The 134,271-nt window shown below is 38.8% G+C and overlaps 1 protein-coding gene across 9 annotated transcripts; it reads right to left on the bottom strand.

The window, feature by feature from the left end:
- Positions 1-32,255: 32,255 nt before the first annotated feature.
- Positions 32,256-129,916, bottom strand: CCDC150 (coiled-coil domain containing 150). Of its 9 annotated transcripts, none has more exons than XM_025277900.3 (27): positions 129,022-129,916; positions 120,268-120,431; positions 117,593-117,813; positions 117,298-117,476; positions 114,888-114,956; positions 110,025-110,141; positions 108,568-108,697; positions 105,727-105,770; positions 103,940-104,032; positions 101,656-101,763; positions 95,038-95,162; positions 94,613-94,790; positions 93,980-94,048; positions 81,529-81,642; positions 73,966-74,049; positions 60,128-60,235; positions 48,717-48,845; positions 47,505-47,674; positions 46,345-46,438; positions 45,390-45,559; positions 44,359-44,485; positions 40,078-40,272; positions 39,571-39,639; positions 39,320-39,481; positions 38,499-38,585; positions 32,907-33,026; positions 32,256-32,618 (listed from the first exon to the last, which is right to left on the bottom strand). In XM_025277900.3, the coding sequence occupies exons 2-27, from the start codon at positions 120,423-120,425 to the stop codon at positions 32,505-32,507; spliced, it is 3,234 nt and encodes a 1,077-aa protein (XP_025133685.1). In that variant the 5' UTR covers positions 120,426-120,431; positions 129,022-129,916; the 3' UTR covers positions 32,256-32,504. The 9 variants fall into 9 exon arrangements, with proteins under 9 accessions (XP_025133685.1, XP_006078200.4, XP_025133698.1 ...); XM_006078138.4 differs by having other exon boundaries at positions 128,938-129,241; XM_025277913.3 differs by lacking the exon at positions 120,268-120,431 and having other exon boundaries at positions 129,022-129,915.
- Positions 129,917-134,271: the final 4,355 nt, after the last annotated feature.

Here is a 134,271-nt window from a genome sequence, read left to right as displayed (position 1 = left end):
GCCTTCAGTCTTTCCCAGCATCAAGGTCTTTTCCAGTGAGTCAGCTTTTTGCATCAGGTGGCCAGAGTATTGGAGCTTCACCTTGGGCATTAGTCCTTCCAGTGAGTATTCAGGGTTGATTTCCTTTAGGATTGACTGGTTTGATCTCCTTGCTGTCCAAGGGACTCTCAAGAGTCTTCTCCAGCACCATAATTCAAAGCATCAACTCTTTGGCACTCAGCCTTCTTTATGGTTCAGCTCTCAAATCCATACATGACTACTGGAAAAACCATAGCTTTGACTAGATGGACCTCTGTCGGAAAAGTAATGTCTCTGGTTTATAATATGCTGGCTAGGTTGGTCATAGCTTTCCTTCCAAAAAAGGAAGTGTCTTCTAATTTCATGACTGCAGTCACCATCCACAATGATTTTGGAGCCCAAGAAGAGAAAATCTGTCACTGCTTACACTTTTCCCCTTTCTAATTGCCATAAAATGATGGGACCAGATGCTGTGATCTTAGTGTTTTTAATATTGAGTTTCAAGCCAGCTTTTTCACTCTCCCCTTTCACCCTCATCACAAAGCTCTTTAATTCCTCTTCACTTTCTGCCATTAGAGTGTAACCATCTGCATATCTGAGGTTGTTGATATTTCTCTTGGCAATCTTGATTCCAGCTTGTAATTCATCCAACTTGGCATTTCACATGATGTACTCTGCATATAAATTAAATAAACAGGGTGACAATATATAGCCTTGTACTCCTTTCCCAGTTGTGAACCAGTCAGTTGTTCCATGTCTGGTACTGTTGTTTCTTGACCCACATACAGGTTTCTCAGGAGACGGATAAGATGGTCTGGTATTCCCATCTCTTTAAGAATTTTCCAGTTTGTTGTGATCCACACGGTCAAAGGCTTTTACATAGTCAGTGAAGCAGAAGTAGATGTTTTTCTGGAATTCCCTTGCTTTCTCTATGATTCAGCCAGTTTTGGCAATTTGATCTCTGGTTCCTTTGCCTTTTCTAAACCCAGCTTGTACATCTGGAAGTTCTCAATTCAAGTGTTGCTGAAGCCTAGCTTGAAGGATTTTGAGCATAACTTTTCTAGCATGGGAATTGAGCGCAATTGTCCGGTAGTTTGAACATCCTTTGGCATTGCCCCTCTTTGGGATTGGAATGAAAACTGACCTTTTCCAGTCCTGAGGCCACTGCTGAGTTTTCCAAAGTTGCTGGCATATTGATTGCAGCACTTTCACAGCATCATCTTTTAGGATTTGAAATAGCTCAATTGGAATTCCATCACTTCCACTAGCTTTGTTTGTAGTGATGCTTCCTAAGGCCCACTTGACTTCACACTCCAGGATATCTGGCTCTAGATGAGTGATCACAACATTGTGGTTATCTGGGTCATTAAGATCTTTTTTGTATTGTTTTGTGTATTCTTGCCACCTCTTAAAACTCTGCTTCTGTTAGGGCCATACTGTTTCTGTCCTTTATTGTGCCCATCTTTGCATGAAATGTTCCCTTGGTAGCTCTGATTTTCTTGAAGAGATCTGTAGTCTTTCCCATTCTGTTGTTTTCCTCTATTTCTTTGTATTGATCACTTACGAAGGCTTTCTTATCTCTCCTTACTATTCTTTGGAGTGCTGCATTCAAGTGGATATATTTTTCCTTTTCTCCTTTGCCTTTTGTTTCTCTTAGCTATTTGTAAGGTCTCCTCAGACAACCATTTTGCCTTTTTGCATTTTTTTTTCTTGGGGATAGTTTTGATTACCATCTCCTGTACAATGTTATGAAGCTCTGTCCGTAATTCTTCAGACATAAGAATTAGCAGGTGAGGTGGGGCTAAAAATTGGTGAAGCAGTTGTAAATCTGTTAAGCTGCTAGATTTTCCTAGTTGCCATGTTCACCTAGAGTAGGTTCCCACTTCACCCATGCCCTGCAGAACACCAGTGGTTAATTTTCTGGAGCTGTTGAATGAGGATCATGGGATTCGGGAATACCAGGCATAGCCAAAGGCAGAGTGTTACACTAAAAGCAGGGGATTAAATGAAAATCTACACACCTAACAGTGATCTCAGCATCCTCCTATTAAACTCCCAGAAATCTGGCAACAAAGTTATCCTTCAAGCAGGGGATTAGAGAAAATCCTCTCAAAAATCCTAGAAAAAAGACCTTTATATTCTCTCAGCTGCGGCCTCCACCAGTGCGTACATCCCTCCCACTTTAACTAAGCCCCAGTCAGCTCCAGGGTACCTTGCTATTCATCTGAACAGGCAGCTAATGATCATTAGACATTTGAGGAAAGCCTCTGAAATGAGAGGCATTCATATAAGCAAATGGGTAGGGGACTGAGGGAACTCAGGGAATAGAACCAGTGCAGGAAGTAGAGAAATACAGAAAATGTAATTAATATTCTCAGATGAAAGAATATTATATATATGAAAGTGCTGCACTCAATATGTCAGCACATTTGGAAAACTCAACAGTGGCCACAGGACTGGAAAAGGTCAGTTTTCATTCCAATCCCAAGAAAGGCAATGCCAAGTACCGGACAATTGCACTCATCTCACACGCTAGTAAAGTAATGCTCAAAATTCTCCAAGCCAGGCTTCAGCAATATGTGAACCGTGAACTTCCTGGTGTTCAAGCTGGTTTTAGAAAAGGCAGAGGAACCAGAGATCAAATTGCCAACATCTGCTGGATCATCAATAAAGAGAGTACCAGAAAACCATCTATTTCTGCTTTATTGACTGCCAAAGCCTTTGACTGTGTGGATCACAATCAACTGTGGAAAATTTCAAGAGATGGGAATACCAGACTACCTGACCTGCCTCTTGAGAAACCTATATGCAGGTCAGGAAGCAACAGTTAGAACTGGACATGGAACAACAGACTGGTTCCAAATAGGAAAAGGAGCATGTCAAGGCTGTATATTGTCACCCTGCTTATTTAACTTCTATGCAGAGTACATCATGAGAAATGCTGGGCTGGAAGAAGTACGAGCCGGAATCAAGATTGCCAGGAGAAATATCAGTAACCTCAGATATGCAGATGACACCACCCTTATGGCAGAAGGTGGAGCGGAACTAAAAAGCCTCTTGATGAAAGTGAAAGAGGAGAGTGAAAACGTTGGCTTAAAGCCCAACATTCAGAAAACTAAGATCATGGCATCTGGTCCCATCACTTCATGGGAAATAGATGGGGAAACAGTGGAAACAGTGTCACACTTTATTTTTGGGGGGCTCCAAAATCACTGCAGATGGTGATTGCAGCCATGAAATTAAAAGACGGTTACTCCTTGGAAGGAAAGTTATGACCAACCTAGACAGCATATTGAAAAGCAGAGACATTACTTTGCCAACAAAGGTCCATCTAGTCAAGGCTATGGTTTTTCCAGTGGTCATGTATGGATGTGAGAGTTGGACTGTGAAGAAAGCTGAGTGCCAAAGAATTGATGCTTTTGAACTGTGGTGTTGGAGAAGACTCTTGAGAGTCCCTTGGACTGCCAGGAGATCCAACCAGTCCATTCTAAAGGAGATCAGTCCTGGGTGTTCTTTGGAAGGACTGATGCTAAAGCTGAAACTCCAGTACTTTGGCCACCTCATGCGAAGAGTTGACTCATTAGAAAAGACTCTGATGCTGGGAGGGATTGGGGGCAGGAGGAGAAGGGAACAGCAGAGGATGAGATGGCTGGATGATATCACCGACTTGATGGACATGAGTCTGAGTGAACTCTGGGAGTTGGTGATGGACAGGGAGGCCTGGCGTGCTGTGATTCATGGAGTTGGACACAACCTAGCAACTGACTTGAACTGAACAGAAGAGAAAAATGCTGTAAAAAGCAATATTCAAAAAATAAAATATCAAATTAAAAACATAAGTTCCAGAATTAGTGCCATGAAAGGGTTGGGGAAAAATAGAAATTTAAAAAGGTAAAAGCGAAAATTGAAGAGATGAGATAATTTCAGATGAGAAAATTAAAAGCTATAGAACAGTCTAAATTACAGGTTCTTTGTGGCAATTACCAGATCTTACAAATTCATTTATATTTCAAAGTGTGTGATTGCTTGATTTATAATAATTTCAGTAGGAGGAACAGTGATTTTTTATATGCAGTAGATGGCAGTACATTCTATAAATTGGGAATTGTATTTCATCATTTCATTGTCTTAATACAATTATGCCAGCTTTTAACATTTTTCCTCCAAAATAAGCTTAACTTTTTATTAGAGGGAAAAAAATTTCAATATCCCTCTCCACATTTGGGCTTATATCATATCCCAAAAGCTTTGTCCCTTTGCACTGCTCTCCGTTAGCATGGAGAGGACAGCTGGAGACCTGTGTTTCTTGCTGCCCTGAGCAAAAGAATGTCTAGGAATTATCAAAGGTACACACATCATACAAGATAAATTTTTTTCTAATTTTTGGACTCAAGCAAACTAGGATCAGAGTGAGAATTAGCAGCACCACTTGGCATTTTAGTAAAGACACACAAATGTGTTTCTATTTAGAAAATGGCCTTCAAGCAAGCGAAGAAAGAGAAAGCTGATTAAAGATACCTCCACTCATGGGCCCACAGCTTTGCCAAGTCAGTCCTGGAATAGCCAGTTGTAAGGATGTGAGTTGTTGCCTCTTTCTAGAGCTATGTAGTGGTGTAGATTAATTTCAGTTTCTAGTTTCAGAGAAGTATGAATGCAGCCAAACAAGTGTTTCTTATTTAGGCCCACCTGGCAGCCCACTCCAGTATTCTTGCCTGGAGAATCCAAGGGATGGAGGAGGAGCCTGGTGAGCTGCCGTCTATGGGGTTGCATGGAGTCGGACACGACTGAAGCGACTTAGCAGCAGCAGCAGCATACCTATAGGCAGTTGAAAGAGGTATTTTTCTAACAAACGTTTTGCATAATTAGTTCTGCCTTATTCGGACAGAGATGCTTTGATAAGTTTGTGTGTGGGTGAGGTGCCTCTTCTCCATTTCAGATGTTCCTCTTCAGGGATTAAAGGAGGAGGAAATGTGGTGATTCTGACCACTAGAGGGAGCACGGTATTCACAGACCTTCGCAAAATCTCGCGAACTCTCTGGGCCAGAGCCTGGTGAATTAGCTGGGCAGACTTTGGGTAGGCCAGAGAATCCAGAGCTGCTGTGTGCCCTACAGACAGTGCCCTTTATAGTGTGCTGTGAGGCAGAAAAGGTGTGGAAACACTGCTTTCGTGTCATTCTCAAGGCACAGATTAAAACCAGCTTTGGGTGAATGAAGAATGGTTCACACTGACTTTTCATTGCCAGATTATCAAAATGTAAAAATATCATGATAATTTCAGTAGTGTTAAATGACAGGACACAACAAACTGTAGAAAATTTTTAAAGAGGGGAATACCAGACCATCTGACCTGCCTCCTGAGAAATCTGTGTGCAACAGCTAGCACTGGACATGAAACAACAGACTGGTTCCAAATTGGGAAAGGAGTACATCAAGGCTGTATATTGTCACCCTGCTTATTTAACTTATATGCAGAGTACATCATGCAAAATGCCAGGTTGTATGAAGCACAAGCTGGAATCAAGATTGCTGGGAGAAATATCAATAACTTCAGATATGCAGATGACACCACCCTTTTGGCAGAAAGCCAAGAGGAACTAAAGAGCCTCTTGATGAAAGTGAAAGAGGAGAGTGAAAAAGTTGGCTTAAAACTCAACATTCAGAAAACGAAGATCATGGCATCCAGGCCCATGACTTCATGGCAAATAGATGGGGAAACAATGGAAACAGTGACAGACTTAATTTTCTTGGTCTCCAAAATAACTGCAGATGGTGACTGCAGCCATGAAATTAAAGATGCTTGCTCCTTGGAAGAAAAGCTATGACCAAGCTAGACAACATATTAAAAAGCAGAGACATTTCTTTGCCAACAAAGGTCTGTCTAGTCAAAGCTATGGTTTTTCCAGTAGTCATATATGGATGTGAGAGTTGGACTATAAAGAAAGCTAAGTGCTGAAGAATTTATTCTTTTGAGCTATGGTGTTGGAGACAACTCTTGAGAGTCCCTTGGACTGCAAGAAGATCCAACCAATCCATCCTAAAGGAGATCAGTCCAGAATATTCATTGGAAGGATTGATGCTGAAGCTGAAGCTCCAATACTTTGGCCATCTGATGCAAAGAACTGACTCATTGGAAAAGACCCTGATGCTGGGAAAGATTGAAGACAGGAGGAGAAGGGACAACAGAGGATGAGATGGTTGGATGGCGTCACCGACTTGATGGACATGACTTTGAGTAAGTTCCGGGAGTTGGTGATTGATAGGGAAGCCTGACATGCTGCAGTCCATGGGGTCACAAAGAGTCAGACATGACTGAGTGACTGAACTGAACTGAACTCAACTGAATTCTAACCAGTGTAAGGTGATACCTCATTGTAGTTTTGGTTTGCATTTCTCTAATAATTAGTGATGTTGAGCACTTTTTCATGTCCTTCATGGCCATCTGTATGTCTTATATTTTGTTCCACTGAAATTTGTCTATTTCTGAGCCTATACCAAATTATTTTAATGTTTATAACTTTACAACACTTTTTTCCTTTTTAAAAATGGCTATTTATTGGAAGTATATTTAGGGAAAAGGGCTCAGATCATCAGTGTAGGGATCAGTGAATTCTTTCAAAGTGAATACAGCCATGAAATCACCACCCAAATCAAGAAACAGAACATGACCAGCTCCTCTGTGGGTCACCCATACTCATTGCTGGTCAGAATGTCTGTATGGTTTGAACTGTCAGTTTGATTAAGCTGGAGCTACATTTTCCAGAATCTCTTTCTCTGAGTGGTTCCATGTTAGAGATGGCCCGGGGAGTTTGCATGAGATTTGGAAGGTAAAAGCAAAGCAGCAGTCATTGCTCTGATGATCACTGTGGTTAGATATGGTGGCAAACACAGAGGTGGGTTCCATTTTACCCGTGCTCTTTTCTGCTCTGCATCCAGCTCCTCTTTCTAACTGCCAGCTGTGTTGTCCAAAAGTAGAGCAAACCTCCAGCACATGCCACAGCTTTCAGCAGATTTCACCAGCTTCCCTCCTGTGTTTTCACCCTGGCAGCTGAAAAAGCACGACTTTCGATGTTCCCATGCAAACCACTTCAGGGCTTCAGCAAGGCTGGGGAATGACTGCTGATTCTCCAGCTCCTTCTGGACCGTCACTTCCCTCCATTTTCCTGCACTGTATGAGGTCTTCTTCCTTATTTAACACAACTCAGTGACTCTAACTTTCTTAATTAAACCCTATAAAGAAGGACACTGGTTTTTGTAGGTTTCTCTTATATCCTGCTAATTTATTAATTCTTTCACTGTTTGAGTTAGCATTATCACTTATCCCCTGGAGTGTTCCAGGTGTGCTGTCATATCATCTGCAAGAAGAGATAACTTTACTTTTTCTTTACCCATTCTCACAGCTCTGATTTTTCTAATTCCACTGTTTAATACTTCTGTTAGAACAGTGTTGAGTAGTAATGGAGATAGTGCACATCTGTGCCTTGGCTCCTGGAATAAGATTATGTGTGTATATAATTTATGTGTGCAGCTGACTGTTCCTCCAACTTTCATCCCACTGCATTAGAAAATCCATGTGTTTGATGTGTGGCAGAAACCAACAAATATTGTAAAGCAACTATCCTTCAATTAAAAATAATTTAAAAAAATACAAAAAAGAATATCTATGTTCTGATATCTCTGCCTCAAAAACAAAAGACATAATAGATGACCCACTCCAGGGCAGGAAGGTAAAACCATTTGGATAGAATCAGGACTCAAACCCTAGATTTTTAAATTCCATTTACCGCAGTCTCTAATTGAACACAACTTTCCCCCACATTTAAAGATTTATAAAATGAAAATACAGGTGCTCTGATGAAAAAAAATTGCATATATATGGACCTGTACAGTACAAACTGATGTTGTTCAAGGATCAACATATATATAATTTTATATTATACATTTTATAATATATATTGTATGAATACATATTATATATTTTATTTGTAGATAAGTAAAATGAAATCTATATTTTTATATGTATTTGTTCTTCTTAAAAGCTCTCAATTCCTATTTTCTTGAGTATGTTTATCTTCAGTGGATGTTGATTTTTATCATAGGCTTCTTCAGCATCTATGGAAATCTTTATGACTTTTTCCATAGATTTTTTTAGTATTTTTTCCCCTTAGATTTTTAATGTTATATGATATAAACAGACATCCTAATGTTGAACATTACTTGCATTCCTGGAATACATCCCACTTGGTGGTGGTGGTGGTGATTGTTCTGCCGCTCAGTCGTGTCCCACTCTTTGCGGACTCCATGCCAGGCTCCCCTGTCCTTCACCAACTCCCAGAGCTTGCTCAAACTCATGTCCACTGGGTCAGTGATGCCATCCAACCATCTCATCCTCTGTCGTCCCCTTCTCCTTCTGCCTTCAGTCTTTCCCAGTATCAGGGTTGGAGTCTGTTTGCTGATATTTTAGTGTTTTGCCTGACTATTCATGAGTCATATTGTCCTGTAGGGTTTTTTTGGGGGTACCATCTTTATCGGGTTTAGATATCAGTGTTATACTTGCCTTAAAAAAGAATGTATTAAGAAGTTTCCCTTTCTTTTAATGCCCTGGAATAATGATAAAGCATTTGGGTACCAGTCTTTGAAGGTTTGGTAGAATTCTGTGTTCATGTTAGACAGTATCTTAATAGCTTTCTCTATGTCTTCTATAGAAATTAGTCTGTTTAAGCTTTCTGTAACTAGGTGGATCAATTTTGGTCATCTGTATTTCCTTGGGAAATTACCCCTTTTATCTAAGTTTTCACATTTGCAGAAATATGTGCAAAGTAGTCTCTTATGACTTTTAAAATTTCTTCTATTTCAGTGGTTATTTCCACCTAGTCATTTTTTGCCATTTATGCCTTCTCCCTTTTTAATGATCAAATTAACTAGTGGCTTGTCTATTTTGTTATTTTTTCTTAATTTATTTTAATTAAAGACTGATTACAATATTGTGTTGGTTTCTGCCATACATCAACATGGATCAGCCATAGGTATGCATATGTCGCCTCACTCCCACCCCCCACCCCATCCCACCCCTGTAGGTTGTCACAGAGCCCTGATTTGAGGTCCTTAAGTAAGTAAGTGAAGTCGCTCAGTCGTGTCCGACTCTTTGCGACCCCATGGACAGTAGCCTGCACCAGGCTCCTCCGTCCATGGGATTTTCTAAGCAAGAGTACTAGAGTGGGTTGCCATTTCCTTCTCCAGGGAATCTTCCCGACCCAGGGATCGAACCCAGTTCTCCCACATTGTAGACAGACGCTTTACCCTCTGAGCCACCAGGGAAGTCCTTGAGTTATAGCAAATTCCCACTGGCTATCTGTTTTACATATGTTAGTGTATGTATTTCTATACTACTCTCTCCATTCATCTTATCCTCTCCTTACCCCCACCTACCACCCTCCATGTCCATAAGTCTATTCTCTATCTGTATTTCCATTGCTGCTCTACAAATAGGTTCATCAGTACCATCTTTCTAGATTCCATATATACGTGTTGATATGTGATATTTGTGTTCCTTTTTATGGCTAATATTCCACCGTATGTGTACCACACTTCTTTATCCATTCATCTGTTGATGGACATCTAGGTAGCTTCCTTGTCCTAGCTATTGTAAATAGTGCTGTGATGAACATTGGTGTACATATGTCTTTTTAAATTATGATTTTTCTCAGGGTATATGTCCAGTAGTGGGATTGTTGGGTCAGATGGTGGTTTTATTCCTAGATTTTTAGGTAACCTCCATACTGTTCTTCATAGTGGTTATACTGATTTACATTCCCACCAACAGTATAAGAGGGTTCCCTTTTCTCCACACCCTCTTGAGCATTTATTGTTGTAGACTTTTTGATGTTGGCCATTCTGACTGGTGTGAGGTGATATCTCACTGTAGTTTTGATTTGCATTTCTCTAATAATGAGTGATGTTGAGCATCTTTTCACGTGTTTGTTAGCTGTCTGTATGTCTTCTTTGGAGAAATGTCTGTTTAGGTCTTTTTCTCACTTTTTGGTTGTCTTGTTTGTTTTTCTGGTATTGAGTTGTATGAGCTGCCTGTATATTTTGGAAATTAATCCTTTTCCAGTTGTTTCATTTGCTATTATTTTCTCCCATTTGGAGGGTTGTCTTTCCACCTTGCTTAGTGTCCTTTGCTGTGTAAAAGCTTTAAGTTTAATCAGGTCCCACTTGTTTACTTTTGTTTTTATTTCCATTACTCTGGGAAGTAGGTCATCGAGGATCTTGCTTTGATTTATGTCATCAGGTGTTCTGCCTATGTTTTCCTCTGAGAGTTTTATAGTTTCTGGTCTTACGTTTAGATCTTTAATCCATTTTGAGTTTATCTTTGTGTATGGTATTAGGAAGTGTTTTAATTTCATTTTTTTACACATCACTGTCCAGTTTTCCCGGTACTTTTATTGAAGAGGCTATCTTTGCCCCACTGTATATTCTTGCCTCCTTTATCAAAGATAAGGTGCCCATAGGTACCTGGATTTATCTCTGGGCTTTTTATCTTGTTGCATCTGTCTATATTTCTGTTTTTGTGCCAGTACCATACTGTCTAGATGACTGTAACTTTATAGTCTGAAGTCAGGAAGGTTGATCCCTCCAGCTCCATTCTTCCTGTTAATTTTTTAAAACAATATTTTAATTTATTTAAGTCTGTTTTTAAAATTTTCTGTCACATTTTCTGCTTTAATCTTAATTATTCCCTTTGTATTTTCTTTTGATTTACTTTATTCTTTCAGCAGTTATTTTTGGGAACTTGATTCATTGGTTTTCAGATTTTCATTTTTATTGATAAAAATGTTTAGTACTATGAATTTTTTCTGGTCACTGCTTTGTTACTATTTTGTAAAGAATTTTTGCATCTCTATTTATCAGAGATTTTGACTTGTAATTTTCTTATGGTGGGCTGCCATCTCTGGGGTCACACAGAGTCGGACACGACTGAAGCGACTTAGCAGCAGCAGTCCTTGTTTTGGTATCAGGGTAATGCTGCCCTCATAAAATGAGTTTTGGAAGTATGCCTTCCCCTTTTATTTTTTGGGAGAGCTGACAAGAATTAGTATTAATTCTTTTATTAATTTTTAAAGTTTTATTTATTTTTGGCTGTGCTGGGTCTTTGTTGCTGTGTGAGCTTTTCGCTAGGTGTGGCGAGCAAGGCTGCTTTCTAGTGGTGGTGTGCAGGCTTCTCGTTGCAGTGTCTTCTCTTGTTGCCGAGCAAGGGCTCTGAACACTCAGGCTTCAGTAGTTGTGACATATGGGCTCAGTAGTTGCAGTTCCCAGGCTCTAGAGCCCAGGCCCAATAGTTGTGGAGCATGGGTTTAGCTGCTCCGAGGCATGTGGGATCTTCCCGGATCAAGGACTAAACCCATGTCTCCTGCATTGGCAGGTGCATTCTTTACCACTGAGCTACCAGGGAAGCTCAATTCTTCTTTAAACGTTTGATAGAATTCACCAGTGAAGCCATCTGGTCCTGGACTTTATTTTGTTGTGAGGTTTTCAATTACTGATTACTTGTTCAATCAATCCCCTCATTACTATTCAGTATGTTCCGATTTTCTATTTCTTCATAATTCAGTCTCTAAGACTGTATATTTCTAAGAATTTATGCATTTCTTATAAGTTGTCAAATTTGTTGGTGTATAATTCTTCATGGTAGTCTCTTACGATCTTCTGTATTTCTGTGGTATCAGTAGTAACATTTCTTCTGTCATTTCTGATTTTATTGGTTTGGCCAAATAGTTCATTTCAAAAACTGGCACAAGCTTTTTGGCCAACTCAATATTTATCTGCATCCTCTTTTTTCTTGGTGGGTCTAACTTAAGTTTTGTCAGTTTATCTTTTTGAGAACAACCTCTTAGTTTCATTAATCTTTTATATTGTCTTTTTAGTCTATTTAATTCATTTATGTTCTGTTCTTTATTTCTTTACTTCTACTAACTTATTTCTTTTCCTGATTCCTCAAGGTATAGTTTTAGGTTGTTTGTGATTTTTCTCATGTCTTGAGGTAGGCATTTATTGCTAAAAATTCCTTCTTAAAACTGCTGCTGCTAAGTCGCTTCAGTCATTTTCGACTCTGTGCGACCCCATAGACAGCAGCCCACTAGGCTCCACCATCCCTGGGATTCTCCAGGCAAGAACACTGGAGTGGGTTGCCATTTCCTTCTCCAATGCATGAAAGTGAAAAGTGAAAGTGAAGTCACTCAGTCGTGTCCAACTCTTAGCGACCCCATGGACTGCAGCCTACCAGGCTCCTCCGTCCATGGGATTTTCCAGGCAAGAGTACTGGAGTAGGTTGCCATTGCCATCTCCGTTCTTAAAACTACTATGGCTTCATCCCATAGATTTTGGTGGGCTTCCCTGGTGGTTCTGACGTTAAAGAATCTGACTACATTGCAGGAGCTCCAGGTTTGATTCCTGGGTTGAGAAGATGCCCTGGAGAAGGGAATGGCTACCCACTCCAGTTTTTTTGCCTGGAGAATTCCATGGACAGAGGAGCCTGGTTGGTTGTAGTCCATGGGTTTGCAAAGAATCATACACAACTGAGCAACTAATACTTTCACTTTTTCATAGATTTTTGTGTGTTTTATTTCCATTTTCACTTGTCTCAGGTATTATTTCTCTTATGACTTCCTCTTTGACCCATTGGTTGTTCACTGGTGTGTTGTTAATCTCCACACATATGTGAGTTTTCCAGTTTTCTTCTCATAATTAATTTCTAGTTTTATACCACTGTTGAGAAAGATGCTTGATAGGATTTCAGTCTTCTTAAATTTATTAAGACTTGTTTTGTGGCCTAACATATCTATCCTAGAGAGTTTCAAGTGCACTTGAGAAGAATGTATTCTGCTGCTTTGGGATGGAATGTTCTATATGTATCTGTTAAGTTTATTTGATCTCGTATGTAATTTAAGGCCTGTGTTTTCTTACTGATTTTCTGTCTGTATGATCTATCCACTGATTTAAGGGGAATATGGTAGTCCCCTGATATTATTACATGGCTGTCTATTTCTCCTTTTCTGGTCTTAATATTTGCTATTATTTGCTATATATATATATTATATATACACATACATATATATATGGTTGCCTGCTATATAAACCTTGTGAACTGCAACACACCAGGCTCCTCTGTCCATGGAATTCTCCAGGCAAGGATACTGGCGTGGGTAGCCATTCCCTTCTCCAGGGGATTTTCCCGACCCAGGGATTGAATCTGAGCCTTCTGCATTGCAGGCAGATTCTTAGAAAACTGTTATGTTGGGAACATAAATATCTGCATAACTAGTATATCCTCCCTTATTATTAAGTTATGCCCTTCTTTTCTTTTATTACAGTCTTTGTTTTAAATACTATAGTATTTTGTCTGATAACACCACTTTCTTTTGGTTTTTATTGCATGGTATATCTCTTTTTTCAGGCTTTCATGTTCAGTCTGTGTTTTTAACAGGTAGAGTATCTTGTAGGCAGTCTAAATGGGTCTTGGTTTGTTTTTTTTTTAAATCAATTTAACTACTCTTTGTCTCTTGGATTTAGTTCATCTACATATAAAGTAATTATTGATAGAGATGTAGTTATTGCCATTTTGTTTATTATTTGCTAGCTGTTTGTACTTTTTTCTGTTCTTTCTTCTTCTGTTTATCTCTGTGGTTTGATGACTTCCTTTAGTGGTATGCTTAGATTCTTTTCTTACTGTCTTTTGTATATCTCCTATAGGATTCTAACCTGTGGCTACCATGAGGCTTAATATAACAACTTATCATGGTCAATAAGTTGATAATACTTTTGAACATATTTTGAAGTTCTACATTTTGAACCCCCAAAGTTTGATATTTTTGATGTCACATATTAAATCTTATACTTTATTAATTATTATAATTATTAATAGTTATTAATTATAGCCATTAATTGTTATAAGTAATGCTAATTGATATAATTATTATAGCTATTTATTATTATAGTTAAAACTATTATAGTTATTTTACTATTAATTATTAAGCATTATATTATTAATTACAATTATTAATTAAATTTATTATTAATATTAAAGTTAATATCCTATTATTTTATAATTAATAACTATTATTATAGTTATAATTATTAATTATATAGTAATATTATTAATTATTGTAGTTATTTTGTCTGTTATTTATGATAATAGTTATATTATTATTCACTGTAATGGATTCCTTTTACTTTTACTTGTTTGGAAAACTCCATCTCTCCTTCAATTCTGAATAATAACTTTTTCCATGTAGAATATTCTTGGTTAGGACTTTTTTTTTTAGCACTTTGAATATATCGTGTCACTATCATTTAGTCTGTGAGGTTTCTGTGGAAAAATATGCTCGTAATCTTATGGGAGGGTTCCCTTATATGTAATAAATTATTTTTCTCTTGCTTTTAAGGTTTTCTCATTGTCTTTAACTTTTGAAATTTTAATTATAATGTGACTCTGTATTGCTCTCTTTGGGCTCATCTCTTTTGGAACTCAGACTTCCTGCATCTGGATGTCTATTTCTTTCCCCAGCTTAGGGAAATTTTCAGGCACTATTATTAAAATAAGTTTCCTGTCTTTTTTTCTCTCTCTTCTCTTTCTGGGACTCCTTTAATGTGAATATTAATATGCTTCATGTCCATTAAGTCCCTTACATATTTTTTTTCATTCTTTTTCTCTTTGCTGCTCTAATTGAATGAGTTCCACTGCCTAACCTTTGAGTTGTCTGATCCTTTCTTCTGCTTCATCTGTTCTGCTGTTGAACCCATCTAGTATATTATTCAGTTCAGTAACTGTGTTCTTTCTGTTCAGTGGTTTCTTACATTTTTTGTTTCTTTTTCTGTTTTTTTTAAAAATAATTTTATTGGAATATAGTTGCTATACAATGTGCTAATTTCTGTTGTACAGCAAAATTAATCAGCTGTACATGTATCCCCTGTTTTTGGGGTTTCCTTCCCATTTAGGTCACCACAGAACATTGAATAGAGCTTACTGAGCTATAAAGTAGGTTCTCATTAGTTATCTGTTTTATACATAGTATCAATAGGGTATGTATGTCAATCCCAATCTCCTAATTCATCCTACCCCCTCTTTACCATCCTTTGGTATCCATAAGTTTGTTCTCTACATCTGTGTCTCTCTTTCTGCCTTACAAATAAGGTCATCTATGAAATTAAGAGACACTTACTCCTTGGAAGGAAAGTTATGACCAACCTAGACAGCATATTAAACAGCAGAGACGTTACTTTGTCAACAAAGGTCCGTATAGTCAAGGCTATGGTTTTTCCAGTGGTCATGTATGGATGTGAGAGTTGGACTATAAAGAAAGCTGAGCACTGAAGAGTTGATGCTTTTGAACTGTGGTGTTGGAGAAGACTCTTGAGAGTCCCTTGGACTGCAAGGAGATCCAACCAGTCCATCCTAAAGGCGATCAGTCCTGGGTGTTCATTGGAAGGACTGATGTTGAAGCTGAAACTCCAATACTTTGGCCACCTGATGTGAAGAGCTGACTCATTTGAAAAGACCTTGATGCTGGGAAAGATTGAGGGCGGGAGGAGAAGGGGACGACAGAGGATGAGATGGTTGGATGGCATCACCAACTCAGTGGATAAGGGTTTGGGTGGACTCCGGGAGCTGGTGATGGATAGGGAGGCCTGGTGTGCTGTGGTTCATGGGGTTGCAAAGAGTCGGACATGACTGAGCAACTGAACTGAACTGACTCAGTCTTCAAGGAGTGGCCTTGTGTAGAGATGAACCTTATTGTTCAGCCCATCCCCAACTTTTCATTGTCTCTCCATCCTTTGTGACTGTCCACACAGCCTATTTTATTTTTAATCATTCCCAGTAGTTGAGTGTGTGTCAAGACCTGTCCTTGTTCTGAAGGGGCATATGTCAGTCAGTACCTACATTCAGGCAGATTTGGAAGCCAGACCATTAAGCAGCAACTTTTGAAGCATGCAGATATATACAGTCCTCTGGAACTGTGATCTGGAGGTGTACCCTGGGCAGCAGTTGAAAATATCAAGGCTCCAGAGGAGTGTATTAGCTTCTTTTTAGGGAGTGAGGCAGAGGAAGAGAGCATAGATGGTGTCCTCTTGCCTATATTCCTTGAGAGCACCTTCACATGGTTCTAAACACATGCTATACCTGAATCCCAGCCAAAGCGCCAGGACAAGTAAATACCTGCTTCACTGAAAGACCAGGGGTGTGTTTCAGTCTTCTGTGTGTGGAGTGCCCTGCAGTAGCAGTCTGCCAAGAATCATCCTTTCAATTGTTACAGTTCCGTGGAACCCAGGAATGTGAGTCCCTGTGGCTACCAGAGCCAGGTAATTAAGGGGTGTTCCCCATGGCAGCCACAAAAAACCAAGGCACCAGAGATAAAAACTGGGGGCACTGGACATGTGTAAGTGCTCCTCTCCAAGATATACTGGCATTTTGGAGTGTGCAGAGGGAGAGCACGAAGGTAGTGCCTGCCCTCTGCAGTCTCCGGAAAGGTTTACAGTCAGCCCTTGGTGTGTTTTTAATGAGAAGCCTTTGCCACCACCCGCCCCCCACCCCTCGACTCCCCCAGTGCTTGCTGTCAATCATAGTACGCTTTTAGGCCTCTCTCACAGAAAGACTGAGCTCCTGGGTCTGTTACCTCTTGCTGTGCTCTAAGCATAGCTGTTTTTCTCCTGGTTGTTGTTCTGTAGGACCCATGAGTGTAAGCCACCATGGCCGCCTGAGCCGGGCAATGCAGAGGTGTTCCCTGGTGGCAGCTGAAAAAATTAGGGCACCAGACAAGTATATAAGCTGCTTTCTGGAAGATAATCAGCAAACTGGAGTGAGGCAGGGGGAGACACAGAACTGTACCCACTAGCTCCCTTCCTCAAGAGTACGTCCTAGAAGTGTACCAGACCAGAAGCCTCCTGCTCAGGCCAGAGCTCCTGCACGAGCAAATAGGCCCCCTTTTCAGAAAGACCATGAATATGTTTAAGTTGACTGCCTTTGCAATGCCCTTTGATGATAAAAGCTGTCTGACTGTTACAGCCCTCTGGGACCAGGGAATGCAAGCTCCTAGGCCTGCAAAGCCAAGTGATGTTCCAAAGGGTATCCTGTGGGCATCAGTGACTAAAACCAGGTACCAGATGCATATAAAATCTCCCCTCTGGGAGATACTGACACTCTGGAGCACAGCAGAGAGAGAGAAGGCACATAGATGGCTCCTAATAAGAAGAGAAAAGATCTAGGGTAGAGAAAAAAAGATGACACCACCAGGTTTAGCAAGGTTAAAGTTTTAGTGAAGATGATGTCTCCGGTTGGAGGGTAGCGATGACACTTGCTGAGGGGTGAGAAAAAAGGCACCCACTGGGTTTAGCAAGGCAAAGGAGGAATGTGAAAAGGGCGCCCACACCCTCCATCCCTGGAGAGTATTCCAGCACGTCCCATCTCTCTGGTGAATGCTCTAAGATTAGCAATGGGATTTCTTTCCCGTGAAGTCTGAGTGCTTTTCAAATGGCTGTGGTCCATGACAAATGAGTTCAGCGTCATTTCTCAGATTGCTGCAGCTCTTTGGGTCTCATGGACATGAGCCCTGTTGGATTTCAAAGTCAGGAGTCTTGGAGGCTCATCTTTCATGTGCAAGTCTTAAAAGTTGGGATGCCTTTTTGGGCTACAAACCCTTTGCTCCTCAGGAAGCAGTTCAGTTCAGGTCAGTCACTCAGTCATGTCCAACTCTTTGTGACCCCATGGACTGCACCATGACAGGCTTTCCTGTCCATCACCAACTCCCGGAGCTTACTCAAACTCATGTCATCGAGTTGGTGATGCCATCCAACCAATTCTTCCTCTGTCATTCCCTTCTCCTCTGGCCTTCAATTTTTCCCAGAATCAGGGTCTTTTCAAATGAGTCAGTTCTTCACATCAGGTGGCCAAAGTATCAGGAAGCATCAGGAAGCAGGGATGGGGTTTATGGTGAAATTGGGTCTCAGACTCTCATACTGCTTTGCTGTTGCCTTTTTCTCATTTTCTGCATATGAAGGAGATGCTCAGCTAGTTTTCAAGATCTTTTTCAGAGGAAATTATCCCATATTTAGCTATATATTCTGTGGGTCTGTGGGAGGAGGTGAGTTCAGAATCTTCCTACATCATTGTCTTAAACTGCTTCCCTTACTTATACTTTTTAAAAAGCTCTTACTCTGGTTTCTTTATTTAACCTTTGGCTATCTGGTTTATCAAGCTTTTGTTTTTCCTCTAATGCCCTCCTATGGCCTACATAGCAAAAGTATTAGTCTGTTTTTATATTTCCTTCTTCTTTTTACCATTTTTGTAATTGCATTTCTGCTTTGTCATAGTATGTAACATTTGTACATCAGTTTTTCATTCTTATTCTGTCTTTTGCTTCATATGTTGCTATATATATTTATGTTTTTAAATGCTTACCCCAGTCTTTTGCCTGAAATTTTCCCAGTTATCACTTGGTTGGATGAGGCTAATCCTTTAATACAGAGATTGTTCAGATAAAGCCCACAGGCCAAATCGACCCACAACCCATTTTTGTATGGCTTATGAGCTAAGAATTTTACTCTATATGTTTAAAAACATGTACACACACACACAGAAAAAGAATAAGGTGTGACAGAAACCATAGATGACTCTTAAAAATCACAATATTTACTATCAGGCCTTTTATAGAAAAACTCTGCTGACCTGTGTTCTTGCAAATTCCTTAAGAAGGGCTGCTGGGTACAGGTACACAATTCTCTACGTTTTTATATTTTTATAATTAATTTTCTTAGTCTTGATATTTAAAGGACAATGTAGCTGTGTATAAAATCCTTGGTTCAGATATACTCTTTAAGTTTTCTTTTTTCTTATACACATTCTCAGAGTTTTTTTTAAAAAAATGCGACTTGTATTTTTATTGCTGCTATGATAAACCATTAAAATAATAAAGACACTTATTATCTCATAGTTTCTCTGAGGCTAGAGTCTCACTCTGGGTTTCACAGGCTGGAATCAAGGTGTCAGCAGGGCTGTGTTCCTCTATGGAGGTCTGGGGAAGAATTTTCTTTGAAGCTCAACCTGGTTGTTGGCAGAATCCAGCGTTTTGGCTTGTTTGTTTTACTTTTTTGCACTTTTAGGACTGAGTTCAATGTTTCCTTCTGGCTTTCAGCCAGGGACTGCTCTCAGCTCTTAGAGGCCACAAGTATATTTTGCCATGTGCCTACTCCATCTTCAAGCCAACAACGGCACATGAAATCTTGTGCTTCAAATCTCTGACTTTCCCTTCTGTAACTGATATCATCTTGGGTGGCCTCAGCCTACAGTAGCTTGAAGCGGGATTTTGATTTCTAGCCGGAGATTGTGGTCAGGTTGTGGCAGTGAGAGCACTAAATCCTAGCCACTAGACCTTTCAGTGGTCAGTGACCAGGCCCTGGCCCTTCAACTTTGCAGAAAAAGAATTCACACAAAGATGGAAAGTAGTGAAGCAAATATTTATTAGGAGGAGAGAGACAGTCACTGAGTCACACCCTCATGGTAGTTTGAATTTCTTCTGGATTTCCTTTGGCCAGTCAGTTTTATTTACCTGGTTCAGAGTCCATATTTGGTATATCCCAGAATCCTTCCATGTGTATGCACACATCTCCTTAGCCAAGATGGATTCCACCAAAAAGGCCTATGGGTAGCTTGGCATCAGTTAGCCTCACTCCCCGGTAGACCTCCAAGGAGCTTTCTGTTTATGTATAGTCAGGGAGGTTGCCTGACTCTGAGAATGAGAAATATGTGGTCTCTTACCTTCTATCTGGGCAGGGCCCAGACTCTTCTCTCAACTGTCCTGACATTCTCGTCTTAGGGTATTGGTCCACAGGGGACAAATCTCCAATCACTTTATCTTGGGGGTGGCAGGGTGGGACATGCACCTCCTGCCTCATAACCATGTGGGGAAACCAATTTTTAAAAGATTCATGTGATTAGACAAGGATAATCTTCCTTTTTTACAGTCAGTTGTAGCATATCATCTAATCGTGAGTAAAATCACCATTTTCACAGTCCCAGCAATGGTGTGGGCGTGTGTATCAGAGGGCAGGAAATCTCAGGCCTTAGAATACTGCTTACCATGCTGCTCAACTGTGACCTTGCTTGGTGTGTAAGTTTTTAAATGTCTGTTGCCAGTTTCTATTGCTGTTTATTTGATCTTTTTGCCTATAGACTTCAATAACATTTGTCTTTGATATCTGATAGTTTTATTAGTATATCAAAATTGATCCGTTTTCCCCAGGTACCTGCAGAGTCCTTATAATGTAGATTCAGATATACATTTTTTTCTGTTTTTGGTAAGTGTGCTTGGGCTGTAGTTTAAAATATTCTATTTTACTGTTTTTTCTTCCTCAGAGCCTCCAATAACATGAATATTATTCCTTCTTTGCATATCTTCCATTCCATTTAATTTTTCTCTGACTTTTTTTACTTTATGCCACTTTCATATTCTTGGTTGTTTTCCTGCCTTTCATCAATGACTTATTTTCATCCGAATCTGTTCTCTCTTGGGTATCCTGTAACTTGTTCCTCATTTCTGAGATACTTTTGCCTTTTTATTTCATTTCTTTCCTGAGTTTAAACAACTCTCCTTTCACTTCTGACTTTTGTTCATTTCTGACTTAAGATTTTGAATTAGTTTCACAGTGGTTTGTATGCTCAAAAGTTTTTCTATTTGCTTGGAAAATTCACTTTTCATGTCTTCATGAATGTTTATTGAGGGAAATTTTCCTCAGTTGCGATGCAGCGAGTTTCACTTCCTGACCTTCTACAGTAGCTCTGTATGGACTTAATTTTCCTCTTGTTCACATGTATGGTTATTTATACTTCTCATTTTTCTTACTGGTGCCAAAATTTCCCCTTTTTTTTTTTTTCCTTCTTTTTTCTCCTTAACGATTCCTTTTGCCTTTTTTTTTCACTCCTCTAGAACCTATGCATTTTGATGAGTGCCCCCTTGAATCATGCCTGTCCCTTTTAAATCATGTATACTTTGAAGTTCCTTTCCTATAGCTCATGCTCTCATTTGCCTGGACACTTTTTAGTATTTCCAGATTTAGGATGCATTTAGTCTTTGTGGTGGCAGTTCCACATCAGCCTTAGACTCCTTTTCTAGTTTCCTTTTTCTGTCTTCACTGCAGTTATTTTGGTCTGCCTTTGTCTGCCACGGAGTGTTTTAATGAGGGAGGTGTGGAGAAGTGTGAGAGAGCATGCACGGGAATTTGGTAATTTTTTCCCCTGATCTTTACTTATTTTTAAGATTTGACATTATCTGCCTTTGACATTATTGCCTTGGAGAAGGAAATGGCAACCCACTCCAGTGTTCTTCCCTGGAGAATCCCAGGGACGGGGGAGCCTGGTGGGCTGCTGTCTATGGGGTCGCGCAGAGTTGGACACGACTGAAGTGACTTAGTAGCAGCAGCAGCAGCAGCAGCCTTTGAGTTATATAGTATAGTTTTGTGTAGAAGTGACTTTTCTTGTTTCATATTGCTTGTGAAGGAAATAGTAGGAGGCAGATAGCTAAGCAGCTGCATGTCTTTAGTTACCCAAAAGCCCTTATTATGCATAGGTAACTGATGAATCAGTTTTAAAAGCATCAGGAAGCTCTTGACAGCTTGCTTGTGGTTGTCTTATATCAATGCTCTGGAGGAAAAGGAGTGTCAGTATGAGGCTCCTATTCCCTGCTCCAATACTTCGGCCACCTCATGCAAAGAGTTGACTCACTGGAAAAGACCCTGATGCTGGGAGGGACTGGGGACAGGAGGAGAAAGGGACGACAGAGGATGAGATGGCTGGATGGCATCACCGACTCGATGGACATGAGTTTGGGTAAACTCCAGGAGTTGGTGATGGACAGGGAGGCCTGGTGTGCTGCGATTCATGGGGTCGCAGAGTCAGACATGACTGAGCGACTGAACTGACTAATTCCCTGCTCAGACTCTGGCTGCAGTATGCATGAAGTTCACCAGCGACCTTGGTGTATTACAAACTTTTGATTTGGTCCACTTCCATTTCCCCTTTCTTCTGGGAATATCACTTAGATTTCCTTTGGGGAACCACCCTCAGTTTCAGAGATGGACACATCTCACACAGAGACCTAACCAGTCAGTATGTAATTCATCTTTCAAGTCACAGTGATGGGTGGAGGGTGGGCATGGGATTAGTCCTTCCAAAGAGATTCAACTCTAGATCTCCTATTTGAACTATATAAGAAAAGAGAAGCACACTTTCTAATCAACAGCTCTTTCTGGGGTTGGTATTCCCCAGAAAATATTCCCCAGGAAGTATTCTGCAGTCTGTTTTAGTCTTCTATATATTGTACATTGTTTCTATCTAGAAAATGGATTACATTAGCAAATGGTTTATAGAATCTCTACTGCCCATAGCAATCCAAGTTGGAGAAAGTGCCAAAATAAGAGCCATCTTAGTAAATGAGGTGAGAGATCACCAGAGATAAGAGCCTGGAATAAATGCTCTTGAGATGCCAAATATTACCAAATAGTCAAGTTTCTTAAATCTGTTCTTTTTTCTTTTTTTTCATAGTCAAATACTGTCAACTTTTTAAAAAAGATTATTTAATTGGAGGCTAATTACTTTACAATATTGTAATTTTTTTTGCCATACACTGTTTACATGTGTTCCCCATCCTGAACCCCCATCCCACCTCCCTCCCCATCCCATCCCTCTGGGTTGGGAGCATGACCATCCCAGTGCACCAGCCCTGAGCATCCTGTCTGATGCATCACACCTGGACTGGCGATCTGTTTCACATATGATAATATACATGTTTCAATGCTATTCTCTCAAATCATCCTACCCTCACCTTCTCCCACAGAGTCCAAAAGACTATTCTATACATCTGTGTCTCTTTTGCTGTCTCACATATAGGGTTATCATTACCATCTTTCTAAATTCCATATATATTCATTAGTATACTGTACTGGTGTTTTTCTTTTTGACTTACTTCACTCTGTATAATAGGCTCCAGTTTCATCTACATTAGAACTGATTCAAATGTATTCTTTTTAATGGCTGAGTAATATTCCACTGTGTATATGTACCACAGCTTTCTTTTTTTTTTCCTTCAGACTCCTATCTTCAATTTTATTTTATTTTTAAACTTTACATAATTGTATTAGTTTTGCCAAATATCAAAATGAATCCGCCACAGGTATACATGTGTTCCCCATCCTGAACCCTCCTCCCTCCTCCCTCCCCATTCCATCCCTCTGGGTCGTCCCAGTGCACCAGCCCCAAGCATCCAGTATCGTGCATCGAACCTGGACTGGCAACTCGTTTCATACATGATATTTTACATGTTTCAATGCCATTCTCCCAAATCTTCCCACCCTCTCCCTCTCTCACAGAGTCCATAAGACTGTTCTATACATCAGTGTCTCTTTTGCTGTCTCGTACACAGGGTTATTGTTACCATCTTCCTAAATTCCATATATATGCGTTAGTATACTGTATTGGTGTTTTTCTTTCTGGCTTACTTCACTCTGTATAATAGGCTCCAGTTTCATCCACCTCATTAGAACTGATTCAAATGTATTCTTTTTAATGGCTGAGTAATACTCCATTGTGTATATGTACCACAGCTTTCTTATCCATTCATCTGCTGATGGACATCTAGGTTGCTTCCATGTCCTGGCTATTATAAACAGTGCTGCGATGAACACTGGGGTACATGTGTCTCTTTCCCTTCTGGTTTCCTTAGTGTGTATGCCCAGCAGTGGGATTGCTGGATCATAAGGCAGTTCTATTTCTGGCTTTTTAAGGAATCTCCACACTCTTCTCCATAGTGGCTGTACTAGTTTGCATTCCCACCAACAGTGTAAGAGGGTTCCCTTTTCTCCACACCCTCTCCAGCATTTATTGCTTGTAGACTTTTGGATTGCAGCCATTCTGACTGGTGTGAAATGGTACCTCATAGTGGTTTGGATTTGCATTTCTCTGATAATGAGTGATGTTGAGTATCTTTTCATGTGTTTGTTAGCCATCTGTATGTCTTCTTTGGAGAAATGTCTATTTAGTTCTTTGGCCCATTTTTTGATTGGGTCATTTATTTTTCTGGAGTTGAGCTGTAGGAGTTGCTTGTATATTCTCGAGATTAGTTGTTTGTCAGTTGCTTCATTTGCTATTATTTTCTCCCATTCTGAAGGCTGTCTTTTCACCTTGCTAATAGTTTCCTTTGATGTGCAGAAGCTTTTAAGGTTAATTAGGTCCCATTTGTTTATTTTTGCTTTTATTTCCAATATTCTGGGAGGTGGGTCATAGAGGATCCTGCTGTGATGTATGTCAGAGAGTGTTTTGCCTATGTTCTCCTCTAGGAGTTTTATAGTTTCTGGTCTTATGTTTAGATCTTTAATCCATTTTGAGTTTATTTTTGTGTATGGTGTTAGAAAGTGTTCTAGTTTCGTTCTTTTACAAGTGGTTGACCAGATTTCCCAGCACCACTTGTTAAAGAGATTGTCTTTAATCCATTGTATATTCTTGCCTCCTTTGTCAAAGATAAGGTGTCCATATGTGCGTGGATTTATCTCTGGGCTTTCTCTTTTGTTCCATTGATCTATATTTCTGTCTTTGTGCCAGTACCATACTGTCTTGATAACTGTGGCTTTGTAGTAGAGCCTGAAGTCAGGTAGGTTGATTCCTCCAGTTCCCTTCTTCTTTCTCAAGATCGCTTTGGCTATTCGAGGTTTTTTGTATTTCCATACAAATTTGTACCACAGCTTTCTTATCCATTCATCTGCTGATGGACATCTAGGTTGCTTCCATGTCCTGGCTATTATAAACAGTGCTGCAATGAACATTGGGGTACATATGTCTCTTTCAACTCCGGCTTCCTCAGTGTGTATGCCAGCAGTGGGACTGCTGGGTCATAAGGCAGTTCTATTTCCAGCTTTTTAAGGAATCTCCACACTGTTCTACATAGTGGCTGTACTAGTTTGCATTCCCACCAACAGTGTAAGAGGGTTCCCTTTTCTCCACACCCTCTCCAGCATTTACTGTTTGTAGACTTTTGGATAGCAGCCATTCTGACCAGCATGATATGGTACCTCATTGTGGTTTTGATTTGCATTTCTCTGATAATGAATGATGTTGAGCATCTTTTCATGTGTTTGTTAGCCATCTATATGTCTTCTTTGGAGAAATGTCTCTTTAGTTCTTTGGCCCATTTTTTGATTGGGTTATTTATTTTTTTGGAATTGAGTTGCAGGAGTTACTTGTATATTATTGAGATTAATTCTTTGTCAGTTGCTTCATTTGCTATTATTTTCTCCCATTCTGAAGGCTGTCTTTTCACCTTGCTTATAGTTTCCTTCGTTGTGCAAAAGCTTTTAAGTTTAAGTAGGTCCCATTTGCTTATTTTTGCTTTTATTTCCATAATTCTGGGAGGTGGGTCAAAGAGGATCCTGCTGTGATTTATGTCGGAGAGTGTTTTGCCCATGTTCTCCTCTAGGAGTTTTATAGTTTCTGGTCTTATGTTTAGATCTTTAATCCATTTTGAGTTTATTTTTGTGTATGGTGTTAAAAAGTATTCTAGTTTCATTCTTTTACAAGTGGTTGACCAGTTTTCCAAGTACCATTTGTTAAAGAGATTGTCTTTCTCCATTGTATATTCTTGCCTCCTTTGTCAAAGATAAAGTGTCCATAGGTGTGTGGATTTATCTCTGGGCTTTCTATTTTGTTCCATTGATCTATATTTCTTTTTTTTTTTTCATTGATCTATATTTCTGTCTTTGTGCCAGTACCATACTGTCTTGATGACTGTAGCTTTGTAGTATAGCCTGAAGACAGGCAGGTTGATTTCTCCAGTTCCATTCTTCTTTCTAAAGATTGCTTTGGCTATTCAAGGTTTTTTTTTTTTTTTTTGTATTTCCATACAAATTGTGAAATTATTTGTTCTAGTTCTGTGAAAAATACCGTTGGTAGCTTGATAGGGATTGCATTGAATTTATAGATTGCTTTGGGAAGTATACTCATTTTCACTATATTGATTCTTCCAATCCATGAACATGGTATATTTCTCCATCTATTTGTGTCCTCTTTGACTTCTTTCATCAGTGTTTTCTAGTTTTCTATATGTAGGTCTTTTGTTTCTTTAGGTAGATATATTCCTAAGTATTTTATTCTTTTCATTGCAATGGTGAATGGAATTGTTTCCTTAATTTCTCTGTTTTCTCATTGTTAGTGTATAGGAATGCAAGGGATTTCTGTTTGTTGATTTTACATCCTGCAACTTTGCTGTATTCATTGATTAGCTCTAATAATTTTCTGGTGGAGTCTTTAGGGTTTTCTATGTAGAGGATCATGTCATCTGCAAACAATGAGAGTTTTACTTCTTCTTTTCCAATCTGGATTCCTTTTATTTCTTTTTCTTCTCTGATTGCTGTGGCTAAAACTTCCAAAACTATGTTGAATAGTAGTGGTGAGAGTGGGCACTCTCATTTTGTTCCTGACTTTAGGGGAAATGCTTTCAATTTTTCACCACTGAGGATAATGTTTGCTGTGGGTTTGTCATATATAGCTTTTATTATGTTGAGGTTATGTTCCTTCTCTTACTGCTTTCTGGAGGGTTTTTTTCATAAATGGATGTTGAATTTTGTCAAAGGCTTTCTCTGCATCTATTGAGATAATCATATGGTTTTTATCTTTCAATTTGTTAATGTGATGTATTATATTGATTGATTTGCAGATATTAAAGAGTCCTTGCATCCCTGGGATAAAGCCCAGTTGGTCATGATGTATGATCTTTTTAATACGTTGTTGGATTCTGTTTGCTAGAATTTTGTTAAGGATTTTTGCATCTATGTTCATCAGTGATATTGGCCTATTTTCTAGTTTTGTGGCATCTTTGTTTGGTTTTGGTATTAAGGTGATTGTGGCCTCATAGAATGAGTTTGGAAGTTTACCTTCCTCTGCAATTTTCTGGAAGAGTTTGAGTAGGAGCTAACACCTGTAAGCTGTTCTCTAAATTTTTGGTAGAATTCAGCTGTGAAGCCATCTGGTCCTGGGCTTTTGTTTGCTGGAAGATTTCTGATTACAGTTTGATTTCCATGCTTATGATGGGTCTGTTAAGATTTTCTATTTTTTCCTGGTTCAGTTTTAGAAAGTTACACTTTTCTAAGAATTTGTCCATTTCTTCCAAGTTGTCCATTTTATTGGCATATAGTTGCTGATAGTAGTCTCTTATGATCCTTTGTATTTCTGTATTGTCTGTTGTAATTTCTCCATTTTCCTTTCTAATTTTGTGGATTTGATTCTTCTCCCTTTGTTTCTTGATGAGTCTGGCTAATGGTTTGTTAATTTTATCCTTTCAAAGAACCAGCTTTTAGCTTTGTTGATTTTTGCTATGGTCTCTTTTGTTTCTTTTGCATTTATTTCTGCCCTAATTTTTAAGATTTCTTTCCTTCTATTAATCCTGGGGTTCTTCATTTCTTCCTTTTCTAGTTGCTTTAGGTGTAGAGTTATGTTATTTATTTGACTTCTTTCTTGTTTCTTGAGGTAAGCCTGTATTGTTATGAACATTCCCCTTAGCACTGCTTTTACAGTGTCCCATAGGTTTTGGGTTGTGTTTTCATTTTCATTCATTTCTATGCATATTTTGATTTCTTGATTTATTGGTCATTCAGAAGCGTGTTATTTAGCCTCCACATATTGGAATTTTTAATAGTTTTTTTTTTCCCTGTAATTGACATCTAATCTTACTGCATTGTGGTCAGAAAAGATGCTTGGAATGATTTCAATTTTTTTAAATTTACCAAGGCTAGATTTATGGCCCAGGATGTGATCTATCCCGGAGAAGGTTCCGTGTGCAGTTGAGAATTTTCAGGAGTATTTTGGGGTAGGCCCCATGGCAGAAGTAAAGGAGGTTTTGTATTCCCTTTTTTAATAGGCTGAAATATAGGCTCAAATATAAACTAGGGAATTTGTTATAGTAAGAAAAAAATAAATGTGAAACTATTTTTAGAAAATATGTGATCAGATGTTTTTAGAGAGCATTAGAAAGTAAAGTAAACAAGGTAAAGTAAACAAGGTCTCTAGATAAAATTGACCCCTGAGTAAAAACTAGACCAAAAGTTTTGTAAGAATTGGAAGCCTATACATAAAGAAATCAGGAGACAGTGCAAGTGAAAGGGGCACTGAAATAACAATTGTCCAATACAAGCTAAGAACCTGAAAGACAATCCAAAATCTGTCTAATCATGGCTGCTCTGAGGGAGACATGAATCTCCACAACAGTTCCTCGTCTTTCCTCTAGGTTTCCAAGTGGAATAATATAACGTTCTTAGGTATTAGTGTTATCTACACTTAATGGTGACTCAGATGGTAAAGAATCTGCCTGCAGTGCAGGAGACCCAGCTTCAATCCTAGGGTCGGGAATATCTCCTGGAGAAGGGAATGGCCACCCACTCCAGTTTTCCTGTTTGGAGAATTCCAGGGACAGAGGAGCCTTGGGGGCTACAGTCCATGGGGTCACAAAGAGTCGGACACAACTAAGTGACCAACACTTTCACTTCACAATTCCATCACTTTGGAACATCAGATCTTCAGACCAAAGTGTTGAAGTTGTGTAAAAAGCAAAAAGAACAGCAAATTAACTTGCAGTGAGAGTGAGAGAGGAATTTTGTCTTAATGTAAAAATGACTGACATGATAAAAGATGATGAATTTGAAAATGTTATTACAGAAGCTTGAGAAGAAATAAACTTAATTTGGTCTACTGGAGCCACTGTTGAAAACGGGAATTTATAACAATTCTAAGTCTCCACTCACATCTGATATTTTGGGATCACTCTTGGAGAAATATTATTTTATTCTTTGTGACACCTATAGATTTAACAGGCAGGATCTACTTCCAGAGAAAATATACTGCAGTACGATCATAGTTGATGTGACATTAGAATATCTACACTAAAGAAATGACTCAAGAAATTACCAAAGATACTTACATGTGGAATTCAAAAGGTCAAACTCACAAAAACAGGGATTAGAAAAAGTGATTTCCAGGTTTTGGGAGGTAGGGGAAAATAGGGTGCAGTTGGGAAAAGGGTACAAACTTTCAGTTATAAGATGAATAATGTATACCATGATGATTGTGGTTGATAACAGGGTATTATATAACTAAAATTTACTAATGGAGTAGAAATTAAATGCTGTCACCAGATATTTTTTAAAGGTATGAGGTGATGGATGTGTTAATTAGATGAGAACAATCAGTGTTTATCAAGTTATTACAATGTATATTTTAAATTTCTTACAACTTATCAGTTATACCTCAATGAAAGTCGCTCAGTAGTGTCCAACTCTGCAACCCCATGGACTGTAGCTTGCCAGGCTCCTCGGTCCGTGAAATTCCTCAGACAAGAATACTGGTGTGGATAGCCATTCCCTGCTCCAGGGGATCTTCCCAACCCAGGGATTGAACTCAGGTCAATAAAGCTAACCAAAAAATTGCCAAGTTTCTTTTGGCTATGGTCACAGAATACCCAAGGGTAAAAGACTTCATAGACAGGCTAAAGTTCATTACAGAGTTCAGATGAACTCTTACTGGATTTTCATAGTTCTCTTTTCATAGTAACATGGAAAGGTTAGGCTGGGCTCTTGGGGGTGTTAACAACATGGCATTGCCTGTCTCTAAAATCAGCAGTAGCCATGGCTTAGTCTCCTTGCTTCAGAACAATTACAGTCCATCTCAGTCCACTGATTCCTAAAATATCGATGTTCCCTCTTGCCATCTCCTGTTTGACCACTTCCAATTGACCATTCATGGACCTAACATTCCAGGTTCCTATGCAATATTGTTCTTTACTGCATCAGACTTTCACCACTAGACACATCTGCAACACTGGGCATTGTTTCCACTTTGGCTCAGCCTCTTCATTCCTTCTGGAGCTATTTCTCCACTCTTCTCAGTAGCATATTGGCTATCTTCTGACCTTTTCATACTGCTCATGGGGTTCTCGAGGCAAGAATGCTGAACTGGTTTGTATTAGTTTGGGGTCAATTTGATTTTCACATTATGGGTCCTATTTTCCTGCTTCTTTGCATGTCTGATAATTTTGGATGCCAGAAATCATGATTTTAGCTTAATGTGTATATTTTTGTATTCTAAACTTTCTTAAGCTGTTTTGAAATGCAGCTACTTGGATGTGGGTCATTTGGGGTCATGGTGTTGTTAGGAGCACAGCACTGTTGACTCTAGGGCTCACTAGTCTCTACTACTGAGGGAAGACCCTGTTGTAGATGCTACCCAAAGCTTGTAAACCATAAGGTGTCTGATTCTGGCTGGTGTTAACCAGTACTGTGTGTATGTGTGCTGGGCATTGTCACTTATAGCCCTTTTGGGTGGCCCTGTCTCCAGCCTTACACAGATTCTCTCTCAGGCATGTGCTGACCAGTAGTCAGTTGAATACTCAAAGGGGGCCTTTAGGGCATCTCTGAGATTCCCCTCTTGCAGCTCTCTCCTATCTCCTACTCTGTCCTGGAACCCTGGCAGGCAGTGTCTTCCCTGGACTCTGAGTTCTCATTCTTTAACTCAGGGACCCACCCTGATTTTACCTTCTAGGCTGTAAGCTGAGGCAACAGAAGAGCTCACTTCACTTGTTCCTTTTCTCTCAAAGGATCACAGGGCTTTGTTGCATGATGTTCAGTGTCTTAAAAATCAGTGTCATATTTTTGTCTGGTTTTTGGTTATTTCACGTGAAAGTAGAGGGTCATAATAGAAGGTCATATGTACGATAGACACTCTTCAGGTACTACAGAGACACTTTAAAAATATCACAGAAATACTTTAACAAAATCATCACACTAAATAGGCAGTTTTAACTATAAGCCTGACTAGAAATGATCACCAATCTAATTCTTCTCTCTTGTTCTGGATGAGGATGTTAGTATTCTTGGCAAGTAATCATAACACTCAGGGACAATGTATTTACAACCCATTAAGGCTGATCATTCTTGTGCAGTAATTGGGACCTTATTCCTATGCAGAATTCAGGACCATGGTTTTCAGTGCCATCCCAGGACCAAGGTTAATTGTTCTGTGGGGCTCCTAGGCTGTTTTAAGATTCTGACTCCCCAGTACTGTCAAATTGACTAGTGTTTGACTCTTTGTGACCCCATGGACTTGTGGCCTGCCAGACTCCTTTGTCCATGGAATTCTTCAGGCAAGAATACTGGAGTGGGTAGCCATTCCCTTCTCCAGGGGATCTTCCCAACTCAGGGATCGAACCTGGGTCTCCTGCATTGCAGGCACATTCTTTACCATCTGAGCCACCAGGGAAGCCCCATACTTATAGAATCCAAAGAGATAAACACCAGGGGAGTTCAACAACTTGAGGGTCAGATACAGAAATGGACACACTCCAATAAACTTGCCTCTGAATGTCAGTTAATCAACAATGGTCTTACCCAAGTAACTACACTTCTACAGACGATATCAACCCATTTAAGCTTCTGAAAGTCTTCCAGTGCTTGAACTCCATGCCTCCTTAAAATCCTATATAAGATCAGAGGCTGGCTCTGATCAGGGAGGACTCTGTTTGACCAACATAGCTCTTCCCTACCACAGTAAAAACAAATCCAGGAGTAAATTCAGCTGCGTTTTTTTGTATCAGCTATGGAGTGGTAGGCTCATCAACCTCTGAGTTTTATCTCTGATATTCTCTCCAGTTTCATAATTGGTCACTTGATTTATTATGATTTCTTATTTTATTACCAGCAGCTATCATTACTTGAATATCAATTAAGCGAGGCATTATGCCAGCTAGTTACACATTTTAGGTCTGGATTAATTAATCCACTACTCTATCTGAAATGAAAAGGTAAAGCTGAGTTTATTGCTTACTGTATGGTAAGAGAGAGCTTGGCATAATCTCATGGAGCAGAATTCAGTAACTCTGTAAATGTTGAAGGAAGCTGCAAATACAATCTCTGAGATATCTTATATAAAAATAGACACAGTTTTATTAAAGGTGTGCTAGTAATTACCTCACACAGAAAAATATGTTTACTAGACAGTGGGAGTTTTTACCTTTTTCCAGGTTATTGTATTTCCAGGGATTATCTACTCAACGTTAGACTAGAACATTTCACTGAAAGTATATCATCCGTACCTCATTAAATGCTTTTTGATGAAATTTACTTAGGAAAAACAGCCAAGTATCATGCAACAACATCTCCTATCATAAAACACATGAATATAAATTTATTGGGTGGAAAATAGGGAAAGGGACAAAAAAGATGGGATGGTTCTGAATTGATATTGAAGAATTCATAAAAGGATAAACTTTTATGTTTTAGGTCCAAAATCCTCAGCCCACATCAAAGACTTCACGTTCTGATGACTGTGGAAACAGGCCAGCCCTAGTTGCTGGACTCAGGCAATCAGGGTGATGAAGCTGTTCTAAGTTGAAGAAGCTGCTCTGTCAAGTACATCACTTTCTCTCTTGTTCAGAGTGGCACTTCTTGGGCACAAGTCTATTCCGTTTATTCTCCCATCGATGCAGAGCAGACTGGTTTGACATGCTGTTGTGCCTTTTATCTTGGTCCTGTTGGAAAGAACACACCCCCCAAACTGTTCAAAACAATTGCAGAGCTGAGGACCTATTTTGTCTTTATGAAGATTTTTTTTTTTTTTCATAAATATAGGTGGTTCTAATCTAGACAGCATGGGAGAAGTAGAACTTTTAAGAAAGAAATTCAGTTCACTGGTTTTCTAAGCAGTAAAGAAATCTACAAATTAGTGGAGTGAGTAGCTGGATGAAGAGAGAACTTGTGTAATTAGAAATCTGAGAAGGAACAAATCCAGAACTGCTTAAGACAGTTAAATATTCTACCTCTTCCCGCCACCTGTCTTCCTGGGGAAGCCTCTGCAACCGGTTTTTGGTCAGCTCGAGTTGTAGACCGTCAAATCTGCACTTAAACAAGCGGTGAGCTTCTTCCAGGTTAGCTGTTATCTGAATGTGCAAATGTTATTAAAAATTACAATAAAGAAAGAGTTGTAAGTTTTTTTGTGTGCTAGTTTGACTCTTTTTACACTGTATAATGTAAAAGCTTTATTTCCCCCCCCAATTAGCAAGTGGGTTTCACATTAGTGTGAAAGTTTTCTTACTATAGCCAGTTTGAGAGACTTTTTACCTAGATATTAAAGACTCACATTCTGACTGCATGGTCTTTGCAACCTATTTGCATGTACACATCCTCCTATAGATGACAGAATAATTTCTGAATGTGGAGTTAAAGAATGCATGCAGCCCTGCATTAATAAAATATTGTTAATATTTTCTGGATGTGAAGTGAGGTGAGAGAGGACTCAAGTTAAGGTAGGCATGAAAGTGTCAGATGGCACTGAAAATTAACGTGGTGGTGTGAACCACATTTGGAATTTGAGTTCTGTTCTCTAAGACTAAATTCTTCTCCAGAGTCCCTAAACTATAAAGACTAGATTTTTTCTGCTGTGTTTTATGAAAGTAATAGAATAAATTAGCAAGAACACTGGAGTAGCTTAGTGTAAATTTTACTCTTTATTTCCTTTATCAAAATATTTTATACTTTAGCCCCTAAGCACAAACTTCCAAATTATCTTTGTCAGACTTCAAAACAGTCCCTCTAATAGTCTGCCTTTGAAGATGATTTGGAATCAGTTTCATTTACTTGACAAATATCTGACTACCTGTATGTGCCTGGCACTCCACTAAGTATTTGGGATATTCTAATATTTTGAACATGGAGCCAACAGGCTTTTATATAAAGGCTGCTTCAAAATGGCTCTACAACATATCCTCTAGAATAAAAAGTAAAATGACTAACTTCCCTCTCTTGATTATTTATGTTTCATGTACAGCATTTTCATGTTTTGACTCAGTTCTCAGAAAGTAGAATATTTCTCTCTTGCTTGAGAAGGCAAATTTGAGAGCAGAGGCTTCATCTAGCTTGTTCACCCTCTAATCTCCATCACCTAGCACAGCCATGTAACAGGTCCTCAAATCTGTGCTATTATGTACCTGTTTCCTATTAACCAGGGCACAGTGTGGGTACAAGTGTGAGATAAGAAAACAGAGCTCCCCTTGTCATTCATTCTTAGAAAGCCACAAAGCTAAGTGTTTTCCAGTCTGTGCATCCTGATGGCAGACACCTCTCCCACCCAAACGAAACCCTACTTTTCTCCGGCACTCTATCCGAAGTGGAGGGCATGATACTTGTAATGGCATCATACATTATGTCTCCTCTTGTATGGTGAATGAGAAGGGAGCTAACGTATATCCAAACTTACTCCAAGCCATCTATCAGAGTAAGAGTGGTAGCTAACAACTTCCTATTACAGATGTGGTTACCTGTGACTTAGACGTGTAAGCGTGCTTTACTCAGGCACAGTAAGTGTCACAGCTGGCCAACTCACAACAGGAGTCCACAAGCCGTTTAATACACCATTCTGAAAGTCATACTGTCACGTAATTTAATGGCTATAAAAGGGACAAGCTGGCAGCAATGTCACTGTGCTACCTTTAGCCAAAGAATCTCTTCCCTTATCTGGATAATGAGGGGTGGTCGTAGTAGACTAATAATTTCGAAGATCTTTTCCAGTTCTAAAAAATGTAGGATTTTACAAATAGCTCCTATAAATCAACAACAAAAAACCCAGCTGAAAGTGGGTTTTTGTTTTGTAAATAGACATTTCTATAAAGAAGACATACAGATGGCTAGTAGGCACATGAAAAGATGCACAATATTGCTAATTATTAGAGAAATACAAATCAAAATGACCAGAAGATGCTACGTCACATTGGTCAGAATGGCCATCATTAAAAAGTCCATAAATAACAAATCCTGGTGAGGGTGTAGAGAAAAGGAACCCACTTACACTGCTCGTGGGAACGCACACTGGCGCAGCCACTACGGAAACAGTATGCAGGTTCCTGAAAAGTCAGAGTTACCACACGATCCAGCAATCCTACTCCTGGGCACACACCTGGACAAAACTATGATTCCAAATGATACATGCACCCCGATGGTGATAGCAGCACTATGACAAGAGCCAAGACACGGAAACAACCCACATGTCCATCGATAGCTGAACAGATAAAGAAGATACGGTACATATACACAATGGAGTATTACTCATCCATAAGAAAGAATGAAATAATGCCATTGGCAGCAACACAGATGGACCTAGAGATTATCAGACCTCGCGAAGTAAGTCAGAAAGAAAAAAACACCATATGACAGCACTTATATATGGAATCTAAAATATGACAGAAATGAACATATCTATGACACAGACGCACAGACATAGAGAACAAATGTGTGGTTACCAAGGGGGAAGGAAGTCGGGGAGGGAAGGATTCAGAGTTTGGGATTAGCAGATACCAACTAGTATACATGGGATGGATAAACAACAGGGTCCTACTGTACAGCACAGAGAACTGAACTCAGTATCCTGTGATAAATCACAATGAAAAAGAATATATGTATAACCGAGGCACTCTGCTACACTGCAGAAATTAACACAATGTTATAAATCAGCTGTATTTTAATAAATTTTTTTAAATTATGATTTTAAATACACCTTCATCAAAAAGGCCTATTAAGAGAAATCAAATTCACAAATTAATAAGGTCTACTTTATATTTCTAGTTATTGGTGGTAAAGTGTTTCTACTTATATTCAGTTCAGTTCAGTCGCGTCCAACTCTGCGACCCCATGAATCGCAGCATGCCAGATTTAAGGGACTAGATCTGATAGATAGAGTGCCTGATGAACTATGGACGGAGGTTCGTGACATTGTACAGGAGACAGGGATCAAGAACATCTCCATGGAAAAGAAATGCAAAAAAGAAAAATGGCTGTCTGAGGAGGCCTTACAAATAGGTGTGAAAAGAAGAGAAGCAAAAAGCAAAGGAGAAAAGGAAAGATATAGGCATCTGAATGCAGAGTTCCAAAGAATAGCAAGGAGAGATAAGAAACCCTTCCTCAGCGATCAATGCAAAGAAATAGAGGAAAACAACAGAATGGGAAAGACTAGAGATCTCTTCAAGAAAATTAGAGATACCAAGGGAACATTTCATGCAAAGATGGGCCCGATAAAGGACAGAAATGGTATGGACCTAACAGAAGCAGAAGATATTAAGAAGAGATGGCAAGAATACACAGAAGAACTGTACAAAAAAGAGCTTCACGACCAAGATAATCACAATGGTGTGATCACTCACCTAGAGCCAGACATCCTGGAATGTGAAGTCAAGTGGGCCTTAGAAAGCATCACTACGAACAAAGCCAGTGGAGGTGATGGAATTCCAGTTGAGCTATTTCAAATCCTGAAAGATGATGCTGTGAAAGTGCTGCACTCAATATGCCAGCAAATGTGGAAAACTCAGCAGTGGCCACAGGACTGGAAAAGGTCAGTTTTCATTCCAATCCCAAAGGCAATGCCAAAGAATGCTCAAACTACCACACAATTGCACTCATCTAACACGCTAGTAAAGTAATGCTCAAAATTCTCCAAGCCAGGCTTCAGCAATACGTGAACCATGAATTTCCAGATGTTCAAGCTGGTTTTAGAAAAGGCAGAGGAACCAGAGATCAAATTGCCAACATCCGCTGGATCATGGAAAAAGCAAGAGAGTTCCAGAAAAACATCTATTTCTGCTTTCTTGCCTATGCCAAAGCCTTTGACTGTGTGGATCACAAGAAACTGTGGAAAATTCTGAAAGAGATGGGAATACCAGAGCACCTGACCTGCCTCTTGAGAAACCTATATGCAGGTCAGGAAGCAACAGTCAGAACTGGCCATGGAACAACAGACTGGTTCCAAATAGGAAAAGGAGTACATCAAGACTGTATATTGTCACCCTGCTTATTTAATTTATACACAGAGTACATCATGAGAAACACTGGACTGTAAGAAGCACAAGCTGGAATCAAGATTGCCAGGAGAAACATCAATAACCTCAGATATGCAGATGACACCACCCTTATGGCAGAAAGTGGAGAGGAACTAAAAAGCCTCTTGATGAAAGTGAAAGTGGAGAGTGAAAAAGTTGGCTTAAAGCTCAACATTCAGAAAACGAAGATCATGGCATCCGGTCCCATCACTTCATGGGAAATAGATGGGGAAACAGTAGAAACAGTGTCACACTTTATTTTTTTGGGCTCCAAAATCACGGCAGATGGTGACTGCAGCCATGAAATTAAAAGATGCTTACTCCTTGGAAGAAAAGTTATGACCAACCTAGATAGCATATTGAAAAGCAGAGACATTACTTTGCCAACAAAGGTCCATCTAGTCAAGGCTATGGTTTTTCCTGTGGTCATGTATGGATGTGAGAGTTGGACTGTGAAGAAGGCTGAGCACCGAAGAATTGATGCTTTTGAACTGTGGTGTTGGAGAAGACTCTTGAGAGTCCCTTGGACTGCAAGGAGATCCAACCAGTCCATTCTGAAGGAGATCAGCCCTAGGATTTCTTTGGAAGGAATGATGCTAAAGCTGAAACTCCAGTACTTTGGCCAACTCATGCGAAGAGTTGACTCATTGGAAGACTCTGATGCTGGGAGGGATTGGGGGCAGGAGGAGAAGGGGACAACAGAGGATGAGATGGCTGGATGGCATCACTGACTTGATGGACTTGAGTCTGAGTGTACTCCGGGAGTTGGTGATGGACAGGGAGGCCTGGCGTGCTGTGATTCATGGGGTCGCAAAGAGTTGGACACGACTGAGCGACTGAACTGAACTGAGGCCTCCCTGTCCATCACCAACTCCCAGAGTTCAACCAAACTCATGTGTATCCAGTCGGTGATGCCATCCAGCCATCTCATCCTCTGTTCTCCCCTTCTCCTCCTGCCCCCAATCCCTCCCAGTATCAGGGTCTTTTCCAATGAGTCAACTCTTCGCGTGAGGTGGCCAAAGTTTTGGAGTTTCAGCTTTATCATCATTCCTTCCAAAGAACACCCAGGACTGGTCTCCTTCAGGATGGACTGGTTGGATCTCCTTGCAGTCCAAGGGACTCTCAAGAGTCTTCTCCAACACCACAGTTCAAAAGCATCAATTCTTTGGCACTCAGCTTTCTTCAGAGTCCAACTTTCACATCCATACATGACCACTGGAAAAACCATAGCCTTGACTAGACAGACCTTTGTTGGCAAAGTAATATCTCTGCTTTCGTGTCAAACAATAATCACTAAAATTCCAACACATGCTGGTCTTCCCTTATATCTAGTGATAGGGACTTGGACTATTAAGCTAATATCAGTATTTCAGTATTCTATGATCTCTCATCAAGATACAGAATCTTAAACTATTTGCTCTTTATAACATGTTAAGAGGCGATAGTGAGTAAGGTATTGGTTCTTGCCTTTTGCACTCTGACAACTGTGTTAGTGGAGGATTTTATAGAGACTTTTGTGTTTCAGGGTCGTTCGTGTGTCTGGCTCACCTGCTCTGATTCCACACTGGCTTCTTTCAGCTTATTCTCTGTTGCCTCTTTACATTTCTTTAGGTGTCTGATAGTTTCCTCCAATTCCTGAACATGTGATACAAAGATTTTTACAAACTCCCAATGTGCCATATATGGGAGAAAAACCTTCAATATTGTAATAAATTACAAGACATACCAAATTATGAAAGTATGATGGGATACTTTCTAATTCCAGGTGCTACCAGACTACAAGCTAAAAACTTGTTTTCAGTTTAACTGACTGTATACACATTTGTACATGATGACAGATATTGATTTACTGATTCTCCTGAGGAAAGGTGATTAACATTTCTTTCTAGAACTGAGGGAATAATATTCGTAGCAGACAGTCTCTGTTGGAAGGCAAGAGCTTGATGCTCTCCTGAAGTCCCTTTTCAGGAATAAAACATGCTTTTCATTAGGTTGGGGACAGGCAAAAGTCCTGTAATGGCAACAGACAGACAAAGCTGAGCTATGGGAAGAACCGAGGAGTCTAAAGTTCCTGAAAGACTATGAAATTCAGAAGTCTTACCCAGTAACTAGTACTTTGCATATGTGAGCCTTAGCTTTTCTTTAAAAATGAGTTTGTTTGTTTTTTTTACATTGAAAATGACAATGAGGTGCCATATTCAAAGCTACAGGCTTCTTCCTAGATATGATTCTGAGGTCTTAGCTAAGATGAACAACTTGGAAATCTGTTTTCTTCTCTAAAGCCTAGAAAAGCAATATGCCCTAACGCTGGGTTCAGCACATGGCACTTGCTGCTCATCTCTGAGAGGAATCCTAGGAAGCCTTTTCACCTGGCACCGATTCTCCAGCTCCTGCCTCAGCTTCCGCTCGGCCTCAAGGCGCAGCTCTTGCTGTTTATTCCGTGCTGAGGTGTCATACTGGCTCCTGGCCAACAGCTGCATCTCCTTCTGCAGGTTAGTCATTTCAGATACAAATTTCTGGATACTCAGTGACTGTCGGGCACAAAGAGGGAGACGGTTGGCGAACCTACCCAAGTTTGGGATTTTACATGAATGGTAAACAGTGTGTGGACATCATCTACCTGTTCGTAGTTTTTTTTCTGATACTGATCCTTAATTAGCTCCATTTGCCTCAATTCTGTTTCTATTTGCTGAAAGTAAATGTGGAAATAACATAGAAAGATAATCAGTGGAAAAACGGGCTTGCTTTTTTTGCCTGTAGGAGGATGACAGAAAGAATCCCACATGAGACCCAGTTATCAGTTCTTGCTGGGCTCTTCTTCCATCCAGCCCACTGACCCCAAAAGAGCCAAGTCCTATACAATCACTGCGGGAGAGACAGCTAGGAGCCAGGATGGGACACTGGCAGCTAATGAGCAGCCAAACATTCACACAGCAGTATCTTTGCTGGAAAAAAAGAGAGTACCCGTCCCCTTCAAGGCAGTCTGCCCACGTCCCAGGTATAGCTATAATTCCCAGAGATCACAGGACAGTGTTAGAGCTCTGAGACCATCTTCCTCCAACACCACTGCCTGCCTGGGTCCTCATCAATACTAGGAGGTCAGGGGAGACAGGGTTTCTCAGACAACCTTCATCCTCTCTACGTTCTGAGCGTTATTCGCCTTGGCGGACAAGTGGAGCTTAATTTGGGCCCTTTGATTCTTTATTTTCTCCTTGCTGCTGTTCAGTAGCTTTTCCAGCTCTGTAAGTTTCTGCCGCAGCTCTCGGTTGGTCCGGGACACTTCCACTGATCTGAAGTTGGCTTCATCAAGGGCTTTCTTCATCTGTGGGACACAAAGGGAAAATGAGAACATTTTAACCTTCCGTTCAGTAAGAGAAGGTTATGTTTAGCTGTGTCCCTATAGTTTGTTCTCCTTGGACTATTCTTTTAAAAAGGAGGTTTAAGTAAGGCAGTAAGAGATTTGTGGAGAAACACTTTCAGTGATTTAACACTAAAAAACACAATCTTTCTTAGAACACGTAAACAATATAAATATATGTTCATCATATATTAAGAGCATGGCTTTTGTATCAGACACTTTAAATCTCAACTTCACCAGTCACTAGTCAAGTTAACTTCAGATAACCCTTAAGCCTTGGGTTCATTGCTGGAGAACCGTGTGAATAGGCTACCTCATAGGAGTCATGTAACAGTAAAACAAGGTAGAAAAAGAATATAGAGCCTGACACACACTAATTGCTCAGTGATCATTACCATGCTTTAATGCTTTGCTTTTTTTAAGATTAAGCTCATCTCTGTCACTTGCGATGTCATGTTTGGAGAAGTGAAAATAAATTATATGGTAGTTTATGTAATGGACTTCCTTGGTAGCTCAGCTGGTAAAGAATCTGCCTGCAATGCAGGAGGATCCTGGTTTGATTCCTGGGTCAGGAAGATCCCCTGGAGAAGGGATAGGCTACCCACTCCAGTATTCTTGGGTTTCCCTGGTGGCTCAGATGGTAAAGAATCTGCCTGTAATGTGGGAGACCTGGATTTGATCTCTGACTTGGGAAGATCCTCTGGAGGAGGGCATGGCAACCCACCCCAGCATTCTTGCCTGGAGAATCCCCATGGACAGAGGAGCCTGGTGGGCTGCAGTCCCTGGGGTAGCAAAGAGCAGGACATGACTGAGCGACTAAGCACACATGTAAATACCTATCATCTACTGACCACTGGTGCATGCATTTATTTTTAATTGGAATATAAGTGTTTTTATATTACTGCTTTTCTATTGAGGTTTAGTTGATTTATAATATTTTTAGGTATATGAGTGATTAAAATATAGATTATACTCCAGCTATAATTTTTTAAGATTATACTCCAGCTACATTCCATGTGCTGTATAATATACCCTTATAGCTTATTTATTTTACATAATAATTTGTACTTACTGCTTTTAGAAATTTTAGGAAACTTGTCTTGTGGTAAAATAACAGTGATTATTAATAAAATAAACAATACAACAGGCCCAAAACAAAATGACCTATGCTAAGCCCTATTGTCACCAAACTTAATTGGTTTTGGCTCTCCCAGAAATGGACTCTCAAACCAATCAATCAGGAATCATCTGATCAGCATTAGCTGGGTAATCTGCCTGTTAGACACCTGCCATCCACCAAAAGAAGTAAGTTTGCTGTAACCCATCTACTTTTTTGCCTAGTTTAACTCTCTTGTTCCTGCTCCCTTCTGCCTATAAGAGTCTTTCATTTTGTACAACTTCTCGGAGTGCCTTCTACTGCAATCAATGGCATAATGTCCAATTCAAATGGATTTTTGTTCAAATAAACTCTTAATTTTATTATTCCTCAATTTATCTTTTAACATTACTTAAATCATTTTACAGAGTTCCTCTCCTCCTCTTGGATCCTTGAATTTTTAGGAAGAAGCACCTAAAAAGTACCACTTGATTTTTAGGAAGGAAGCTGAGAAGGGAGAAGATAGGAAGGTGGTATTCTCTATAGCTGGTAAGTGTTTAACATGTCAAAGAAAGGACCAAAATAATGTTACTTTTTCTCTTTATACTAGCTCATTCCTTCAGCTCCTAAATTCACACTACAGTGTTAAGTCTTTTATCACCCAACCAAATTTCTGTTAGACATTCCACCATTACCTCAATCACAGCTTTGGCAAAACTGGGTAAGCCTTAAAAACTATCACTTACTTTGTACTTATATTCAGTTCAGATTGCAGCACACCAGGCCTCCCTGTCCATCACCAACTCCCGGAGTTCACCCAAACTCACATCCATCAAGTCGGTGATGCCATCTAGCCATCTCATCCTTTGTCATCCCCTTTTCCTCCTGCCCCCAATCCCTCCCAGCATCAGAGTCTTTTCCAATGAGTCAACTCTTCACATGAGGTGGCCAGAGTACTGGAGTTTCAGCTTTAGCATCATTCCTTCCAAAGAACACCCAGGACTGGTCTCCTTTAGAATGGACTGGTTGGATCTCCTTGCAGTCCAAGGGACTCTCAAGAGTCTTCTCCAACACCACAGTTCAAAAGCATCAATTCTTCGGTGCTCAGCCTTCTTCACAGTCCAACTCTCACATCCATACATGACCACTGGAAAAACCATAGCCTTGACTAGATGGACCTTTGTTGGCAAAGTAATGTCTCTGCTTTTGAATATGCTATCTAGGTTGGTCATAACTTTCCTTCCAAGGAGTAAGCGTCTTTTAATTTCATGGCTGCAATCACCATCTACAGTGATTTTGGAGCCCCCCAAAAGATAAAAGTGTGACACTGTTTCCACTGTTTCCCCATCTATTTCCCATGAAGTGATTGGACCAGATGCCATGATCTTAGTCATTACTTTTCATATATTTTCCAATTTAATCCTCTAAACCACTGTGGAAAGTAGTTGTGATGATTTCCATTTTATGATCAAGGAAACATTCAGAAGTTCCATTTTATGATCAAGGAAACAGACTCAAAAGTTCAGTTGTCTGCACAGATAGTAAATCACCACATTGCTTTTAAGAGGCAGAGCTGAGGCACTTAAACAGTGCACTTAAACAGCCACCCTTCTCTGTGGCTAACTGCTCAAGACAGCACTCATACTACTGTTCTTTGGTCTCCTGCACAAGTTCACGATCTTCACTGATTCCTGTTAAAAGGGTTTAAACTAAGTATTCTGAACAACTATCTCTGATTAAAGGTATCTTTAATTTCAGTGTCCATTTTTGTTTCCCACAGAAATTGTTTTTATTATAATATTTATACAGTGCTTTTGCAATTTACAAAGTACCAAATAAATAGCTGAATCTGATTTTTGTGACTGCTCCTTGTAAACTGCAAAGCAATGCACTAAATCTGGCAAAATACAGACCAGCCACTCCAGCTAAGTCTTGGAATTATTTTAATTACTCCCTCCCCTTTGCTTATGATACATTTTGTGTATGTTTGATTTTTTAATTAAAAATGGCTTTTTATTTAATTATTCTCTACTTTCAACAGAACCGCTTTTCTTTAATCATCCGAAACCTGAAGTAACTGCTCTAGTTCCCATGAGCCTCCATGTTTCTGGTTTATCTTCATTATTATTTACTTTCCACTGCCAACAGACTAACCTACTTAAAACTGTTCTTACATCCTTCTCAGAAACCTACAGTGCTTTACTTTTACCTAACAGTTTCCAGCCAATATTCTGGTAGTTAAGACTGTCTACCAGCTGGTTTCCTCTAAGCTAGCCCTTCTTTCTCAGAAATTTCCTAGTCTCTGCTTTAATCAAGACAGGCAAATGCTTTTCCTTTGCTCACATATCCTGTTCATTTTTCATTGGCTTATCCTCTTACATAGCGTGTCCTACCCCTGCAAGCTCTGCCAGTCTCAGTCCCGTACTTTGGTCAAGCTTCCCTCCTCCTCCTATCACCCAGCCAGCCTAAAACAAACTTTCCCTTACTCTTCATTCATTTAAAATTGTACATAGCTTCTAAATATTGGAGACTCTTCTGACGTCTTCCCTACTTGTGTCATGTAGCAGTGGAGATGACAAATAAGGGGTCATTTAGTACAGACCACGTCTTCTACTGTTTTTAAATATGCCTCTCAGGAGAAGGCAGGTGCATGATGGATGCTAGTGAAGTGGACTGAGGAGATAGATAGGTGACTTGCTATCTGTCTAACAGATGGCAGTCTCCTCCTTTCTCTTTACCACTCAAGTTACTATTCTCCAAGAGGAAGACTGTCATCAAGGCATTCCTTCACTGGGCAGATAACTGTATATCAAACAGCTTAGAGCTGTGTCTCACTTGCTGGTGAAAGGAGAATTAGAAGAGCTAAAGAACAACTGCAGCCATTCTCAGGAATCCGCTAGCTGGCAACCACCTGGAGATGGATGTTATGTGTCTTTTGTCACGTGCCTCCATACCTCAGTCACTTCCCGCTGTGCTGCTTTCTTGGCAGTTTCTCTCTCAATTTGAAACTGCTTTCTTAGAGCATCTATGCGTTCAGCATGCAATTCTGCTTCTATTTTGGATTCTTCACTCATCCGCTCTCTGTTTTGAAAAAGAGATGTTAAATCACCTTTAGAAAACATCTTAGGTGGTATGATTTACAACTGAGCAGATCAGTCACCATGTAAAATCACTGATCTGGAGCTCATTAACAGAAAGAAAAATAAGCATTTACCTACAGCCTTAAAAAACAAAGTCATTAATATAAAGAGATCCACACTTAAGAGTGAAAACACATATTCTTGTTTTAACCAATACTGAACAGTCCGCAGCCAGCAGCATTTCACCAGAGTATACAATTTGTACAGATTACAAACATGAAAAATACCCTCTTAGCTTTAGCTTATATAAATATGCTCTGCAATATCAATATGTTCACTACCTTAAAGGAATAAAGATCTATGGGCATAATATACTTCCTTTGGGTATAAATTTTCATGGGATGTTGTTAATATCTAAATCATATTTGCCTAGATACAGTTTAAGAAAAAACTCGAGTGGCTTGACTTGAATTAGAAGGATTTGAGCTAACTAATCTCAGGGCAAAATGGAAAACAATTAATGGTCGAGCATCTGCTTAAATGGAATTATCCTACTCCTGGAGGGGTTATTTCCATCCAGGCTTCTGTTGTTCCTTTTCCAAATCATGCCTTTAAAGGACACATAAGCTTCTGATAGAAAAGGTTTGGCAAAAATGTGTATGTGTCCCTCCTGAATTGGTTTAACCTTCATGTACAGAAGATCAACACCAGATGAGGGAAGAGCTAAAGAGAAGCGTATCCCAGCCAGCATCCTCTGCTGTTTAGCTACGCCTGTCTCCTTCACATGGTTCTGCAGGAGGACTAGCTCAAAGTAGGGAAAAAGCTTTAACTGGTTTATGTGAATGAGCCAGACTTACTCTCCCAGAGGCTCTTCCCTAATTTCACCGTAACTATACTGCTCTTACTTAAAGGTTTCCAAATTCTGTCGCTCAAGTTCTTTGCTTTCCAATTTCTCTTGAACATGATCAAGCTTTGTTTGTAGGTGATTATTTGTCTGGAGAGCTTGCTCCAGGCTCATAGCCAGTTTCCTGTTGTCTTCTCTAGCTACATCTAGAGCTTTTTGTAGAGGTTCCATCTGAAAGAGAAGACTGTTTTTAATCTTGTTGTTCCACTGTAAAAGATACTAGAAGTACCTAACACTGTATATTCCCTCCTTAAACTTTGAAACAATAATTATTTGGAACCAGAAACAAAGACTCCAGATGCCTGGGATATGTATGCAAGAACTTACTACAGACAGTGCTTAGCAGACTCTTAGAAGGTGACGGGAAGGGGATGCTCCACTGGTCACTAGAGAGTTTTCGAAAACAGAGCCAACTTATTTATCCTAATTTCTAAAATTTTAAATTAGTTAAATTCCCCTTTTTGATTCTTTAACCTCACTGCCTACAGAGATAAGAACTGGCAACTGCTCCTTGTATATTTCTCTAGAAAAATCTTATTCATATGAAATATCCCTGTGTATTTTACATGTGTGCATATGTGTAGATACATATTTATATATGTATATACCTATGAACGCATGTGTTTCCGTATTTAGTAGGACTACCCTACTTCTAACTGAAGTTACGTTATTTTCTAAGCCCTTTAACATTTGCAATCCCTTATGCATTAATATATGAAAAGAATGTAGACCATATAAGACAAAAAGAATTAGGCATAATTATGGTCCTGGTTTGCTAAATGACTCACTGCAAGATTATAGACCAGTTTCCCATTTGGGAATATGTATTGCTCAAAACTCAGACTTGAATGGGAAGGAAATTTACCTGATTATTTTACTCCATTTTTCCAAAACACTGATATCCCAATAAAATAAAAAAACACTAACATTATCATCTATAAAAACCTAGCTTCTACCTCACTGTTGTGCTGGGCATCAACGACAAGCATTCTGGCCTGCCACTGGTCCACTTCTGCTTCCAGCTTCTGTACCCGCTGTTGATTCAGAGCCCTAAAGATGGAGAGCACAGAGAAAGTGACCACTTTCTAGAAATGGAAAGAACCATCTAGAAATGATACCACTGGGATGTACAGGGCACTCTTCCAGGAAGCCGAAATGGCATTAGGTCATGGGCTACAGATGCTCAGAATATCTGAGAGCTGGCAGGTGATAAATCTGCAGCCTCAGCATCAGAGTAAGAGACTAATTCTCCTGGGGATTAAAACTTTGTCCCATCTCTATGATTCCATTTTGCTTGGTATATTAAACTATCAGTACATGTTAATGACTAAGTTAAAAGCTGGTAATTTTATACTCTTTATATATATCACTGGCACAAAAATGTATCACCTCTAGATGGACTGGCTTACTCTTGAGATTTCTGCTTTTTACCTAGAATTTTACTGTGAACAGTAAACTGTTTCAATACCATCCCCTTGATTTCTTTAAGTTCAGAGGTAACACTGATTCATAACGTAAAAAAAAAAAAAAAATTAGCATGATGAAGAATATAAAAGTCACTAATTCTCCCATAACACAGAGGCAATATGTACCAGTAATACATTACACTTAGAGGCCTTATTAAACTCGAACCATTTGTTCATTAACCTAAACGGGAAATGTGCATGTAATTTTTGAAACATTCAAAGGAGTTTTCTTATAGCTGAAAGCAGTTCTCAGAATGATCCCTCTAAAATAATTTATTAAATAGTACACTAATAAATGGATAATTAATTCAAAATGAAGTAGACGCCTGGCTTTAATAATCTTGACAATTATTATTCTGTAGACCCAAGGGCAGGTTTAAATGGTGTAGAAAACAGCAAGGATAAGACAGCATTTACCACATGAATTGCTGGAATACATATTCATTTACACCACTACAAAATATGTGAATTTTTGGATATCATTTTTATAATTCCAGTTTCTCTCAAATTTGCTAATTCTTTAAATACCATTTTACTACTTTTTTCACAAAGGAAGTTAACATAAAGTGACTGTTTCTTGATCACACACTGTTCCTTACTACAACACAGCAGAAAAATACACGTACAAAGACAAAAATAATCTCTGGTACCTTTCTTTCTTGAGGCCTGCGATCTCTGAATCCCTCCGGCCAAGCTCTATTTGCACTTTTTCCAGAGCACCTTGCATCTTACTGTGAGAAGCCAACACATTCTCCAACATGATCGTCACTTTGCAGTTGTCTTCTTTGGCTTCTGCCAGTTGTCGCTGAAAGTTTCCTACCTAACAGAAGATGAAATAAGACAATGTTTTGATCCGGTCTAGTTATTCTTCTGCTGCTGAGTCCTGTGACTGCTAGAAGAGTATTGAAACCAGGTCTGGTACAATGCTAAGAGGAATAAGTGTGTGTGTATATATAAATATATATTTTTTCTTTTGTAACCAAAGCAGTTTTATTTAAATAAACAAGAGAATATAAAATTGTTCTTAAATTCATTTACAATTCCACAGAAATTTCCCACAGATAGGTGTGAGGTATGCTTCTACTATGTTTTATTTGGAGGATAATTGCTTTAAAGTATATTTTATTTTTATTTTGTTTATTAAGTTATTCTGACTTTGAGAAAAAGAAAACTAGACCCCAGATCCTATGGCTCCAATGAAAAACTCTGCAGTGCTTCCTGACTATTGTCATATCCCAGCACACACATCAGTATTAACTAGAGACATAAGGACCGACAACTTCTTGGGTCTCGAGGTAGTCCCAGGGTGGCCCATACAGGTCCTGCTCAGCTAATCTTACCATGGGCTTAGAAGAAGATAACACCTCCGAAGCCCATCAGAATTATCTGAGGGAAAAAAGAACATAAGGGAGAGTGGGAGCCACTGAAGAATGGTGTAAGTCACAGCCCTCTTCAGAGGGGAAGGAGTCTGGGATGTGACCTCTCCTCCCACCGAGAACACACACTGTTAAGCAGAAAGCATTTGGTGATTTAACATAGAAACATAACAATGTTTTATCACATTAATAAGACAAAGTAGGTGGTTATTATTACCAAGGTCAGATGTGTTTCAACAAAAAAACCCAGACTTTTGATTAAGAAAGAAAAAAAAAACACACTGTGAGTTAAATCATCTATATTTAAGGGAAGTATTTTAAAGTTTTTCAAAAGTTATCGTTCGTTTAGAAAAGAAAATTCTCATCTGATCAATCCTCTTTGTTTTTTTTAAACTAAAGGTAACAAGAAATGAAAGAATGTGGCTCATAAAAATTTCAGAAGCGCTTCATGTCAGCTACACAGTTCACAAAGGGGTGATGTCTTGCCTTCTTGTTCTCCCTGTCCTTCAGAGTTTCAAGGTCCCCTTTCAACTTCTGACTCTCTTTCAGGGCTGCATCACGACCCCTCACTGCTTGTGAAAGCTCCTCTTTATTCTTTTCAAGAAGGGATTTCACCTTAGCAGAAAGAAACGATAATAAATGACTTTCTCAAAGCACGATCAATCAGCAGTTAGAATGTCCTGTGCTTAGTCGCTCAGTCTTGTCTGACTCTTTATGACCCATCAACTGTTAGCCTGTCAGGCTTCTGTGTCCACGGGGATTCTCCAGGCTAGAATATTAGAGTGGGTAGCTATTTCCTTCTCTAGGGGATCTTTCCAACCCAGGGATCAAACTCAGACCTACTGTATTGCAGGTGGATTCTTTACCATCTGAGCCATAAGGGAAGCTCTGGTTAGAATAAGACACAGTAATTTAGAAGCCAAACTTAAAATGTTAAATTAAATATGCTTATTTAACTAAGTATGCTTATCTATAACTGCAAAAAAAACTAGCTCTAGTAGCTATTTTTCCCCTTAAAACTACAAAGGAAAAAAAAATCTGTTAATAAACATGTGCAAATCTCTAATATATATGTCAATATGAAAAGCCTGGAATGAGGGACATGGGAGATAAGACTATGATTATGATGGCTATTATATGGCACAAGGAACTTTTCTCAATACTCTGTAATGACCTATATGGGAAAAGAGTGGATATATGTATAACTGACTCACTTTGCTGTACACCAGAAACTAACATAACACTATAAATAAACTACATACATACCAATAAAAACTTTAAAATACTAAAAAAAAACACACAAAAAAAACCTCTGATGGTAAGATGAAAACTGGGGGAGAAAACTGGTTATCACAGAATTTGAAAATATGATGTAAATTAACAAAATACATAATAAAAGCAGATGAATAAGTATCAAACAGTGTCAAGAAAATAGTTATAAAAGTGTTCTAAATAGTGTTCTAATCCTAATTAAAAGTATTACAATTTTACATCCCTGAAACACTTTCAGTGTATCTACACAATCATTTCAGATCATCATACTATCTTAAATACTACTCTTTAAAAAAATTTTTATCTTGAAATTATTATAGACTCACAGGATGTTACAAAATTAGTGACAGTCCCCACGCACTCTTCACCCTGCTTCTAATAATGACATCTTGACATCTTCACAATCTTACATGATTGTTAATCAGATTAACAGGACTACAAAAGTTACAGTTTCACCATTTTTTACCCTGCATTCATCTGTGTATGCACACACACATATAACTATGTAATCCGATCGCATGCACATATTCCGGTGGCCGCCACCACAGTCAAGATACAGAACTGCTCCAATGCCACGAAGAGCTCTCTTGTACTATTTCTTTTGTTCATGTCCTCCCCAAATCCATTCCATGTTCCTTGGCAACCACTAACTTGTTATCTATCTTTATTGTTTTTGTCATTTCAAGAATGTCATTTTAAATACTTTAAAATAATTACTTATACAAAAATTAACATTTTTAAAAACAGCCATACTGGGATATAGCTGACAAACAGTAAGCTGTGTACATTTAACATGTACAATTTTGAAATATGTATAAACTCTTAAAATCATCACAATAATGAACAATTTCCATTATCCCCAAACTTCCCCTATGCCTTTTAGTAATCAACCCATTCTCTCTCTCCCGGTTCCTACATGTCCACCCAAGGCCTTCACTGACCTATTTTCTGTCATTTTTATTTCCTAGAATTTTATATAAATGAAGTATTTTATGTACAGTAAGTCCTCTACATATAAATGAGTTCTAAGAACATGCTCATAAGTTCAAATTTGTTCTTAAGTCTGTTAGTCTAGGTACCCAACTAACACAACCAGCTATGTAGTACTGTACTTCAATAGGTTTATAATACTTTTCAGACAATACATAAAAAACAAGCAAACAAAAAATACTGTTAACCTTACAGTACAGTACCTTGAAAAGTACAGCAGTACAACAACTGGCATACAGGTGAGAACTGACTGGAAGAGGGAGTGGAGGTGGGAGATGGTTACGAGGTGCAGGATCATCAGCAAGAGGAGACAGAGGACAAACTGCAATTCCACTCATGCCTGACACCGATGGCACAGGTTCCGGTTACTTGCTAGGTTCATTCCCAGCCACCCTCTTGAAAAAAGGATCCACTGACATCTGGGTAGTGTTAGTCACTCAGTCGTATCTGACTTTTTGTGATCCCATGGACTGTAGCCTGGCAGGCTCCTCTTTTCATGGGATTCTTCAGGCAAGAATACTGGAGTGGGTTGCCATTCCCTTCTCCCAAGTATCTTACTGACCCAGGGATCGAACCAAGGTCTCTTGCATTGTAGGCAGATTCTTTACCATATGAGCTACAAGGTCATATAGCTCTTTGGTAGTACTGGACTCTTTGGTAGCACAGCCATGAAATTAAAAAATGCTGCTCCTTGAAAGAAAAGTTATGACCAACTTAGATAGCATATTAAAAAGCAGGGACATTACTTTTCCAACAAAGGTCCTTCTAGTCAAAGCTATAGCTTTTCCAGTAGTCATGTATGGATGTGAGAGATGAACTATAAAGAAAGCCGAGTGCCAAAAAATTGATGCTTTTGAACTGTGGTGTTGGAGGAGACTCTTGAGAGAGTCCCTTGGACTGCAAGGAGATCCAATCAGTCCATCCTAAAGGAAATCAGTCCTGAATATTCATTGGAAGGACTGATGCTGAAGCTGCTACTCCAATACTTTGGCCACCTGATGCAAAGAACTGACTCATTGGAAAAGACCCTGATGCTGGGAAAGACTGAAGGTGGGAGGAGAAGGGGATGACAGAGGATGAGATGGCTGGATGGCATCACCAACTCAATGGACATGAGTCTGTGTAAACTCCAGGAGTTGGTGATGGACAGGGAGGCCTGGCGTGCTGCAGTCCATGGGGTCACAGAGTCGGACACGACTGACCAACTGAACTGAACTGGACTGGACTGTATTCTGAACAGCTGCTGCAGACTTCAAGTACCAGTCTACATTCGAATCCTGTGCCGCCTCAAATAGAACTAACCTTCATGATTGGACACGTGAATGCAAGTTTGAAAGTTCACAACTTGAAGGTTCATATGCAGAGGCATACTGTACTCATTTTTGAATGGTTTGTTTTACTCAGCACAGTTAAGATTCACTCAATCTTCTGCATGTACCAATAATTCTTCCTTCCTGTTGCTGAACAGTATTCTGCTAGACACTGGAGTTGTTCCAGTTTTCCATTCTGTTCAGTCGCTCACTAGTGTCCGACTCTTTGCAACCCTATGGACTGCAGTATGCCAGGCTTCCCTGTCCTTCACCATCTCCTGGAGCTTGCTCAAACTCATGTCCATTGAGTCAGTGATGCCATCCAACCATCTCATCCTCTGTCATTCCCTTCTCCTGCCTTCAACCTTTCCCAACATCAGGGTCTTTTCCATTGAGTTGGCTCTTCACATCAGGTGGCCAAAGTATGGAAGCTTCAACATCAGTCCTTCTAACGAACATTCAGGGTTGATTACCTTTAGGATTGACTGGTTTGATCTCCTTGCTGTCCAAGGGACTCTCAAGAGTCTTCTCCAATACCACAGTTCGAAGGCATCAATTCTTTGGCATTCAGCCTTTTTTATTGTCTAGCTCTCACATCTGTACATGACTACTGGAAAAAACACAGCTTTGACTATACGGACCTTTGTCAGCAAAGTAGTAATGTCTCTGCTTTTTAATATGCTATCTAGGTTTGTCATAGCTGTTTTTCCAAGAAGAAAGCATCTTTTAATTTCATGGCTGCAGTCACCATCTGTAGTGATTCTGGAGCCCAAGAAAATAAAGCCTGTCACTGTTTCCCCATCTATGTGCCATGAAGTGATAGTTCTAAGGTATTACAAATAGAACTGCTTTGAGCAGTTGTATACAATTTGTAGATATAAACTTTCATTCATCTTTGGTAAATACATAGGGTGGAAGAGATAGGTCATATGGTAGTAATATGTTTCATCTAAAAAAAAAATTGGCTGCCCCAGGTCTTAGTTGTGGCATGTAGGAGCTAGTTCCCTGACCAGGGATGGAACCCAGCACCCCTGCATTAGGATTGCAGAATCTTAGCCACTGGACCACCAGGGAAGTCCCCTGTTTCACTTTTAAAGAAGCTACCAAACTATTTTCCAAAATGGTTGATTTTACACTCCCTTCAACAATGTATGAGAGCGCCTCCATAGCTTCACTAACACTCGGTACAATCAGTTTTTCAATTTTAAACATTCTAATAGTATGTGGTGGGCTTCCCAGGTGGCATTAGAATCTGCCTGCTAAGGCAGGAGACGCAAGAGATGTGGATTGATCCCTGGGTCCAGAAGATCCCCTGGAGGTGAAAGTGAAAGTGTTAGTCACTCAGTTGTGTCTGACTCTTTGTGACTCCATAGACTGTAGCCCTTACCAGGCTCTTCTGTTCATGGAATTCTCCAGGCAAGAATACTGGAGTGGACTGCCATTTCCTTCTTCAGGGGATCTTCTCAATCCAGGGATCAAACCTGGGTCTCTCACATTACAGGCAGATTCTTTACTGTCTGGTAACCCACTCCAGTATTCTTGCTTGGAAAATTCCATGGGTAGAGAAGCCTAGAGGGCTATAGTTCATGGGGTCATAAAGAGTCGGACATGACTGAACACAAACACACAATAGTGTGAGGCAGTATCTCACTGCGGTATTAATTTGCATTTCCCTAATGCCTGATGTTTAACATCTTTTCAAGTTCTTACTTATATCCATGTATCTTTTTAGTGAAATATATGTTCAAGTACTTTGCCTCTTCTTTTCCCAAATTGCTTCCTTCTTACTGCTGCTGCTACTAAGTCGCTTCAGTCGTGTCCGACTCTGTGTGACCCCACAGATGGCAGCCCATTAGGCTCCTTTGTCCCTGGGATTCTCCAGGCAAGAACACTGGAGTGGGGTGCCATTTGCTTCTCCAATGTATGAAAGTGAAAAGTGAAAGTGAAGTCGCTCAGTCGTGTCCAACTCTTAGCGACCCCATGGACTGCAGTCTACCAGACTTCTCTGTCCATGAGATTTTCCAGGCAAGGAGTGGGGTGTCATTGCCTTCTCCTTCTTTCTTACTGAGTTTTGTGATTTTAATAAATTCTGGAGACAACACTTTCATCTCATATGTCATTTGCAATTGTTTCTTCTCCCAGCCTGTAGTTTATTTCATTTTCTTAACAATGTCTTTGAAGAGCATAAGCTGTCATTTCTTTTTTTTTCCTTTGTGGATCATGCTTTTGATGTCAAATCTAAGAAATCTTTGTGTAATTCAAGATTACAAAGCTTTCTTCCAATGTTTTCTTCTGAAAGTTTTAGTTTTAGGTTTTACCTTTAAGGCTGTCATCCATTTTGAGATAATTTTTATATACGGTAAGAGGTACAGATCAAAGGTATTTTGTTTTTTGTTTTTGCATGTAATATACAATTGCTTCAGCACTGCTTGCTGAAAAGACCATCCTTTGTCCACTTTTGCTTTGGCTGGGAGATTTTTCACTTTATCCTTTTGATACAGTGAAAAATCTCCCAGCCACCCAGTTTCCTTTCTTGAAAATAACATTGCCAATTTATTACAATTCATTTTAGAGATACTCTTTGCAAAGATGAACACATATGTATATATTCTTAATCCTCCCAACCCTTTTGCACACAAATAGTGAAATATTTTGTACACTCTTCTGAACCTTGTTTTAACCTAACATATGTTATGATTAAGATATTCATATGCTGCTGCTAAGTCACTTCAGTCGTGTCCGACTCTGTGTGACCCCCATAGAGGGCAGCCCACCAGGCTCCCCTGTCCCTGGGATTCTCCAGGCAAGAACACTGGAGTGAGTTGCCATTTCCTTCTCCAAGTCATGAAAGTGAAAAGTGAAAGGGAAGTCGCTCAGTCGTGTCCGACCCTTAGCGACCCCATGGACTGCAGCCTACCAGGCTCCTCCATCCGTGAGATTTTCCAGGCAAGAGTACTGGAGCGGGGTGCCATTGCCTTCTCCGGAGATATTCATATATCTATATTTAAATATCTGAAGATATTTATATATCTTATGTATCTGAAGATATATATATATATATAATATATATTTATATATCTTAATACATCTTATATATTGTGTGTGTGTGTGTGCTAAGGCCCTTCAGTCATGTCCAACTCTTTGTGACCCCATTGACTAGGCCACCAGGCTCCTCTGTGAAAAAGTGTAAGTGTTAGTCACTCAATTGTGTTTGATTTTTGTGTTGCAACCCCATGGATTGTGCCTGCCAGGCTCCTCTGTCCATGGAATTCTCCACGCAAGAATACTGGACTGGGTATAGCCATTCCCTTCTCCAGGGGAACTTCCCAACCCAGGGATCAGACTCAGGGATTGAATCTGGGTCTCCTACATTGAAGGCAGATTCTTTTTTTTTTTTTTTTAATTTTATTTTATTTTTAAACTTTACATAACTGTATTAGATTTGCCAAATATCAAAATGAATCCGCCACAGGTATACATGTGTTCCCCATCCTGAACCCTCCCCCCTCCTCCCTCCCCATTCCATCCCTCTGGGTCGTCCCAGTGCACCAGCCCCAAGCATCCAGTATCGTGCATCGAACCTGGACTGGCATCTCATTTCATACATGATATTTTACATGTTTCAATGCCATTCTCCCAAATCTTCCCACCCTCTCCCTCTCCCACAGAGTCCATAAGACTGTTCTATACATCAGTGTCTCTTTTGCTGTCTCGTACACAGGGTTATTGTTACCATCTTTCTAAATTCCATATATATGCGTTAGTATACTGTATTGGTGTTTTTCTTTCTGGCTTACTTCACTCTGTATAAGCTCCAGTTTCATCCACCTCATTAGAACTGATTCAAATGTATTCTTTTTAATGGCTGAATAATACTCCATTGTGTATATGTACCACAGCTTTCTTATCCATTCATCTGCTGATGGACATCTAGGTTGCTTCCATGTCCTGGCTATTATAAACAGTGCTGCGATGAACATTGGGGTACTCGTGTCTCTTTCCCTTCTGGTTTTCTCAGTGTGTATGCCCAGCAGTGGGACTGCTGGATCATAAGGCAGTTCTATTTCCAGTTTTTTAAGGAATCTCCACACTGTTCTCCATAGTGGCTGTACTAGTTTGCATTCCCACCAACAGTGTAAGAGGGTTCCCTTTTCTCCACACCCTCTCCAGCATTTATTACTTGTAGACTTTTGGATCGCAGCCATTCTGACTGGTGTGAAATGGTACCTCATAGTGGTTTTGATTTGCATTTCTCTGATAATGAGTGATGTTGAGCATCTTTTCATGTGTTTGTTAGCCATCTGTATGTCTTCTTTGGAGAAATGTCTATTTAGTTCTTTGGCCCATTTTTTGATTGGGTCATTTATTTTTCTGGAGTTGAGCTGTAGGAGTTGCTTGTATATTCTCGAGATTAGTTGTTTGTCAGTTGCTTCATTTGCTATTATTTTCTCCCATTCTGAAGGCTGTCTTTTCACCTTGCTAATAGTTTCCTTTGATGTGCAGAAGCTTTTAAGGTTAATTAGGTCCCATTTGTTTATTTTTGCTTTTATTTCCAATATTCTGGGAGGTGGGTCATAGAGGATCCTGCTGTGATGTATGTCAGAGAGTGTTTTGCCTATGTTCTCCTCTAGGAGTTTTATAGTTTCTGGTCTTACGTTTAGATCTTTAATCCATTTTGAGTTTATTTTTGTGTATGGTGTTAGAAAGTGTTCTAGTTTCATTCTTTTACAAGTGGTTGACCAGAGTTCCCAGCACCACTTGTTAAAGAGATTGTCTTTAATCCATTGTATATTCTTGCCTCCTTTGTCGAAGATAAGGTGTCCATATGTGCGTGGATTTATCTCTGGGCTTTCTATTTTGTTCCATTGATCTATATTTCTGTCTTTGTGCCAGTACCATACTGTCTTGATAACTGTGGCTTTGTAGTAGAGCCTGAAGTCAGATAGGTTGATTCCTCCAGTTCCATTGTTCTTTCTCAAGATCGCTTTGGCTATTCGAGGTTTTTTGTTTTTCCATACAAATTGTGAAATTATTTGTTCTAGCTCTGTGAAGAATGCTGTTGGTAGCTTGATAGGGATTGCATTGAATCTATAGATTGCTTTGGGTAGTATACTCATTTTCACTATATTGATTCTTCCAATCCATGAACATGGTATATTTCTCCATCTGTTAGTGTCCTCTTTGATTTCTTTCACCAGTGTTTTATAGTTTTCTATATATAGGTCTTTAGATTCTTTAGGTAGATATATTCCTAAGTATTTTATTCTTTCCGTTGCAATGGTGAATGGAATTGTTTCCTTAATTTCTCTTTCTGTTTTCTCATTATTAGTGTATAGGAATGCAAGGGATTTCTGTGTGTTGATTTTATATCCTGCAACTTTACTATAGTCATTGATTAGTTCTAGTAATTTTCTGGTGGAGTCTTTAGGGTTTTCTATGCAGAGGATCATGTCATCTGCAAACAGTGAGAGCTTTACTTCTTCTTTTCCAATTTGGATTCCTTTTATTTCTTTTTCTGCTCTGATTGCTGTGGCCAAAACTTCCAAAACTATGTTGAATAGTAATGGTGAAAGTGGGCACCCTTGTCTTGTTCCTGACTTTAGAGGAAATGCTTTCAATTTTTCACCATTGAGGATAATGTTTGCTGTGGGTTTGTCATATATAGCTTTGATTATGTTGAGGTATGTTCCTTCTATTCCTGCTTTCTGGAGAGTTTTGATCATAAATGGATGTTGAATTTTGTCAAAGGCTTTCTCTGCATCTATTGAGATAATCATATGGTTTTTATTTTTCAATTTGTTAATGTGGTGTATTACATTGATTGATTTGCGGATATTGAAGAATCCTTGCATCCCTGGGATAAAGCCCACTTGGTCATGGTGTATGATCTTTTTAATGTGTTGTTGGATTCTGATTGCTAGAATTTTGTTAAGGATTTTTGCATCTATGTTCATCAGTGATATTGGCCTGTAGTTTTCTTTTTTTGTGGGATCTTTGTCAGGTTTTGGTATTAGGGTGATGGTGGCCTCATAGAATGAGTTTGGAAGTTTACCATCCTCGAAGGCAGATTCTTTACCATCTGAGCCACCAGGGAAGCCCAAGAAATAAAAGTAAATAAAGCCAAATTGTCCTTTGTAGGAAGAGGGCACTCCAAACATCAACAAAGAATGCTTTTTCCCCACATCTCCCTCAACATTATACTTCCCTATAACTTTTAATGTGTAACAATTAAAATACTTTTTCTGTAGAGATCCAAGCATAGTATAAAAGATGCTAACTTAGACGTTTTGAAAACCTATTGAATGGGGAAAATACATTAGGAAGAACATAGTTTTTATAGTTTTACCAGTGTTTATATAAATATGAAAAGGCCGCTAGCTAAAGTACTTAACAAAAGTATCTAAACATTAGTTAACTCTAAGACAAGTTATAGTACTTTCTGTTTTTAAATAGGAAACAAAGATAGATACTCTAGTAAGTTTTTGGGGGGAAATATATGCCAGCATCCAAGATATTAGGGCTCCTATTTATGTACTTCTACTTTAAAATCAGCCTTTATCCAAACATTTTACTGTAAATGTTAAGATTATTAACATACTAATTTTTAAGAAATAGAAAATTAGATTTAAAAAATCTCAATGGTTAGTGTTAAGCCAATCTGGACATTTCCGTGTCCAAAAGAAAAAGTATGAGATAACACGAATGATGGTTTCAATCTACATTAGTCTATCCTGTTTGTGAAGAAGCTTGTTTCCTTGTTAGTACGCACATCTCTAAACTTTCTCTCTCTAGATGTTACTACTTTTCTTCATTGTTGTATAAATCTGAAATTTCGTTATGATTTCTAGTCTTCACTTACCGAATCTCGATTAAGAAAATTTGGTGACTCATCATTTATTAATGGTCTTGAGGCAAGAATGTCTATTTTACCTTCTAGTCTTCCCTCCATGGTTTTAATGGCATTCAAAAGAGTCTTTAGAGAGATCCGCGAGTCTCCAATCTCCTGAGAAGACCTCACAGAAGTGAGGGCAGGTGCAAAGGTCACACGGCGTGTGGGGTTCGGCACAACACTGGGCAAACCAACTGAGGAAGTCCGTTCCTTGACGCTGTTTACAGGAGGCCTATAGCTTTCAAGGAATTTCGAAGAAGCAGGCCTCTCTGGAGATTTCCTTCTCCTTGGAGGCATCACCAATTGAGAAAAACAAATCAGCTAAACCTAGGATTATTTTTCAATGAGTGCCCCGTTTACTGGGAGAAACAACACAATGTTCTAAACAAAGCTGTGATGGAAAATATACTTAGAAATGTGCTCCTTTGCTTTCAGAATAAAAAAATAACCAGAATGAAGTATGTCCTAGTGAAGAAAGCAAGCGTATCTAATGAAGCCCCCTTTACCAGTGTAGTCAGATGGTTAGAACGCTAGCAGCATTCCATCTGAAGACACATTCTAGTTCCTTGGTTACCAGAGGTATAACATACACAAACATTATAGACACAGACATTACACATGCTAACACTGAGTGGTAAGAATTAAACAGATAATGTGGTAAACTGTAAATCACTGAAATGAATCACTTTTTTTTACTAACACATAATCCTGGATTGTTTTCTTCACTAAAGGTAAATAAAGCCAAATCGTCCTTTGTGGGAAGAGGGCACTCCAAACATCAACAAAGAATGCCTTTTCCCCACATCATATATAAGGTTTTATATACCTTATTTGTCTAATTTTCTCTTCATCTGTTAAAAGTATTCTGTGACTTATGACAGGTTTTCAGTCTCAACAGCCACCATGTTGACAAGCAAGCACCTTCATTACCAGTACCTCTTTCAAGTGCGCTGCTGTGGGTCATGCTGGCACCAAGTTCTGTCTTTGCCTATAACTAAAAAATCAAAGATACTTGTTCCTCGCATCTGCCAAAAGTTTTAAGGCTCACATCAAAAAAACCCACTTCCTCCATGAACAACATGATTCGTGATGCTTTCATCATAATAATGCTCCCTAAGGATGCTCCCAATACAATCTATTTTGTTTCCGAAAGCCATAATCTTCTATAATAAGATCTACTGAGTGCATTCCTAATCCTCCAGTTAGAGCATAAGCAAGCTGAATGTCCCAATCCTGATTCTGGCATCTTTCTGAAATCCTCTAGGATTAAGTGGAACTTTGTACATAGAGGGTGTTTTAAAAAATGTTTGTTAAATGGAGTACAGTCAGAGAATATTCATCTTCCTGGGCTTGTATGGTGAGGTGGGGAGAAAGGCCTGTTTCTTAAAAGCTAATGAAAACATAAAAGCAATCTGTTTTGTAGCTATTAATCACACCTGAGCATATTTGCCTTCTAGTGCCTTATTCAACTTGCGTAGATGATCATTCTGTGAACTGGTTTCAGTAAGAGAATGCAGTTGTTCTTCTAGCTGCTTAACTTTTGTCTAGAGGAAAAAAATAGAAAAGAAATAAAATAAGCCTTGCTGATGAAACAGATAGATACATACACTTAAAAAAAGTTTTTTTTTTTTTAAAAAAAGGCCAAGAATTTTGGGGAAAAAAAATCACAGCAAATTCTTAAGAAAGCAAGCCTACATTTTTCAATGATTCTATGTCAACTAAAATAGTTACTTCAACAAATAAAAGTAGGCTGTAGCCATATACAAGTATTGATATAATTCATTTGGTTTATGGCACTTATGGAAACTCCAAATTAACACAGTTCATGAGCATAACAGTGAGACTTTGTGGGCAATGTATTTTCACTTCTATTTTAAAGGAATTGTGGTATCTAGCACTCTGAAACCTTTTTGAGTACAAATAATTAGAATTGTCAGTATGTAAGGAGGAGCCAGAGTTTTGTGTTTTATCAACAGAGAATTATAAAAGCTGAATTAACAGAATTCTTATAGGCTTAATTATATTTGAAAACGAACTCATAAAGCTGACTATTCATATCTTTAAAGATGATGATTATTTGGGGGAACATGCATGCTAAGTTGTTCCAGTACTGTCCAACTCTTTGGGATCCTATGGACCTCCAGCAGGCTCCTCTGTCCATGGGATTCTCCACAAGCAAGAATACTGGAGTGGGTTGCCATTTTCTCCTCCAAAGGGATCTTTCCAACCCAAAGATTGAGTCTTAGTTTCTTACTCCTCCTGCATTGGCAGGCAGGTTCTTTACCATTAGTGCCACCTGGGAAGCTCCATTTGGGGAAGTGAATCATTAATATTTACATACAAATTTCCAAATTGTGTATTTCTCTGTTTTCTTCCTCTTATTTCCAATCCTCTCATGCAAATAACATTACTAAGCCTATCTCTGAATCAGAAAAAGTTTCATCCAGAATTTTTAAATAAATTTCTTCCTCTCTTGCAATCTTTTATTTTCCACCTGTGAAGGGCATATTCCTCTTGGTTGTAGCTACCAATAATTTTTAGAAACTGTTAAAATTTGAGTGCTAATATTAACTTTTTTTGGAAAGGCTACATGAAAATACATTTTGTCTCAGGAAATCTCTCGTTTCATCAGCAGAATCCTCTTTTCTCTCATCTTTGCCTGTTTCTGTTTCTCTTTTCCACAGTGTACAGTATAAAACAACTTTACACATGGACATCACCAAAGGGTCAATACCGAAATCAGAGTGATTTCATTCTTTGTAGCCAAAGATGGAGAAGCTGTAGACAGTCACCATAAACAAGACCTGGAGCTGACTGTGGCTCAGATCATTAGTGTCTCATAGAAAAATTCAGGCCTAAACTAAAAGTGGGAAAAAACACTAGGCCAGCCCAGGTACGACTTAAGTCAAATCCCCTATGGATACACAGCAGTGGTGACAACCAGATTCAAGGGGCTAACCTAGGAAACAGTGCCTGGAGAGCTAGGGGCAAGGTCCGTAACGCTGGACAAAGGCGCCAAACAGAGCCATCCTAAAGAAAAAGAAAAGCAAGAGGGCAAAGTGGTTGTCTGAGAAGGATTTACAAATAGCTGAAGAAAGAAGAAAAATGAAAAGCAAGGGGGAAAGAGAAAGGTACACCCAACTGAAAGCAGAGTTCCACAGAACAGCAGAGACAGAAGGCCTGCTTCAATGAACAATGCAAAGAAAAAGAGGAAAGCAACAGAAGGGGAAAGAGTAAAGATTTCAAGAAAATTGGATATATCAAAGAAATATTTCATCCAAAAATGGGCACAATAAAGGACAGAAATGGTGAAGACCTAATAAAAGCAGAAGAGATCAAGAAGAGATGGAAAGAATACAGAGAATAGAACAAAAAAGATCTTAATGACCCAGATAACCACAATGGTGTGTCAGTCACCCAAACCCAGGAAAAAACCTATAAACCTAGTGGAGGTGATCAAATTCCAGCAGAGCTTTAAGATGATGCTATCAAAGTGCTGTACTCAACATGTTAGCAAGTTTGGAAAACCCAGCAGTGGCCACAGAACTGGAAAAGGTCAATCCTTGTCCCAATTCCCAAGAAGGGCAGTACTGAAGAATGTCCAAAACACCAGACAACTGCCCTCATCTCTCATGCTAGTAAGGTTATGGCTCAAAATCCTACATGCTGGGATTCAGCATTGTGTGAACTGAGAACTTCCAGATGTCCAAGCTGGATACAGATAAGGCAGAGGAACCAGAGATCAAATTGCCAACATTTGCTGGATCATAGAAAAAGCAAGGGAATTCCAGAAAAACATCGACCTCTGTTTCATTGACGATGCTAAAGCCTTTGATAGTGTGGATCATAACAAACTGTGGAAAACTCTTAAAGAGATGGGAATACCAGATCATCTTACCTGTCTCCTGAGAAACCTATATGCTGATCAAGAAGCAAAAGTCAGAACCTTGTATGGAACAACTGACTGGTTCAAGATTGAGAAAGGAGGATGACAAGGCTATTTACTGTCACCCTGTTTATTTAACTTATACCAGAGCACATTATGAGAAATGCTGGGTTGGATGAGTTACAAACTGGAAACAAGATTGTTGGGAGAAATATCAACAACCTCAGATATATGGATGATACCACCCTAATGGCAGAAAGCAAATAGGAACTAAAGAGTCTCTTGATGAGGGTGAAGGATGAGAGTGAAAAAGCCAGTTTAAAATATTTAAAAAAACTTAAGATCATGGCATCTAGTCCCATCACTTCATAGCAATTAGAAGGGGAAAAAGTGGAAGCAGTGACAGACTTTCTCTTCTTGGGCTCCAAAATCACTGTGGACGGTGACCGCAGCCATGAAATTAAAGAAGCTTGGTCCCTGGAAGAAAAGCTATGACAAACCTAGACAGTGTATTCAAAAGCAGAGACATCACTTTGCTGACAAAGGTCCATACAGTCAAAGCTTGGGTTTTTCCAGTAAGACATGTGCAGATCTGAGAGTTGGACCATAAAGAACGCTGAATGCCAAAAAATTTATGCTTTCAAACTCTCATGATGGACAAGACTCTTGACAGCCCTTGGACAGCAAGGAGATCAAACCAGTTGATCCTAAAGGACATTAACCCTGAATATTCATTGGAAGGACTAATGCTGAAGCTCAATACTTTGGGCCACCTGATGCGAACTGCTGACTAATTAGAAAACACCCTGATGCTGGGAAAGATTGAAGGCAGAAGGAGAAAAGGGTGACAGGATGAGACGGTTGGATGGCATCACCAATGCAATGGACATGAACTTGGGCAAACTCTGGGAAATGGTGCAGCCTGGTACGCTGCAGTCTATGGGGTCATGAAGAGTAGAACACGACTTGGTGACTGAACAACACAGCATAAAACATGTTGTGTGGCTCCCCATTAAGTGGTTTTAACTTAAGGTTCAGAATCAGAATGGCTGCCTTTAAAGGTGTGTTTTGATGCAACAATTATTCTCATTTTAAATATAAGCAAACTGCTGTTAATCTTAGAACTCAGTGGAAAAGTAGTGATAAACACTCAAAGAATTTTAAACTTGCCTCTCTTCAAGCAAAACACACACTATTTTTTCTGGGTAATTTTTCTCAGGTAATTACCTTACCCCTAGCCTCAAGGTACCCAATAAAATGCTCTAAAACTTGTTAGATGGCATATTTGCATCTGTAAGCCACTTTAGTTTTTGCAGTGGGTCTCTTTTTCAAAAGGATTTTTAATTCAGGACATTCAAATGGGGAAGAACATAGAAGCAAATAAATCCTGCTACCCTCAGAGATCTGATGTTTCTATGTCATTAAATCCATGAAAAATAGCTTCCATAGCCCGCTTATTCAGATCAGATCAGTCACTCAGTCGTGTCCGACTCTTCGCGACCCCATGAATCGCAGCACGCCAGGCCTCCCTGTCCATCACCAACTCCCGGAGTTCACTCAGATTCACGTCCATCGAGTCAGTGATGCCATCCAGCCATCTCATCCTCTGTCGTCCCCTTCTCCTCTTGCCCCCAATACCTCCCAGCATCAGAGTCTTTTCCAATGAGTCAACTCTTCGCATGAGGTGGCCAGAGTACTGGAGTTTCAGCTTCAGCATCATTCCTTCCAAAGAAATCCCAGGGCTCATCTCCTTCAGAATGGACTGGTTGGATCTCCTTGCAGTCCAAGGGACTCTCAAGAGTCTTCTCCAATACCACAGTTCAAAAGCATCAATTCTTTGGCGCTCAGCCTTCTTCACAGTCCAACTCTCACATCCATAATGACCACAGGAAAAATCAAAGCCTTGACTAGACGAACCTTTGTTGGCAAAGTAATGTCTCTGCTTTTGAATATGCTATCTAGGTTGGTCATAACTTTCCTTCCAAGGAGTAAGCGTCTTTTAATTTCATGGCTGCAGTCACCATCTGCAGTGATTTTGGAGCCCCCAAAAATAAAGTCTGACACTGTTTCCACTGTTTCCCCATCTATTTCCCATGAAGTGATGGGACCGGATGCCATGATCTTCATTTTCTGAATGTTGAGCTTTAAGCCAACTTTTTCACTCTCCACTTTCACTTTCATCAAGAGGCTTTTAAGTTCCTCTTCACTTTCTGCCATAAGGGTGGTGTCATCTGCATATCTGAGGTTATTGATATTTCTCCCGGAAATCTTGATTCCAGCTTGTGTTTCTTCCAGTCCAGCATTTCTCATGATGTACTCTGCATATAAGTTAAACAGGGTGACAATATACAGCCTTGATGTACTCCTTTTCCTATTTGGAACCAGTTTGTTGTTCCATGTCCAGTTCTAACTGTTGCTTCCTGACCTGCATACAGATTTCTCAAGAGGCAGATCAGGTGGTCTGGTATTCCCATCTCTTTCAGAATTTTCCACAGTTGATTCTGATCCACACAGTCAAAGGCTTTGGCATAGTCAATAAAGCAGAAATAGATGTTTTTCTGGAACTCTCTTGCTTTTTCGATGATCCAGCAGATGTTGGCAATTTGGTCTCTGGTTCCTCTGCCTTTTCTAAAACCAGCTTGAACATCAGGAAGTTCATAGTTCACATATTGCTGAAGCCTGGCTTGGAGAATTTTGAGCATTACTTTACTAGCGTGTGAGATGAGTGCAATTGTGCAGTAGTTTGAGCATTCTTTGGCATTGCCTTTCTTTGGGACTGGAATGAAAACGGACCTTTTCCAGTCCTGTGGCCACTGCTGAGTTTTCCAAATGTGCTGGCATACTGAGTGCGGCACTTTCACAGCATCATCTTTCAGGATTTGGAATAGCTCAACTGGAATTCCATCACCTCCACTAGCTTTGTTCGTAGTGATGCTTTCTAAGGCCCACTTGACTTCACATTCCAGGATGTCTGGCTTTAGGTCAGTGATCACACCATCGTGATTATCTGGGTCATGAAGATCTTTTTGTACAGTTCTTCTGTGTATTCTTGCCATCTCTTCTTAATATCTTCTGCTTCTGTTAGGTCCATAACATTTCTGTCCTTTATCAAGCCCATCTTTGCATGACATGTTCCTTTGGTATCTCTGATTTTCTTGAAGAGATCTCTAGTCTTTCCCATTCTGTTGTTCTCCTCTGTTTCTTTTCATTGATCACTGAAGAAGGCTTTCTTATCTCCTTGCTATTCTTTGGAACGCTGCATTCAGATGTTTATATCTTTCCTTTTCTCCTTTGCTTTTCACGTCTCTTCTTTTCACAGCTGTTTGTAAGGCCTCCGCAGACAGCCATTTTGCTCTTTTGCATTTCTTTTCCATGGGGATGGTCTTGATCCCTGTCTCCTGTACAATGTCACGAACCTCATTCCATAGTTCATCAGGCACTCTATCTATCATCTAGGCCCTTAAATCTATTTCTCACTTCCACTGTATAATCATAAGGGATTTGATTTAGGTCATACCTGAATGGTCTAGTGGTTTTCCCTACTTTCTTCAATTTAAGTCTGAATTTGGCAATAAGGAGTTCATGGTCTGAGCCACAGTCAGCTCCTGGTCTTGTTTTTGCTGACTGTATAGAGCTTCTCCATCTTTGGCTGCAAAGAATATAATTAATCTGATTTCGGTGTTGACCACCTGGTGATGTCCATGTATAGAGTCTTCTCTTGTGTTGTTGGAAGAGGGTGTTTGTTATTAGGCAGTCTCAAAAAAGCAGTATTTAGGTCAAGGTCATTTCCTCCTATTATTTCAAATGATCTAAATATAGAAATATGTTTTTTTAAAAATTGAGGTACAGCTGATTTATAATATTATGTAAGTTTCAAGTGTGCAACACAGTGATTCACCATTTTTGAAGATTATACTCCATTCCGTTATTATGAAATATCGGCTACCTTTCATGTGATATACAATATATCTTTGTAGCTTATTTTATGCACAGTAGTCTGTACCACTTAATTCCTTACCCCACTATTGCCTGTTATATATGTTTTGAAATATAAAACTATAAAAATATAGCAGCAGTCAGGACTCCATGCTGCCAGTGCATGGGGCGCAGGTTCGATCCCTTGCCGGGGAACTATACCCACATGCTGCACAGGACAGGCCAAAATAAAAAAGAAACTGTGAGACAACTAAGATATTGATGAAAAGAAAAACTTATTTTTATGTGTTTTCTAGTGCAAGCATTCTAAATGATTGCTATTAAGAAATTTCCTAGTTTTTTTTTCAGTACATATGATAAATTAGAAATTAAGTAGGACAAGCCTATAATGTTAGCACCTTCATAGTTTAGATTGAGTTTCATAACTGAAACAACCTGAACTGCCAGAGTTATGTATTTTGACTTGAAATATGATAATATAGTCATAAAACTGTGATGACTTCAGCACAGAACTCTTAATAATATTCATATAATTCCATGCAGCAATTCAAGCCAAAGAAGCATTAATACAACAGACAACATGGATGAATCTCTCAATTACAATGCTGGGTGAAAGAAACAAGACACAAAAAGCATATTCTGTAACAATTATATAAAATTCAAAACAGGTAAAACTAATCTGGGTATAGAAGTCAAGATGATGGATAGTAACATCATGGGAGACAGTGACTGAAAAAGGTTATGAGATGAGTTCTGGGAACATTCTGTTTCTTATTCTGAGTGCTGGTCACACGGATACTTTTACTTTGTGAAAATTCATGAGCTGTACCTTGTGTACTTTTCTGTATGTTACAGCTTAATAAGATTTACTAAAACAAAACTCTTAAATAATCTTTAAACTAAGATCACAAAAGCAGCTGCCTATAATAAGGGGCCAAGTAGCTAATATAATATTTAAATCCAGCTGGTATAAGAGTGATGGGATTGAGGGTAGAGTAGAGTGAGCATAAAGCACTAACTGACATACATTTAAAGACAAGGAAAAAAGTGATAGAAATCTTTCAGACCTATATAGTAACAGCCCATCTATCCATCACTCAACTTAAAAAAGAATAAAACATACAAATATACCTCTGTGTAGCCTAATCCAATAAATATCTTCCTGCGATTTTAGAGTTGACTACTATCCTGAATTTGGTGTTTATCATTCCTATTCCTTTTAAATAATTGTACTGTAAATGTATCCTTAAACATCCATGGACAGAGGAGCCTGGCATCTACAGTCCTACAGCCTGGGGTCACAAAGAGTCAGACACAAGTGTAGTCACACAACACTGAGCGACGAACACTTTCACGTTTAAAACATCATGTAGTATTGTTTTATGAGATTCATCTACTTTATAAGATTCGTAACACTGTCATTCTACATTCTCTTATACAGACTGCTTTCTAAACTTTCAGGAGAAATTTGAGAGAGTCTAGTAAAATTCAATTTATGTCCACCCTGAATGCATGGTAAATCACTTCAGTTGTGTCAGGCTCTTTGTGACCCTATGGACTGTAGCCCACCAGGCTCCTCTGTCCACCGGATTCTCCAGGCAAGAATACTGGAGGGCATTGTCATTTCCTTCTCCAGGGGATCTTCCTGACCCAGGGATCCAACTGGTGTCTCTTATGTCTCCTACATTGGCAGGCTGCTGCTGCTGCTGCTGCTAAGTCGCTTCAGTCGTGTCCGACTCTGTGTGACCCCATAGACGGCAGCCTACCAGGCTCCCCTGTCCCTGGATTCTCCAGGCAAGAACACCGGAGTGGGTTGCTACAACCCAGTAATTCTCCTAAGAATTATAGTTAGAGACTCTTTGGATGTGAGTACAAAGACATGTATAAGAATTTATCATACAAGCATTGTTTGTAAGCAATTGAAAACTGTCTAAATATACATTAATATAAAGGATAAATACATTTGGACATATTTAGATAATGTAACAGTATACAGCACCAAGTATCAAATCAAGTTTGAATGTGAGGCAGCAGTTTCTGACAGTCTACATTAACACCTGAAACCCAGTATTTATATTATTAGTTTAAAAATGCAATCTCTTATCTAATATGGTTGATACATAATATTTTAATTAATTATAATCCAATTGAGAGAAAACAGACTATTTTGATTATGTTTAGTATGCAGCTCTTTCTTTAGATTACCTGGCAAGAATAATGTATCATTTACAATAGCCAAGACATGAAAGCAACCAAAATGTCCATAAACAGATGAATAAAGAATATGGTGCATGCATACACACACACACACACACACACACACACACGTGCACACAGAGAGGAATATTACTCAGTCATAAAAAGAGCAAAATAAGCCATTTGTAGCAACATGGATCACCCTAGAGATGATCAAACTACGTGAAGTCAGAGAGAAAAAGAAAAATAACATAGATATTTATATGTGGAATCTGAAATATGATATGAAAGTTAAAGTCACTCGGTTGTGTTCGACTCTTTGAGAACCCATGGACTATAGCCTGCCAGGCTCCTTTGTCCATGGAATTATCCAGGCAAGAATACTGGAGTGGGTAGCCGTCCCCTTCTCAGGGGATCTTCCCAACTCAGGGATCGAACCCAGGTATCCCACATTGCAGGCAGATTCTCTACCACCTGAGCCAAATATGACATAAATGACATTATTTACAAAACAGAAACAAGACTCACAGGCATAAAAACATAAAAAAAAACAAACTTATGGTTACCAAAAGGGAGAGCGAAGGAGGCAGCTAACTTAGGAGTTTGGGATTGGAGAATTCAAGCTATTGTGTATAAAAGAGATAAACAACAAGGTCCCACTGTACAGAACAGGGAACTATATTCAGTATCTTGTAATAAAGTATAATGGAAAATAATATGAAAAAGAATATATAACTGAGTCACTTTGCTGCACACCAGAAACTAACACAAGATCGTAAATTAACTACATTTCAATTAAAAAGAGTGATGTGCTATACGGGCTTCCCTGGTGGCTCAGGGGTAATGACAGCGCCGCCGCCGCCACCGATAGGCTATGTAAGAGCACCTGCCCTTGGGCTGATGAGATCAGTATCTTTGCAGTGTTTCAACACAAAGCTTGACGTAAAAACACCAGTGAATCAATAGTTTCAAAAGTGTTTCAGCTTTCAGACTATCAAAATACTTGGCCCTTATTATAGGAATACAGGCAGAAAAAAGGCATGTATTTTCCTTAAGATTATAAGGATAATCTCAAAAGTGTAACTGAGGTTTAAAATGTTAGAAAAGTTAACATCAGACTCACTAACAAACCTTAAAATGTATTCCATGCCCAGAAAAAATTTGGCTTCAAGTTACCCATGAGTGTTTGTGATTTTTCTCACACACATAAAAATACACTTCATTTCTCCTGGGAAAGCTAAAAGAAGGTCAATATTATGGGCCATAGTTTCTATGAGACCATTAGTTTCACAAAGGAGAAAGTTCTTTTGTGCCTGTAATAATCTATATATCCAGCCTGTTACACAGTCTTTTCTAGTGAGAAAGTAATTAAGAGAGGTGTGCTTCCCCAGCTCACATCATAGGTAAGATAAAACTCAAAAAAATTAACACTTGTGCAAGATTTCACAAGTATAGATTATACTTAAATGTATCATTGCCTCCAGAAAATATTAATTAAAAGCGTGAAAATAGTGGTCAAACAGCTCTCCTGCTGTTTCTGTCCTGGATCATGTCTGCTAACCCGATGGCTAAGTCCCTTGAATAGATAAGATTAACGCTGAGGTACATGGCAAGCCTCTAGTGAGATTACTTACTCTATCAGCTCTACAGCTGCCAAGCATAACCAGACATTGCTTCATAGCATTCAGTCCAGTGGTGCTCAACTATCGCACATTGGAATCACTGGGGAGTTTTAAAAAGTATTAAAGCCTATATAACATACTCTTTGAGATTCTGATTTAATTGCTCTGGGGTGCAAGCCTTTTCATGGGGATTTTTCCCCTTTTATTTTGAAAGTGTTTAAACACCTGCCATCCAAATTTAACCATTTACATTCTTATACTTGCCTATCATATATCCATCTATCACTTCTTCAGTGTATGTAAAAAACTAATTTCTTTTAAATGATTCATTTGAAAGTAAATGGCAGACATCATACACTTCCCAGCATGTGGTGTTTTTAAAATTCCCCAGAGGAGTGAGTCTCTTGCAGACAGCATATAAACGAGTCTTGATTTTTATGCAGCTGAAGCTAAGAACCATTAATTCAGACTTCAGTGTTTCTACCAAAGTTGGTTTAAGGTAGACTTAGTTATATTAGTGGCAAGTTGCCTGCTCTGTGGATACTACAGAGGCAAAACCCACATTAAAGAACAATGAAATTAAAGAACATGGAATTAAAGAATCATCTTATGCATTCAAGTCAATTCCATTGCCTTGAGACCTAATTTCCAGGATTATTTCTTTTTAGGAATGTTAGAAAAATTCAGCAAAAAAGAAAACATATGTGGAAAAAACCAAGATGGTGGAGTAGGACAACATTGAGCTCATCTACCCTTACAAATAAATCAAAAATACATCTATATGTGGAGCAGCTCTCATTAAAAACAAATGAACCTGGAGAAAGATGTCTACAACCAAGGCTGTAAAGAAAGACAAACACAGTTTGGTAGGGAGACGTGATCAGGTCAGGATTTGTGTCCCCAGTAGAGACACAGAAAAAAAAGTGATATCATAGGTTCAGAGATCCTCCTTGGGGATTTTGGGGCTTATGCCACATATTAGGAATCGCAGTTCTGGGGACCAACACTAGAAAGATGAGTCCCATCAGCTGGTTTTAAAATCAGTGGGACACACCAAAGAGTTGTAAGGAACAGACCCCACTCCTGAAGAGCACACACAGGCATGCTTACTCCTAGAACAAGGCGGAGGAAACCAACGGAAATTAGGCTGGGGCCCCAACAGGTGACCAAGCCCACAGCAGATACCAGCTCCAGACCCTCTTGCTCTGGAGCAGCTCCCCACTAGGGCAAAGGCTGGCACTGCCAAGGAAAGTGAGCAACTGGGGGAGATGGAGCTGGATCAGAACCAGCCCTGTGCCTGAACAGGGTGAGGGTAACCATAACCAGTGTGTGTAAAAGTGGTGGGGCAGGAGCTGAAACTGAAACTCTGACTGACATGTGGGGACCATCCCAGCCCACAGGCTCCTGCTCTTCCCTCTTGTCCCAAAGCAGCTCCACACTAGGGTGAAGGCTGCTGTTGCGGAGGGTGGGGAGGAGTGCACACTTACTGCATCATTGACCAGAGATGTATTGTACGTCTTTTGTTACCTGAACGTTATTGATCAGAGGCATTGTAGCAAAATGGCAATAAGTACACACTTATCAATCAAATCAATGGATTAAATGCTCCAATCAAAATATATAGGGTAGTTGACTGCATAAAAATCAAGACTCGTTTATATGCCGTCTGCAAGAGACTCACTTCAGAGACACACACACACACAGTGAGAGGACGGAAAAGATAGTTCATGTAAATGGAAGAGGAAAAAAAGGTAAGTAGCAGTACGCGTATCAGATAAAGCAGACTTTAAAACAAAGTCTGCAACAAAAGACAAACAGCACTATATAATGACAAAGGGATCCATAGAAGAATTGATTTATGTTCACCAACATATATATACCTAAATAGGTACATCTAAATAGGAGCATCTAAATATATAAAGCAAATATTAACAGCCATAAAGGGAGAAAATGACAACAATACAATCACAGTATGGGACTTTTAACACCCCTCTTGCATCAACCAACAGATTTATCCAGAGAGTCCATGGGGTTGCAAAGAGTTGGACACAACTGAGTGAACTGAACTGTGCTTGGAAAACTGGACCACTAACTTATACCATTTATAAAAATTAACGAGATGGATTAGACTTGAATGTAACACTTGAAACCATAAAACTCCTAGAAGAAAATATAGAACACACTTTGACATATATTATAGCAATCTTTCCTGGGATCTGTCTCTTAAGGAAAAGGAAACAAAAGCAAAAATATACAAATGACACATAATTGAGCTTAAAAGTCTTAGCACAGCAAAGAAAACCACTGACAAAATGAAAAGACAACCTACTGGATAGGAGAAAATGTTTTCAAATGTTATGACTGATAAGTGGTTAATATCCAAACTATGAAAACAGTTCATACAATTCAATATAAAAAAATCCCAAACAACCAAATTTTTTAAATGATCAGAAAACCTGAACAGACATTTTCCCAGTGAAGACATAGTGAGGGCCAACAGGCATATGAAAAGGTGCTCAACACTGCTTATCATCAGGGAAATGCAAATCGAAACCACAATGAGGTATAACCTCACACCTGTCAGAATGTGACATCAAAAGACAACAAATAGCAAATGTTGACAAGGATATGGAGAAAAGATAACCTGAGTGCAATGTTGGTAGGAATGTAAATTGTTGTAGCTGCTATGGCAAACGGTATAGTGGTGCCTCAAAAAACTAAAAGTAGAACTAACATATGATCTAGAAATTCCACCAGAGTATGTATGCTAAGAAAATGAAAATACTAATTCAAAAAGACATAGGCAGTGTTCATAGCAGCACTATTTACAATAGCCAAGATACGGAAGCAACCTAAAGGCCTATCAACAGACAATTGCATCAAGATATGGCATACATACAGACACACACACACACACACACAGAGCAGGATATTAGTCATAAAAAAGAATGAGATCTTGCCATTGCAATAACATGGATGGACTTGAAAGATACTGTACTTAGTGAAATAAGTTAGACAAAGAATTGTATGTTAGCACTTATTCAAAGGAATGAAAAGAACAAAACAGAGACAGACCACTAAATACAGAGAATAAACTAGTGGTTTTCATTGGGGAGAGGGATGGTAGGAGGGGCAAGACAGGGGTGAGGGATTAAGAGGTACAAACTATCATGGATAAAATAAGCTATAAGAATCTGTTGTTCAGCACAGGAAATATTGCTAATATTTTATAATAACTTTAGAGTATTATCTATAAAAATACTGAATCACTGCTGTATACTCAAAGCTAACATAATATTGGAAATCAATAAAACTTCAATAAAAAGAGAGAGAACATAGGCTTTCTACATTGGCAGCTAATGACTATGCATAAAATAATTATAATAAAGTTTCATACTGTTACAGAACGAACCTTGGGATCACACTTTTAGGTTTCAGCATTATATCACAAGCGTGTAAACAGAGGTCAGCTGGATGTGAATAAGGGACCAAGCTTACGGAGGTTTAAAAACTTGTCCAAAATTACAAAACTGGTAAATGACCGAGCTAGGTCCTCTTCAAAGTCCAGCAATATTTAGCTTCATAATTGGCATTAGAAAATGAGAAAAAAAAATTAGAAAATGAAATCTCATACCTGAAGTTTTCCCTTTTCATAGGCCAGTTTATTTTTACTGTCAGTAATTTTTCCCAAGACGTTTTCCACCTGTTGTTGGGCAAGCTAATAAAACAAACATAGGTTATCAGTATCTCTAGACATAGAATGAATAATTATTTTTCTTCTTAAACAAGCATTTATACCCTTACTATTTCTACAGTAATGAATCCAGGATTCATATTTATTTGCTACTGCTACATCTTTGTCCTTCTTTAGATAGCTGATCATAGTGTAATATGCAACACGTATGTGTGTGTTAGTCGCTCAGTTGTGTTCAACTCTTTGCAGCCCCATGGACTGCAGTCCACCAGGTTCCTCTGTCTGTGGAATTCTCCAGACAAGAATACTGGAGTGGGTTGCCATGTCCTTCTCCAGGGGATCTTCCTGACCCAGGGATCAAACCCAGGTCTCCCACATTGCAGGCAAAATTCTTTACTGTTTGAGCTACCCAGGAAGCCTGGCAACACGCAGGGAAACTTCTAATGGAAGTATGAGTGCCTGAAGAGTCACAGAGTTTGTTTTTGTTTCCTAACTCTATTTTTGTTACATAAATTATCCCTTTGTAGTTGCAATCTAAGCCAGATGTGGATGGTTTTATTAGTGGTTACAGATATGCAGTTTGAGGATTACATGCAGTCAGCTCTCAGTATCCATAGGGTTCCATACCCACTAGTTCAACCAACTGTGGATGGAAAATATTCAGGAAAAAAAATAATTTCCAGCTAGTTCAAAAAGCAAAACTTGAATTTGCCACATATGGGCAACTGATAACTCCTTACAATAGCATTACATTGTGCTAGGTATTATATGCAATCTAGAGATGATTTAAAGGATATGGAAGGATGTACCTAGAATATATGCAAATATACCATTTTATATAAGAGACTCCAGTATCCACAGATTTTGGTATCTGTGAGGGTCCTGGAACTAATCCTCCATGGATACTGAGGGATAACTGTAGCTCCTTAAGAAAATGGTCATAACCACTTGGACAACCGGAGCCAGTTCAGTTACCATAGTTAAAGGGCAGTTAAGAAAAAAAAAAAAACAACTGAAAAAGCAAAAGAAATGCTTGTTGGAAACACTGTTTGACAAAGTACTCAACACAATGTTATCTAAGACAAACATTACTGAAGCCTCTATATTTCATGAAATTACATATTTAATCATTAAAACAACCTTTAATAATGACAGTAATTTTTTTCATATGCCTTTTTCCTCTCCTTGTCAGAAGAAGTAAGTATAAAATAGATTCTCTTGATTAAATTTTGGACCTTACTGGTATACTTGAGGAACACAACTAGTGATTGAAGATGGAAATTTTCACCTTCCACAATCCGTTTCACTGTTGTATCTTAATAACAGAAAATACTGATATTTGCCATTAAGTCAAAGTCATCTTTATAAGTTCATGGTAGGGATAATACACACGAAAGCAAATGTGACTAAGAACACAAATTCTTAATCACATAGGCCAACTAGCTGCACTATGGATCATTTGCAGTTAATTTTGAGTTCAAACTCGTTAATGTTGGTAAATATCCTATGCTGACAAAATCACTATTTCTGGCTTATATTTGCTTAATCTGTGAATAACAGAACAAGGCTCCTTTTTAGCATTTAAAGCCAAAGAATTTACATTCAACTTTAGGCAAGTTTTAAAGATAAAAACATATATGTTGGGATATTAATTTACACAAGAGACGTTCCTCACTGTCTTCAACACAGCCAATCTGTGGTGCACTTTATTTCATCTTAAATATTGTGAATATTTTCCAAATAAAAGTAAAAACACATTCCAAACCAGATTACTATATAACATGTAACTCATTTTTTCCTCTGTTCAAATATTTTCATGATAGCATACAAGAGATCACATTAGTCTGAAGCACTGTTTTCTTCTTGGTAGTTTCCTTGACTAGAAGAATTAAGCCATTTTAGACATTCTAGACTTTAAAAAAAAGATGGAAAAATTATAATGACTAGTTCTACTATAAAATTATGTAGATTCAATACAAAAATGTATACCCAATATTAGAGATCAGTGGGTTACTAACTAGTATGGCCATCCAGGCATCTGTCACATCAGATATTTATTTCATACTTATTTATACATATTCATACTTTCAGTTTTTTAAAGTTTCACTTTGAATCCTGTGTGTTGCTCCCACCAAGGCAATTTTTTTTAAAAGCATTAAGACCAATTAAGTATCGGTTTCAAAGTAACCTAACAGAAATGTAGACTGCTAGCAATAAACGGGAGGCTAGTAATGATATATTATCATAACTTTAATTTTTTTTGTCTATGGAAGACAAACAGTCCTCCTTTAACACAACAGTTTAGAAACTATGATGTAAAAAATGTAAAATCATCCTACAGATGAACATTTGGGGCTACGTTTTGATCAAGTCTTCAGCAGAAAATATATTACAAGGCTGGCCGATAACACTACAAAAACAAAGCTACACCATATAACTAATGAAATAAAAGCTTAACTATTTAAAATTTAAAATTCAGTTCCAAGTTCTATAAATCAAGGTGCCCAAAGTATTGCAAAGCGTAGATAAAGCTTATAAAAAATCAAGAGCTAGATTTAACCAAAATTGTGCTATTACACATAGGAACACTCAAAAATACTCTGTGTTCTTGGAATGTTGAAGACTTTTATTTTTTAAAAAGAACTTGGACAGTCTGGGTCTCTTATACAAATTTTTTAAATAATGGAAACATTTTCCTCAATAAAATTTCCTTTTTTAGGCAAAGGCATAAATAATTCTATTAATCTTTTAAATAAACTTTGGAAATAATGTCCTCCTTTTTTGCTAACGTAAGGTAGATGTTAAGGCAGTAATTTAAATGATCATTTAAACAGGCCCTATACTTAAGAAAATTGATGCGACACCAGAAATTAGAAAGAGACCATTTAAATGAGTGAATATCTCAGATTCTGAGTTGTGGAATGCTGAACTCAATTGGAAAAGACTCTGATGCTGGGAGGGATTGAGGGCAGGAGGAAAAGGGGACGACAGAGGATGAGATGGCTGGATGGCATCACCGACTCGATGGACGTGAGTCTGAGTGAACTCCGGGAGTTGGTGATGGACAGGGAGGCCTGGCGTGCTGCGATTCATGGGGTCGCAAAGAGTCGGACACGACTGAGCGACTGAAGTGAACTGAACTCAAACTATCTTTTGTTTAAATAATCTTAGCAATATACAAGGAACCAGAATGAATTGCTAATATTCATTAGATCACAGAAAAAGCAAGAGAATTCCAGAAAAACATCTACTTCTACTTCATTGACTATGCTAAAGCCTTTAACTGTATGGATCACAAAAAACTGTGGAAAATTCTTAAAGAGATGAGAATAGCAGAACAACTCACCTGTCTCCTAAGAAACCTACATGCAGGTCAAGAAGCAACAGTTAGAACTGGACACGAACAACAGACTGGTTCAAAATTGGGAAAGGATTATGTCAAGGCTGCATATTGTCACCCTGCTTATTTAACTTATATGCAGAGTACATCATGCTAAATGCCAGGCTGGATGAAGCACAAGCTGGAATCAAGACTGCCAGGAGAAATATCAATAACCTCAGATACGCAGATAACACCACCCTCTGCAGAAAGCAAAGAGGAACTAAACAGCCACTTGATGAAAGTGAAAGAGGAGAGTGAACAAGTTGGCTTAAAACTCAACATTCAGAAAACTAAGATCATGGTATCTGGTCTCCTCACTTCATGGCAAATAGATGGGGAAACAATGAAAACAGTGACTGACTTTATTTCCTTGAGCTCCAAAATCACTGCAGATGGTGACTGCAGCCATGAAATTAAAAGACACTTGTTCCTTGGAAGAAAAGCTATGACCAACCTAGACAGCATATTAAAAAGAAGAGCAATCACTTGGCCGACAAAGGTCTGTAAAGTTACAGCTGTGGTTTTTCCAATAGTCATGTATGGATGTGAGAGCTGGACAATAAAAAAAGGCTGAATGCCAAAGAAGTGATGCCTTTGAACTGTGGTGCTGGAGAAGACTCTTGAGCGTACCTTGGGCAGCAAGAAGATCAAACCAGTCAATTCTAAGGGAAATCAGCCCTGAATACTCATTGGAAGGACTGATTCTGAAGCCAAAGCTCCAATACTTTGGCCACCTGATGTGAAGAGCCGACTCATTGGAAAAGACCCTGATACTGGGAAAGACTGAGGGCAGGAGGGGAAGGGGGTGACAGAGAATGGGATAGTTGGATGGCATCAACAACTCAGTGGATATGAGGTTGAGCAAACTCTTGCGAGACACTGAAGGACAGGGAAGCCTGGTGTGCTGCAGTTCATGGGGTCACAAACAGATGTGACTTAGTGACTGAACAACAACAACAAAGCTATTTTATATGCAGATGGGTAAGTAAGAATTTTATTCTATTAACAACCAGTTTGACAAGGGCCCATGCAGATGGAACCAATTCTGTCACCCTTACAAGTGTACACTAACTGTCACCTGAGTTTTAAGAACTAATATATTTAATACATTGTTTAATTTCAAGTCATTAAAATCCTAGTTGTATATGGAAATAAGTCTATTTCTTTCTGGTGCTATCATCTGAAAATGTATGTTTAAAATACCAACAAAAAGTAGGGAGACTAGTCATTTAATTTGAACCCAGAAACAGTAAACTTCCCACATTTGGATCTTTTCTCACTGTGGTTCCCTTCATGATGGGCTGTGGTAATGGACTTAAATTACACCATCATTCACAGGAACTGACTTGTGGTTGTCAAAGGGGAGTAGGGAGAGTGTGAGGGATGGAGTGGGAGTTTGGGGTTAGCTGAGGCACACTATTATATACAGGATGGATAAACAACAAGGTCCTACTGTATAGCACAGGGAACTATATTCAATATTCTGTCATAAACCGTAATTTGGAAAAGAATATGAAAAAGAATACATATAAAACTGAATCACTTTACTGTATGGCAAAAATTAACATTATAAATCAATTATACTTCAATAAAAATTTTTAAAAATTACACTGTCACTAAAGGCTGAAATGGCAAACATAAACCTAACATAAGGAAGTGTGAGGGAAAAAAACGAGCATGATATTTATAAAAGGATACTGTATGTGCCCTGTGACTGGCACTTTACTCACAATATCACATTTGAGTCTCACAGCCTGGCATGATACACATGACCCTCTTTGTGTTCTACCCAACCAAGGTTACTTAAACACCTATTATGTATGGGCACTATGCTAGGCAAGGGAGTACAGAAATAAGTTAACTATTCTTACATTATAAGGGCATGAAAGCAGAGGCATGAAACAGGTCAATTTCTAGTTTATGAAGTAACAGTAACTGTTTTAACGAGTATGCACAGTAGGCTGTGGGAACCCTCAGGGGAGTTCCACAGGGAAGATCCCCTTGGCACTGAGGGCCACAGAGGTTAAGAACCTGTCCAGGTCACACAGTAAATGAAGCCATGGGTTAAAACTGGGTCTGAATTTAAATTATGGTGTGGCATATAAGACACAAACTCATATGCACATTTCTACAAATAAGAGGCTATGCTAGAGGGTAGTTTTTATTGAGGATTAAGTGTTAATTTTTAAAGAACAAAAATATACTGCCAGCAATGAATGGCAATAGGTTTAATGATATTGCTGATTAAAAAAAAAAAGTTGTAAAAATCTCTACCTCTTTCCTCAAGACTCATTACAGCCAACTGCAACAAGGCCTGGTTAGAGAAGATTCTATGCAGAGACATGTAAGCTGGAATTGAGGTATGGGTAATTACTGCGAGACCTTAATCAAGAGGTGGTAAGCAGGTAAGAATCAACACTGACCAAGTTACCTGCAAGATCTGTCAAAGTCACTAAAAGGATAAGGCCACAGGTCTGCTCCCTGGCAGCACAGGCATGGAAGAACCATGGACACTGAGAGAGACACAAACCTGGTGGGTAGATAAGCCCAGCTGAGGTCTGGCCAACTAGCAAAGGACAACGATGAATCTTTAATTTTGAGGGAGGGAGGGCTGGCCTGAGATAGTACCAGGATTTAGAGCTAATGCACCCTGTTGCTCCGAAAGGAACTTAATAGGCTTTTTCTAGGGATAGTTGAGATACTAAGAATTCAATAAATGTTAGCAAAGTGCTACATGCTTTACATATATTAACTTACTTAATCTCAACAACCACCTAATAATAGTATTATCCCCATTCTGACAGATTAAGAAACTCAGGTTCAGAAAGGTTAAGGATCACACCTAAGGTCACAGCCAAAATTGAAACACAAATAGTCTGGCTCCAGGGACATGAAAACTAACAGGATTTAGATTTAGTTTCTGTAATTTTTCATAGTTGAAGTAATGAGCAGCTTATGACAGAGCTTGAAAGAATTTAGCTCAGATTAAGACAGACTTCACACCTTCTTTGGAATTCTGAAAGCTGAATTCCATACTATAGAAGAAATAGATAATTCTTTGGACTGCAAGGAGATCCAACTAGTCCATCCTAAAGGAGACCAGTCCTGCGTGTTCACTGGAAGGACTGATGCTGAGGCTGAAACTCCAATACTTTGGCCACCTCATGTGAAGAGTTGACTCATTGGAAAAGATGGAAAAGACCCTGATGCTGGGAGGGATTGGGGGCAGGAGGAGAAGGAGACGACAGAGGATGAGATGGCTGGATGGCATCACCAACATGATGCACGTGAGTTTGGGTGAACTCCGGGAGTTGGTGATGGACAGGGAGGCCTGGTGTGCTGCGATTCATGGGGTTGCAAAGAGTCGAACACAACTGAGCGACTGAACTGAACTGAAGTATTCAAAAGCACACAGAAAACTTACCAGCTGTGTAACAGAACAATCTCTTTAAGTCTCCTTCACCTGGAGATGCTGTAAGACTTAAATGTTTATTTGTAATGACTTCCTTGGTAGCTCAGATGGTAAAGGTCTGCCTGCAATGTGAGAGACCTGGGTTCAATCCCTGGGTAGGGAAGATCCCCTGGAGAAGGAAGTGGCAACCCACTCGAGTATTCTTGCCTGGAGAGTCCAAAGGATGGAGGAACCTGGTGGGCTACAGTCCATGGGGTCACAAAGAGTCAAACACAACTGAGCGACTTCACTTGCACTTCCTTTTTCATTTATTTGTAAGGCAATGACCTTGTCGAACAGCTTTAAGAAATCTAACTTACTACTGATTTCCCAACAGATAGAACTGTCAGGGGAAAAAAAACACAAGTTTCTTTCTCACAATTTATGGAAAAGAAAGTATTTTAAAATGTCAGAAATACTGGTACTTTTCATCATTACAGATCATCTGTGTAGGCAGATGTTTAACAGGTGCTTTCAATTCTCATTCTCTTAAATCTTCTATTGCCTGAATACTGTAGGGCTCTCTGACATACTTGGCCTGCTTAGTTATTCAGGACTTGTGATAATTATCAAAATACAAACAAATGAAGAAACCCATCTCCTAATTTCTGATTTGTACAAAACTCTTTAGTCATTAATTCCTACTTTAGACTGACCTTTTTATACCCACCCAATGGTAATCAGAAGATGCTTGCTCAAGTTCTAGGGAAGCAATCTTATCTGTCAGTTGTTTATTCTTTTCCTCTAGAGTCTGCACGTTGCGGGTTAATGCATTTATGTCTACCTTTGAAAAACAAAGGGAGAAAAGAAATCTATGCAGATCCAAAAATACTATCTTGTTTTTAAAATGACATTTTTAACCATAAAATAAATGGTATCTTATGAACACGTTCCTCTGCTTTTCTAGCTGTCTTTAGCAGGTGGGTTATAACCAACTGCATAGCGTGCATTTACCAGAAGTCCTTCGGGTGCTTGGTACTTATTTAAATATTAACTCAAGCATACAGATACACATGTAGAAATAAATCCTCCAAAAAATATTAGCAAAATGAATCCAGCAATACATAAAAGGATTACAGATCAGGACTAAGTGAAGTTTATCCTGGTAATACAAAGTATGTTCAACATTCAAAATTAATTAGTATAATTCACACCAATAGACTGTAGAAGAAAAATCATATAACCATCTTAACAGATAAAAGCATTTCACAAAATTCATATGAATTTATGATAAAAACCTAGTAACCCAGAAACAAAAGGGAATCAACTCTACCTGATTAAGTATATCTATAAAAAACCTACAACTAATACCAATATTGGTGGAAGACTGAATGTTTTCCCCTAAGACTAGGAAAAAGGTAAGGATATTTGCTCTTGCCATTTCTATTCAACATCAAACAGGAGGGCTTAGTTGGTGCAATTAGGTAAGAAAAAGTAATAAAAGGCATAGAAACTGGGGAGAAATAAAACTGTCTCTACTTACAATAGACATGATTTTCTATATTCCAAAAAAATCTACAAAAAAGATACCTGAATAAGAGTTTTAGTAAGGTTGAAGGTCAGAAGGTCAAATCAATTGCATTTCTATATATTAGAAAAGAAATTGGAAAATTTCTATTCCTTAAAAGTTCCATTTATAACATTATCAAAATCCATGAAATTTTTAGGTAAAAATCTAAAAAAAAAAAAAAAATTCAATATTTGACATGCTGAAAATTACAGAATACTGACAGAATACAGAATTGAAATCTTAGCAATATTGAATCTTCTCATACAGGAACACAATATATCTCTCCATTTTATTTAGGTTTTTGACTTAGAATACTGACAAGTCAAAAACCTAAATAAAATGGAGAGATACATTGTGTTCCTGTATGAGAAGGTTCAATATTGCTAAGATTTCAATTCTATCTCAATTTAAATTGCGTGGGGTAATTTACCAGTGTCCATTCTTTAATGGGGTCTGGACAGTGAGCCTATAAAAATCACCCTACAAGAAATATTAAGGTGTGCTCTTCAAGATGAAATAAAAGAGCATTAGATGATAACTGGAATCTACACAAAGAAATAAAGGGTACCAGCAAATGTAGCAACATGTAAGTACAACAAACAGCTATTTTTGCTTTTAACTCTGTTACCTATAAATCAAAAATACACAGTAAAAGAAAAGATTAAGGGAATTAAAACAGTTCACAAAAAATATGTATTTAATACAAAGGAAGGCAGTAATGGAGAAACAGAGGAACAATAAAGCATATAAAACATTAAAAAATAGTAAAGTGGCAGATGTAAATCCTACCTTATGGGTAATTATGTTAAATATAAATGGATTAAACACTCCAACTACAAAACACTGCTAGGCAGAATTAATTTTTAAAAAAAAAACAACTATGTGCTGTTCGTAAGAGACACAATTTAGATTCAAAGCCACAAATGGGTTGGAAATAAAAGGATGGAAAAAGATATACAATGTAAATAGTAACCTGAAAAGAAATGGTGTGGCTATACCAACATTAGACAAAGTAGATGTTAAAACAAAAATCTGTGCGGTAAAGGACATTATACATTTAAAAAGGGACCAATCCATTAAGAAGATAACATTTCTAATTAACATACGTCTAACAGAGCCCCAATGAAGCAAAAACAATAAAGCAAAAATTGACAGAACTGAAAGGAGAAACAACAATTCAACAGTAACAAAGACTTCAATAATAGAACAGTTAGAAGATCAATGAAAAAACAATTGATGACTTCAACACTATAAAGCAACTGAACCTAACACATCTTTAGAACTCCTCCAGAAAACAGAATACACATTTTCCCCAAGTGTGTATAATGCATTCTCTATGATATACCAACATGTTACAACTATAAAAAAGCTCAATAAATTTGAAAGGACTGAAATTACACAAAGTATGTTTTTCAATCATAATGAAATAAAATTAAATCAATAAAAGAAGGAAATTTGGGAAATTCACACATATGGGAATTTCAACAACATATTTCTAAATAATCAACTGGGAATGAGAAAATTACAAAGGAAATTAAAGAATATTTTGAGATAAATGAAAATGAAAACATTATAAACAAAATGTATGGTATGCAGTTAAAGTGGTGCTTAGAGGGATATCTTTAGCTGTACAAACATATTTAAAAAAGGAAAAATATCTCATATCAATAACCTAACATCATATACAAAAATTAACTTGAAGTGAGTTAAAGACCTAAATATAAGATCAGATACTGGAAAACTCTTAGAGAAAAACAAAGGCAGAATACTATTTGACATAAATAGCAGTAATACCTTTTTCAATCCATCTTATAGCATGAAAGTGAAAAGTGAAAATGAAGTTGCTCAGTCATGTCCGACTCTCTGTGACCCCATGGACTGTAGCCTACCAGGCTCCTCCGTCCATGGGATTTTCCAGGCAAGAATACTGGAGTGGGTTGCCGTTTCCTTCTCCAGGAGATCTTCTGGACCCAGGGTTTGATCCCAGGTCTTGCACATTGTAGGCAGACACTTTACTGTCTGAGCCACCAAGGAAGTCTAGAGTAATCGAAGCTAATTATCCTCCAATGAAAATAAATTAAAAAAACAAAAATAGACAAATGGGACCTAATTAAACTCAAGAACTTTTGCATAGCAAAGGAAACCATAAACAGAAAGAAAAGAACTCAGAGAATGGGAGAAAATATTTGCAAACAATGCAACTAACAAGGGATTAGTCCTCAAAATTTACAAATAGCTCACATGGCTCAATATCATAAGAACAATCTAATCAAAAATGGGCAGAAAACCTAAACAGACATTTCTTCAAAGAACACATTCAGATGGCTAAAGGGCACATGAAAAAATGCTCAACATGGCTAATAATTAGAGAAATGCAAACCAAAAACGAGATATCATCTCATACCAGTCAGAATGACCACCATCAAAGTCTACAAACAATAAAGGCTGGAGAGAGTGTGGAGGAAAGGGGACCCTCCTACACTACTGGTAGTGATGTAAATTGGTATAGCCACTGTGAAGAATATCAGTTTAGTTCAGTTGCTCAGTCGTGTCTGACTCTTTGTGACCCCATGGACTGTAGCACACCAGGCCTCCATGCCCATCACCAACTCCCAGAGTTTACACAAACTCATGTCCATTGAGTCGGTGATGCCATCCAACCATCTCATCCTCTGTCATCCCCTTCTCCTCCCACCTTCAATCTTTCCCAGGATCAGGGTCTTTTCAAACGAGTCAGCTCTTCGCATCAGGTGGCCAAAGTATTGGAGTTTCAGCTTCAACATCAGTCCTTCCAGTGAATATTCAGGACTGATTTCCTTCAGGATGGACTGGGTGGATCTCCTTGCAGTCCAAGAGACTCTCAAGAGTCTTCTCCAACACCACAGTTCAAAAACATCAATAATTTGGCACTCAGCTTTCTTTACAGTCCATCTCTCACATCCATACAAGACTACTGGAAAAACCATAGCCTTGACTAGACGGACCTTTGTTAGCAAAGTAATGTCCTTGCTTTTTAATACGCTGCGTAGGTTGGTCATAGCTTTTCTTCCAAGGAGCAACTGTCTTTTAATTTCATGGCTGCAGTCACCATCTGCAGTGATTTTGGAGCCCCCCAAAATAAAGTTCTCACTGTTTCCATTTTTTCCTCATATATTTTGCAATGAAGTGATGGCACCAGATGCCATGATCTTAGTTTTCTTAATGTTGAATTTTAAGTCCACATTTTCACTCTCCTCTTTCACTTTCATCAAAAGGCTCTTTAGTTCTTGCTTTCTGCCATAAGGGTGGTGTCATCTGCATATCTGAAGTTATTGATATTTCTACTGGAAATCTTGATTCCAGCTTGTGCTTCATCTAGCCTAGCATTTTGCATGATGCACTCTGCATGTAAGTTATATAAGCAGGGTGACAACATACAGCCTTGAAGTATTCCTTTCCTGATTTGGAACCAGTCTGTTGTTCCATGTTTAGTACTAACTGTTGCTTCTTGACCTTCACACAGATTTCTCAGGAGGCAGATCAGATGGTCTGGTATTCCCATTTCTTGAAGAATTTTCCACAGTTTGTTGTGATCCACACAGTCAAAGGCATTGGCGTAGTTAGTAAAGCAGAAGTAGATGTTTTTCTGGAACTCTCTTGCTTTTTTGATGATCCAACTGATGTTGGCACTCTGATCTCTGGTGCCTCTGCCTTTTCTAAATCCAGCTTGAACATCTGGAAGTTCATGGTTTATGTACTGTTAAAGCCAGGCTTGGAGAATTTTGAACATTACTTTGCTAGTGTGTGAGATGAGTGCAACTGTGCTGTAGTTTGAGCATTCTTTGGCATTGCCTTTCTCTGGGATTCATCATGGGGACTGGAATATAAAAGAAGTCAAGATATACCTGGAGTAACAGGCAAGTTTGGCCTTGGAGTACAAAAGGAAGCAGGGCAAAAGTTAACAGTATTCTGCCAAGAGAATGTACTGGCCATAGCAAGCACCCTTTTTCAACAAGAGACCACTTTACACATGGACATTATCAAATAGTCAATACCAAAATCAGATTGATTACATTCTTTGTAGCCAAAGATGGAGTTGAAGTTGTATACAGTGTGCAAAAAGAAGACCTGGAGCTGACTGTGGCTCTGATGATCAGCTCCTCATTGCAAAATTCAGGCTTAAACTAAAGAAAGCAGGGAAAACCACTAGACCAGCCAGGAATGACTTAAATCTCTTATGAATATACAGTAGAGGTGATGAATACATTCAAAGGATTAGATCTAGTAAACGGAGTACCTGAAGAACTATGGACAGAGGTCTGAAATATTGTACAGGAAGCAGCAAACAAAACCATCCCAAAGAAAAAAAATGCAAAAAGGCAAAGTGGTTGTCTGAGGAGGATTTGGTATAATGCAGCATGTAGCATAAGCCCTTTTGGAGGAGGTCGCCATTAGCTCCACCACAGAACCGCTGAGCAGATGACCCACAAAATGTAGAACAATTATACCAAGGAAATTCTTGTACTGTAAGAAAGTTCTAGGACCCACAGCAGATTTCCCAACCTGGGGATCCGGCAAAGGGACTGAGAACCCCCGGGAAATTTGACTTTGGTGGCCAGTGGGAGACTGAACCAGACTTGCCAGTGAGGGTCCAGGAGTCTCTGGTGGAGGCACTGGTCCAGTTTTGCCTGAGGGCAAATAACAGGGAGGGAACACAGCCACATCCATCAACAAAAAATTGGATTAAAGATTCTCCCATCCAGAAGCTTCCACAAGCCTCTTACCCTTATTCATCAGAGGGCAGATAGAATGAAAACCACAATCACAGAAAACTAATGGAACTTAAATTGAAGGAAGTGGGAAAAACCACTAGATCATTCAGATATGACCTAAATCAAATCCCTTATGATTATACAGTGGAAGTAAGAAACAGATTTAAGGGACTAGATCTGATAGACAGAGTGCCTGATCAACTATGGACAGAGATTCGTGACATTATACAGTAGACAGGGAGCAAGACCATCCCCAAGAAAAAGAAATGCAAAAAAGCAAAATGGCTGTCTGAGGAGGCCATATAAAAAGCCGAGAAAAGAAGAGAAGTGAAAAGCAAAGGAGTAAAGATATACCATTTGAATGCAGAGTTCCAAAGAATAGCAAGGGGAGATAAGAAAGTCTTCCTCAGTGATCAGTACAAAGAAATAGAAGAAAATAATAGAAAAGGAAACACTAGAGATCTCTTCAAGAAAATTAGAGATACCAAGGGAACATTTCATGCAAACATGGGCTCAATAAAGGACAGAAATGGTATGGACCTAACAGAAGCAGAAGACATTAAGAAGAGGTGGCAAGAATACACAGAAGAACTATACAAAAAACATCTTCATGACCCAGATAATCACGATGGTGTGATCCCTCAGCTAGAGCCAGAAATCCTGGAATGCAAAGTCAAGTGGGTCTTAGGAAGCATCACCATGAACAAAGCAAGTGGAGGTGATGGAATTCCAGTTGAGCTATTTCAAATCCTACAAGATGATGCTGTGAAAGGGCTGCACTCAATATGCCAGCAACTTTGGAAAACTCAGCAGTGGCCACAGGACTGGAAAAGGTCAGTTTTCATTCCAATCCCAAAGAAAGGCAATGCCAAAGAATGCTCAAACTACAGCACAATTGCACTCATCTCACACGCTAGCAAAGTAATGCTCAAAATTCTCCAAGCCAGGCTTCAGCAATACGTGGACTATGAACTTCGAGATGTTCAAGCTGGTTTTAGAAAAGGCAGAGGAACCAGAGATCAAATTGTCAACATCCATTGGATCATCAAAAAAGCAAGAGAGTTCCAGAAAAACATCTATTTCTGCTTTCTTGCCTATGCCAATGCCTTTGACTGTGTGGATTACAACAAACTGGAAAATTCTTCAAGAGATGGGAATATATCAAACCACCTGACATGCCTCTTGAGAAATCTGTATGCAGGTCAGGAAGCAACAGTTAGAACTGGACATGGAACAACAGACTGGTTCCAAATAGGAAAAGAAGTACGTCAAAGCTGTATATTATCACCCTGCTTACTTAACTTATATGCAGAGTACATCATGAGAATCGCTGGGCTGGATGAAGCACAAGCTGGAATCAAGATTGTCAGGAGAAATATCAATAACCTCAGATATGCAGATGACACCACCCTTATGGCAAAAAGTGAAGAAGAACTAAAGAACCTCTTGATGCAAGTGAAAAAGGAGAGTGAAAAAGTTGGCTTACAGCTCAACATTCAGTAAACTAAGATCATGGCATCCAGCCCCATCACTTCATGGCAAATAGATGGCGAAGCAATGAAAACAGTGACAGACTTTATTTTTCTGGGCTCCAAAATCACTGTAGATGGTGACTGCAGCCATGAAATTAAAAAGATGCTTACTCCTTGGAAGGAAAGTTATTACCAACCTACGCAGCATATTAAAAAGCAGAGACATTACTTTGCCCACAAGGGCCTTCTAGTCATGGCTATGGTTTTTTCAATAATCATATATGGATGTGAGAGATGGACTGTAAAGAAAGCTGAGCACCAAAGAATTGATACTTTTGAACTGTGGTGTTGGAGAAGACTCTTGAGAGTTCCTTGGACTGCAAGGAGATCCAACCAGTCCATCCTAAAGGAGATCAGTCCTGGGTGTTCATTGGAGGGACTGATGCTGAAGCTGAAACTCCAATACTTTGGCCACCTGATGCGAAGAGCTGACTCCTTTGAAAAGACCCTCATGCTGGGAAAGATCGAGGGCAGGTGAAGAAGGGGATGACAGAGGATGAGATGGTTGGATGGCATCACTGACTCAATGGACATGTGTTTGAGTAGACTCCGGGAGTTGGTGATGGACAGGGAGGCCTGGCGTGCTGCAGTCCATGGGGTTGCTAAGAGCCGGACATAACTGAGCAACTAAACTTAACTGAAATGAACCAAACTGATCACATGGATCACAGCCTTGTCTAACTCAAAGAAACTATGAACCATGCGGTGGAGGGCCACCCAAGACAGACAGGTCATGCTGGAGAGTTCTGACAAAATGTGGTCCACTACAGAAGGGAATGGCAAACCACTTCAGTATTCTTGCCTTGAGAATCCCATGAACAGTATGAAAAGGGAAAAAGATGGGACACTGCAAGATGAACTCCCCAGGTTGGTAGGTGCCCAATATGCGACTGGAGAAAAATAGCTCCAGAAAGAATGAAGAGAAGAAGACAAAGTGAAAAGAACACCCAGCTGTGGATGTGATGAGTGATAGAAGTAAACTCTGATGCTGTGAAGAACAATATTGCATAGGAACCTGGAATGTTAGGTCCACAAATCAAGGTAAAGTGGAAGTGGTCAAACAGGAGATGGCAAGAGTGAACATCAACATTTTAGGAATCAGTGAACTAAAATGGACCTGAATGGTGAATTTAATTCAAAGACCATTGTATCTACTACTGTGGACAAGAATTTGTTAGAAGAAATGGAGTAGCTCTCATAGTCAAGAAAAGAGTCCAAAATGCAGTACTTGGGTGCAATCTTAAAAATGACAGAATGATCTCTGTGCATTTCCAAGGAAAGCCATTCAATATCACAGTAATCCCAGTTGATGCCCCAAGCACTAATGCAGAGAAGCTGAAGTTGAATGGTTCTGTGAAGACCTATCAGATCAGATCAGATCAGTCGCTCAGTTGTGTCCGACTCTTTGTGACCCCAGGAATTGCAGCACGCCAGGCCTCCCTGTCCATCACCAACTCCCGGAGTTCACTGAGACTCACATCCATCAAGTCAGTGATGGCATCCAGCCATCTCATCCTCTGTCGTCCCCTTCTCCTCCTGCCCCCAATCCCTCCCAGCATCAGAGTTTTTTCCAATGAGTCAACTCTTCGCATGAGGTGGCCAAAGTACTGAAGTTTCAGCTTCAGCATCATTCCTTCCAAAGAATACCCAGGGCCGATCTCCTTCAAAATGGACTGGTTGGATCTCCTTGCAGTCCAAGGGACTCTCAAGAGTCTTCTCCAACACCACAATTCAAAAGTATCAATTCTTCGGCACTCAGCCTTCTTCACAGTCTAAAACTAACACCAAAAAAAGATGTTATTTTCATCACAGGGGACTGGAATGCAAAAGTAGGAAGCCAGGAGATACCTGGAGTAACAGGCAAATTTGGCCCTGGAGTAGAGAATGAAGGAGGGCAAAGGCTAATAGAGTTTTGCCATGAGAATGGACTGGTATAGCAAAGACCCTCTTCCAACAACACAAGAGAAGACTCTACACATGGACATCACCAGATGGTCAATACTGAAATCAGATTTACTATATTATTTGCAGCCAACAATGGAAAAGTTCTATGCAGTCAGCAAAAACAAGACCAGGAGCTGACTGTGATTCTGATCATGAACTCCTTATTGCCAAATTCAGACTTAAATTGAAGAAAGTAGGGAAAACCTCTAGACCATTCAGGTATGACCTAAATCAGATCCCTTATGATTATACAGTGGAAGTGACAAACAGATTTAAGGGATTAGATCTGATAGGCAGAGTACTTGAGGAATTATGGAGAGAGGTTTGTGATATTGTACAGAAAGTATCCCCAAGACCATCCCCAAGAAAAATAAAGGCAAAAAGGCAAAATGGTTGTCTGAGGAGACCTTACAAATAGCTGAGAAAAGAAGAGAAGTCAAAGGCAAAGGAGAAAAGGAAAAATATACCCATCTGAATGCAGAGTTCCAAAGAATAGCAAACAGAAATAAGAAAACCTTTCTTAGTGATCAATACAAAGAAATAGAGGAAAACAACAGAATGGGTAAAACTAGAGATCTCTTCAAGAAAATCAGAGACACCAAGGGAACATTTCATGCAAAGATGGGCACGATAAAGGACAGAAATGGTATGGACCTAAGAGAAGCAGAAGATATTAAGAAGTGGCAAGAATACACAGAAGAACTATACAAAAAACATCTTCATGATCCAGATAACTATGATGGTGTGATCACTCACCTAGAGCCAGACATCCTGGAATGTAAAGTCAAGTGGGCCTTAGGAAGTATCACTGCAAACAAAGCTAGAGGAGGTGATGGAATTCCAGTTGAGCTATTTCAAATCCTATAAGATGATGCTGTGAAAATGCTGCACTCAATATGTCAGCAAATTTGGAAAATTCAGCAGTGGCCATAGGACTGCAAAAGGTCAATTGTCATCCTAATTCCCTAGAAGGGCAACACTAAAGAATGTTCACGCCACTGGACAACTGCACTCATCTCCCCTGTTAGTAAGGTTATTCTCAAAATCATTCAAGACTTCAGCATTATGGGAACTGAGAACTTCCAGGTGTTAAAGCTGGGCTTAGAAAAGGCAGAGGAACCAGAGATCAAACTGCTGAATCATCGAGAAAGCAAGGGAATTCCAGAAAAACATCTAGTTCTGTTTCACTGACTACGCTAAAGCCTTTGACTGTGTGAATCATAACAAATTGTGGAAAACTCTTAATGAGATGGAAATACCAGACCTTCTTACCTGTCTCCTGAGAAACCTGTAATTGGGCCAAGAAGCAATAGCTAGAACCCTATATGGAACAACTGACTTGTTCAGGATTGAGAAACAAATACAACAAAGCTATTTATTGTCACCCTGTTTATTTAACTTATACACGGAGCACATCATATATAAGTTATGACAGGCTGGATGAATTACAAGCGGGAATCAAGGTTGCCGGGAGAAATATCAACAACCCCAGATATGTGGATGATACCACTCTAATGACAGAAAGTGAAGGAAAACTAATGAGCCTCTTGATTAGGGTGAAGGAGGAGAGTGAAAAAGCTGGCTTGAACCATGGTGCTGGAAAAGACTCTTGAAGAGTCCCTTTGGACATCAAGGAGATCAAACCAGTCAATCTTAAAGGAAATCAACCCTGAATATTCTTTGGAAGGACTGATGCTGAAGCTCTAATACTTTGGCCACCTGATGCCAACAGCTGATTCATTGGAAAATACCCTAATACTGGGAAAGATTGAAGGCAGAAGGAGAATAGGACCACAGAGGATGAGATGGTTGGATGGCAACACCGATTCAACGGACATGAATTTGGGCAATCTCCAGGAGATGGTGAGAGACAGGGAAGCCTGGTGTGCTGCAGTCCATGGAGTTGTGAAGAGTTGGACACAACTTGCTGGCTGAACAACAGCAAACAAGCAAGTATAATATCTTTCAGCCCCATGAACATATACTTAGTCTACATTAAGACAAATGAAATCAGACAAGCAAAATAATAATGCTATGTTGTAATCATAAATAGCCATTCATCACAGCCATGAAATATTCACTAGAATTCTAAAGCAAAAAGTATTAATGAATTAATAGTATCCACCAATTTTCCAAATTTTAAAAAGCGTATTGAAGCCACATTGACACCAGCAAAATCCTAGCCACTGGAAGTCAGCTTTATTTAAAGATCTTTTGGGTGGACTGTTTTCGAATCACTGGACATGAGTGAGTAAACCACAGAAGGTATTGCCAGCTTGGTGAACTGTCTTGGAGCTCCAGTACAGAATTTAGCTTTTTTTTATCTCTGTAGTTCTTAAACTAAAAGTTCACATAGATGGGTCTTCCCTGGTGGCTCAGTGGTCAAGAATCCACCTGCCAATGTGGCAGACACAGGTTCAGTCTCCAATATGTGAAGATCCCACATACTGCAGAGCAACTAAGCCCGTGTTCCACAACTACTGAACCTGTGCTGTAGAGCTCGGGAACCACACCTACCGAAGCCTGTGTGCCCAGAGCCTGTGCTCCGCAGTAAGAGAAGCCACTGCAATGGGAAGCCCGTGCAGCCAGCTAGAGAGTAGCCTCCACTCAACCACAACTTGAGAAAAGCCTGCACAGCAACGAAGACCCAGCATGGCCAAAGATAAATAAAAATTAGTTTTTTAAAAAGTTCACATATATGGTAGATAACATGAATACTATTTAGTTGAGCCAGAAGCCGAACAGTCAAGGCTTGATGACTGTATCTGACACCTGTCGCTAGTTTTATTGAGTAGGGCGGCCTAATAGTCCCTGGTGCTCCAGATATACTACAGATGACAATGCTACATAATCCTTACCCTCTTAAATTCTGAAATGCAAATAGGAATGTTTTAAAGTTGTTTGGTCTGTTTTTTTTGCTCTATTTCGATAAGGATTGTATTCATTTCTCTGGCCATTCTACCTTAATAGAACCTAGAAAGAGGTATCTCACAAAACTGCAAGAACTAATAAGCCTAAATTAGCTTTATTTATTTTTTTAAGAAAAGCACTGTCAGCAATCATCCCTCTGCTTCCCACAGGCCCATGAGCTCAGTCTTGGGAGTCTTCCTAGCTAAACTGCTTGGTGAACACTAGGGTCAGAGGCAGTGATGACTGACTGGCAAACCCAAGATGCTCAACAAGTAAACCTTTCCCAGAAGCAGCCTTATGCTGAAGTGACTGAAGTGCTCTGAGGGCATCCAGCTTCGTAGCTTCTCTACTCCCCCTACATTTTGCTATTCAACAATATAACCTGTCTCCTCATTAAGATAAGCTGATACAGCAGGCAGTAGTACAGAAGGAAATAAAACATAATGACTCAAAAAGAAAGAAAACGTGGAATACCTTGTTTTTAGCTAATTCTTTTTCCAAGTTGCATTTTTCTTCTGCTACTTCTTTCTCTGTTTTATTAACCTGCCCAAGAAGCGGGGGGGGGGAAGGAAACCAGTCTTTTAAAAACAGTTGACAGGCTCTACTATAGCAGACACACCCTGCATGTGAGTTAATACCTACACTGCAGAGATAGTACATCCTCTCAGAAAAGGGGCCACTCAGGGAGTCTCTGAGGCAGAGCAGACTTCACAAATAGCCCTGAAATTAGAAAGACACGTCTGCATGTCAGACTCTGCTGGCTCCTTCCTAACTAGGAAGACAGAGCTGTTTTCCCTTACACTGTTTCTGCTATACTGTCCCACTCCCACTGGGGAAAATTGATTTTTAAAATCTGACCCCTTAACTAACATGAGGATGTGTGAATGGTTAGTTAACTTTCACTAACGCTATGTAAGGGTACTATTTGGCACAGACTACTCACATGGCTAAAAGACATAGATTACCCACCCAAAGACTTCTTTCATGGGTAACTCAGACAAACTCCATCTGGGTTGTATTTCTTTTCTTGTCTTTTGCACTTAAAATACAATTTTAAAACAAGACCACCGCCCGCAACCAGGAGGTAACAAACCTGCCTCCACCCACCTCTTTCTGAAGTCTGTCTTTCTCCTCTAGCAGAGACTTCTTCTCTTGCGTTGATGCTTCCAGGTCACCTCGCAATCTTGCAATAGTGGATTCTAGCAGCTCTTTCTGGACTGTTGCCCTCTTCTCAGCCTCTTGTGCTTTCTGGATACATTGGTTATGCTCAAGGATTAAATGGTCCCTGCAGGAAGAGAACAAGGAGATATGAAAGCTAAATGAGAGCTCTTCTTTATGACTAAATGTTCTTACAGAATGTATCTCCTGCCTGAGAGCAATTACCAAAATGTTCTAACAGAATTAGTTCCGTGAAAGCAGTGTCTTTATTTTTGTGGCTGGCCCAGCAAATGCAGAATCAAAACTTTTGCATTAAAGATACGAAATACAAGTGCAAAAGCAAAAAATGCAAAAGTTGCCTACAATTTACTTACAGATGCACTTGGAGTTGTGTTTTCTCATTCTGAACAGTCTGTAGCTCACTTGTGATACTGGCATGGGCTGCATCCAGCAGTAAGTTTTGTTCTTGAAATGTCTGTGTCATCATTTTCTGCTCCTCCTGTTAGAAGTAATATTAAAAGCTGAGATGCCTGAAGTCATTTGATAGGATATCATTCTAAATAACTAATCAAAGCTACTGATACTTACAAAAGTAAAATTTAATTTATATAAATAAAACCTCTTTTTGAAAGAATTTATCTTAATGTCCAGCTTTCTCTTTGTCCCTACCCTGACTTGACCACAATTTTATCACTTTACAGCTCTTCTTGCCAACAATCAAGGTGCATCATTTACCTAGCTTGCTGCAAAATTTATATGACTCCTAACATGAACAAATTTTCGGATATAGAACTGTATTAGGTATATTTTGGTAATTTAAAATTTCAACATGGTACTATACTTTAAAAAGTAAGACAATATCAATGTATATAAAGTAAAAAAATTCTTCCACCTCTAACTCCTCCACACCTCTTCCAAATAATTCCACTCTCCAAGGACAATCATGTTTCACAGTTTAAATTCTTTTGACAGTATCTGAAACTGTGCTCAGATACTGTGAGAGCAGAAGTCTGTAACTGTTTTGCACAATTAATTTTTCTCTGGCTTACCATTTTTATGCATACTCCCTCTATCCACAATTTATAAAGCTTTTATAAATATAGTACATGCTTTTTACTTTTGTAAACATACTTTAAAATACATTGTTTTGAACAATATTGATTACAAGGCAAATCCTCACACCTTCATACTTGATAAAACGGGATCTCACTTGTGTCATATTCCAAGGTTTTAAAATGTTTATTAAAGTGTTATGTATATAAGTCACATTATTCAGTCTACTAAGTGGTAAATTTCATGAAAGTAGGGATTTGTCTTGTTCACTACCATAATTCTATCCAGATCTAGTATCATAACAATACTTACATGGGGTAAACACACAATGTTTGAAATAATGAAAAATATTTATTGAGTATCTGTTAGATGCAAAATACACTTAGCACTATGGGTAATAACAAAGACACATAAGACAGTGTCCTAGGAAGAACACAATGTAGTACAGGAAATGAGTCATACACATAAACTACTACTACAGAATGCAGAATAAAAGGCAACATAACATAAATTATTAAACACCAAGCCTGGGGTCAAACCTAGATTTATATCTGCTTCATCCCATACTAGCTGGGTGATTTTGGACAAGTTGATTAACTTCTCTAAGCTTTTTTATTATCTGTAAAATAAGGATGACAAATATCCCTCTACATAACAGCTGCTAGGATTAAGGCACAATGCTTGGTATATAAGTGTGCTGGGGAAAAAAAAAAGAGCGAGGCAACCTTGTGATTATAGTCCGCTTAGTGTCCTAGGAGTAAAAATTGAAAGACAAAACTGATCTTTTCTGATTGGAGTGATCAAGCTTCTGTATTACAGTGGGTCTTAGAGAATGAGCTAAAGTTCTAGTTCAAAATGGCAGAGTAGGAGGACATGCTCTCATCTCCTCCTGCAAGAGCACCAAAATAGCAACTAGCTGTTGAACAACCAACTACAGGAGAACTCTGGAACCCACCAAAACAAGATACCCCATGTCCAAAGACAAAGAAGAAGCCACAGCGAGATGGTAGGAGGGTGCAATCATGATAAAAATCAAATCCCATACTCACCAGGTGGGCGACCATAAACTGGAGAACAATAATACCAAAGAAGTTCTCCCACGGTTGTGAAAGTTCTGAACCCCACGTCAGGGTTCTCAGCCTGGAGATCCAACAAAGAGATTAGGAATCCCCAGGGAATCTGACCTGAAGGCCAACGAGATTTGATTATAGGACTTCCACAGGACTGGAGGGAAACAGAGACTCCAGTTTTGGAGGGCACAAACAAAATCGTGCATACACCAAGACCCAGAGGAAAGGAGCAGTGACCCTAAGAAGACTGAACCAAAGCTACCTGCTAGTGTTGGAGGGCCTCCTGTGGAGGTGTGGGTTGGCAGGAGCTCACTGCAGGGACAGTCACTGGAAGCAGCAGTCCTGGAAGGTCCCCCTTGGGTTAGTCCTCTTGGAGGTCACCATTAATCCTACTATAGACCCTTAGACACCAGGGCTGGGTTGCCTCAGGCCAAACTACAACCCCAGCCATCAGAAGATACCTGTATTAAAGCTTTACTGAGCAGACACGTTTCTCACAAAATGTGGTCCACTAGAGAAGGGAACAGAAAACCACTTCAGTATTCCTGCCTTGAGAACTCCATGAACAGTATGAAAAGGCAAAAAGATAGGACAGTGAAAGATGAACTCCCCAGGTCGGTAGGTGCCCAATATGCTACTGGAGATCAGTGGAGAAATAACTACAGAAAGAATGACAAGACAAGACAAACCAAAAAGAATGCCCTCTTGCAGATGTGACTGGTGATGGAGGTAAAGTCTGATGCTGTAAAGAGCACTATTGCATAGGAACCTGGAATGTTAGGTCCATGAATCAAGGTAAATTGGAAGTGGTCAAACAGGAGACGGCAAGAGTGAACATCAACATTTTAGGAATCAGTGAACTAAAATGGACTGGAATGGGAAAATTTAACTCAGATGACCATTATATCTACTACTATGGGCAGGAATCCCTTAGAAGAAATGGAGTAGGCCTCACAGTCAACAAAAGAGTCCAAAATGCAGTACTTGGATGCAATTGCAAAAATGACAGAATGATCTCCGTGCATTTCCAAGGAAAGCCATTCAGTATCACAGTAATCCAAGCTGATACCCCAACCAGTAGTGCTGAAGAAGCTGAACGGTTCTATGAAGACCTACAAGACCTTCTAGAACTAACACTAAAAAAATATGTCCTTTTCATTATAGGGGACTGGATTGCAAAAGTAGAAAGTTAAGAGATACCTAGAGTAACAGGCAAATTTGGCCTTGGAGTACAGAATGAAGCAGGGCAAAGGCTAATAGAGTTTTGCCAAGAGAACACACTGGTCATAGCAAACACCCTCTTCCAACAAAACAAGAGAAGACTCTACACATGGACATCACCAGATGGTCAATACTGAAATCAGACTGATTATATTCTTTGCAGCCAAAGATGGAGAAGCTCTACACAGTCAGCAAAAACAAGACGGGAAGCTGACTGTGGCTCAGATCATGAACTCCTTACTGCCAAATTCAGACTTAAATGAAGAAAGTAGGGAAAACCTCTAGACTATTCAGGTATGAGCTATATAAAATTCCTTATGATTATACAGTGGAAGTGACAAAGAGATTCAAAGATTAGATCTGATAGAGTGACTGAAGAACTATGGATGGAGGTTCATGACATTGTAAAGGAGGCAGTGATCAAGAACATCCCCAAGAAAAAGAAATGCAAAAAGGCAAAATGGTTGTCTGAGGAGGTCTTACAAATAGCTGAGAAAAGAAAAGAAGCAAAAGGCAAAGGAGAATAGGAAAGATATACCCATTTGATTGCAGAGTTCCAAAGAACAGCAAGGAGAGATAAGAAAGCCTTCCTCAGTGATCAATGCAAAGAAATAGAGAAAAACAATAGAATGGGAAAGACCAGAGATCTCTTTAAGAAAATTACAGACCCCAAGGGAACATTTCATGCAAACGTGGGAACAATTAAGGACAGAAATGGTATGGAACTAACAGAAGCAGAAAATATTAAGAAGGGGTGGCAAAAATACACAGAAGAACTATACAAAAAGGATCTTCATGACCCAGATAGCCATGATGGTGTGATCACTCACCTAGAGCCAGAAATCCTGGAATGCATAGTCAAGTGGGTCTTAGGAAGCATCACTACAAACAAAGCTAGTGCAGGTAATGGAATTCCAGTTGAGCTATTTCAAATCCTAAAAGATGATGCTGTGAAAGGGCTGCACTCAATATGCCAGCAACTTTGGAAAACTCAGCAGTGGCCACAGGACTGGAAAAGGTCAGTTTTCATTCCAATCCCAAAGAAAGGCAATGCCAAAGAATGCTCAAACTACCACACAATTGCACTCATCTCACATGCTACTAAAGTAATGCTGAAAATCCTCCAAGCAAGGCTTCAACAGTACATGAACCGTGAACTTCCAGATGTTCAAGCTGTTTTTAGAAAAGGCAGAGGAACCCGAGATCAAATTGCCAACATCTGCTGGATCATGGAAAAAGCAAGAGAGTTCCAGAAAAACATCTACTTCTGCCTTTATTGACTACACCAAAGCCTTTAACTGTGTGGATCACAACAAATTGTGGAAAATTCTTCAAGAGATGGGAATACCAGACCACCTGACCTGCCTCCTGAGAAACCTGTGTGAAAGTCAAGAAGCAACAGTTAGAACTGGACATGGAACAACAGACTGGTTCCAAGTGGGAAAGGAATATGTCAAGGTTGTATATTGTCACCCTGCTTATTTAACTTATGCAGAGTATATCACATGAAATGCTTGCCTGGATGAAGCACAAGTGGGAATCAAGATCACCGTGAGAAATGTCAATAACCTCAGAGACACCACCCTTATGGTAGAAAGCGAAGAACTAAAGAGCCTCTTGATGAAAGTGAAAGAGGAGAGTGGAAAAAGACGGCTTAAAACTCAACATTCAGAAGACTAAGATCATGGCATATGGTCCCATGACTTCACCGCAAATACATGTGGAAACAGTGAGTTTATTTTTGGGGGTTCCAAAATCACTGCAGATGGTGACCACAGCCATGAAATTAAAAGATGCTTGCTCCTTGGAAGGAAAGTTATGACCAACCTAAGCAGCAATAGTAAAAAGCAGAGACATTACATTGCCAACAAAGGTCCATCTAGTCAAAGCTATGTTTTTTCCAGTGGTCATGTATGGATGTGAGATTTGGACTATATAGAAAGCTGAGCACCGAAAGCATTGATGCTTTTGAACTGTGGTGTTGGAGAAGACTCTTGAGAGTCCCTTGGACTGCAAGGAGATCCAACCAGTCAATCTTAAAGGAAATCAGTCCTGAATATTCATTGGAAGCCCTGATGCTGAAGCTGAAACTTCACTACTTTGGCCACCTGATGTGAAGAATTGACTCATTGGAAAAGACCCTGATGCCGGGAAAGATTGAAGGTGGGAGGAGAAGGGGACAACAGAGGATGAGATGGTTGGATGGCATCACCAACTGAATGGACATGAGTTTGAATAAGCTCCAGGAGTTGGTGATGGACAGGGACGCCTGGTGTGCTGCATGGGGTCACAAAGAGTTGGACATGACTGAGCGACTGAACTGAACTGAGCATGGCCCTGCTCACCAGAGCAAGACGCAGTCCCTCCTATCATCAAGCTTAACAAGCCTCTTAGCCTCCTCCATCAGAGGGCAGACTGAAGAAGCAAGAAGAACCACAAGCCCACATCAGATAGAACAAAATTCATATTACAGAAAGTTAATCAGGATGAAAAGCAGAAAGTTCCGTTCCAGATGAAGGGACAAGATAAAATGGCAGAAAAACAACTAAATAAAATGGAGATAGGCAACCTTCCAGAAAAACAATTGAGAACAATGATAGTGACGATGATCTAGGATATCAGGAAAACAATGGAGAAGATGCAAGAAATGTTCAGTAAAGACCTAAAAGAACTAAAGAACAAACAGAGATGAAAACATGCTAGAAGGAATCAATAGCAGAAATAACAGGTAGAAGAATGGATAAATGACTTGGAGGATAGAATGGTGGAAATCAGTGCTGCAGAACAGAATATAGAAAAAAGAATGAAAAAAAAAAAAAGGAAGACAGCCTAAGAGACCTCTGGGACAACATAAAATGCTCTCTATCACCAACAGAGAGAGAAAGGACATGAGAAAATATTTGAAGCAAAAACAGCTAAAATCTTCCCTAACATGTGAAAGGAAATAGTCAATCAAGTCCAGGAAGCACAGAGAGTCCCCATCAGGATAAACACAGGGAGGAACATACCAAGACACACAGTAATCAAACTGACAAAAATTTAAGACAAAGATAAAATATTAGAAACAACAAGGGAAAAACAACAAACAACATACAAGGGAACGCCCATCAAATTATCAGCTGATTTCTCAACAGGAACCCTACAAGCCAGAAAGGAATGCCACAATATGTTTAAAGTCATGAAAAGGAAGAATGTACAACCAAGGATACTCCACCCAGCAAGACTCTCAGATTTGATAGAGAAATCAAAAGCTTTCCAGACAAGCAAACGTTAAGAGAATTCAGTACCACCAAGCTAGCTTTACAACACATGCTAAAGGAACTTCTCCAGGCAGGAAACACAAGACAAGGAAAAGATCTACAGAAAATAATCCCCAAACAATTGAGAAAACAGTAACAGGATCATACACATAGATAATTACCTTCAATTTAAATGGATTAAATGCACTAACCAAAGGACACTGGGTGGAAGAAAACATGTGCACATAACTCTGCTTGACTCCCCCAAATTGTATGTAATTATTTTATATTGTTAGGTTAATCATGCTTCCATTATGGCTTGCAATTGTTATTACATTTTTTATCTGGCTATTGATTACGGAAACTAATAAGCATCTTTTACTATTGTGAAAAAAATAAAAATAAATACCTGCAGAATGGCTTGGTGGTCAGCAATGATTCTGGTATTTTCCATTTTAACAGTCTGAAGCATGCTGCTCAATTCTGAACACTTTCTGGTCAGCTGGTCATTCAAAATCTAAGACAACATATATAGCAAATCACAGATCTCTCCAATAAATAATTCTTTTTACTTATGCATCATTATTTTTAACAATTACATAGTATTTCATAGTATTATTTCACCATATACGTGAACTTTATTTAACCCAATGGATATTTAATTATAAAATACTTTCAAATATTTGGAATCACCATCCTAAATAATTCTAAATTAAAAAGACAAATTTGTTGATTTGGTAGAACAACTGAAGCATTTTGCAGTTTACCAATCTTTTGTTCTTTTGCATTTTGCATGCTGGTCAATCAGAGCAAGATATCTACAGAATGGTATTTACAATGTAGATGCATGGTCAATGTTATACAAATCCATTCCCAAAATTGGATGATGAGTTTTTAGAACTGTTTAGCTGATAACACAAAATAGCTAAGCTCCTTCATCACCAATTACAGTATTCAAAAAAGCAAAATACAGATGACTGTACCATTTCACAGGATTAATCTTCCAAAATGAAACATAAGTCTTTTGTTCAACATATCTATTAAACATGTAGTTGGTTTATAACTCTTTTTCCTTTTGGTATTTTTAAATTTGTATTCCTATGGAAAATATCTATCTTAATTCTCAGTTATTTTTGCAAAGTATATTTGCTAAGGATCTTATGTTTTAATATACAAGTTCTTTAAGGATTGGGCAAATAACTCTGAAGAATTAATAGAAAAAACCTTCAGAAATTAGTAACAAGAAAGGAGAGCTAGATGAAAGGCTATGTGGACAGCATCATAAGTAGTGTGTATAGCAAAGTAGATAGAAATACATTAAGGAACATTTTAAAGTTATAACCAGACATACAAACTATTCATTGAGGAACACTTGAGAGGTGAGACAGAGGAGAACTGTTGCTCTTTAAAAAGAAATAACTAATATTCTTTAGAGTTAGATTGCTGGGCTCAAATTCCAACTGTGTCACATATTAGTTATATTATTAAACCTCTCTGTATTTCAGCTTTCTTACCTTTAAAATGAGAAAAAAGTTTCTGTAGTAGTGCTATTGAGAGAACTACAATTTGTTAGTAACAGAGTATACAGTATGGGTTGGGTAAATCTTAACCATCATTTATAGTAAGAGTAGTAATAGAGAGCTGGAGCATAAAGAAGGCTAAGCACCTAAGAATTGATGCTTTTAAACTGTGGTTCTGAAGAAGACTCTTGACAGTCCCTTGGACAGCAAGATCAAACCAGTCAATCCTAAAGGAAACCAGCCCTGAATAGTCACTGGAAGGACTGATGCTGAGGCTGAAGCTCCAATATTGTGGCCACCTGATGGAAAGAGCCCACTCATTGGAAACGACCCTGATGCTGGGAAAGATTGAGGGCAGGAGAAAAAGGGGATGCCAGAGGATGAGATGGTTGAATGGCATCACTGACTCAACGGACATGAGTTTGAGCAAGTTTACAGGAGATAGTGAAGGACAGGGAAGTCTGGGGTGCTGCAGTCTATGGGGTCACAAAGAGTCAGAGATGACTTTGTGACTGAACTCATTAGTAGTTATTGTTATCACTATTTTACGAAAGGACACATTTTGTATTTTCTTTATCATAAAGAGCATAGCAACACTATGATCCTAACACTGAAACATCAAATTGTACTAACAAAAAGTTCTTTCAATTGATCAACACTATTTCATTGAGCCCTATGAGAAATAACACGGTTTCCTGTATAGGTGGTGACTCCTCTCCATACACATGCATATACACAAAACATTAGCTGAATTTGGGGACCACCATCCCACATTAAATGATTTCATACACCTCCAATATCAGCAATTATTTATTAGGTTCTTACTGTGCTTTGACAAAGAAGACACAAAGAAAGAATAAGACATAGCCCTTGGCACTGAACTGCTTAGAAGTTCAACGGGGGAAATAAAAGGTATATATTTAATGAGTAAATTAGCACACAAAGTATAGACTAGTGAATGACATAACATTGTATCTCAGATACCTACGTATCACAGGAATTTAGAGATGGGAATTGGAGTTAATCGGATGATGCTTCATAAATGAAACAAATCTTAAGGAAATAAAAATTTTAGATGATAGCAATGGTATGAATTTATGTAACCAGGATTATTCTTGGTTACTGAATTGAACAAAATTACCATCTAAACATTAGAGAAATGGGAAGATTTACCTGTGCTTTTTCTGATGCTTCATGAAGAGATACTATTTCAGACCTCAAATATGCATTTCCTTCATGTTCCTTATTGAAAGACATCTGTATATTCTATAGGGAAAAAAAATTTCTCATTTTCTATGTGTAAGAGTTATTACATATACCTCTATCAAAATACCCGTTCTATACTGTGGCCAGTACCAGTTCAAGTTCTAATGATACACATAGAAAAGGACTTTTTAAGATTTTGGTATCTTCAACTCCCAAACGTCTATTTATAAGTTATCAAAAAGATTTATTAAAAATATTTTCATACTGGGATTCCAATTAGAAAGAATTTGCTTAGAAATCTGAATTAGAGAAAACAAACCTTGGTATTTACCTAGTATTCATATGTCAAGAAAACTATACTAAGATGAAATATTTGTTAATTACATATACATTTCTTCCAAGTAGCAGTAACATCTTATTATTTCAAAGAAACAGATGCAAGGATCTTTTCAAATTGTAAATAGGGGAAGATATTTTCATCAAGGAATACCTGTGGAGCAGAAGAAAGTGCCTTCATTCTGTGAAAAAAAATGTTCCCTTTCAGATGAGGGAAGGTGACAGGGATGTGAGTTGTGGGATGGTCTACCTAACCAGTACTTAAGTCTAATGGGGATGAACAAAGTCTAAGTCCTCTTCCTTCACTTTTCTAGTTTTCCAGAAGAAGCATCAAGTAAACATCATATAACATCTACACCATGAGACTGATTTAGAAATATTTTAAGATATAAAGGTAGTAACATTTATCTCTTTTATATTTTATTGTAGTAAAATACACATAACAAAATTTATCATTTAACCACTTTTAAAATCTTTTTAATGAAATGTCTTTTTTAAATTGAAGTATAGTTGATTTACAATATTGTTAGTTTTAGTGATTCGGTTATATATAAATGTTATATATGTTATATATTTATTCAGTTATATATAAATGTTATTCAATTATATAAAAATGTTAATATATATTACCATTCTATATTATATATTAATGGTTAATTGTAAATGGTTAATTATATATATAATTCTATATATAATATTTGATACTATATATTATATATAATGTTACTATATATAATATATACATAATATATATATTATGTTAATATATATTATATACATGCATATTATATAGTAACATATGTATATATAATGTATATATATTATGTATACAATAACATATACATATATAATAAGAATATATATAATAATAAACACATTCTTTTTCAGATTATTTTCCCTTATAGGGGGGAAGGGTGGGGAGGGATAAATTAGGAGGTTGGGATTAACATAAAATAACAATCAAAAATGACCCACTATATACATATCACAGGGAACTATACTCATTTTTACCATTTTTAAGTGTACAGTTCACTTAAAAATATTTACGTATTAAGTTTGCTTAGTTCAGCAGTATTAAGTACATACATTTATGATACTGAGCAGCCATCAACAAAAATAGTTAATATTTCTTACATATTATTAAAAAAACTTCATTACAGTTCATTGACAATAGGTATAAAATGCAAATACATCTTATTTTTGCCAATTTACCTTTTTTCAAATTATAATAATTTGCATGAAATAATTTATTTAATAATATCTAGTTGATAACAGTTCTGGATATAAACTCATATACACTGAAACTTTTAATAAAGATTTTAGAAGAATCAGAAGGACTATAAACCAACATGAATGAGGAAATATTACTTAGTGAAGAGATGAAAGAAAACCTCTGTACTCTAAAGCTCTAAATTTACCTTATTTTCTTCAACCAACTTGGAAATGATGTCGTCTCTAGAAACTAAAGACAAAAAGTTCACATAACTAAGATGTTAATAACTTACAACTATATTGAGATCACATGGTATTTTTTCGCCTGAGAAATTTTCATTTTTTAAAAAAGATTTTTAGTCTGTATTTTGCAGAAATAAGCAGAACGCCAGTATTTATATCATGCTTTTACAGACTTGAAACTAAATCATGGAAAACTAGTCCACAGTCACATGCAATGGTAAATGAGGCCACATTTTGCTCAATACACAGATAATGACGAGTTTCTGAGGGATTTCAAGCCGGTGAGGCACACGATCAAAAGCTGTTTGTTAGATTACTCTGACGAAGGCTCCATAAAGACAGGGAGATCAGTTTAGTAGCTGTTGCAGTAACCAAAGTGTAAAACAATGAAAGCTGCTCTAAAGTAATGACAATGGGAATGTAGAAGAGTAAGCAGAAGATTGTCAGGACTTGGTGACTGACCAGTGAGGTAAAGGCAACAGATGAGTCAAGAAAATTATCTAGTGTGCCGCCCTGGACAGCAGAGTGGATGGTGGATCTAATGAAATACAGAATTCAGGGCAAGGAGCAGGTTTGGGAGATATAATGAGTAATAATGACTCCAACACTTAAGCTTTCATCATGTGTTTTGAGGTATTTGCAAGGTATCTAAATATAGATGATTAGTTGGCAGTAAGATACCATCTGGAACTCAGGAGGATGATTTGAGGTGTGTGTGGGGGGAGGGGGGGGGGGCGGCGATTTGAAACCACTCAGAGAGTCTGTATATACAGTGAAGAGAAAACCAAAGACAAAAATAGGGAAACAGTTTGGCATTTCCTTCTCTAGGGGATCTTCCCAACCCGGGGATGGAACCCAAGTCTCCTGCATTAGCAGTCAGATTCTTTACCACAGAGCCACCAGGGAAGCCCTCGATATACTAGTAGCCAAAAGATGTAAACTCTTCTGAGATTAATATTTGGCTTCACAGAAAATTCATAAAGATCTATTAATTTTGTCACTTAAGTATTTAAAGCCAGAAAAATTATAAAACACATAAAAATTCACATTTATGATATACTCAGGAAAAGTATACTTCCTGAAATTGAGTTCAAGACTTATTTTAAATAAAGTCTAATTTAACGTATGTGAAGGATCAAAAAGGTAAACTATATGATCTATCTTGGAAATTCCACTACTCAAAGAAAGAATCAAAGTTTATTCTATTTAGGAGAACAATGTAATCACTTTAGTGTGTGTGTATTCATGCACACACATATACACACACATATATATACATATTTACTGCTAATAATAAAAAGGTACATTTTAAAATCCATTGAAGCAAATATCTAAAGGCATTCCTTTTACTAATCTAGTTATAATAACTACCAATATTTGTATTTTTAAGTAATAAAATTGCATGCGTGTAAAACATCTATTGTTCAATATGAAGCATATAGCTGGTATTGAGACAGGTCTCTTTTTCTTTATGTTTGAATTACTGTTGTTCTAATCTTCATGTTTTTAATGGTCTTTCATATATTCTTTAAAAATTCAAAAGGAAAGCATTAATCTATCAAGAAAGAAACATTTTTTAAAAATCACTTAATCAGAAGGACAACTAATATAACAGAAATATCTGTATTTTAGTCCCAAATATTCTATTTATTGGGGGTCCTTCGATATACATCTTTTATTCTTCTGTAGAATGAGGCATATTTTATCTTTCTCACAAGTTTGCTGTAAGGCTCAAATGGAATACTCCCATAGTATCATAAAATGTAATTGTGTTTTTTTAAGTAGGCAATCATAGGAAGACAGAAACTTATCCTGGAGCATTATCAGTGAGAACTTCACAGAATAATTCACTACTTGACAACTATATGGCAAAAGAGTACCTTCTGCTAAAAGCATCAAGTAAAACCATTAAATGGATTACTCTTTGCTCTATTTTTTTTTTTTAATTTCATTTCTCTTTCCTCACCCTCATTACAGCCACACTGTAGAAGCCGCAATAACAAGAACATTGGGTTTGGAGTTAGAAGATCCAGTTTAGGTCTCACTTCACTATTTATTCATCCTGTAACTCTGGAAAGTATAGGTAGTTTTGTGTATTACCTGAGATAATTTTTGTGAAAGCCCTATTTAAACCATGAAATGTTATTCACTTGTGAGGCACTGCACTGGAACTCTGATTTCTACAGTGAGATCTATTTGAAAACTGCCTTTATAATTATATATTAACAAACAGCAGTCTGATAAAGGATATTGGATTGGAAGAAACATGTCTCCAAGCACCCTGGGATCAAGTCTAGACACTTCCATTTTCTAGCTTTGCATCTTTAAGGACTCTTTAAAAAAAAACAAACTTTAAACAAGTTAATCTAAGCTCTGTCTATAGTACCTTACAACCATCCATTTCTACAAATAAGTTAACCAAAATAGACTGATAACCTGAAGAATGGAGAGTCTGACATGATAAATGGTTAGAATCAGTAACTCAGCAAGGATTAATGGCCTCATTCCCTTATTAGCACTCTATAACCCAACATTCAATCTAGATTCGTAGAACCCAAACAGTCCCAAGTCCACAAACAATTAAATAAACTTGGTAAAAATCTAAATAATTAGTTTAAAATTAAGAGGGTCAAATTCTAGTTTTTTCCCCTCAGTGCCATGGACAGAAAGAAAGTCAGCAATTTTTTACATTCTGTGGGAATACCAGTATCACTGGCCACTACAAGAATTTGGAATCTTGAAAGCTTTTGCACAAAATCTCAACAAACTAACAAAAGTGAAGTTTCCAGCATCCATTTTCATACCTAGGTCAGACTTGAGCTGTGAGGAAGCGGTCTCCAACTCTCCTTTCTGTTGCTGCTCCTGTGCCAGTAGTTCCTGGGTGGTCTGAATAGAACTGCGTAGGGCAATGCAGTTCTCCTGCAAAATTTGCACCTGAAATTGTGCAAAAAAAACCCTCCTTTTAAGCTATCTTACAGCACAGGTGTAAAGCAGATTTTCTGAATGTTACTGGAGGAAGAAGCAGGATTTTTATGTTCAAGATCTCAGCAGAGTACAGTGTCCTACAGTGGGGCCATCCAGGAGACGTCTGTGCACTCAACACAGCAGGCACCAGCTCAGGACCAACTGCTGAGCACTCAAAATGTGGCCAGCGTGAGGGACGGAACCTTTACTTTTATTTAAACTAATTTAAATGTAAATAACCACATGTGGTTACTGGCCTCTATATTGGCAGTAGAAATTATAGCAATAACGGATCATTTGCAAATTCCTTAAGTAGAATCCTTTAAATAATTCCACTGTTAGAGACAGTACTGCTTAAAATAATAAACATTACATAATCTAATTATAGGTATTAGGATTTGAAGCTACTGATTGCCTTGGGTGCTTGTAATTTAGAATCTTCTAAATTAACTCCTGGAGTTGGTGATGGACATGGAGGCTTGGTGTGCTGCGATTCATGGGGTTGCAGAGAGTCGGACATGACTGAGCGACTGAACTGAACTGAAATTACATATGAGTGAGTGAACCTGAGTGACAAACTCAGTCATGTCTGACTCTTTGCGATCCCATGGACTGGAGCCTGCCAGGCTTCTCTGTCTGTGGAATTCTCCAGGCAAGAATACTGGAGTGGGTGGCTATTCCCTTCTGCAAGGAATCTTTCCCACCCAGGTATCAAACCTGGGTCTTTGGCACTGCAGGCAGATTCTTTACAATCTTGAGCCATGCATATAGGTACTTCAAATAACAACTTTTGGAGGCAAAAATATTATGCTAAAATAGATAACGAGAACTGAAAACACAATGTAAACACATTCCTGATTACTTGACTTACTGGTATTCTTTGCTTCAAATGTCAGCTCGGTTTAATCCTTCTTTTCTATCTACATCATGTACATATAATACGAGACTAGGGCAATACCTTCCAAAGTCAATTCCTGGAACACAGAGTATGTGGTAGGGGAATGATTCCCTCCCAGGAGCTAAGAGTTCACCTCTATAAACCCTGACACATAATAACTTCTTTGTCCTTTGCTTCCCCATTCATAAAGTAAGAGTATTGGACTGAACAGCATCAGAGTGCTTATTTTGGACTAAAATTTTTTAAATGGTAATAAGAATGTTAATAGCAGATTACTAAAGGAAAGAATTTAATAAATCTAGAGGAAATAAGCAAAACTATAGGTTTGTAGCCAAAACACTGGCTTTTCCCTTTTGGTTTCACTTCCCCAACATAAACAAGGAGAGAAAATCTCACTACCTGTTTCCGTTCCACCTCCACTGTTGCTTCCATTTCTTGTATTCTCAGTAGCAAGGCTGATCCAGATTTCTCAAGAGATTCCCGTAGGTGCTTCTCCTGGGACAGTTGTCTCCTTAGCTACAGAGTAACACTGCAGTTAGGTGAGACCAAGGGAACTTCACAGCAGTTTAACAAAGATCAAAGTCACCATGAAAAGTTTATAGACATACCATCTCACTTCCATTCTTCATACGTTTATGACTGCCCAAAAACATGTTTTTGTTTCTCCCTAATGGTTAACTTTCTAAGAAATGCAGCGTCAAATTTGTTACCCTCACCTTCCTACTATGTAAGTCTGTTTTCCAAACTGCAGTCAAGACTCATTTGTAAGTTGTAAGAAGCATTTGAAAAGGTGGGCAAAAAAGAACACAAAGGAAATACTGGAGCACACAGCAAGTAGTGAGTACCACTTCATGAAACATCTGTGTATGCTACTGCTGCTGTGTAAAATATGTCAGAAGTTTGAAAAACACAAATACGTCTTAGTGTATGTATTTTCTGTATTTTAACTCTATTTTTCTATAATTTGATTTCTTCATCTATATATGTGTATGTGTTTTTTATCCCATAATATTATAACCATTTCTCTGAAAGCTGTTTTAATTATGTATTGGATTTTTTTGTGTTAGAATTTAAAGATCAGAACAAATAATGAAGTAGTTGTTAAGTAGCAAATAAAAATAACATTCAAGAATTTGGGTACACTGATCTTATTTCTATCCATAAATGACTATAAGTCAGATAAAGATACAAAGAAGGTTAAGTTTTTTTTTTCCTTCTTTCCAATTCAAATGGAAACTGAAGGTGGCACTAGCGGTCAAGAGCCCACCTGCCAATGCAGGATACAGGAGACTCCCGTTCAATTCCTGGGTGGGGAAGCCCCCTGGAGGAGGGCATGGCAGCCCACTCCAGTATTCTTGCCTGGAGAATCTCCATGGACAGAGGAGCCTGGGAGCTGCAGTCCATGGGGTCGCAAGGAGTCAGATGTGACTGAAGCAACTGAGCATGCATGCATTCCTTTTATAAACTGATAATAAATTGAAAGAAATTCTATTTTTAAACCCCAGTAAAGACAACTTGAGTATATTTTATAACTCTTTTCTACATTGTACATATGTAATTTATAAGTGTCTTCTTGAAGGATGGTGTATTTTACAGTTTTAAAGTTTTTTAAAGTGAAAAGGATGAAAAGTATGTTGATATGAAACTGTTACAAGATAGACTGTTTTGGAAATGTTCTATGATTTTCTTAACATACACCTAATACTGAACATCTGGACATTTCCAGTGTCTTGCTATTCCATACTGCTCTGCTGAACATGATTGTGAATAAACCCTTCACTGAATTTCTCATTATTTCCTTGAGATAAATCCTACAAAAGGAATTACTAGGTTAAAAGTATAAACACTATTTTAGACTTTTCATACATTTTGTAATTCTTCTTCCAATCTTACTTTCTTATCAGTAGTATTTGAATAAATGCCATCAGCACTAGAGATTATCACATTCTTAAATCTTTGCTAATCTAATAAATAAAAGGCAATATCTTAATACTTTTTTCATTTCTTTGGCTCCTAGTGAGATTAAAATTTTCCAATATGGTTATTAATTCTTCACATATTTTCCGAACTGTTCTTATCCTTTGCCCACTGATTTTGAGGTTTTCAAAGTCATTTAAAGTTCTTTAAAAGGTACGATTATTAACTATCTAATTTCATTATGTTTTGTTTTTTTACATGTGTAAGATTTTAATTTTTATATAGTCAAACCAACTGAGCTTTTAATAATCCTGTTCATTCAAGTTTCAAAATTCCTTCCTTAACCAATGATCAGTTAAATATTAGTTTTATTTAAGAATGAGTCATAGTTTTTGCCTTTGGCTGTACTTTTCAGGTTCTATTTTAGTATCAGATTACAACCACTTTATAATTTAAGAGAAGCATCATATACTCTTCTAAGCTCTACATCAAATTATACAGTATAATTTGCTCAAGATATAATTTAAGTGCCTTAGAAAAGGAATCTTTATTTGACAATTATACTACTGAGATACTCATTCCTAAAGCTTTATTAAGGGCAATCAGTTAATCTATTTCATGTTTATCAGAATCAGATTTTATATATATATTTATCTCTTAGAAAGGATATATACTGCATTTACTCTATTCTTTGTATAGCTCTGTTATGGGTTGAACTGTATCCCCCCAAAATTCACATGTTGAAGCCATAACCCCAGTATCTCAAAATATGACCATAAATGGGGATAAAGCCTTTAAAGGGTCATTTCAGTAATGAGGTCACTGAGGTGGGCCCAATCCAACGTGACTGGTGTCCTTATAAAAGGAAATCTGTACACAGAGACACCAGGGATGTGTGCACAGAAAAAAGACCATGTGAGGACACAGAGAAAAAGGCAGCCATCTGCAAGCCAAGGAGAAAGGACTCAAGAAAAAACCAAGCTGATATCTTCATCCTGGACTTGTTGCCTCCAGAACAGTGAGACAAAAACTTTCATTGTTTAAGTCTAATGTGTGGCAGTGTGTGGTAGCCCCAGCAGAATACATCCTCCTTGCTCCACATACCCTCAAGACGTTCATGTTTGACTCATACAGTCCTTCTTAGGTCCTTAACAAGTTCAACGAAAATTCAAGATTTTACCACAGCACCAAGAATTAAGACTTTTTCAATAAAAAAATAACACTAAGTGGCAATCCAATGGAGAAAGGATAGTTTTTTCAACAAATTGGTGTTGGATCCACTGGACATACACAAACTCATATAAAGAATCTAGATACAGACCTTACACCTTTCACAAAATTAGCAATTCAAAACCTAAATGTAAAATGCAAAGCTATACAACTTCTAAGATAATACTGCAGAAAAATCTAGGTGACTATGGGTTTGGCAATATTTTAGATATAATTACCAAAAGTATAATCCATGAAAAAAGTGGTAAGTTGAACTTTATTAAAATGAAAAGCTTCTGCTCTGCAAAAGACAGTTAAGAGAAAAGACAAACTATGGATTGGGAGAAAATATTTGTAAAACACATATGGATATAGGACTGGTATCCAAAATATAAAAGGAAGTCCTAAGACTCAACAATAAGATTAAAAAAAAAAAAGGCCCAGCTGCAAAATGGGGAAATGGTCTAAGATACCTCACCAAATAAGATAAACAGATGGCAAATTAACATATGAAAAGACGCTAAATAATCACATTATCAGGGAACTGAAAATTAAAACAAAATACTACTATACATACACCTATTAGAAGGGTAAAAACTCAAAACACTGGTGAGGATGTGGGACAACAGGAACTCTCTTTCATTGCTGGTGGAAGCGCAACACGGCACAGTCATTGCAGGGCAGGTTGGCAGTTTTTTAGACATCTAAACACAAGCTTACCATAGGATCCATCAATCATGCTCCTAGGTATTTATCCAAACAAGTTAACAACATGTCCCAAAATCAAAAAAAGACCTGCACATGAATGTTTATAGCAATTCATGATTGCTAAACTTGGAAGGAACCAAGACATCCTTCAGTAGGTGAAGGGATAAACTTTGGTACATCCAGACAATTGATTTTTCTTCAGTGATAAAAATAAATGATCTATTAAACAATGAAAAGACATGGAGAATTTAAATGCTATGCTAAATAAGTGAAAGAAGGCAGTCCAAAAAGGCAACATATTGTATGATTCCAACTACAGAGACAGTGAAAAGATTGGTAGCTGCCAGGTGCTTGGGAAAAAGAGGGTGGTGGTGATGAGTGTGTAAAGCAGAGGGTATTTTTAGGGCAGTGAAGTGAAACTCTTTTGTATACTGTAATAAATTAAAAAATGAAACAATCTAAACTGTGGACTTAGTAATAATGTATCAATTCTGGTTCATAATCAAATATAACAAATCAAAGGCACCAGACTAATACAAAATGTTTAATAACAACAGAAACTCTGGGGGTGGGGAGAAAGGGTATATAGGAACTCTGCCTATGTGCAGATTTTTCTAAAAACTTAAAACAGCTCAAAAAAGTCTATTAAAATATCCAAAGTATTTTTTTAATGTGAAACAATATATTTCAGCAATGAACAATAACGCTTTTGTCAGCAATTACTGATATATAAAGCACTTCACATAAGAGAATGTTCCAGATATAGCTACACTTACCACCTTAAGCACACTAAAATTTATAATTTTTAAAATACTATATCTATTTCTGTTTTGTAGAACAGACTATTTTAAATATAATTTGATCCTTTTGATTTGAACTAATGTCAATTATTCCGTCAGTGGATACTGAGGTTTTTAGGACACTGTCAGGGTATATTGAGTTAGTAATTCTGACTCTTTCTACTGTTTTCAGCTGCAAATTTTTAGTCCAACAACTTTTAGTAGCCACCTACTTCATAATTCCAATCTGTTATCTACTTAAATAGAGGCTGAAAGTTATAAGGTAAAATTAGATGAGCAGACTTATTAAAAGCTTTTTATTTTAAACGTTAAGTTAATGTAAAAGGTCTTTGTGTGAAGGGGTCCACTAACTAGTGGATGGGCAACTGCATGAGTTCCATGGTTACTGTTTCCCTCCTGACTCAGAGAGCACTTATTTTTTATTTCAGTTTTTATGGCATTACTGAGGTGAAAGGAAGTCTTAATGTCATATAAACGCAGGTATAACTTCAAGCACCATATTTTAAAAATCTTCCTGATAGTCACATTTTCTTCTTCAGTGGTTTCTTCTCACTCTATTCACTTTCTTGACTTCCCCCTCTACAGTTCCAATGCCCCCTCCACCCCCTCAGCATCCTTTTTACCTTACCTCTTGAATTTTAAGGTTCATTTTACGTTTTGTGGTCTTCAGTTCCTCTTCAATAATAGCCGCATTCTTCTAAAAATAGAAGTAGAAAAGGTTCTAAAATCTGATAGGAAAACTGTCCATAGGTATATAAAATCTAGACTTTTGAGGGAAATCCATAAAAGCTATTCTGACTACAGTTATAAATACTTCTTAATATGAATCTAAAGAAATTATTACAATGAGATATTTAAAGTTATTTTATTACTTTGATTCATGACTTCTATCATTTTCCCTTTTAGATCATTAAAAAATGATTAGTCACAGGTACCTCCTGTGTAAAATTCAATCATCAGAGGAAAACCTGATAACTGCTAGATATTTTTCTTATGGGATATATTCCTATTTTTTTTTAAAGTACTCTATTTCTTCTAGGGCTTCCCTGGTGGCTCAAAGGTAAAGAATCCGCCTGCCATGGCAGAAGACATGGGTTTGATCCCTGGGTCAGGAAGATCCCCTGGAGAAGGAAATGGTAATGCACTCCAGCATTCTTATCTGGGAAATCCCATAGACAGAGGAGCCTGGTGGCATACAGTCCATGGGGGTCACAAAAAGTCGGATACAACTTAGAGACTAAAATAAACATCATTTCTTCTAGCCTCAGATATGCTTAGGAGTTGAGGATGAAAAACACAGCTTTCACTATTCATTCTTTCATAAGATATAAAACCTCAGAGTCATCTATGCCTTCTTCCCTACCTTGAGCCCCTGCCCAATACCATATTCCAGCATACCTTTCTTTTCAAAAGGCCACAACTGTAGTTCAGACCTAATACGGTCTATGCCTCAAATAATGCAATGGATTCCCAACCAGTTTTCCTGTCTCCAGTCTCTCCTCCTATAATTGATACTCCATACCAGGGACCCCCAACCCCTGGGGCCATGGACCAGTACTGGCCTGTGGGGTGTTAGAAACTGGGCTGCACAGCAGGAGGTGAGCATTGGGTAAGGGAGGGAAGCTTCCACTGTGTCTATAGCCGCTCCCCATCACTCACCTTACTGCCTAAGCTCTGTGTCCTGTCAGATCAGCGGCAGCATTAGATTCTCACAGGAGCATGAACCCTACCATGAACTGCACATGTGAGGGATCTAGGCTGCGTGCTTCTTAGGAGAACCTAATGCCTGACGATCTGAGGTGGAGCTGAGGCAGTGGTGCTAACAATGGAGAGCAGCTGCAAATACAGATGATCAGTAGTGCAATCAATGTGCTTGAATCATCCTGTAACCATCCCCATGGAAAAACTGTCTTCCAGAAAACCATTCCCTAGTGCCAAAAAGGTTGGGGACTGCTGTCCTACACTATTTCTGGATTAGTTTTCTTATTTTCATTATGTCACTTTCTTATCTCTGGAGAAGGAAATGGCAACCCACTCCATTACTCTTGCCTGGAAAATCCCATGGACAGAGGAGCGTGGTAGGCTACAGTTCATGGGGTCGCAAAGAGTTGAACATGACTTCACTTTCTTATCAAAAATCTTAGTCACTCCCCCAAAGACCAAGCCCAACTACTTGATTACTCTTGATTTTGAGAACCTTTATGAAGTTAGCCCTAGCTGATTTCCAACTTACTTCACACAAACCAATCTTCACTCTGGTCAGGCTAGCCTATGCATCTCCCCCTAACTGCATCCAGCAGAAAGATGCAGGTTCAAATCTGAGATACAGGAATAATACAGGGAAGTGTGATCTCAGAAAAGTGACCTCTCTCTTGGCCCCAGTCCTCTTATCACTAACATAAGGGCAATAATACCCTAACCTGGAGGTTTTGCAGAGATTAAGCAAAGTAACATGTTTTAAACAAAACAGTCTCTGTTATACTGCCTGGCCTATGGAGGAAAGACAAATTTCTTTCCTTAGTCTTTATTTTTTGCTGCCTCTATGAGTGCTCTTTGAAATGTCCACATCTCTCTGCTTTACCTTCTAAAAGTTCAGCTCAGGTCCTGTCTCTTCTTTGAAGCCTAGCCTAATCTGTTCTAGACAAGACATGTACATCTTCTTAAACCCACCTGAACATAAAACACTTAGCTGGCAACATTGGCTTACATTTGTCCTATATTGTCCTTTAGTATTTCTTATACCCTTATTTTTCCTCTTTAGTTTCCTGCTATGCCTTCTTCTCCCAGGAAGCATATAATCTTCTGAAGAACTCAGACTCCCTCACACCTCTGGGTCTTCAAAAGTCGCATAGAAGAGATCTATAAATATTCAGTACTAATAGCACACAATGCTTTACACTGTCGATGGAGATAAATTTCAAATTTCAAGAATCCTCACATCAACATCACCTATTTTTAAAAGTCAGTTTTTTGGGTCTGTTGCCTCCTCCAGCTAACACATAATGGTGAATTTGTTATCCAGAACTTTGGACACAAACCTTTGTCTCAGAGGCAATCTCCAGAGTCGCAGTCAACCTCTGCACCTCGTCTTGTGCTTTGTCTTCCTCCTCTTTCACATCTCGCAGTTGCTGGCGCAAATTCATCACTTCCAGTTGCAACAGCTTGAGGTCCTTGGAATGCTCCTCCTGTATTGCATTCAGTCTTTCCTTCAGAAAATCTACCAGACAGGACAGAAGGGTCATCAAGCAGCTTAAAGAAGGTGAGGAAAAGAATCACAAACTCATGAAGCACCCACACAGGACCAAATTTCTGGTGATTCTCTTCTCTCTGTACCTGTTTTCTGTGGGTTCAAATCCTTTTCAGTTTGCAGACGGAAGATGTTCATCTTCAAGGATTGGATGAGACTTTCCAGACGGCACATTCGATTGACCAGGAACTCACAGTTCTTCCACAAAATATTTGTTTTTCCTGAACAAATTATCTCATTCTGGATAGGTCTAGTGATGTTCTGGCTCACAGGTTGTTCTAAACATTCTGGAGTTTCCAACTGGCCCCTGGACAAAGATGCCAATATAACGATATTATAAAGTAATCCCAACCATTGAGTTAGAACTGGACATGGCACAACAGACTGGTTCCAAATAGGAAAAGGAGTACGTCAAGGCTGTATATTGTCACCCTGCTTATTTAACTTATATGCAGAGTACATCATGAGAAATGCTGGGCTGGAAGAAACACAAGCTGGAATCAGGATTGCCCGTAGAAGTATCAATAACCTCAGATATGCAAATGACACCACCCGTATGGCAGAAAGCGAAGAAGAACTAAAGAACCTCTTGATGAAAGTGAAAGAGGAGAGTGAAAAAGTTGGCTTAAAACACAACATTCAGAAAACTAAGATCATAGCATCCGGTCCCATCACTTCATGGCAAATAGATGGGGAAATGATGGAAACAGTGACAGACTTTATTTTTTGGTGTTCCAAAATCACTGCAGATGGTAACTGCAGCCATGAAATTAAAAGATGCTTGCTCCTTGGAAGAAAACTTATGACCAACCTAGACAGCATATTAAAAAGCAGAGACATTACTTTGCCAACAAAGGTCCATCTAGTCAAGGCTATGGTTTTCCCAGTAGTCACATACGGACATGAGAGTTAAACTATAAAGAAAGCTGAGCACGGAAGAATTGATGTTTTTGAACTGTGGTGTTGGAGAAGACTCTTGAGAGTCCCTTGGACTGCAAGGAGATCCAACCAGTCCATCCTAAAGGAAATCAGTCCTGAATGTTCATTGGAAGGACTCATGTTGAAGCTGAAACTCCAATACTTTGGCCACCTGATGCGAAGAGCTGACTCATTTGAAAAGACCCTGATGCTGGGAAAGATTGAAGGCGGGAGGAGAAGGGGACGACAGAGGTTGAGATGGTTGGATGGCATCACCACCTCAGTGGACATGAGGCTGAATAAACTCCGGGTGTTGGTGATGGATGGACTAATGGACAGGGAGCCCTGGTGTGCTGCAGTCCATGGGGTCATAAAGAGTTGTACACGACTGAGCGACTGAATTGAAACTGAAACCATTGAGTCAATGTTGCATTTCTACTGAGAATAAACAGTAAGTTCTTTAGTTAACAAATACCTGATAGCCTCTGCAAATATAACTATAGAGAGAACTATTAGGTAAATCCCATGGACAGAGGAGCCTGGTGGGCTAGAGTTTTCATGGGATCACAAAGAGTCAGACATGACTTAGCAACTAAATGACAACAACTAGGTAAAGAGAATGAGACCAGTATGGGATGGGTAAAAATTACTGACATTTTAATGGTTGTTTTAATCTGGATTTTTCGTAAACTTACTTTGTATGTAAAAACAAGTGATACATAAAACATGCTAAATGCTAATTCTATAATCGAAAATTAAGAATTAGTTAGCATGGAGGCAATATACTCACATCCTTCTTAGAAAATTTTTAAACAAAGACATAATAAAAATTCCTATTTTGTTCTAACATACTCAACATTGGTACAATTTTAATCTTTTAACTGCTCAACAGTTATTTACTCTATAGGTGCTATAACACCAATCATACTAATTTTTGATCTTCATAAGAGACATTCAGGAAATATATATATGTAATTTTAAAGAAAATCACACCAGTAAATTCAATATTGGCTGTGTAAGCATCCATATTCTTCAGGCCTTTAACAATCTAACTTTTAATGGGAATAACTTCTTCCGTGGAACAAAGGAAAAACACAGTTCTTTTTTTGAGTACTTCATTCTAAACTTAGAGAAGGCAACGGCACCCCACTCCAGTACTCTTGCCTCAAAAATCCCATGGACGGAGGAGCCTGGTAGGCTGCAGTCCATGGGGTCACTAAAGAGTCAGACATGACTAAGCGACTTCATTTTCACTTTTCACTTTCATGCATTGGAGAAGGAAAGGGCAACCCACTCCAGTGTTCTTGCCTGGAGAATCCCAGGGACAGGGGAGCCTGGTGGGCTGCCGTCTATGGGGTTGCACAGAGTTGGACATGACTGAAGTGACTTAGCAGCAGCAGCATTCTAAACTATGAATTTTTTTTTAAGACTTAAAACCTCTCTTTTAATTCATCATAAATCTGGAGAAAGAAAATACAGATCATATTAATGGCATGAATCAAGTGAGATGTTCATCTTAACTAATTTCAAAGTCTATTTTTACAAAAAGGATCAAATTTTTTTCTAATTATGTAAATAATTACATTTGTCTTTAATCAAGTATTGAATATAACACACTTACATAACACACCTTGAATACCTGTTTAGAAGTGGTAGTAGCTCTATTATAGGAGGACAACCCTTTATCTTGCAAATATTTTCTAATTAATATTCTATTCATAATGGTTATTTCTCAATTCTTTTCTAAATACTTATTTCAACTGCCAAACCATCCATACTGTGACTCCTTATTATAACCAGTGAAGCAAAACTCAACCTACAGGGTTCATTTTTCATTTGCTACCTTTTGTCACCAAAGTCCAACATTATTAGGTCATCCCTCAGAGAACTGGTCTGTTCTTCAACTATTCTCATCCTTTGCTGAAGTACTGTGAATGTTTCAGAAGCTGTAGCATTGATGCGGGTTGGAGAGAGGACTGGTCTGGACATTGTAGTTTCCATATGCACCTGAGAATAAAGTTACAATATTAGTGTAGTTGATTATATTATTGTTCAAGATAGCGACTGCCCCTTCCTGTGGAGGACTGTACATCCCTGTCTTGTTTAGCTTGGAAATGGATATGTGTCCTGCTTTGGTCAATGAAATGTGGGTAGAAGCTTTAAGGAGCTCCCCCAAGTGGCTCAGCCATAAAGAATCCACCTGCAATGCAGAAGATGCACAGGAGATGAGGGTTTGATCCCTGGATCAGGAAGATCCCTGGAGAAGGGCATGGCAAGCCACTCTAGTACTCTTGTCTGGAAAATCCCATAGACAGAGGAGCCTGGCAAGCTATGGTCCATGGAGTTACAAAGAGTCAGACACGACTGAAGCAACTGAACAGACACACATAGAAACTTTAAGAGCCAACTTGTCATCAGCTCTTTCTTTTCCCTTCTCTGTAAGATGAGCAACATCCCAGATATGGCCTTCTCCATAGGCTAAGATCCCAGAGTAAAGATGACATGAGCAGAGCCGTGGCCCACGCATAGAGTGAATGAGCAATAAACTTACGTTATAAGCCACAGATTGTTGCACAGTTCACTACTGATCACAATCTATCCTGTCTGCTACTATTAGACATACATTAGGATCTATAAGTTGGCTGAGGGAGTTATTACCTCTTTCATTACCAGCCATTTTCATTTTAACAAGTTGCCATCCAAACTTTCTGATAAAAACAACTCTGCAGTACTTGGACCTCTGAGCTGCTGCTGCTAAGTCACTTCAGTCGTGTCCGACTCTGTGCGACCCCATAGACGGCAGCCCATCAGGCTCCCCCGTCCCTGGGATTCTCCAGGCAAGAACACTGGAGTGGGTTGCCATTCCTTCTCCAATGCATGAAAGTGAAAAGTGAAAGTGAAGTCGCTCAGTCGTGTCTGACTCTTAGTGACCCCATGGACTGCAGCCTACCAGGCTCCTTTGTCCATGGGATTTTCCAGGCATGAGCACTGGAGTGGGGTGCCATTGCCTTCTCCGGGACTTCTGAGCAGTTGCCATAAAATAGATTTATCAAATACCTTGAAGCAGTGACTTTTAAAAATAACTTGCAGACTAACTTCAAAGACTCTTCTACAGCTACTGACATCAAATTACCAGACTCCTCCCTCAAGACCACACAAGAGTAATTGGGAGTAGTGACACTACTCTTTCAGGTATTAATTACAGAAGCAGAATTAACTTAAAAGCATTCTCACCACTGAATCACATTTCCAAAGTTCAATGACAAGATCAGTGGTAGAAACTTTAAGAACATTTTCCTGTAACTCCATCCTGTACAGACATTTCTACACCAAAGAAACTGTAAACCTTAACCATCACTAGCAGTACTGTACCTATGAGAATGTGCTCACAAAGGCCCCACTTGGGATATTATCAACACATCTTTCTCCCCAACTTGGGTGTGTAATCACATACTTTCTCTTCTCCTTACCTCCCAGGCAATGGAAGTGGGGACTACCTCAGGTTCAAGTCACTGAAGATGGTCCCCCGGAACCAATGAAGGAATTAAGTAAGTCTTAAAATTGATGGCAGGATTTAAGAACCATGGCGGGGGCAGGGGGGGCACTGTAGAAAGGCTGAGCTTCTTGCCAACGTAATATTGCTATAGCCATTGAAGACATTTTTTCATCATGGAGTAGCTCTTCAATTACCTTCTATCTTTCCCCTACAGGTCTCAGAGAAAGGCTTTTCTATTTCTTTTTACTTAAATAAAAGGAAAAAACTTTATTGAGGAACATTATTGTTTAGTTGCTAACTCACATCCAACTCTGACTCCCATGGACTGCAGCATGCCAGGCTCCTCTGTCCTTCATTATCTCCTGGCATTCGCTCAAATCATAGTTGACAAATATAAAATTGAATATATATAAAGTGTACATGTGATTTGATATACATATACTTTACAGAATGTTTACCAAAATCAAAATAATTACATCCACAAAATTAACAACCTCGTATAGTTAATGTAGCTAACTTCTTTGTTGTGGCAAGAATGCTTAAAGACCTTCTCACAGTAACTGCCAAGTATACAATCTCATTTTAACTATAGTCACCATGTTATACACTAGATCCTCTTATTTGAAAAGGTAACTTACAGAATGAGACAAAATATTTGCAAACCATATTAAAGGGCTAATATCCAAAGTATATAAAGAACACATACAGCAGAGTAGCCAAGAAACAATCCAATTAAAAAATGGGCAGAGGATCTGAAAAGACACTTGTCTATTGAAGGTTTACAGGTGGCCAACAGGTACATGAAATGATGCTTATCATCACTAATCATCAGGGAAACAAAATCACGAGATAGCGGCTCACATCTGTTCAGTTCAGTTGCTCAGTCGTGTCCGACTCTTTGCGACCCCATGAATTGCAGCATGCCAGGCCTCCCTGTCCATCACCAACTCCCGGAGTTCACTCAAACTCACATCCATCGAGTCGGTGATGCCATCCAGCCATCTCATCCTCTGTCATCCCCTTCTCCTCCTGCCCCCAATCCCTCCCAGCATCACAGTCTTTTCCAATGAGTCAACTCACATCTGTTAGAATGGCTATTTTTTAAAAAACAAAAGACAACAAACATTGGCACAGATGTGAAGAAAAGGGAATTTTATGCACTGTTGGTGGGAATGTAAACTGGTACAGACATAATGGAAAACAGTATGGAGATTCCTCAAAAAATTAAAAATGAACTACCAGAAGATCCAGCAATCCTACTCTTGGGTAAATATCTGAAGGGAATAAAATTAGTATCTTAAAGAGGTATCTGCATTTCCATGTTCACTGTACCAGTATTTAGAACAGCCAAGATATGGAAACAACTTAAATGTCCTTCAGTAGATGAATAAAGATGTGATTTATAATGTTATTCAGCCACATGAGAGGCCATCCTGCCATTTGCAGGATGAATCTGGAGGGCGTGTGCTAAGTGAACTAAGCTGGACAGAGGAAAAGAAAAGTGTGTGGTATCACTCATATATTGAATCTAAACACCAAACCAAAAAAAAAAAAATCCAATTTCATAGAAACAGAATAGAATGGTGGTTGCCAGGGGCTAAGGGAAATGGAATGATGAAGGTCAAAGTGTACAAATTTTCTTTTTAGTCTTATTTTATGCTTCTGATCAAGATTTTGCTCTTTTGTGCGCCTCTATAAAACATAATGCGTTTCTCACACACATAACCTTTCTGAATTCTTTAACAGATTTTCTGTTAACAATCAGCTTAAGGATATGGCATAAAGAAGCTTTTATGTTTTCATTGCATTCTTAAAGGGAAAGACAAAAGTACAGGCAGGTATCAGTGGAGTCTCTGGATACACAAAGATGTGAAGTGAGGTTCATCTACATTTCTGGGAAAAAGCCATATTTCGAGATTCCTGCTCAGGTTACCACATGAGCAAGGATGGTGTTCCTCAGGTAACAGAAGAACCACAAGACAAACCTTAGGACTGGTTCTACTGCCATGAACCTAGGGCCAGGGTTGGGGGAACCACCAATAGTAGGGGGTTGGGAGAAAATGGAGGAGCAGCAACGAAAAACACAACACGGATTTACCCTCCAGTCCACGTTCTTTTACCTGCTGTCTGGCTACTGCCAACACAGAAATAAACCAGGCCAAGGGCTGTGAGAAAAAGAAAAGGGTGTTTAATCTGGTTTGTGACAGACAGCTGGCTCCTTTGTCCTCTCTCTCCAAAAGAAGTTGAAAAGTTCACATCTCCACCCTCCCTTATAGCTGGCACATCCATGTGATATATCCTGGCCAGTGAGGCTTTAGGCAGTTTTCAAGAAGCTTCTGGGAAGATGTTTTTTTCCTGATAAAAAGAACAGAAATGATGGCACCAGTCCTTTCCTCCTCCTGTGTGATGCCCAGAGATCTGAAGGCTCTCAGAAAAGTCAGCCATGCAGTGCTTCACTGTTAAATATAAACAGAGTCAGGGATCACCAGCATCTTAGAACATGGAAAAGGCCACAGTAGCTCAGATTAACCTGACATTTAAAACTAATAACCTCCGAACTTTGCTTATGTGAGAAATATAAACTTTTGTTAGTCATTCTTTCCTGTTTCTTGCAACAATAGCATTCCTGGGATACACAGTAGTCCCAGGTAATAGTTGGTAGAGAAATGAGGAGGAGGAGGAGATAAGGAAATGACAAGCAGTGCCTGAGGTGGGAGGGAAGGGCAATTTTGGGGGCAACTTGTTATGCCAAGGGAGCTAGTTATAATAAAAAGGACTGTCTGATTAAAAGAAGTCAGACAAAAATATTAACACAAATATAAAAGTTCATTTTTGGGAAAAAAAAAATACAGAAAATAGACTACGAGTTCCTCATCTATTTTTAGTAGGATGTAGATTTCCACTTCAAACTTTTTCATGTAATTATTGAAATGTCATAGTTCTGCTGCTATTTCCTCAAGGTACCCATAGTATGTACAAAATGCATTACAGTAATGCATTACATTACTTTACAGGGTGTGCATGCATCCAGCCAGAAAAACAAGATGAAAAACAACTCCAGTTGCTTCATTTGCTTAGGAAAGAGAAAAGTCTATATACATTTAGGTAAGAATTTGATTGGCATCATCACTCACACCCACCTGAACCTAAACTACACTGGAGCTTCTCAGGCTTCTGGAGAGAAAAAAATACTCTCAAACAAAAAGGAAGAATAAACTTGGCCCCCAGCCTCTGAGGGACAGGAGGTTTATAGAAAACTCATCCTAAAGAAGCAGAGATCGAGATGCCTGGGCCACCAACTGATGGTGTGCAGGGGATCTAGTTTTTGTGTGAAATATACGGCGTTGTCCCCAAAATATTCTCCATCACTGAGGTTCAGGTCATTTAAGAGGCTGATTCAAAAACTAAACAAGCCAATTATCCCTAGGAGGATTTATTACAAACAGGTCTCAGGGTTAGTTGAAAATTCTTCTTCCCCATCCCCTCTCCACATGTGGAAACAAACAATGTTAAGGTCAGGAGAATCCTCAGAAACAAAGCAGCAATGATGGCCCAGTAGTAACAGCAAAGACAGCCTTAACATCCACCAAGAAGTCCCTGCGAGCCTGTTAGAGTAAGAGTAAAGGAAGGACTTGAGATCAAGTGAATCTGTTGAGCTGAGGTTTAGAGTCAGGGGAGACTCTCACTTTCACTGCAGATACTCCTACCCCTGCCTGTCCTCCCTTATCGGGGAGGTCTAAGGAAAGGCAACAGAAATACCATGCCCTCATACACAATCCACAGGCTACTTGGAGGCCAGTGGCCAGAACTTTATGACCTTATATTCAATTCTATACGTTATTAAGTTATAATAGACTTTCAACTCTTTAACATAAGGGGATAGAAGCCATAACTTCTCTTACAAGAAAGAGCTTTAATTGCTAATATTCTAACAAAGAGACTATATAGCTTGAACATATCTGTGCTATGCTATTTCTGAAAAGGAGTAAACATCATTGAATGCAGCCTTGATCCTAAGTCCTGAAGTCTGATAGCAACAATAATAAAAATACTAAGATATAAGCTTTTATTTTTAAAAAAGTTAATTCACAATTACTTTCATAAATATGTCATTATCAAATTAATACAGTTCTGTCCTTATGTTTAGGGAAAGTATTTTCAAAAAGCTCAGGTTACCTCACTGAAAGCATGGCTTGAATAAGACAAATGTCATAAGCAATATCTAGTAAGTCAGGTGATTCTGAAAAGGCAACATTTGCTTTTGCAGACATGAGCTCCATTCTTATACGTGGCAATAAATACAACTATACGCTGTTGGTTCCAAAAACAGGCCAGGGACTCAGTGTTGCTTATCACAATCACTAAAAAATAATTCTGTCAGTAATATTGTCTTCATTAACTCATATGTCCAACAAACATTTCCTGAATGCCCACCACGAACCAGAAACTGTTTTAACACCGAGGAATACAGCAATGATCTAGAGAGACAAACTCCTTGCTCTCCTAGAACTTATATTCCATTTGGAGAAATAAGTAAAATGTTCAGTTTGTTCATTAGTGGTAAGTACAATGATGAAAAAGTTGGAAAGAGGATGGGATGGAGGCTGTGGTACAGACTGTCGTTTTAAACAAAGTGGTCAAAGAAAGCCTCACTGAGATGTTATTTAAGGAAAGACCTGTGAAGGAGGTGCAGGAGTGAATGTGGCTATCTGGGGACAGAAAAGTCCAGAAAAAATGAATATAGTGCAAAGACCTTAAGTCAGAATGTCTGATGGGTCTGCAACAGTAAGGAGGTCAGTTTGGGGAGGACCAAGTGAAGGACAGAATACTGGGAGATGAGGTGAGAGGGACTGTGTTACACAGTGACTTAGAGGCTATTGTAAAAGTCTGCCTTTATTCTCAGAGCACTCGGAGGTTTTAGAATGGAGAAGTGCTGGGATCTAACTTAACTTTTAACTGGATCACTCTGCCTAGATGGTAGCCAAGACAACTGAAAGATGGCAGAAAGACAACAGAAGTAGGAAAACCCACTGAAAAGCAACTACAATAATCCAGGGGAGATGCCGAGGGCTAGACCAGGGTGCTAAGCAACGGAACAGTAAGAAGTAAGAAGAGGTCAGTGTCCAGACATACTTTCAAGACAAGTTTGGCTTATAGATTAGATGGGAAAGGAAGCACTGAAAGGAGGGTGTTGTCATTAATTGAGACAATGAAAGTCTATTAGGAAGAACAAGTTTCGGGGTAAAGATCAAGAGTTGTTTTGGAAATGTTAAATTTAAAACAGGAAAGATGCCCAATACATAATTGAAGTTGTAGATATGGAGTCAGCAGAGAAAGGTGAAATAGGAATATACATTTGGAAGTTGTCAATATAGACATGGCTTTCAAAGCCGTGGAGACTGGATAACAAGAGAACAGAAAAGATTCAAAGACCTAGCCCTGGGTGCTCCAAGATGACTGTGAGACTTTCAAGTCTGATTAATTCTAGCTTCACCTAAGGTCAGATTCTTAACCACTTCTATCTCCAGAGCCGGACAGTACATGGATATAGAGGATATATATATATATATAGGATATATATACATAGTACATGGGATATAGAGGATAGCAAATGGGGATAGTTGAGCAAAAAATTAAGTTGTTCCAACATAATTAGTAGCTAACAAGCAAGCGAAGGAAGATAACAGGTGGCAAAACTAAGAAATAATTAAATGACCCAATCAAAAAATGGGCCAAAGAACTAAATAGACATTTCTCCAAAGAAGACATACAGATGGCTAACAAACACATGAAAAGATGCTCAACATCACTCATTATCAGAGAAATGCAAATCAAAACCACTATGAGGTACCATTTCACACCAGTCAGAATGGCTGCGATCCAAAAGTCTACAAATAATAAATGCTGGAGAGGGTGTGGAGAAAAGGGAACCCTCTTACACTGTTGGTGGGAATGCAAACTAGTACAGCCACTATGGAGAACAGTGTGGAGATTCCTTAAAAAACTGGAAATAGAACTGCCTTATGATCCAGCAATCCCACTGCTGGGCATACACACTGAGGAACCAGAAGGGAAAGAGACACGTGTACCCCAATGTTCATCGCAGCACTGTTTATAATAGCCATGACCTGGAAGCAACCTAGATGTCCATCAGCAGATGAATGGATAAGAAAGCTGTGGTACATATACACAATGGAGTATTACTCAGCCATTAAAAAGAATACATTTGAATCAGTTCTAATGAGGTGGATGAAACTGGAGCCTATTATACAGAGTGAAGTAAGCCGGAAAGAAAAACACCAATACAGTATACTAACGCATATATGGAATTTAGAAAGATGGTAACAATAACCCTGTGTACGAGACAGCAAAAGAGACACTGATGTATAGAACAGTCTTATGGACTCTGAGAGAGAGGGAGAGGGTGGGAAGATTTGGGAGAATGGCATTGAAACATGTAAAATATCATGTATGAAACGAGTTGCCAGTACAGGTTCGATGCACGATACTGGATGCTTGGGGCTGGTGCACTGGGACGACCCAGAGGGATGGAATGGGGAGGGAGGAGGGAGGAGGGTTCAGGATGGGGAACACATGTGTATCTGTGGCAGATTCATTTTGATATTTGGCAAAACTAATACAATTATGTAAAGTTTAAAAATAAAATAAAATTAAAAAAAAAAAAAAAAGAAATAATTAACGTCTAAATGGTTTTCCCAGGAACCTATAACGCCAACTTAACATGTAAAGAAAAGTTGTACTGGGGTTCATCGGCAGACCCTCTCTGGTGGCTATCCTTCCCTCGCTGGAGCCAGGTCAATGCAAACCTCGCTCCTAAACGGTTTTCAACCGAATCCAGTGCACAAGTGCCATAAACCCTAGGGTCCTGAGGAGTAGAGGGCGAGACTAAACTCCGCCAGCGAGGGGAGAGGGCGGCAGGAGAGATGACGGGGGCCTTATCTGAGCCACCGACTCGCCTCCGCGGACCCCGCACCTCCCAGGGCCCCGCAGCCTCACCCCACAGTCCTTCTGCCGCCCGTGGCTCTGCCCGGCAGCAGGCAGGCTGGTTTCCATGAAACTAAGACTCCACTTTATACCTACCCGCTCCCCGGCGCGGTAGCTCCCGTACGCAGGCGCACCCGTGGCAGGGCATGCCGGGAATCGCAGTTTTCCCGGCCCTACAGGGCCCTCCGCCCCGGGCGGGATCCAGGCCGGAGTCCAGCGGCGCGCACGGAACGCACAGCCCCGTGACCCGGATGACGACAGGGCTCCATTGTGCTCGCGAGCCAGGCACGCCGGGATAGGTAGTTTCCGCCCACTCACCTCCCGGGGGTCTTACGGCGCCAGCTTTGCAGAGTTAAGCTTTTCCTTCCCCTGAGCGTGTGCTTTTGGCGTGTGCTTTTGGATCATTTGACACCCCACAGCAGACCAGAGTCCAAGAAAAGAAAATGTTTTTAGAAAGACGGAAAGTATCAAAATTTCCTGAACAATAGGAAAATAAGATTTTTTTAACGAGTATTAAAAAATGTTAAAACCGAGCTCAAACATTTTTCCCAATAAAGAAAAAAACAAAGTCTCTCTTCATCCTTGATCATGATGGCCAGACCGAGAGTAAAACCCCGGGGGGATCGGCTCTCTTGTCTTTGATCTCTTCAGCGTAATTTATTTCTTGCCTTGTGTACAGCTTAGTAGGTATTTCTCAACGAGAGAGAGCGTTGAGAATAAAACTGCAGTCGTTTCTGAGTTTTGTTTTAAGAGTGGGAATTCAAACTTAACAATGTCTTCTACAGTGAAAAGACAATGCGATTTTGCTTTAAGTAGCTGGGCAGAACACCTTTTACCAGCGCGAGGGCAATTAATCCATTCTTCTAGTCTCCCTGGGGTTGCAGCTGAGAATAACTTTCGCCCTCAAATGTATGCAGTCGGATCCGAGATGAGTCCTCATTTGCCTAGCGAGTGGCTGGCTGAACTGATCTCGCTGTTGTTAGATAGCTGAGCCCCGCGTGAGATGAATGTCCATCAAACCACCGCTGTAAGACATATTCATCAAACTGTAAACCCATCCGGTGAAAGAGATGAGCACCTCATATATTATTCAAGTGAAGGGACCATATAAAGCTTTTAATATGAAAAGCGGGAGAGTATTTTAGAGCGTCAATACAAAGTCATTTTCTCTTACGTTTTCTCTTGCAGTGACCTCTGATTTATGCGTGCAGGTAAGGGGTATGTATGCACAACACGGATAATCTGCACATTTCAGTGTAATGAGAATTTTCACCTTCTCCTTGAATCTCCATATTAAGCAGTAGTCAGGGAGCCAAATTGTTTAAATTTAGTGTTTTTAATTTATTTTCCTCTGACTACCATCTGGCAAACCATATAAAAACTTTAGCAATTACAAAGTTAGAGAAAAGAATCTGAAGTCTTCAATAAACTAGTTCATCTGATAAGAACCAGTTTCTGGACACCTGAGAATTTGTTATATTAAAAGATTTTTTTTCCAAGTGCCTAAACCTATTGATTTTTTTTCCTGATTTCCCTCTTGATTTCAAATGATAAATACTGGGTTAGCCAAAAGGTTAACCCATCTGGGTATTTTGTAACATCTTTTGGCCAACTCAATAGTTTTCGTACTTGTTGGCCTCATTCAAAAAGTAAGGTCTTTTCAGCTATGGAAATCCTAGGGATTCCATGAGGACCACTTTCTCTCTCATCACAGTACTGTAATAATGTTCTAACTGGGTTTACAATCATTCTTCCCAAAGCATCTTTCATATGATTACAAACTTGTCATTTTCCATTGAAAAGTATGAAGCCCAAACTGCTAAAAGCTTCAGCCACAAGCCTCATATGCACCTGATCCCCTAATGGAACCTTGAATTCAAACCTACAGGCATGTCTTTGCCCTTGCAGGGTCTGCTTGCTCTGCCAGGCATGCCCTCACTCTGGTGAACTCAAGGCAAATGTAAAGATTTACCTCTTTTGTAAAGGCATTCTATTCCCTCCCAAAGTACTTATTTCACAGTGTTATAATTGTCCGTGTGTCTTACTTCCCCTGGATTGGGCTGTAAGTTACTCAAGGGCAAGACCTTTGTTCTCCTCATTTTGATTTTTAAATTTTCAACAATGAGCACAGTGCCTCACAGACAGTAGAAGCTTGGTACATCCTTGTTTAGTGAATGAATTAATGAATAAATTTTTAATGCTACTACAGACAGAATGCTTCTACACTCTCCTGACTGTTTATATATTCTATTTGTAGGCCAGGAAAAGGCATCTGCTTTTTTCCTCACCTGGGAATGATTTCACATTCCAATTACGCAAATGGCAGCAAAGTTATCTGCAACCACTTCCCCTTAGAGTTAGAAATGTACTCTGTGGACAAAGAAATGCAAACACATACACAAAATTAAAGTTTTCATATGTTGGTGGTACTATGGAGGAATGAGAATAGCAAATTCACTAACTGATTCTTCACCTTCTGTGGTCAGTCTGATGAAGTATTGGCTTCAGGTTTGTTAAAGATTAAAGGGCTTCCCAGATGGCGCTAGTGGTGAAGAACTCGCCTGCCAGTGCAGGAGACATAAAAGATTTTCTCTGGGTCTGTAAGATCCCCTGGAGGAGGATATGGCAACCCACTCCAGTATTCTTGCCTGGAGAATCCCATGGATAGAGGAGCCTGGAGGGCTACAGCCCATAGGGTTGCAAAGAGTCAGACACGACTCACCCATAGAGATTAAAATGTGGAGGATTCTCTGACTTTTTAATGAACTGGTGATCAGCCCAGAGTTGAATCTATAAATCTGTTAGTTGAATCAATTTAGGGTAGCAGTGCTTCTTACAAGGTCTCTGTCACTTAGCTTTAGCAACTAAGTTGTGGGGTCAAGTAGATTTTCACATTGTTGTTGATCCAATTTAAGAATAAAGTCAAGGTTATGGGGATGTTGCTGGAGCTCTGTTTTACATTTCCTGAAATAAGAGTACTCTTGGTATTAATGCTGCGGCTAAGTCACTTTAGTCATGTCCGACTCTGTGCAACCCCATAGACGACAGCCCACCAGGCTTCCCCATCCCTGGGATTCTCCAGGCAAGAACACTGGAGTGGGTTGCCATTTCCTTCTCCAATGTGTGAAAGTGAAAAGTGAAAGTGAAGTCGCTCAGTCATGTCCGACTCTAGCGACCCCATGGACTGCAGCCTACCAGGCTCCTCCATCCATGGGATTTTCCAGGCAAAAGTACTGGAGTGGGGTGCCATTGCCTTCTCCGTTGGTATTAATAGGATGACATAATCAACAGACGGAAGAAACATGGGTGTTTTTGAAGTTGACTTAAATCAGCTGCCAGGTATTTCTGAAATTTTCCAATTGAATCAAAATAACAGTATGATCTATTGAATATCTTTTGAATTGGATGTTTTAAATACAGTCATCCCTCCTCATCTGCAGGGTATTGTTCCCAGGAGTCCCCCACCCCCAGGATATCAAAATCCAAGGATGCTCAAGTCCCTTATATTAAATAGAATAATATTTGCATATAAACTATGCACATCCTCCCTATACTTAAAATCATCTCTAGATTACTTGTAATACCTAAAATAGTGTAAATGTTATGTAAATAGTTGCTCTCTGCAGCAAATTCAAGTTTTACTTTTTGTAACTTACAGGAATTTTTTTTTTTCCCAAAAAAACCTTTTATCTGAGGTTGGTTGAATCCGTTGATGTGGAACTCATGGATATGGAGGGCTTACATGTATGTTGCCTCACATGATCCTAACTGTAAGTTTAAGATGTAGTAGTTATATTCCCATTTTACTGATAAGGCAATTGAGATTTGAGGAAGTGAGATTGCCTAGAGCCATACAGACAGTGACAGAATGGTTATTTGGGCTTGGATCTATCTGGTTTCAAAGCCCATGCTTTTCAATTTGATTCCATCTCCGACTCATTTTCTACTCCATTCTGACAATAGTAGATCAAGACAGAGATTTCAACATCTAACTATGAGATGAGATATACATGAGTTAACTCCACACAATGGGATACCACACATTTATTTTTAAAATGAGGAAATAAAGGTGATGGTATATGTTTACCCATTTTCTCTATGTTTAAACTTTTATTGATAATAAAAAAACTGGAAAAGAAAATATATATGTACTTACAAGGAAAGTCTCCAAGGTACACTTTCAGTGAAAAAAACAAGATGTTAAGGGATAACAGAGGGGATAAAAATTTTATATATGTGTAAATAAGTACTGAGAGAATACATAAGGAATCCATAAAAGTGACTAAAATTTTTTATCCCAACCAAGATAATTTTTACAAAATTTGTATTATCAGGTAACTTTAGATTCACAGAAGAGTTGCAAAAACAGTATGTAGAGCTTCTATATACCCTTCACCCAGCTTCCACTACTATTAATATCTTATGTGATCATGGCACAATGATCAAAACTGAGAAATTAATACCAATACAATACAATTAACTAAACAACAAACTTCATCTGGATTTCATCAAACGTGAGTTTGCCCACAAATGTCTTTTTCTGTTTCAGGATATAATCCAGATCCTATTCTGTGTTTACTTGTCCTGTCTCTTTCCTTGATCTTTGTCTTTCCTGACCTTGGGGTCTTGAAGACTACTGGTCAGTTATTTTGTAAAATGTCCCTCAGTTTGGGTTTGTCATGATTTTTCATGGCTAGATTGAGGTTATGCAGTTTGGAAAGAATACCACAGAAGTGATACTGTATACTTCTTGATGCCTCATATTTGGAGATATATGATACATCTGTCTTATTACTGTTGTTCATCACTTTCTTAAGGTGAAGTCAGTTAGATTTCTCCACTAATCTTCCTGTGTTCCTCTCTGTAACTAATAAGGATTTGCGGAGAGATACTTTGAGGCTATGCAAATGTCCTGTTTCTTCTCAAACTTTCACCCACTGAATTGAACTGATTTAGCTTTTATGCTATCTTAATGGTAGCTTTCTCTTTCCTCATTTCTTATTTGGAATTCTTGTGTAGAGAAGAGTTCTATGTTTTCTGCCATTTATTTATTTATTCAGTTATTTATATCAGTATGAGCTTATGGATATTTATTTTATTCTTTGGGTTATAATTCAGTACTGTGGGGGTGGGGTGCCTACGTGTGCCATGCTCAGTCATGTTGGACACTTTTCGACCCCTTTGACTGCAGCTTGCCAGGCTCCTCTCTCCATGGAATATTTCAAGTAAGAATACTGGAGTGGGTTGCCATTTCCTACTCCCAGTGATCTTCCCAACTCAGGGATCGAACCCACATTTCTTGCATCTCCTATATTGGCAGGCAGATTCTTTACCACTGAGCCACTT

The sequence above is a fragment of the Bubalus bubalis genome, chromosome 2 (genome assembly GCF_019923935.1).
Source record: "Bubalus bubalis isolate 160015118507 breed Murrah chromosome 2, NDDB_SH_1, whole genome shotgun sequence".
NCBI lineage: Eukaryota > Metazoa > Chordata > Mammalia > Artiodactyla > Bovidae > Bubalus > Bubalus bubalis.
This window is presented reverse-complemented; position numbering and strand designations above follow the sequence as displayed.

Excerpts from the sequence above, each read along its gene's own strand:
- CCDC150 (XM_006078138.4), bottom strand. The coding sequence starts at position 128,994 with ATGGAAACCAGCCTGCCTGCTGCCGGGCAGAGCCACGGGCGGCAGAAG. Across the intron at positions 48,846-60,127 it reads TAGAAGGCAAATATGCTCAG|GTGAAATCCCTTCTTGAAAA; the intron begins GTGTGATTAATA and ends CTTTCTGCTAAG. Across the intron at positions 38,586-39,319 it reads AGCTGGAGAATCGGTGCCAG|GAATTGGAGGAAACTATCAG; the intron begins GTGAAAAGGCTT and ends TCACATGTTCAG.